The 107,009-nt window shown below is 44.6% G+C and overlaps 3 protein-coding genes and 1 long non-coding RNA gene across 7 annotated transcripts; 2 read left to right on the forward strand and 2 right to left on the reverse strand.

The window, feature by feature from the left end:
* Window positions 1-17,110: 17,110 nt before the first annotated feature.
* TMEM39B (transmembrane protein 39B) lies at window positions 17,111-41,543 on the reverse strand. 2 transcript variants are annotated; one of them, XM_061597429.1, is made up of 9 exons: window positions 41,245-41,543; window positions 34,484-34,672; window positions 32,285-32,504; window positions 31,426-31,509; window positions 30,389-30,543; window positions 27,856-28,192; window positions 26,183-26,370; window positions 19,236-19,356; window positions 17,111-17,628 (listed from the first exon to the last, which is right to left on the reverse strand). In XM_061597429.1, the coding sequence occupies exons 2-9, from the start codon at window positions 34,609-34,611 to the stop codon at window positions 17,392-17,394; spliced, it is 1,470 nt and encodes a 489-aa protein (XP_061453413.1). In that variant the 5' UTR covers window positions 34,612-34,672; window positions 41,245-41,543; the 3' UTR covers window positions 17,111-17,391. The 2 variants fall into 2 exon arrangements, with proteins under 2 accessions (XP_061453413.1, XP_061453412.1); XM_061597428.1 differs by having other exon boundaries at window positions 31,417-31,509; window positions 41,245-41,542.
* Window positions 41,544-43,839: 2,296 nt separating this feature from the next.
* Window positions 43,840-76,455, reverse strand: KHDRBS1 (KH RNA binding domain containing, signal transduction associated 1). 3 transcript variants are annotated; one of them, XR_009759231.1, is made up of 12 exons: window positions 75,717-76,455; window positions 65,188-65,312; window positions 63,178-63,294; window positions 58,373-58,519; window positions 55,995-56,128; window positions 55,830-55,859; window positions 54,601-54,814; window positions 53,558-53,625; window positions 52,091-52,149; window positions 49,216-49,406; window positions 46,294-46,344; window positions 43,840-44,335 (listed from the first exon to the last, which is right to left on the reverse strand). XR_009759231.1 is itself a non-coding variant. In XM_061598050.1 (10 exons), exons 1-10 carry the CDS (start codon window positions 76,438-76,440, stop codon window positions 49,309-49,311), a joined length of 1,716 nt encoding a protein of 571 aa, XP_061454034.1. In that variant the 5' UTR covers window positions 76,441-76,455; the 3' UTR covers window positions 48,076-49,308. The 3 variants fall into 3 exon arrangements, 2 of the variants coding, with proteins under 2 accessions (XP_061454034.1, XP_061454035.1); XM_061598050.1 differs by lacking the exons at window positions 43,840-44,335; window positions 46,294-46,344 and having other exon boundaries at window positions 48,076-49,406; XM_061598051.1 differs by lacking the exons at window positions 43,840-44,335; window positions 46,294-46,344; window positions 55,830-55,859 and having other exon boundaries at window positions 48,076-49,406.
* Window positions 61,063-63,110, forward strand: LOC133370391 (serine/threonine-protein phosphatase 2A 55 kDa regulatory subunit B alpha isoform-like). Its single transcript, XM_061596636.1, has 2 exons — window positions 61,063-62,208; window positions 63,099-63,110. Exons 1-2 carry the CDS (start codon window positions 61,270-61,272, stop codon window positions 63,108-63,110), a joined length of 951 nt encoding a protein of 316 aa, XP_061452620.1. The 5' UTR covers window positions 61,063-61,269.
* A 545-nt stretch (window positions 76,456-77,000) lies between the features above and the next one.
* LOC133371005 (uncharacterized) lies at window positions 77,001-77,942 on the forward strand. Its single transcript, XR_009759232.1, has 3 exons — window positions 77,001-77,073; window positions 77,192-77,258; window positions 77,592-77,942. It is a non-coding gene; the product is annotated as an uncharacterized LOC133371005 (long non-coding RNA).
* The last annotated feature ends 29,067 nt before the right edge of the window (window positions 77,943-107,009 follow it).

The following is a 107,009-nucleotide window of genomic DNA, read 5'->3' on the forward strand; positions in this document are numbered from 1 at the left end:
GACACCCAACGGCTGGAGGGAAGAAAGTGAGTTACAGTATCTGCCTAGAAAATGCCTCCAACCACCCTTCAGCTGGGAATCCCGCCCTAGATAATCTGCAGTGATGGCACGGGATATTCACAAATATTCTAGCCACTTTAATATAGAGTGCAGCTTTTGAGAGCTCAAAGCAGGGGAAGGCGAGGTGGAGGGCTAGGAATAGGGATTGGTGTTGGTAGGAAAGAGTGAACCGGCACGAGAGGCTGAAAGGTCATGGCCCAGGATGAATAGGGAGGAGTAGAGTCCAAGGGGGTGTCATTATCCAACCTGGAACCAGGATCTCCTGGCCATTTGCTGGGGGACTGTTACACTAGGCATGGAGGCTAGCTGGAGAGAAAAGTGGCCTTCACAGCAGCCAGTCCCAGGCCTCTGGGGTTAGCAGGAAGGGCTTTCAGATGAGTGGATATGGATCCTAAATCAAGTCATAAGAACACAAGAAGAGCCTGCTGGATCAGGCCAATGGCCCGCCTCATCCAGCATCCTGTTCTCACAGTGGTCAACCGGATGTCCCTATGGGAAGCCTGCAAGCAGGACCTGAGCGCAAGAGCACTCCCCCCTCCTGTGGCTTCTAGCAACTGTTTTTCAGAAACATACTGCCTCTGACTATGGTGGCAAAGCACATCCTCCATAGCTGGTAGCCAGTGACAGCCTTTTCCTCCATGAATTTGCCTAATCCAAGTTGGTGGCCATCACTGCCTCTTATAGGAATTCACCCCCCCCCATCTCTTGCTGTAAATAAAGCTCTGCCAGGAAAGAGCCAGCCAGGGGCCATCTCAGGTAGAAATGATTTCTGCATCGGAAGGCCACCTTTGGCATAGCCCTGCCGCAGCCCCTTCAGGTAGGGTTTTCAAAACTGAGGCACAGCATCTGCCATGGTAGGCATTTTATGAATGAATGAATGAGTCATAGAATCATAGAATAGTAGAGTTGGAAGGGGCCTATAAGGCCATCAAATCCAACCCCCTGCTCAATGCAGGAATCCAAATCAAAGCATTCCCGACAGATGGGAGTCATTTGGGACAAGTCATGCTGGTTCCAGTGAAGAATTGTTGCAGCCCTGGCATCTGAAATGCACAGAGTGCAACAGGCAGCCCTCCCCAAAAGTGTCTCCTTACCGTAGTACAAGACATCTGGAGGGCACCAGCTTGAAGAAGGTTGCCTTCCCCAGCATCTAATGCAATAAATATATAAAAAGCATTCTTTCATTGCATTGGGAGAGGCAAAGGGATGGCCTCTGGCCTTCCTGTACTTTTTGAGAGTCATGTAGAAGACTGCCCTGATTTCAGCACCTTGGCCTGGTCCGGTCAGAATTATATTGGATCACCCCCTAAACATATAGAACAGGGTAACTGAAAACCATGAGACTGGGGGAGGGGTGTTGCTGAAGGTTCGCAAGTCTTTTCCAGCTCACAGTTCAAGAGAGTTGATATTAAACCTTCTTCCCCCAAGCTGACTATAAAATAATTCTTTCCCCTCTGGGTTTTCCCACAGCCTGGCCCTTTCCTGGAAATCCAAGCCACGTCCAAAAAAAGTTCCAGATGTGGTGATCATGGAGTTGAAGAACGAGTCTGCTCACTCAAGCAGAGAGAAAACAAGGAGCATTCCTCCTGCAAAGCATGGCCCAGCACCAGGAATTCCGATAAAAAGCTTTAATTACGAATTCAGGAGCTGTCTCTCGTCTGGGGAAAGGAGCCCGGAGCAAGAGGGAAAATCCTTGGACAGAAACCATCAGCAGCGCCTCGGAGCGCCTTTTTGCTGCCGTCATGAGCCTGACATGCTGGATCAAGCGCAAGGTGGGCTGACAAGTCCGCCTGGAAACGAGACGCAGCCGTCAGCCACCAGAAAAGGCTGCTTACACCCAACCGAACCCAATTCAAGGTGTTGGTTTTGACCTTTAAAACCCTATACGGTTGTGGCCCAGCCTATCTGAAGGAGCGCCTCCAGCATCGACAGGGATGCCGCTCAACAAGATCGACCTCAGAGGGCCTTCTCTGGATCCCACCAGTCAAAACAGCTAGGCTGGTGAGGACTCGAGAGAGGGCCTTCTCAATAGTGGCCCCCACCCTCTGGAACTCTCTCCCAGGTGATATATGCCATGCCCCGTCTATAATGAGCTTCCGCAGGACCCTGAAGACTTGGCTTTTTAGGAGGGCATTTGAGATGGGCTAGTTCTTTTACTGTTTTTAAATTTTAATTGTTTGATATACTGTTTTATCTTGTACGTCGCCCAGAGCGGCTGGACAACCAGCCAGATGGGCGACTAACAAATTTAATAATAAATAAAATAAATAAAAACCACGGATGGCACTGTGGGGACCTGATGTGCTGAGTCTCGGGGGCAAGCCTTCTGCAGGCTGGGACAGCAGACAAGGCAAGCCCTGGTGGGCAGAGAAGAAAACAAGGGGGGCAGGGACTGAGGGCACATTTGGCGACCTGGAGACCCAGACCCTACATGCTGGCTGGCAGAGGTGGGGAACCGTAGGGCCAGGGGCCAAATGTGGCCCTCTAGGCCTCTCAGTCTGCCTCAAGACCACACCCCACACGAGCCCTGCTTTGCACCCCAAATATTCTTGCCTGGCTAGAAGATGAAGAGGGATGTATCTGTGAGTGCGTGACAAAAGTACATTTCCTGCTCCACCCACCGCTGGGAGATGACCCACAAGGGAATGTGGCCCTTGGGCTGAAAGGGTTCTCTTCCCCTGCTCTGTGCTGAAGACAAGGCATTGTTTTTCACATGTCCATGCACTGAGTCCCAAGTGTCGAAAACAGGACATGAGAGCTCAGTCCTGAGGTGCTTAGCACCAACGGAGGCCCACTTCTTTCCCTTCACTGCTGGATTGCTCGACAATGGGGGAAAGGAAGTCACGGTGCTCAAAGCCTGCCTGCCTGCTCCCTGTGATTTGTCAACCCAGGCCTAGCTCTCAGTGGATCTGAAATGAGGGCATGGAATGTCCATAAATACTGAACTGCTGTGTGGCAAATGGTCAGCAATCGCACGTTGGCAAACAGTGCAGCTTCTGCTGGATCAACAGGGGAGGATGGAGACAATGGGAGAGGGAACTAGTGTCCCAGGAATGTCCTCTGCATTGCCCACACCCTTGTATGCCCTGTGCTCGGTGGGGAGAGAGGGCTCTCCTTCGGGGTTGGCCAAAATAATTTTGCTGCTTCAGGCAGGGTAGCCCTTGGCAGCCCCCACTTGGCAGCCGGGCAAGGCGTTTTGGCCTCTGAGACAGAACAATCTGCAAACACCCCTTCCCCACCCTGGTAGTAAAAATACAGAAATACATGAAATAACAATTTGCTGCCATTGGGTTGCACCCCAAATCAGCTGCCTCACAGCAGGGTCCTCATTTTGGGTAGCATCTCCCATTCCTCCCTCCGCCACCCCAACTCTTCTCACTGCCATTCTCCCTGCAGCCCACCTCCAACTTCTTTAAATATTCCTCTTTGCTCTTCTCCTCAGATGTATGTGCATGTGTGCGTGCCTGCATGTACATTTCCCCCTGTGTTGATGTGGGTTTGACAGGGTGCTGCTGCCTCCGTCCAGAAGCAGAAGTGTTCTGGTGCCCACTAGTGCTTGTCGACAGGAGCAACCGCCGGCAGGCAGGAACAGCTGGACCAGGTTCAGCCCCTCTCTGTCTGCTCTGCCCAGCACTCGTCTCCACCTCCTGCCTGTTGTGGGAGGAGGAGGAGAACTTGCCCAGTGGATCAAGCCCCTGTATTAGACTCTTGGGACAACCCCTGCCCCACCCCACAAGTTGCACGGAGAAAGATCCCTTTTGCAATTTTTTTTTTAATACAGCAAAGATATCTTGAAATTCTCTTATCAGTTTTCACATAGACTAGTCTTCCTCTGGGAGTTGCAGTTTTGGACCTGGCTGGGGCTGATGGGATTTGTTGTCCAAAACATCTGGAGGGTGCCAGCTTGGGGGAGGCTGGTTTAGGCATTGCTGTAGTTCTATGCACAAGTGCGCATACATACATTGTATTTACTTTTGATTGAGGGCGATTGTCTAGCTTTTTACACACACACACACACGTACACACCATCCAACAAAGGAGACAGCTGCTGCCTTCATGCCCTGCCCACCTCAGTGCACAAAGAGAATCTTGATGCAATCAGAGATACAACCACATCAAAGTTGTTTGGGGTTTTTTTGGAAGTGTTTTATCAATGTTCGTAGGACATGCCTATGAAATGAGAGAGGGAATTCCCCATGCTCCAAGTCCAGAATTAATTTTAGAAACTCTTTGAGTTAAATAAGAGAGTGAAATGAAGCTCAGAATAAACTTCTGGAACAACAAAGGAACATAATGGTGTGCGTGTGGATTGGTTTCCCCTTCCCCTTTGAGCCCGCTTGCAGGATTAGGCTTTGTGGAGGGCGGGAGGTGAGCAACTTCCAGGTAGGTTTCAACTCTGGAATGCCTTGATCTAAAGATTAAGGTAATTTCCCCTAATCCACTGCTTAGCATTGATTTTTTTCTTTTCCTGAGAGCAAAAGGGGGGACTGTCCCGGGCTGCCCAACAGAGACGAGAAGCTTTTGGGAAAGTTTACAAGATGCTGAACAAGGAGCCCTCCTCTTGTTCAGCTGTCTCCTTTTATTGGCATTTATAGTCTGTCCTTCCCTATGCAGCCTCGGGGTGGATTACGTTAAGCAGGAATGATGCCCGCCAGATGCCCTTGTTAGTGGTGACGGAGGATAATTGCCATCCGGCAACATCTGGACAGCTTGAAACCAGAATCAGTGGCCCTCCAGAGGTTGCTGGACTTCCCAACTCCCATAAGCCTCAGCAAGTACGATCGATCATCAGGGATGGTGGAGGCTGTAGCCCGGTAACTCAAGAGGGTCTCTAGCTTAAAACAAGCAAGACATGTAATGAATAAGAACTCTAAACTGTATGAAACAGCACTCAAAACCCACCACAACAGCACAGAGGGAGTGTGGTGGCCCTCAGGTTGTGGATATCTTCCCCTCTGAGGTGCATCTGGGCTCCTCATTGTATACATTTTCTCAGCAGGCCAAGAGTCATCGTTTTGCACAGGCCTTTGGGAGCGGAGGAGCCCAAAGGCCTGTGTGAAAAGATGAGTCATAGCCTGCTGACAAAATGTATACAGTGGCAAAGCCTGACACACATCAAAAGGGAGAGGGTTCTACAATCTGGGGGCCACCACCAAAAAGGCCCCTTTAATAGACTGGTGCCCAACAAACTTCACACAGATCTCCCAGGTCTATCTGGGAGGGCGCACTGTTTCAGGCAGAGCTTGGAAGTAACTCGTTATTTTTAACGAGTTACTTGTAATTAGTTACAATTTTAAATAACGAGTGGGTAATTCCATTACATTTGGCAAGTAACGGAACGACTAGTAATTTCCCTACTTTTCAGCTGCAACTTTAACGTTTCCATGTTAGGTTGGACGTTACTTGGGGGTGGGAACAAGGGGAAGTCAGCTCCTGGCTGTGATTGGTTAACACAAGACATGTGTCTCACACTGATTGGACCTCTGCGCAGACTCTCTCTTCCCTCGTGATCTGTGTTAGGAGGCACGAGGGAAGAGGTGAATAGGCAGGGCCTGCTAGCGTCTGAGAGGAAAAAATGGACGCCGGAGGAAAAAGCCAGGGCAAGGACAACGGAGAAGGCAGCAGCAGAATGGCGAAGAGCTGTGGAGGTGAGTGACGATGATTTGTGTGTGTGTGTATGTGTGTGTATGTGTGTGTGTGTGTGTGTGTGCCCCCCCGCAGTCCCTTCTGCCCCCCCGGTGGCATTTTTGCCCACACCCCGTGGCCCCTTCTGCCCCTCCCACTGCCTCTCCTTGCCTTGCTGCCGCCCCCCCCATCAATCACAAGGCACTTCTGAAACTTCGGCCTTCCCCCCCTTTTTGAACTCTCCCCCTTGTTCCTATGCATACCTGTGTGCTGTATTTATCCAGACAGAGCACTCCTGCCTTTTAAAATGCCGGCTAGCTTTTTATTGTATATTTATTTGAACTCCATCTTTCTTTTTATTTGTATTTTTGTCCTGTTTAATCACAAGACTGAATTGTATGTGGGACAAAAACTGTCTCAGTAATAATAATAATAATAATAAAAATAAAAAATCATTAGGCGTATAATAAATGGCTTAAGGCTGATTTTTTTGTTCTTGGCAGAGATGAGGTGAGAAGTAGGGTCCTTGCAGCTCCTCCTCTCAGTCCCCCAGCTCTCAAACTCATGTTCTGTGAGAAAGAGAGAGATTCCCAGTCCCAGAGAGAGATAAAAGATAAACGGCATTTTGTCAAAAGTATTTTTGTCTACATTTTATACCTCATCCTTGGTTTTCCAAGCTTGGCATGGAATGCTTCTCATACAGATTAATTTGAAATGCTGCATATTTATTATCATAATCATCATATTCAAAATAAAAAATATATGTACTGCCTTCAAGTTGATTCCAACTTATGGTGACCCTATGAATAGGGTTTTCATGAGGCTGAGAGGCAGTGACTGGCCCAAGGTCACCCAGTGAGCTTCATGGCTATGTGGGGATTTGAACCCTAGTCTCATTTTGTTCTCACAACAACCCTGTGAGATAGTAGGTTAGACTGGCCCAGGCAGGGTTATTCAGTGAGCAAAAATGATGCAAATAGGATCTCTTTTAATTGTGCTATCGACCTGCTTACTTCCACTCTGACTGGGGGATCTTGCAGCATGGGGAAGAGATGGGGGCACATCACAGCTGAAGTTCACCCATATAGGAGCATTATCTCTTGTTTATTACAGAGACGCCTGTTGCAGGTTTTGCTGCTGAGAGCAGCAGTCAGTTAGTGCGGCCACTTGAGTCACAGCTTGTTGATCCTGAGGAGGCAAAACTAGAAAGTGAGGTTCAGAAAGGAGGCCCTGTGCATGAGGAGGAGGAGTAGGGCATGAAGCAGTGCCAGTTGCCCACAGCCACATCTGCAGAACAGCAAGTACCATGGTTTGGCTTTGAGAAAGCTTGTACATTTGTGAGCCAGAGTGGGGAAAATGTTGTTGTACGATGCAATTACTGCCTTCCAAGGATCAAAAATCTGAGATCAGCTGTTTCCTCCTCATCCAATGTGAAGAAACATTTTGAGGTAAGCCTTTGTCATGCTGGTCCTCAAAGAGTGTCCATTGTCTATTTATGTTTAAATTGTGAAGTTCCTCTTCCATTTTTTCTTGGATTCATGCTTTGTTCTTCTTCCTCAGAGGGCACACCCTGAGAAGCTGAGAGCAATTGAAGAAGCAATAAAGGCAAGGAGACGTGGCCTTCCTGAACCAATGCATGACACCCCTCCTCCCAAAATGCTGAAGCAGCAGCAGACAACCCTTGAGAGGTGGGGATCTGGCAGGGAGCCTGTCACCCAGAGCAATCTCGACAGGAGAATCATTGATTTCATTGTAGAGGAGACATTACCAATTCAGACTGTGGACAAACCATCATTCATTAATCTGGTTCACGTTGGAGTCCCCAAAGATCTCACCATCATATGTGCCAAGACTCTGAGAGACAGAATTGAGAAGAGAGCATGCCACATGAGAGAAACTCTTGCAAACCGAATGGGTGCTGTGGCATATATAGCAACCACTGCAGATTGTCGGACCAATGGCAAGAAGAGTTACTTTGGGGTAACAGCCCACTGGATCAACCCAACTACCCTGAAACGTGAGGTCGGGGCCTTGGCTTGTAAGCGTCTGAAGGGGCGCCATACATACGATGTCCTTTCAAAAGCACTGCATGATGTACATGTGCAGTACAGGATCCACAATAAAGTTATGTGCACTACTACAGACAGTGCCTCCAACTTTGTGAAAGCGTTCAGTGTTTTCATGGCCAAAGAACCAGTGGAAGCTGCAGGCACCAGTGACGATGATGGTGATAACCAGGAGGAGGAGGAGGCTGAGGTGGAGTTTGTGCCTATCTGTGAGATCCTGGACACAGGACCTGATGCAGAGGAAGAAGCTGGAGACTCAGGAGAGGATTTTGTTTTACCACCACACCAGAGATGTGCTAGCCACACCCTCAACCTTGTGGCAACACAAGACATAGAGGCCATGCTTTCTGACTCCTCCAAAAGTAGTCTTCTTGGTCCTTTCAAGAAACAGTTTCGTTCCTTGATGGGAAAGTGCAGCAAGTTGTGGTCCAGTCAGCACAGATTGCTGAGTATATCCGTGCGCAATGTGGTGTGTATCTGAAGGTACCGAATAAGACCAGGTGGAATTCCACCTTTGATGCATTGAAGGAACTACATGAGCTCCTGTCAACTGTGCCACTAAAAATGCATGCCATAATGGACCGCTGCTCCTTGTCCAGGATCACAGCTGCTGAGATTGAAGTGGTACAGGAATACACAGAGATTATGGAGCCACTAGCCCAGTCCCTAGATATCCTGCAACGGGAGAACGGCATGTTCATGGGGTATTTGCTACCAACGCTCTGCAATCTGGACCGCAAGTTAGAAGGACTGGAAAAGAAACCTGAGACGTACACATACTTTCAGCTGCTGAGAGGTGTGCACGAAGCCCTAAGAAAGCAGTTTGCAGCTATCTGGGAGGACAAGAGGCTTCTTCTGGCAGCCTGCGTACACCCTCGCTTCAAACTAGATCGGCTGGAATCGTGTCAGGCCACCATCCATATCAACAAGTAAGAACATTAGGGAAGCCCTTTGGGTGGATTACTCCAAGGGAAATGTTGTCTCAAGGGAGGCATCAGAGGGCTTAAGGTGGTAGGCAGGGGCTGGTCCTTTTCTTCCTGGGGCTCCTCATCACAACCTTGGGTTGCTGCAGGTAATCCTTAAGGGTCTGCTGTGCTGCCCCATGAGTGTGGTGACTTGGTCACCTTCCTACCTTCCATGTCATCATCCACAGGCTCAGGCTGGACCCTGAACCAGGGGACGTGACAAGCATCAGGAAATGAAGAGCAGATGATGGTTTCCTAACATATATGTGTTAACATATCCTCTCTCTTTCTTAGATACACAATGGAAGCCTTGTTGAAAGCTGAAATAAAGATGAGTGTACTTAATGAGGACAGTGATCAGTCTTCAGATAAAGACCAGGAAGGAGATGACTTAGAAGATGACTTCTTTAACTTTCTGCCCCAGGGCAAGAAGTCAGCAGTGGACACTGCTGAGGAGGAACTGGTGAGGTACCTGAGGTCTCCCAGCAGGGAAGTGTCATCACTCCATGGCTTTCCACGTGTGCTGCTGTGTTTTTTGCAGCACAACACAGGCATCCCTTCAAGCGCCGCAGTAGAACGCCTGTTCAGTACTGGTGGCAACGTAATGACTGTAAAAAGACATTCCTTGTCTGACATGCTCTTTGAGCATCTTGTTCTTTTGAGACATAACAGAAACATATTATAAAAGCATTTCAAGGGTAAAATTTGATTTCAAGAGTAGGGGTATCTTCATTGCTTGGGGGGATGTGAGATTCTGTTATGCCATTATGTTAATCTTATGGATAAATTTTTTTATTCTACTACCCCCTGTGTGTGTGTGTTTATTTTTAATATTGTTTTAGGCTTCTTAGATGTGCAGCAGCCAAGGCCAGCACCTTGTAGGAGTTTTTTTAAAAAAGTAACTGAAATGTAATTGCAGTGATTACTTTTGAGAAAAAGTAATGTTACTTTCAGAGCAATTGTAACGGTAATTACTACTTTTTGGGCCAAGTAATTGTAACTGTAATTTATTACCATTTAAAAGTAATCTTCCAAGCTCTGGTTTCAGGTATCTGGGACCTGAGTTTAGAGCTTTGTACGTCAATGCAAGCACTTTGAACTTTGCTTGGAAGCAGTTACTTGTGGTAAGGTGCTCTTGCCTGCAAAACAATTAAGGCAGTTTCAGAGCTGGTGGAAGAGTGACCCCCCCCCAAGCTGAGCATGTTGGGGTCCTTTTAATTACCCTGTAAATAAATTGGTACTCAGCTGTCGCCACAGCAACAACCAACACTCTGTCAAGTCAGTGGTTGGCTGCACCATTCCTTTCATCTTGAAGAACCTGCTGGATGTTCTCACTTAGCACCCACCCCTCCCAATTTTTTTTAAATTGGTTTTTTTTGTGGGGGTTGCCTGTTTTATTTTGTCCGTTATTGTTTTGTGCATGTAGGTTCTCTGCCAGCTTTCTTTTTTTTGGGGGGGGGAGATTTGAGCATTGCCTGTTCTGTGAAATGGGTCTGTTGTGGGAGGCCACAACAGTTCATTATTTCCAGTAGTGCTCCAAGGCCAAAAAAGTCTGAGGATCCATATCCTAAATCTAAATAAATCTCTCACACACAGAGGCCTGATTCACACATGCATGGACACCACTTGATTTCTCAACACTTCTTGGTATGCTGCACTGTTGACAACAGATAGCTGAGTGTGAAACTGCAACGTTTGAAAGAATTCTTTCTGTAGCACTAGACCTGAGACTATCCATATGCGTGAGTCATCGCTTGATGTTGCAGTCATCCAGAGATGGACAATATAGGTGCAAATCAAGCTCACCCATAAGAATCTTCCTCCCAAAATAATGCTTCTCCCCACCCATCTAAAACAAAACAATCCCTGTATGCAGGCATTCAATTTTCTTCTTAATCAAGGCTTGCTACTAGTTCAGGGATTGGCTTTCAGTGTCAGGATCCAGTCTGTGGAGTTACAAAGCATGGAGAATATGGTGTCTCTGGCCACGTGCGTTTCAGTCATCAAGTAACCTGAGCATGGCCCACAATTCAACTGGATTAGGGTGAAGGGATCCGGTGCAGCTTCCAGACAGCAACTTTTTTGGTGTGGGTTCGTGTGTGAAGGACTCCAGTGAAGCGGCCGAAACTGATTCAGGGTCCTGCTGTTGGATCTCAAGTGCATTCAGTGCAGGTCATTTTTTTTAAAAGGCCATTTATGTTAAGAAAACTTTTGGGATGTTTCTGTGTCTCTTACTGCATTTTAAAACTGGCAAGCCTCCAAGGGAAGTTGTGTAGTCTTTTGCCTACAAATTTTGAAAAAATGAGTGACTATGCCAGTGGGGCTACGCTTGCCTCCATGCGTTCATGTTAATTGATGGCGAAGCTCAGCACTGGAACCGTTTCATTGGGAATACAATTGCTTCTGAGCATGCACAGAGCCCAGTTCCCTCACTGAGAAAACTGCCCAGCTGTGCCCACCTGCTCACACAGGACTTCCTGGCCGATGTGAATACCAGCTCCTGCTCATGTTAGAAGTGAACAGCATGGCATGGCAGAACAGAGGAACCGGGCATCCCTACGAAGGAACATTTGACACCATTCCTCTGGCTCCCAGGCAATTCCTTCCTGGCCTCCTCTTGGTAGAGCATCAAAGCTGGAGAGCTGCAATAGCTACAAGCTCTTTATATGGAGTCAGAGGTTTGGTCCATCTGGCTCAATACTGTCTACACCAACTGGCAGCAGCTCTCCACGGTTTCAGATGAGGGTCTTTCTCAGCCCCACCTGGAGACGTCGGGTTGAACCCGGGGCCTCTGGCATGCAAAGCAGATGCTCTACCACTGAGTTACAGCCCTTTCCCCAGCAGCTCTGTATAGACTAGGGTGCTGGCCTCCCGCTGGCCCTGTTGGGGCAACCGTGAAAGGCCAACCAGCCGTCTCCCTTCTTGGGGGGGTCCCTCTTCTCTGCGGAATAAACATGCCTATGAACTATTTTAACCTCTGGGTTAAGGCTTTTCTTATTTCATTTGCAATAATCTTGACAGTGCCCCGGTGGCCTAGATAGCCAGCAAGAGTCCTCTGAGCTGTGGAGAGTGCAAAGCATGCTCAGCCAAAAGGTGGGAAAAGGGGCTTTGCAAATCCGCAGCACCAAGCCTTCCTTCCCCTTCCATCCCTTATGACGAGGTGAAGACTTGCGCAAGCCTGAGGCGGGGCTGGAGAGAGAACCCGTCTTGATGGATTTCCGACAAAGCATGAGACAATGCCTGAGCAGCCAAGTCTGCAGGCAAAACCAGGCTGAAGATGCAGGGGCAGCCAGGAAGGGGCTCCAGGGCTACCTGTGCTGGCTGAAAGCATCGCCAACCAGCTCTTGGTTTGGGGGCTCTGCATACACACAGTGGCCTAAGGCAGCCACAGCATCAGAGGACCCAAAGGTGGCTGACGAGGGAAAAGGAGGCTCTATGCTCTTCACTGCATTGTTCAGTCATCCCCCAAGCCCTTGGTTTATCTCCCACTGAGGTACAGGTGGAAGTAGGCTTAATTCAAGGTAGGGCTCCCTAAAGCTTATCCTCAAAATCCCCAGAATGAGGCTGGGGGTTTGGAGAGAGAAAGAAGGAATTAGTTGCAAAATCTTAAGAGAAATTGTTCCTATGAGCATGCACAGAGAGCCTCCCTGTCCCTGTCCAAGGACTAACCATTCCCTCTACTGCTCCTGAATGCTGCATTTCAGGGATGAAGGGAACTATTTAACAGACAGCCACGCAACCTCACCCACCCCCACCCCTTTTTAGAAAGCAGTCCTGGGAAGCAGAGATGTTACTGCTTGTTCAAAAAGGGCTGCTTGTTGCTTTTGTCGGCAAAACAAGCAGGGAAGAGTCCTTGCTTCTGGACTAAAAAAAGAACAGTGAGGACAAAACAGCCCCCTCAACAAGTCACCAGGGAGATTTGGGATGAGACGTGCGACAGCTGCCACCTGGTGGCCAACTGCTCACACTGTGCTGGCCATGCCTCCGGATGTCTGCCTGCACCTAGTTGGCCTTGGGGGGGAGGGGGGCTTCGCTTGCCCTGCACACCTGCTATTAGCGGATGCAGGTCTCTGTGCACAACCGCCAACTAACAACGGGAGAGAGTGTGGCTTATACTGTGGGTAGCAGAGACAGACAACCATAAGGGGAGGTGAAAAGGTGGCAGGGAGAGGCACTGAACAACCCGCTTGTGCCCAGCAGTTGTGGCTGGGACTGATGTGTACTGCAGTCCAAAACATCTGCGGGACACCAGGCTGGCAAAGGTTGTGTTAGGAGGTATAACGCTCCAAAGGTGGAGGTTTACTTCTCAGCTCACAGACCCATCCACTGGGCGTTTCTATTATCATTATAAAACCTGCTTGTGCCAGTGTCCCTCATGAGGGATGCCACAAGCAACAAAGCAGCTTTCTTAAGATACATCCATAGTAAAAGACAGAGAAAAGAAATGGTGGCACAACTACTCAATGAGGATGGCAAAATGATAACAGACAACAAAGAAAAGGCAGACGTGCTCAATTCCTACTTTGGCTCAGTCTTCTCCCAAAAGAGGGTCTATGACCATCCTGGGAAACGTGAAGTTGAAGGGGCAGGATTGCAGCTTGAGAATGAGACAAATGGTCAGGGAATACCTATTTACTCTGAACGAGTTGAAATCTCCAGGGCCCGATGCACTGCATCCTAGAGTAATGAAGGAACTCGCTGAAGAACTCTCTGAACCACTATCATCTGCAAAATCATAGAGAATGGGAAAGGTGCCAGATGACTGGAAGAGGGCTAATGTTATCCCTGTCTTCAAAAAGGAGAAACCTGGGAACTGCAGACCAGTCAGCCTGACATCGATCCCTGGGAAAATTCTGGGGAGCAGATTATAAAGCAGTCAAGCACCTTGAAAACAATGCAGTGATTACTAGAAGCTAACATGGACCTTATCTCATTTTTTGATTGGGTAACCTCTCTGGTAGACTGTGGGAATGCTGCGGCCATAACATATCTCAAAATCAGCAAAGCTTTGGACAAAGTGTCCCATGATATTCTGATTAGCAAGCTAGCTAAATGTGGGCTGGATGGAACAACTATCAGGTGGATCCACAGTTGGCTAAAGAATCATACTCAAAGAGTGCTCATCAATGGTTCCTTCTCAAACTGGGGGGAGGTAATGAGTGAGTTACCGCAGGGCTGTCCTGGGCCCAGTACTCTTCAAAATTTTTATTTATGACTTGGATGAGTGCAGGGAATGTTTATCAAATCTGTATATGTCACAAAATTAGGAGGCATAGCTAATCCCCTGGAAGACAGAAACAAAATTCAAAGTAATCTTTATAGGTTGGAGCATTGGGCTGAAAACAGAATGAAATTAACAGGGATAAGTGCAAAGTTCTACACATAGAAAAAGAAACCAAATGCAGTTATAAGATGGGGGATACTTGGCTCAGCAATACTACATGCAAGGAGGAGCTTGGAATCATTGTTGATTGCAAGCTGAATATGAGCCAATAGGGTGACATGGCTGCAAAAAAGGCAAATGGTATTTTAGGCTGCATTAACAGTAGTATAGTTTACAAATCACATGAAGTGTTGGTTCCCCTCTATTCAGCACTGATTAGGCCTCATATTGGGCACCGCACTTTAAGAAGAATGCAGACAAACTGGAACAGCTTCAGAGGGCAATGAGGATGATCAGGGGACTGGAAACAAATCCCTATGAGGAGAGACTGGAAGAACTGGGCATGTTTAGCCTGGAGAAGACTGAGGGGAGATATGATAGCACTGCTCAAGCACTTGAAAGGTTGCCACACAGAGGAGGGCCAGGTACAAAGCATGCTTATTAAATTTGCAGATGATACAAAGTTGGGGGGCATAGCTAATAACGTGGAAGACAGAAAGAAAATTCAAAGGGACCTTGAAAGGCTGGAGCATTGGGCTGAAAACAACAGAATGAAATTCAACAGGGATAAATGCAAAGTTCTACTCTTAGGAAAAAGAAACCAAATGCAGAGTTATAAGATGGGGGATACTTGGCTCAGCAATACGACATGCGAGAAGGATCTTGGAATTGTCGTTGATCACAAGCTGAATATGAGCCAACAGTGTGATGTGACTGCAAAAAAGGCAAATGCTGTATTAGGCTGCATTAACAGAAGTAGTTTCCAAATCGCGTGAAGTACTAAATGTAAATGTACTGCCTTCAAGTCGATTCTGACTTATGGCAACCCTATGAATAGGGTTTTCATGAGGCTGAGAGTGAGCTTCATGGCTGTGTGGGGATTTGAACCCTGGTCTTCCGGGTCATAGTCCAACACCTTAACCACTACACCACTGCAAAAAAGGCAAACGCTATATTAGGCTGCATTAACAGAAGTATAGTTTCCAAATCACGTGAAGTATTAGTTCCCCTCTATTGAGCACTGGTTAGGCCTCATCTTGAGTACTGTGCCCAGTTCTGGTCTCCGCACTTCAAGAAGGATGCAGACAAACTGGAACAAGTTCAGAGAAGGGCAAGAAAGTTGATCAGGGGACTGGAAACAAAGCCCTATGAGGAGAGACTGAAAGAACTGGGCATGTTTAGCCTGGAGAAGAGAAGACTGAGGGGAGATATGATAGTACTCTTCAAGTACATGAAAGGTTGTCACACAGAAGAGGGCCGGGATCTCTTCTCGATTGTCCCAGAGTGCAGGACACAGAATAATGGGCTCAAGTTGCAGGAAGCCAGATTTCGACTGGACATCAGGAAAAACTTCCTAACTGTTAGAGCCATACGACAATGGAACCAATTACCTAGAGAGGTAGTGGGCTCTCCGACACTGGAGGCATTCAAGAGGCAGCTGGACAGCCATCTGTCGGGAATGCTTTGATTTGGATTCCTGCATTGAGCAGGGGCTGGACTCGATGGCCTTATAGGCCCCTTCCAACTCTACTGTTCTCTGATTCTATGATCTCTTCTCGCTTGTACCAGACTGCAGGACATGGAATAACAGGCTCAAGTGACAGGAAGCCAGATTTCGGCTGAACATCAGGAAAAACCTCCTGTAAAGAGTGGTATGACAATGGAACCAATGTCCTAGGGAGGCGGTGGGCTCTCCAGCACTGCAGGTATTCAAGAGGCAGCTGGACAGCCACCTGTCAGAATTGCTTTAGGTTAGATTCCTGCATTCAGCAGGGGGTTGGACTTGATGGCCTTATAGGGCCCTTTCAACTCTACTATTCTGGGACAACATCCTGTGGCAGGGCTACAGTGCTTAAGCATCACAGGACAACTCTGGGGCCTGATTCATAGCAGCCTGAAGTGGAAGAACACAGAGGTGATAGCCACCTCTCCTGTGGCTCTCCTTGTTTCAATCACTTCATCCAAGCGTCACCTGCACAGAAGGGCACAGCCAAACACTAAGCACCGAGAATGTGCGCACGTCATTTGTCTCCATTCGCTTTACACTATTTGTAATTCTATAAACTTTACAAACTGATTTTACAACATCAGTTCTCTCCATAGTAATCTTTTCTTGCTAGTCCCCCCCCCCAGCCAATTGCTAGCTTTCTTCATAAGGATTATTTTACTATCTCCACCCCTCAAAATCCTTGATCATTTTAATGGTCCTTTTCTCTAACTCCAGAGCTGGCAAGCTGTGGCCCGCAAGCTTCATTCAAGTGGCCCATGGCATGACTGCATTAAATATTCGTATTAATTTTAAATTGCATTTCTATTGCTTCCTTTATTTTTATATTGTATTTCATTGTTTCACAATTTGAATGGAAGGCCAATTATAAGACACTATGTAATAAGCCAAGCAATAAAAATGCCATTAAAAATCATACAGCTTCTAGCACAGTGCATTACAATTGCTACAACAGGCAGGAAAATCATAAAGTGATCCACCGCTAAGATCATCAGTCGTTTTCAAGTGGTCTGCAGGGAAAAAGCTTTGGGAACCCCTGCTCTAGGTCAAGTTCCCATTAAGGCTTACCAATATTACTCTGCAAAGTGCCACAAATGTTCAAGGTGCTAAATAAAGAGAAGTGCTTCAAGCATTACAAGAGCATATTTCAAGAGTGCAAACTGCTTCCACTTCCACTGATTTAATAATCCTAGCAATAACCTTGTAAGGCAGGCCAGCAGCATGATTAGCTTGGTAGTGCAGACCGGGGGGTGGGGGTGGACTAAGAAGAGTGGCTTAGCTAAGGCCCCCTACTGAGTTTTTAGCAGTGGCGAGACCTGCACCATGGACTTTTGTGTGGGTAACAGGTCACGCTCTTTGCCCCTTCACTGGACCAGCTTGAAGACTGAAAGCAAGGATCCCCTGCCCAGCAACACACCCAACCCTGGAACGCTTGCAAGACACACTGGCAGGGCTGGATGGCAGCCCCAGCGCCTGCTGCTGGAGAAACCAGGCTGACAACAGCTGGGAGTATAAAAATAAGATATTTACCTCATCATATCAGTTATCAAAGAACAAAACAAACCGAAAGCAGTAATTAAAAAAAGAACATACAGAGCTCAGGGCCGGCCTGACTGCCCCTCATCCAAGCATCCTGCCCTCCCGCACCCTCCGTGACCCCATGGGGCCCCTTCTCAGGCAGTGTGGGGCAAGGCGCCTGGAGCGGCAGAAACGTCTCAGGCTGCCCCCAACAAAGCTGTGGGTTGGTTCTCTCTCTTTCCTTCTACGCTTGCAGGTGCGACGCCTTCAGCTGAGCTTCTGATCCGTTTCTCTGGTGGCAGAATACGAGTAAGCTTTCCCCAGCACCAGCCGGTCCCGCAGAAGCTTGAAGAAGGCGTAGTAGTTGCTGAAGAGGATCAGGGCCAGCGAGATGGTCTGGTGCCACTTCTCCGACATGATAAGTGAGTAGAGCTGGTAGAAGATGACAGCCCCTTCGAGGAGAATCAAGATGTTCAAGATCCGCAGGGGCTTGCTGAAAAAGAACTGGAAGACCAAAAGACCCCTACATGTCAGGCATTCGTCATTTCCTGGGAACTGACAAGACCAGCCTTCCGCAAACTAGCGCCCTCTTGGATGTTTTGGACTTCCAGCTCCCATAATCCCCACCATGAGCTGTGCTGGCCAGGGCTGATGGGAACTGTAGTCTGAAATATCTGGACGTCAGCAGCTTGGGGAAGGCTGGCCTGGACTAGAAACTAGACTGGACTAGAAACTTGCTCTTTTATTAAAATAAATGATTATTAAAAATGCATTGTAAGAAACAGGTGTGCACTGTCTGTTTACGTGAGACAAACAGCGCTAGCATTAACTTTTAAAGCCCTACAAAGCCTGAGACCAGGCTACCTTTACTCACAGGAGCTTGCCTGAGCCTTAATATTGCCCTTAGGGACTCTTCTCTGTGGCCTCTCTTCAGTGGATTGCGTAATTGGCAGGTACCAGAGGCCCAGCCTTCCTCGGTGGCAGTTAAGACAAACTCCCTCCCTTTCCATCTTGAGACGGATGCTGAACACTTTTTTTAATCAAGCAGACATTTTGATGTTTGATTTCTGCTGTTGGATAGTTAGATAGATTTGGAATTGGGGTTGAGGATGGTGGTTGGGCTGGGAAGGGATTTAGTTAGATGGTGTAGAGTAGTGACATACTGTGTCAGAATTTATTTGTATGTGTAAGGTTTAAAAATTATCATCTGAAAATAAAGTATCATTTTGTTTTTTTAATTGTTCCGTACTCACACCTATGCTTGGTTAGGGCACACCATGAGTAAATATCAGTCAGGGAGGTGGTGAATAAGCAAATTTTACTGAAACTAAAACTCTTAATTTACAGTGTCTCTTGGCAAATACCGTACAGGCGTTTCATTCTGAAACTGGTGGCAGGATTATACCATAAGAGTTATCCCTTGAAGGAAAGGACTGCTTCACATACAGCCGAGCAACAGCTACACCCACAGTGGGTTTGGGGTATCCAGCATCACCCAGAGATAAGGGTGGGATACTATGCAGTGCCTAGGCTGTGAGTGAAAATACTGCACTCAAAGGTTGGAAAGTGTCGCATAGCCTCTGTACAAATGCAAAGGGTCGATACTTTTTATTATGCGTTGTGCTATTGTATTTGGACTATTTGTGTGAAGCGCTTTGAGCACACGTGTATTTGTGGGAAATGGGGTATATAAAGAAATCTAATAATAAACAAATAATAATCATCATAACAACACATTGTAGGGAGAGGCTGGCATCCCCCTCATCTGCTGCAGGAAGGCAGGCACAGGTGGGTGGGGATGTCACATGACTCCTTTACATAGTGCACTATATAGAACACATCATGCATCAGGAAGCCAATGTGGCATCCTGGTTAGAGGGCTTGAGCAGGACTGGGGACAGCCAGGTCCAAAGACCCACTCAGCCCACCATGTGAGCGTGGCCCAATCGCTCTCTCTTACCTGATAGGCATTGCTGTGAGGCTAAAGTGGAAGAGGGCATCCCTCATACCCCCCCCCCAGGCTCCTTACAAGATGGGTGGGATAAAAACATTCATGTATTCATTCAGGCATGCCTGTATTCATTCACCATCGGAAAACAGCAGCAGCTTACGTGAAAGCGGAAGTGGGAGACGTCCGAAGGCACCGCCACATTGTAGTGGCCCACGGCTTTGTAGACGTTTTTGCTATGTTTCACCAGCACCCCTTGGGGCCACATGCATTCCTCCGTCCACCTGCAAAATGAACCGAAAGGCATCCGAGATGGGAGGGGAGAGGAGGGACTGCCACAACCTCCACTCCCAAACTCATGCTCAGTGGGACTTAGTCCCAAGGAAGCGTCCAGATGACTGCACAGCAATTCACTGAGTTTTTGCACACAGAAGAGTTTAACAAGCTCATGATGAAAAAAGAACGTTTTTCAAAGTTCTGCTGACAAACGCATGGTTGTGTGTATGTGTGGGGAGTGGGGTGATGAGAGCAGCTTCTGTTTAGAAGGTCAAATCCTTAAACCCATTTCAGAGGGTTCTGACTGAGGACAGTTCTCAATACTCTAACCCAGCCTTTCCCAACCAGTGTGCCTCCAGATGTTGTTGGACCACAACTCTCATCAGCCTCAGCCAGCATTGCCAATGGCTGAGGCTGATGGGAGTTGTGGTCCAACAACATCTGGAGGCCCACCGGTTGGGAAAGGCTGCTCTAACCCAACCTGGTGCCCTCCAGATGTTCCGGACTACAATCGTTATCAGCCACAGCCAGCACACTTCAGATCGCTACTTCTTCCTAGTATTTATCCTAGCCCCCACTTCCGAGTGATCTCTAGGAACACATCCCGGTAAAGGGCCCACTCTCCCTGGTGGACTTGTTCCCGGCTCAGCCAGTCGGCTTGTGTGTTCAGGATCACCTGTACATGTATAGCCAAAATGGAAGCCGGGTGCTTTTCTGCCCACTGGAACAGCAGGTCGGTCTCCCTCTGAGGAGGAACTGATTTTGTGCCCCCTTGTTTGCAGACATGCGATTTGGCTGTGGCGTTGTTGGTGTGTACTAGCACACAAGTCTGATAAATACGAGGTAGGAACTCCTGGAGTGCTAGTCGGATTGCTCTGAGCTCCAACCAGTTGATTGACTGGCACTGCTCCTGCACTGACCACTTCCCCTATGCAATGCTGGAGCAACTGGTCACCCCCCAGCAATATAGGCTCGCGTCTGCAGTGACAATATTGAGACTGTTGGAGCTCTGAGGGAAAGGCCTTTCTCCAGATGAGGTAAACGTCCCCACCACTGGAGGAACTCCCGCACATGTCTCAGGAGGAGGATGAGCCAGTTCTGGCGCAAGGTGATCTGGTCCTGATATGGAAGCCGCAGCCACTGCAGGGCTCTTGAGTGGAAGCGCGCCCACGACACTATGGCCGTTGTCATGGAGCCCTGCAGCTGAGCCAGTTTCTTCAGAGGAGCCTGGCTGCCTTGCAGGCACGAGTGCAGCTGGCGCAGGAGCTTGTCCGTGCGATCGGTGGACAGGAAGAGCTTGCTTTGCGGTGTGTCGATGACCACTCCCAGATGTTGAAGGCGCTGGATGGGTATCAGATGGCTCTTGTCCCTGCTGATGATGAAGCCGTGGTTCTCCAGACACTGGATAGTAGTGTGGAGATCCCGTTGTGCCACTGTTGCTGAAGAGGCCCGCACCAGAAGGTCATCCAGGTAAGGGTATACATGGACTCCCTGAGTGTGAAGGTGTGCCACTACTGCTACCATTATTTTGGTAAACACCCGCGGGGCAGAGGCGAGGCCAAAGGGCATGGCCCTGTATTGAAACTGGTGGTGGCCATGCGCAAGGCGGAGGAAGCGTCTGTGCTGCTGGAGAATGGGGACATGCAGGTACGCCTCTGTGAGATCTATAGATCCCAGGAAGTCCCCAGGTTGAATGGCTTCTGCAATAGACCTGAGTGTCTCCATCTTGAACTTCTTTGTCCGCAGGAAGCGGTTCAGGAATTTTAAATCCAAGATGGCGCGGTAATTGCCATTGCGTTTGGGGACTGTAAGAACACAGAGAAGATTCCTGAGGACCGCTGATGCTCTGGCATGGGTTCTATAGCGCCTATCTCGAGGTGAGAAATGGCATCCAGGGTTCTCTGCAGCTTTTCCAGCTGACGAGACGGAGGAGCTGTCCATCTGTCCTGCGGGATGGTGGCAAACTTGAGGGAGTAGCCAGACTGGATGGTGCTCAGTATCCATTTGTCTGAGGTGGAGGTTGCCCAGGCATGTGCAAAAAATTGAAGTCTGCCCCCCACCTGGGCCGTCCTGGTGTCATGCATGGCTTTGCTTGACACTGGACTTGGGGTTTTGACGATGTTTGTTGCCTCCCCCACCACTGGAGAGTGTGGAACGTGTGCACTGGTGAGAGGAATCCCAGGAAGAGTTCCAGGACTCCCGGAACTAACGTGCAGGTAGTTGGATAGCCCTTGGGATGAAAGGAATATGAAGCCTTCTTATGGGATTTGTCATCCTTCCTGGGAGCAGAAGGAAGTGCCTTCTTTTTATCCTTGGTCTCCACCAGGTGGCACTCTAGAGACTTGCCAAAAATCTGCCTACCCCAGTAGGGCACAGCTGCAAGACTGGCTTTGGAATGATGGTCCACTTCCCACTGTTTCAGCTATATATTGCATCTTACTACCACTCCAAATCCAAGAGCTCTTAAGAAAATAAGAAGAGCCTGCTGGATCAAGCCAGTGGCCCATCTAGTCCAGCATCCTGTTCTCACAGTGGCCAACCAGGTGCCTGGGGGAAGCCCGCAAGCAGGACCTGAGTGCAAATACACTCTCCCCTCCTGAGGCTTCTGGCAACTGGTTTTCAGAAACATTCTGCCTTTGACTAGGGTGGCAGGACACAGCCATCATGGCTAGTAGCCATTGATAGCCCTGTCTTCCATGAATTTGTCTAATCTTCTTTTAAAGCCATCCAAGCTGGTGGCCATTACTGCGTCTTGCGGGAGCAAATTCCATAGTTTAACTATGCGCTGAGTAAAGAAGTACTTCCTTTTGTCTGTCCTGAATCTTCCAACATTCAGCTTCTTTGAATGTCCACGAGTTCTAGTATTATGAGAGAGGGAGGAGAACTTTTCTCTATCCACTTTCTCAATGCCATGCATAATGCTATACACTTCTGTCATATCTCCTCTGACCCGCCTTTTCTCTAAACTAAAAAGCCCCAAATGCTGCAACCTTTCCTCGTAAGGGAGTCGCTCCATCCCCTTGATCATTCTGGTTGCCCTCTTCTGAACCTTTTCCAACTCTATAATATCCTTTTTGAGATGAGGCGACCAGAACTGTACACAGTATTCCAAATGTGGCAGCACCATAGATTTATACAACGGCATTATGATATCGGCTGTTTTATTTTCAATACCTTTCCTAATTATCGCTAGCATGGAATTTGCCTTTTTCACAGCTGCCGCACACTGGGTCGACATTTTCATCGTGCTGTCCACTACAACCCCGAGGTCTCTCTCCTGGTCGGTCACTGCCAGTTCAGACCCCATGAGCGTATATGTGAAATTCAGATTTTTTGCTCCAATATGCATAATTGTACACTTGTTTATATTGAATTGCATTTGCCATTTTTCCACCCATTCACTCAGTTTGGAGAGGTCTTCTTTTTTTTTTTTTTTTTTTACAATATTTTTTATTCAAATTTTCATAAAACATACAAAACAAAATCATAAAACATTCAAAGACAAAAAACAAAACAGAACAAAAATGATTAAACAAAAAAATAAAATGTTGACTTCCCATTTGTCACAGATCAAATCAGTTATAGGTCTACAATATATAACAATCCTGTCTCTTAAATTATATTATAAAATCACTTTCCTCCAGTAGTTATCTTAATTAATCATCAAATCTCATAAACATTACTTTATTCTTTCCACAAAAAGTCAAAGAGAGGTTTCAATTCTTTAAGAAATATATCTATCAATTTTTCTCCAAATAAACATGTCGATTAATCCATCTCGTTAATAATAATAGTAATCTTATTGTCATAACCATAGTCCAAATAAACATATCGATTAATCCATCTCATCAAAATCTGTTAGGTCCAATAATTTCAATAGCCATTATTCCATTATCCATATTAATTCCATCTTCCATCTTCAATAGCCCTGTTAAGTCCAGTAATTTCAGTGTCCAATCTTCCATTATCAGTATTCCATAATAATCTTGCTGTCATAGCCATAGTCATATAATAAGAGTCTGATGGGAATCTCCTCTATCCCAAATATTTTCTTGCCATCAATTCTGAATAAGTTGCTGAAATATTGTTGTAAAGTCATATCTGTGTTCTTCTTTTTTACAAAATGCACTGGCTCATCTCTTGAGAGTTTTTCCATTGTCACATGGCTGCAGTTAATTCCATAGATTTTCTCTATATCAAGCTCCATCACGTCATTCCAGTCCAGAAAATTATCCAAGCCATTGATAACTTTATCTCTAATATCTTCATTAATTTCTTCAGAGATAACGTTAAATTCCAAACAGTAGATTTTATTTCTAATATCCATAAACTCCAGATCTTTTTCCAATTCCACATTTGTTCCAATCAGTTTGGAGAGGTCTTTTTGGAGCTCTTCACAATCCCTTTTTGTTTTAACAACCCTGAACAATTTAGTGTCGTCAGCAAACTTGGCCACTTCACTGCTCACTCCTAATTCTAGGTCATTAATGAAGAAGTTGAAAAGTACAGGTCCCAATTCCGATCCTTGAGGGACTCCACTTTCTACAGCCCTCCATTCCTACTCTCTGCTTTCTGCTTCTTAACCAATTCCTTATCCACAAGAGGACCTCTCCTCTTATTCCATGACTGCTAAGCTTCCTCAGAAGTCTTTGGTGAGGTACCTTGTCAAGAGCTTTTTGAAAGTCACTCTTGCTGAGTACTGTAGGCTAAGGAGGAATCTGCTAGGAATTCAGCTGTATCAGCCAATTTGTGCAGCCTCTCCCTGACATGTCTGGCATCAGGAGGCACTTCTGACAGTAGCACTTTAGCCCACTTTACCGCAGCCCATGCCAGGAAGGAGTTGGCTGCAGAAGCTCTCATGGCCAATGCAGATGCTCCGTGTACATGTTTTAAGATAGCCTCACTGTGCCTCTCATTTTGTTCTGAAAAAGTATCCGCTCCTTCTTTGGGAATAGCTGTCTTGACCCCGAGGGCAGACAGGGTTGTCAATGGCCGGGACTTGAAGGGTTGCCATGGTCATGGCAGGAAGAGCATATAGCTTCTTAGACAGAGCATTGTACAGCTTTGGATTTGGCTGGATGATCTCATTCTTCCTTAACAATGTCCTTGAAGAACTTTGGAATGACCACTTTCTGATCCCCTGACCTAGAGAAGACATCTGAAGATCCCTGTTCCCCTTCCCCCTCCTGAGGAGTTTCCTTAGGAGGATCTAACTGAAGGCAGGCCATAGCCTTAGAAATCAAAATAGGATAGAAGTCAGGAAAATACATCCTCCCCTGAGAGTTCTCCTTCTTCCTGTTCTGAATCTGATGCAGCAGATGACGGGGGACCGCCCTCCTCCAGGAGCCTGGGCTGAGGGAAAGGCGGTCAGGTGGGAACCCAGAGCTGAAGCATCTTTTGCGTTTATCTTTGTGTGATTTAGGCTTCTGTAAGGAGCCCCTTCTTTTACTCTTCTCCCTTTCTCTAACTGGGCTGGCCTCACAGGAGGCAGGAGGAAAATGAGAAGAAATCATGGCAGCGTGCCCTGGAGTGCTTGGAGCCTTTTTTCTTATGTGCACGGGCCCAACGCTTGGCTAAGGAAGCCCCTGCCTCCTTCATCATGGCCTTGTTAAGCCAGGCCAGCACGGCCGAAGTGGTAGAGGGCTTATCTAGATGGTGAGATTTTACACGCTTTTTTCCCCTGCCGGAGCCATGTGTGCCTCTTCCCCTCCCACTGGCTGAACAGAAGGGAGCTGAGAAAACAAAACTATTTCAGGAGGGGAGTCAGTCCAGCATGCTTCGACTAATGGATGGCTTAATTGAGATGTAGATTCCCCCCCACTCAGGGACTCATTTTCCTCTGCAGAGGTGTGAGAAGGGTTGTCTCTTCTCCCAGGCATAGTTAAACTCCCAGCTGAAGAGGGAAAAAGGCCGGGGCTGGAGCTGCCCCCTCCCTCATTAGCAAAAGCTTAGCAGCTTTACCTAAGAACAATGCGGCAAGGAGGCCAACCACGCTTAGTGGAGGCCCATTACCCCGTGTGTGTGTGTGTGTGTGTGTGTGAATCAACAAAAAGCCTTGGATAACGAAGGACCAATCTCTGTTCCTCCAAGGTCTTAAAACGCTCCTGAAGGCTTCCCTCTCTTTGGGACCGTGAAAGAGCATTTGATAAGGGACAGCAGGGGGAGGCACGAGACAGATCCCGGCCTCCGCCACTTCCAGGCACCTCTTCAGAAAGCACAATCCCTCTCTTCCTCCCTCAAATCTGGCTATTCAGTGAGGGTGGGAAGTGAAAGAAGAGAGGCAGAAGTCTGTGCGCTTCGACTGCAGTTGATGATGATAAACTCTCTGAGAAGAGCAGAGAAAATAGCTAAACTGTCCTGAATTTCTTATGGGGACCCAGGAGGCATAGTCTGACTCTGCTGCTCGCTGAAGACAGAGTTAAAAACTGGAGAATGGGAGACGGTTCCTCCCCTTCTGGCAGGCCACCAGCTAAACTTTTTGTGTTATAGTGCTGACTCTGCCTCCAGGAGAGTTAACCCATTCCTGTCTGCTCCACTCCTCCGCTGACCGGGAACAGCGTGAACCAATCTCAAGACAGTCTTTGCCAACCTGGCCCCTTCCAGCTGTTTTGGACTACAACTCCCATCAGTCCCAGCACCATATGGCTGCCATGCTAGCTAGGGCTGATGGAAGTTGTAGTCAAAAACATCTGGAGGGCACCAGGATGGCAAAGACTGCCCTAGGAACAGAAATTCCTGTGCTGAGCCCATTTGCTAGCTATTGTATCCCATGTGAATGCATACAAACAATTTTTTTAAAAACAGAACATGGGCCACAAATGGAGGTCTGCTTACTGATGCTGCAGCATGTTAGAGCAAAGTGCTGGGTCAACCTTCTGCCAACGGCCCAGATGTGCCGCAGCCTTGTGAAGGAGGTCACAGTAGCGGGCCGGAAGAAGATGCTGCATGAGGATGACAGAGGTGCTGATGGAGACCAAGAGGAACAGCTCACAAGACCATTGCTTGTCATAATACTGGGTGTTCTGCACAAAGGTGGGGGGGGGAAGAGAGAGAGAGCACACACTCATTAGACGGAGGAGACATCTTTAGAGCAGGACGTTCACCTCCACAATGTAAACTGATCCACAGGGCAGCTGCATCTACTTGGGGCATTGTTTCTGTAGGAGCAAGGCAATTGAGAATGGGCTAGAGCAAGGACAGCCAAAAGCCACTGTTTTTCACTGATGGCGGTACAGGAGGCCAGAATGTACAAAAATGCAACCAAGTTTATTCTAATGCATTAGATGTTTAATACACTTGCAAACAAAATTCCCAAAAGCTGCTAGCCTACAACAGCATCTACTGGCTTGCCTAAACCAGTGTTCTTCTACCTTTGAGTCCCGAGATGTTGTCAGACTACAACTCCCATCAATCCCCACTAGCTTAGCCAATGGGCCAAGCATGGTGGGAGGTGCAGTCCAACAACATCTGGGGACCCAAAAGGAGAAGAACGGTGGCCTAAACAACGTATACCCATGCGAATCATCTGCAGCATAAAAAGAAGGGGGAAAAAAGACCCCACACATACAAAAACAGAAAGCCCAACTTCTGAAATGCATTCCAGCCTGGCCACCAGCTCTCAAGAAGAGCAACTAACTAAGTGGAAATTCAAAGGCAGCAAAGCCTTAACAGAAGAATTCCAACATTTCTACACCCTGTGAAATATCCAAGGTAAGACACCTCCCCTCTCCCACAAACCAAGTGAATTCCTATTGAAGTTTCCCAAGTTCACTTCAGACTCTCTTTCAAACATAGGATAGCCAGGCCACATAAGAATGCAAGAACTTCCTTCCTGGATCACACAAGGAAAAGGTGGGCCGGCATTCTGTTCCCAATGGCAGCCAGCCAGATGCCTCTGGAACTTTGCTAACATGATATGACAGACTTGGCCTTCACATGTTTGTTGCCACCATCTGAGAACCAAAGGTAGACTGCATCTGTACATGGAACTTCTATTGGTTCAACAGAACCATTCTTCATAATTTGCCTGTTCCACATGCTGAAGCTCACTGAAGTCTACACTGCTCAAATACGCTTCATATGCTTGTGACTCTGACAGGCCAAGCAAGGGCACCTCATGACATGGAGAACAGGGATGGGGAACTTCAGGTCCAGAGTCCAAATTTAGCTTCCCCCAGCCTACTTGGCCCTTGGGACCCCTAACCAGCCCTATCTTGCACCCTCCTTGAATGTTGTTGTCTGGCTGGAATCCTTCAACTCTGATCATGCGTCTTGCTGCCTGGATGGAGGATGCAGAGGGGTGTGTGAGTGTGTAGAAAGTAGCCTCCTCTACAAAGGTCACACGTGCCTTTATTGCTTCATCCACTTTTGCCTCTGGCCCCACCCAGCACTGCATGTGACCTCCAGAAGGCTGCCCAGGAAGGAATGTAGCCCTCGGGGTAAAAAAGGTTTCCCATCCCTATATTAGATTCAGCGCTGCAGAGGCAACCCACCCATCGCTCACCTACCTTCAGAAACCAGACTGGCACAAACGCCACATAGTAGGCGCTGAGCATGGAGCTCACCAGCACCTCCTTCATGCGCCAGTTGAAGTTCATCTTCAAGTACTCCACCTCGTTGCGAATCAGATCTGGGGAGAGGCAGCAGGCGTGGGTGGGCATGGCCTCCATGTCATACAGCTGCTGGGTGTGCTGCTTCCAGGTCTCCTTGAGAGCCGACAGGTAGTCCTTGCCCCTCGAGCCGACGTTGCCCGTGTCGCGGGGGCCAATGTTGGCCACTTGGGAGAAAAGGCCAGTCTTGCGAAAGTCACAGTTCAGCTGCAGGAAGGGGATGTACATGCCAAACCTAGGAGGGAGAGGAGAGCGCCTCTGAAATGTCTCTTTACAGTTTAATTCGGTGCCATGTGTGTACCTGGTGCTTGACAGGGAGTGAAATAATAGGGCCCTGCTCCAAGCAGCTTAAAGTCAAAAATTCGCCAAAAGGGAAACAAGAGGAAAGGGAGGTAAGCAGAGCAGGGGAAGAATAAACAATGGTGACAGTTATGCATACGGAAGATTTAGCGGCAGCGGGGAATGGGAGCCGGGTGGCTGTGCCATGGACTTCAAGGAAAAGGTGGGCTTGATTAATCCTTTGCTGTGGGATGCTCAAGGGAGCTCTCCCCAACATGGCACTTTACAGAAGTTGTGGGACACCAACTCCCATCATCCAGCACAGTCAATGGCCAGGGACGGGGTGGTGCAGCCCAACACGCAGCCCAACAACCCTCCTTGCTGGACTTTACCGGCATGACCAAGACTTTCTTGTTCCAGCAGGCATTTTAAGGCGGTGTTTGGTTTTATTGTTTGTTTTATATACGACTTGGGTTTTTTATGTACACCAGTTAGAAATGCAAATGATTAAGCAGTATCTAAGTGTTTTAAATAAACAAATAAGACAAAATCTGGAGGGTCACAGGTTTCCCACTCCAACCTTAAGGAAACGCATACAATCCCTCCGGTTCTAACTAGACCATGCCTCCTGTGTCAGATTGGAGAAGATGGACCAAGGTGATGCACAATGCCCCATCTGATGGCTAGCTACAGCAAGTGTGAGGAAGGCTCCATGGGGCATCAGAGCCTCCTGCTGCCTCTCTCTTTCCAGGAATAAGACAGCCAGTGTGATCAGGGTTCAAATCCTCACTTAGCCATGAAGCTCACTGGGAGACCAACTTCGTAGGATTCTTGTGGGGAAAAAAAACAGGAAGGAGGAGAACCATGGATAGCACCTTGAGCTCCTTGGAGGAAAGGTGGGAGTTAAATGCAACAAAATTAATTAATTAAATAAACAAGCCTCCCTCCTGAAGAGCAATCTGAAGTGACCTGACTGGAGGGTGGGGAGGCGCCCTGGAAGCATCTTTTTGAAGGGGGAGTTTTATGAGAGAGGCTTGTGGAGAGTCGCTGTCTCCCTACGGGAGGAGGTGACAAGGGAACGATTCAAGAGGGTGAGACCAGTTAGTTGGACAACAGTGCCAAGGACTGACAGGCTACACATCAGGCAGGGAGCTTCTGATCACGTGGCTCAAAGAACAAGTGTTGCGGTGAGAGCTAAGGACCTTTCTGTATATAGCACCAATGGAGACGATGCTTTTCAGAAAAACATGAGAGCAAACAGAGAAGCCCCTGCCCTCAAGGAAGGTACACTCTTAAATTTTGACCGGCCAGAGGGGAGGAAAAAGAACCAATGGGAAAGAGGGGAAGGGACAAGCACAGGTGTATTTAAAGCTTCATACCAGCCGGGTTGAAAGCTAAGCCAAAGGCTTACACAGAAGTTGCAAGTTGCAGGCTTGTCCTTTCTGGAGACACAGAATGTTTTTTAAGCTCACAGGGTGGGACAGAAATGTTATAAATAAGTATATCGTCACAGATCTAAGGCCTAGAAGCTTGTTTTTTTATAGAATGAAAGCTGAAATTCTCTGAAGGCAAGTTCTGCATCCATACTTTATTCTGTGCATGGACATACAGGGCGATGCTACTACTGGAACACACCCTTCCCTGCCTTCCTGCAGAGTTCAAATCCAGAGGTCACCACTGGTAGAGACGGGCTGTATGTCAGAGGGAAGAATCAATCAAACCAGAAATCTCAAATGGGACAATCTTCTCCACAGAACCACTGTGGGTGGCAATACGAGGTCCCAAAACTAATATAGCACTGGGGGCCATCTTGAGATAGAGAATGAGCCCAGGGAAGCAACCAGCAGAAGAAAAGCTGTAAGCACCGGGTGACTTCAATTACCCTCACAGAGACGGGGAAAATGCATGCTCCAGCCACAGCAAAAAAGACAACATTTCCAAGGAAGGCACCTGCCTCTAGCAAAGAAAATACTGGGTCTAATGCAGCAGCCTAAAATCAAGGAACAATTGTACGAATTTTAATTTTCGTAGCACAAACTACATACAGCGTCATCTTGGTTATTTCTAAAATCTGCTTTTGCGCTTCAGAGTTTGACTCCCACTGCAGAACCAGCAGGAAGCAGAAATACGAAAAGGGCTTTCTGGTACTTACGGATAGCACAAAAACAAAAGGTTGAGTAGTGAATATGTCCTGAAGAGGTGGATGATGGATCGCCACAGACTCCACCATGTCCCAAGGAGGACAGCATAACGAGCGACCACCAGGAAGATGGAGCGCGGCAAGGAGACTCTGCCAGTGTGAGAAGCCTGCGAAGAGGAAAGTAAGAAAGTGAGGACAGTCCTGCTGGATCAGGCCCATCTAATCCAGCAGCATTCTGCTCTCAGCGGCCAGCCAGATGCCTCTGGGAAGAAACAAGCAGGCCATGAGCAGCGAATCACTCTCATGTTCCCCAGTTGCTGGTGTGCCGAAGCATACCGCCTCCAATGCTGGAAGCAATTAATAAGCCATCCAGACTAAGTCACTGGTAGTCTTATCTTCCATAAATTTGTCTTATCCTCTTTTAAATCTGTCCAGGTTTGCAGTCGTTGCTACATCTTGAGGTTAGCTGCACCCTCTTCCTTTTGGGGGAGGACGACGACCAGAATTTCCTGTAATGATTGGACTTTTTGAATCCTAGGGCAGCAACCTCTAAACATGCTTATTAAGTCCCAGTGAACTCAGAGGGACTTGGTGCTGAATAAACATGCTTAGGATGGCACTCTATGAGGCTTACAGCCTAAGCCAAACATCCCCTAGAGACTGCTTCACTCCGTATTAGGCCTCCCTGTACCCAACTAAGGTCACCAAAGAAAGCCGTGCACCAGGTGCCCACATCCACTGAGAGCACGTTACAGGATGGGGTGATCTGGAGGAGATGAAGTGGGCCTTGTTTTTCGGAACTCCCCCCAACAGAAGCTCACCAGTGCTAATCGCTGCTTGCTCATAGGAAGCAGGGAATGGGCACATTCCACTGGGAAGGTCTCCTGTAAAAGCTCCACTGGAATGAATGGGGGGGGGGCTGCGAAAGACCACTGCTACTCTTTCCGGAATAAAGAAAAGCCCAAACAAGTACAGGCTGAACCACAGGAAATGAGTAACCCCCCCACCCCAGGGTCGGGTGGGGAGCTCTAGGCCTCTACCTCCTTCACCTCCTTCATGATAGCACCAATCAGCCTCCTTGCCAGAACAATGGTTGTCACTGCCAGGACATTGAAGTCGATGAGATGAAAATTCTGCAGGAAGAAACATAAAAGAAGAGAACTTGATTGGTCCATGAGCAGTGATCTTGCAAACTTGGAAAAAACCTTGAAGTCCCAAAAGGGTAGGGCTTCCAGAGGCCTTTAGGAAAGGGGAAAATAAATGGCATAAAAGAGAACTCGCCAGAGGACCAAAGCCCTCTTGAAGGATAAGGGTGAGTTGACTCAGTCCAAAATTTATGTAGGTCTGCTGTGCTTTACCTGGCCTTGGGACTTAATTCAGACTCACATGGGTGAATGGTTCTATAGCGGCAGCTGCAAGTAGCAGTCTGTTCCTGCAGAACTCTATAGGTCTGCCTTACCCTACCCAAAGTGCTGGCATGAGGATGCTGCCCCCTGTCCAGACAAGGGACCTCCGTGGACCTCCTCAATCTGACAGAGACTGGGAGCACAACCCTGGAATTCACAGACCTTTTTTGGATGCTCCACCCACTGTATGCTTCATGGTGTCTTGGGGCCCTTGTCAACATCTGATCTTCCTGCTCTCTTAAGCCAGCGTGATACACGGAGTACCTGTCTTGGACGTCTGTCATGGCAACAGCAGTGTGTACTACAGGGTTCTATCAATTGGTGCCATTATAGATCCCTCATACATAGCTGTTAAAGGTCCGCCTTTTTAAGACAGCATTTAGGGAATTAAAAAAATAGCTTTTTAAATGGTATTTTGTGTATATATGCCAGTGCTTTTCCTGTCTTTATCACTGTAATTCTGTGATCTTGCAAATGGGCAACAAGATATATAGACACCCACCAATGAGGTATGGGAGGGAGGGTGAGACGGCGGGTACCACCACACCGTCTTGTAGATGTTGATGTAGTGGACAAAGAGAGCGATAAGGTGGCAGAAGAGGAGCTGGAGTTCAAACAAGATACTCCTCTCCAAGGGCAGCTCTGGGATCTTGCAGTGCTGGAGAGGAACCACGGTCTGAGTTGCCAGAGGAGGGCTGGAAAGACCTGTCCCTGAACCACTCCTATAGGGGAGAAGGAAAAATCAACTCATAAAAACAGAAAGAATGGCAAACATTCAGATTCATTAGCCCCAATAGTGTCCTTTTCCATGGCAAGAAAGGGTGCTTTGAAGCCATCCCTGCCTGTGTTGCCGGCTCTTGAAACAATAATCTTTTGTACAGCACCTTCAAAATCTCACAGCAACGCACAGAAAACAGTTACAGTAAAATCAAGAAAAACCCACCTACAACTGCAGAAATAGCCAAGGCAGCAGTGCCTCAGGCTAGACTACTGTCATGGGGTAGTATTCCACTAACGAATCCTGTTAGCACAAGGATTTCAGCTTGCCTAATGGGACCTCCACGCACTCCACACACCCTCCAAATCTGCTCCAGAGGGTTGTAGGAACCCCAGAAAAAGTTTTATAAGTGTGTGTGGGGAAGCTCTGTTGCACAAGTGGAAATCCTTGTGCTGATGGGATGTTTACTTACCACTAAGTTGCATACAACCCATGCTTTCTGCATACGGGTGCCTTTAAAGAGTGTCTGAAACCTCCAAACATTCAGCCATCAGATTGCTTGTCAGGACTAGATTTGACCACATTACACATTTTTTGCATAGACTGCAAAGTTTAAAGCACCAGTACTAACCTCTAGATCCCTGAACACTTTAGGACAGGGATGAAGAGCTTGTTACCCTCCGGATGTTACTGGACTATAACTCAGACTGTCCCTGACCACTGGCTATACTGGCTGCGGCTGACGGCAGTTGGAGTCCTGCAACATCTGGAAAGTCAGATTCCTCACCCCTGGTTTAGGACCTGATTATTTCAAGGAAAGCCTACACCCATATGAACCTGATCAGGCCCTAAGACTGGGCTGAGACCCTGCTCTCCAGCCTCCTACTAAGATTGGTCAGGTTGTCAGGTGCCACCTAGACCTAATATTCTCGTTCTGCATAGCAGAGTCATCTGGAGTAAGGTCTGACCTGAAAGGGACACAGTGTAGGGACTCTCATTGGCAGCTGCTATTGCTAGTAACTACAGAGCATTTGCAATGCATTTTCAAAGGTGAAAGCGTTTCACAGATTACGTCAGGAATCCTAACAGTCCCATAGATTAGATCGGTATTGCTATCACCATAGTGCAGATGGGGGCAGGGGTTGAGGGAGACACCTGGTGAGATTGCGGAAGGAGTGAGATCTGAATCAGGATTTCCCTTTTTAAGGGAGGAAGGGCGGGATATAAATCTAATAAATAATAAATAAATAAATAAATAAATAAGGGAAAGGGCCGTAAGCTCAGTGGTAGTGCAACTGCTTGGCATGCAGAAGGGCCCAGGTTCAGCTACCAGTGGCATCTCTAGGGAGGGCTGGGAGAGACCCCTGTCTGAAACCCTAGAGAGCTGCTGCCAGTCAGTGTAGACAGTGCTGAACTAGATGGACCACTGGCCTGACTTTATATAAGGCAGCTTCCTGTGAACATCTCTACGCTCTTCCTGCTCCCAGGTACCATACAACAAAATCTCCTGTTGAACAAAATATAGGCGCTAAACTTAATGTGCTGTACCAGCCGGGCTGTGGAGTCGGAGTCGGAAGCAATTTTGGGTGGAGTCAGAGTCGGTAGAAATGTACTGACTCCGACTTCAAAATAAAAACTTTCACAGGAATTTAGGAAAGTTTTCTTGTTCAGAAATTTTAATCAAATAAATATATTTTATGTTCTATCAATCCAGCCTGATGATTCACGTGGTGGTGATGAAATGCCTTGTGCTACCATTTTACTACAGTAAATTTGTTATTACTAGCTAATATACATTTGCCATTTATGAAGGAGTCGGGCAGTAGAAAAATAGAGGAGTCAGAGTCAAAGGTTTGGTGTACCGACTCCACAGCCCTGTGTACCAGGCCAACTTTGGCTGACGCAGGAGCACAAAGGGTTTCAGATACGTCAGAACTCTGTATCAGAGAGAATGACCCAACAGTCCCTGGGGCTCATGCCCACCTGGTACGGGAGCGCACGTTGGTGACGGAAGAACTCGTGGAATGGCCAGGGCCCCCAGCAGCTCCCGTTTCGCAGAGAGGATTGCGGCAGTAGGACGTCCGATTGGGTCCCCTTCTTCCCCCTGCCATAACCACCGACTGTCAAAGAGGGCTGGGCTTGCTCCTCAACTGATTACTTTGGGTCGAAGCACTGGAAACAAAAACTCTGTTAGGGCTGGGCTGTCACAGCAATTCCTAAGGTTTCTGCAAAACATCACATTTTTCTAAGATTTCCAAAGAAATGTGGTGCATACACTAAGACCAACATTTAGTGAGCTCAAAGGGCTTCATGAAGGTTCTCTTAGTAATTGTTACAATCGCCCTGAAAGGCAGACCAGCAACATTACTGCTATATTGCAGCTGCAGGGCTGAGAGTCAGTGACTCAGAAATGTCATGGCAAGACTGGAACTATCTTTGCCTTTATGTTACGCCAGCACCCTTCACAATAATTTCAATAGCAAGTTCTGGTATAACTAAGTACTTTAGTTAGTACTGTGTGTGTGTGTTTTCTTTTTGTGTGTGTGTGTGTGTGTTTTATTATTTGTGTGAATGTGATTCGGTGTCTGTGTATTGGTGCTTTTATCTGTTTTAATATGTGCCTGGGAGAATGTATTATACACCAACCGGGGAGACCTTCGGGGGCCCCAATTAGCATAGTGACGGGTAATGGGAGGTATGGTGTTGTGAGGAGAACATGCCAGGTAAGGGGAACCCGTCCCAGACAAGTAGTGTCCGTGACCCGTTCCGGTTCTCCTCATATCCCCAGGACTGCTGGTTGTCCTATCAGTCAGCCTTCGGATCTCCATATGCTGCTGTTAAACGCCAGGTCGGTACAGCATAAGATCTCCCTTGTTCATGATTTAATTGTGGACGAGGCGGCTGACCTGGCGTGCATAACCGAGACCTGGGTGGGTGATATGGGAGGAGTTGCTCTTTCCCAGCTTTGCCCACCTGGGTATACGGTTCAGCATCGTGGTAGAGCCGAAGGTCGGGGAGGCGGGGTCGCCGTAGTCTATAGGAGCTCTTTCTCACTCACCGAGCACCCTGTACAGGTGACGACTGAATTGGAGTGTCTCCACCTTGCGCTGGGCCAGAGAGACAGGCTGGGAATTCTGTTGGTGTACCGCCCGCCCTGCTGCCCAACAAATTCCCTAACTGAGCTGACAGAGGTAGTCTGGGAGGTATTGTTGCAGTCCCCTAGACTGCTGGTACTGGGGGACTTCAACGTCCATGCCGAGACTGCTTTATCTGGGGCGGCTCAGGACTTCATGGCCTCCATGACAACCATGGGGCTGTCTCAGGTTGTTACTGGCCCGACGCATGTGTCGGGACATACCCTTGATTTGATCTTCGCCACTGGACAGGGAGATGGTGATCTGGAGGTTGGGGGTTTTTCATCTACCCCATTGTCATGGACAGATCACCGCTTGCTGCGGTTTAGGCTTACGTCGACCCTTTCCCTCTGCAAGGGTGGGGGACCTATTAAACTGGTCCGCCCCCAGAGATTAATGGATCCTGAGGGTTTCCAAAGGGCTCTGGGGGATTTTCCGACTGAGAAGACTGGCGCTCCTGTCGAAGCCCTGGTTGAACTGTGGAATACGGAGATGACCCGGGCGGTTGACACGATCGCTCCCATGCGCCCCCTCCTATGCAGAGCTCATACAGCCCCATGGTATACCCCGGAGCTGAGAGTGATGAAGCAAGAGAGGAGGAGGCTTGAGTGCAGATGGAGGCGCACTCCTGACGAATGCAATTATGCCTTGGTAAGTGCCTGCTCTAAGCGATATACAGCAGCGGTGAGGGCAGCAAAAAAGAGTTATTTTGCTGCCAGTATTAAGGCATCACTTTCCCGCCCAGCGGAGCTTTTTAAAACTGTACGAGGGCTTTTACATCTTGGCCCTCGGGATACTATAGATTCATCTGTAGCCCGCTGTGATGAGTTCGCTGGACACTTCCAAGACAAGATCGCTAGCATTCGTCGGGACTTAGACTCCAATATTATAGCAGTTGGATTCAATGAAGCATCCAGAACACGGTCTTGTCCTTATTTATTGGATGAGTTTCAGTCTGTACAGCTTGAGGATGTTGACAAGATCCTTGGACTGGTGCGGGCGACCACGTCGGTGCTGGATCCTTGCCCCTCTTGGCTGGTGAAAGCTGGTAGGACCGGAACCGCCGACTGGGCCAAGGAGGTAATCAATGCCTCTTTGCGAGAGGGAGTGGTCCCTGACTGCCTAAAAGCGGCAGTAGTGAGACCACTCCTGAAGAAACCCTCCTTGGACCCAGATAACTTGAACAACTATAGACCTGTGGCGAATGTTCCATTCCTGGGCAAGGTTCTGGAGCGGGTGGTGGCCGACCAGCTCCAGGGGCTCTTGGATGACACTGATTATCTTGATCCGTTTCAATCCGGTTTTAGGCCTGGGTTTGGTACTGAAACAGCCTTGGTCGCCCTGTATGATGACCTTTGTCAGGAGAGGGACAGGGGGAGTGTGACCCTGTTGATTCTCCTTGATCTCTCAGCTGCTTTTGATACCATCGACCATGGTATCCTTCTGGGAAGGCTCACGGAGTTGGAAGTTGGGGGTAATGCTTGCCAGTGGCTCCGCTCCTACTTGGTGGGTCGTCAACAGAAGGTGGTGCTTGGGGAACACTGGTCGACACCCTGGACTCTTCATTGTGGAGTCCCACAGGGATCGGTACTGTCCCCCATGCTTTTCAACATCTATATGAAGCCGCTGGGTGCAGTCATCAGGAGTTTTGGAGTGCGTTGTCACCAGTACGCTGATGACACGCAACTCTATTTCTCCTTTTCATCTTCCTCAGGTGAGGCTGTTAACGTACTAAACCGTTGCCTGGCCGCGATAATGGATTGGATGGGAGCTAACAGACTGAAGCTTAATCCAGACAAGACCGAGACGCTGTTAGTGAGTGCCTTCTCTGCCCAGATGGTGGATGTTCACCCTGTTCTGGACGGGGTTACACTCCCCTTGAAAGAACAGGTTCGTAGCTTGGGAGTTCTTATCAACTCTTCCTTGTCTCTTGAGGATCAGGTAGCCTCAGTGGCATGGAATGCTTTCTACCATCTCCGATTGGTAGCCCAGCTACGTCCCTATCTGGACAGTGACGACCTCGCCTCAGTCGTTCATGCTCTGGTAACTTCTAGATTGGACTACTGCAATGCGCTCTACGTTGGGCTGCCCTTGAAGACTGTTCGGAAACTACAGTTAGTCCAGAATGCAGCGGCCAGATTGTTGACGCGGACAAGAAGGTCCGCTCATATTACACCCGTTCTGGCTCGTCTGCACTGGCTTCCTATTTGTTTCCGGGCTAAATTCAAAGTGCTGGTTTTGACCTATAAAGCCTTACATGGCATGGGACCGCAATACCTGGTGGAGCGCCTCTCCTAATATGAAACTACCCGTACACTGCGCTCAACATCTAAGGCCCTCCTCCGAGTACCATCCCATTGAGAAGCTCAGAGGGTGGTGACTAGTAATAGGGCCTTTTCGGTTGTGCCTCCCGAACTATGGAATGGTCTGTTTGATGAGGTGCGCCTGGCGCCGACGCTGCTATCTTTTCGGCGCCAGGTGAAAACCTTTTTATATTCCCAGGCATTCTAATGCGTATTATTATATGTATTGTTGTATTTTGTTACTGTTTGATTATTTTTGTTTACCTTTGTTGGCTTGATTCTATTGTATTATTGTATTTATATATTCCTGATTGCTTTATTTTATGTACACTGCCCAGAGAGCCCTTGGGTTTAGGGCGGTATATAAATTAAATTAATTAATTAAATAAATAAATTTACAATTTTTAGGATCTCTTCACATAGGAGAGCACATGCCACTGGGAACCACCATGGCCAAACAGGTGTTCTGCTGTGGTGTGTTCCTGTCTGTCTTTTGGAACACAAATATTACATTTTTAGCATGGACAATACATTCCTTTGGAATGACAAGCTGGAGTCTAGACATCAGAGCTTTGTCTAAAAATTCAGTGTTGGCTCCCAGAAATATCACTTTCCTTTCATAGTCCTAGTTATTAAGAGGCTTGGTAAGGGAATTTTATGCACGGGGTTGTGCTACAGAGGCAGGGACTGAGTGACAATCTCAGACAGCCTATCTCACAGAATTGTTATAAGAAGATTCAGGACTGAGTGCCCTTGGGCCAGTCACTGCCTCTCAGCCTCATGAAAACCCTATTCATAGGGTCACCATTCCAAAACTTTCTTGTTCTTCAACCATTCTGATGTAAACTTGCTTGTATGTTTTGGATCATTGCCTTGCTGCATGACCCAGCTGTGCTTCAGCTACAGATGGATGGCCTGATATTCTCCTGTAGAATTCTCTGATACAAAGCAGAATTCATGGTTCCTTCAATGATGGCAAGTAATCCAAGCCCTGATGCAGCAAAGCATCCCCAAATCATGGCACTACCACAACCATGCTTGACTGCTGGTATGAGGTTCTTCATGTGCAAGGCAGTGTTTGGTTTTCACCAGCCATAACAGGGCCCACGTTGCCCAAAAAGTTCCATCTTTGACTCAACTGTCCATAGAACATTGTTTGCCAAAAAGCACCTGGATAATTGTCAAGAGTTCTGGAGCAATGGACGGAACTTTCTGGGCAACGTGGGCTCCATTATGGCTGGCGGAAAGACTGCCTTCCACATGAAGAACCTCATACCAACGTTGGTCAAGCATGGTGGTATCAGAGAATTCTACAGGGGAATGTCAGGCCATCCATCTGTCAGCTGAAGCTGAAGGGCGGCTGGGTCATGCAGCAAGACAATGATCTGAAACACACAAGCAAGTCTACATCAGAATGGTTGAGGAACAAGACATTTAAACTTTTGGAATGGCCTAGTCAAAGTCCAGACCTAAGCCCCATTGAGATGTTGTGGCAGGACCTGAAAGGCACAGCTCATGCTTGAAAACCCACAAATGTCACTGAGTTAAAGCAGTTCTACATGGAAGAGTAGGCCGAAATTCTGCCACAGAGTCGTGAGCCATTGCAGTCATCAAGAATTACAGGAAGTGCTTGGTTGCAGTCATTGCTGCTAAAGGTGAAGTAACCAGGTTTTGAGTCTAAGGGGGGAATTACTTTTTCAGATGGGGGCACTGGGTGCTGCTTAACTTTAATAAATAAATGAAATAAGTATCAAAATTTTGTATTATTTGTTCACTCACATCCCCTTTTCCCTAATATTAGGTTTGGTTCAAGATCTGATAACATTCAGTGCCAAAAATATGCAACCATGCAGAAAGTTGGACAAGGAGCAAATACTTTTTCACAACTCTGTACTGTGGCCTGCCAGGAGCTCAGCAGGCCCGTCTCCTCTTGCACCCTGTACAGGCATCAAAACCATCCCTCCATAAGCGGCCACATGTGGCTAATGGGCTTGGCAGGCCACAGATTGAACTCAGGCCTGCCAGGTAGCACCGTAATTGTACAACAAACCTTACGTTAGAGGGTCTGACAACTGACTCCAGGCATCATGTGACAATGATAACAAGAAACAAGATTCCTGGAATAAAGACTTGGGTAGTCTGAAATAAAGTCTCTCAGATAAACAGGACTTGCAAAAGGATAATAACAATCTAAGTTAGCTGGACCAGCTTCTGTATAAAGCTTCTTAAAGCAACAGTAAAAAAAAAAGCCGCCAGCAGGCAGGGAGGAGATCTGACAGTTGCTGTGAACAGGTCCAGGCCCATGCTGGCAGCCCAACACAAAATGGCGAGGAGGAGAGGTCTAAAATGAGAAGGAATCAGAGGAGTGCACAAAAGGAGAGTAGAAGTTTGGAGAGGTACTAACACAGTAGTTCCTAAACTTTGTGCCCCCCATGGACCACTTGAAAACTGCCAAGGGTCTTGGCAGGCCCACTTAATGATTCTTCTACCTGCTGTAGGAATCTTAATTCCACAGAATTCAAGTTGTAACACAATAAAGTACAACATAAGAAATAAAAGATGCAATACAAATGCCAGTTAAAAATCCCTATGAATAGTCAGTGCAGCGGCTGTGCTGCCTCCCATCTTCAAACACAGATCCACCCCCAGCCCCGCCCCCCTGGATGAACTTCATGGTCCAGTTTCGGAAGCCCTGTACTAGAGGAGGGGATCAATGGGGGTGCCTACCCTAACGGGTCAGGCCTCCTGGATCCTGTAAAGGTGCACAACCAAATTATTATTATGAGATGTATGACCTGCCCTCCCCCATAAGGTCCCAGAGCTGGCCACAACAATGTAAAACACAACATCAGAAACAGTTTAAACCCAATCACAATCATACAACATAATATCATATGATGTATATATGACGTTCTGATTATGTTTAATAATAGTGTGAAATTAATAAAGAATTATTTTTTAAAAAACTACAATCACAATTAGATGGGATCCTCTGCGTATATATGTATCTCAGAGAAGGAAGTCCTATCCAAGCAGAAAGAAACCAAAAGTGCCCGAGTGTGTCTTTTTCCTTCTCCCTCCCGCCTCCTTTTTCCTTTTGTGTCGCGTCTTTCAAAGCCTAACTAAGGACAGGGGCTGTCTCATCACTGACATTTATAAGCCCCTCCCCCCTAGAAAAGGTGCGAAAGTGCATAAACTAACAAACAAAAGGTCTTGGGGCGCTGCGGGGGGCGCCAGAGGAGTGATGGGGAGGAAGAGGTGGAGGGCGGGCGAGGGAAGCCCGCGGATACCCTGCCCGCCTTCTTACCCATCTCCGGCAGGCGGAGCTCCGTCGGACCCGGGAGGCAGCGGCAGGTCCAGAAGCCGCGACGACAAAATGGCAGGCGGGGCCTCGCGGTCTCGGCTAGGGAAGGCGACGGTGGCCGGCTGAAGTCAAAAACAAGGAAAACCCGCTTGCAGCGAAGCCAGTCACGTGGTTCGCTGGGCGGGAAGATGACGGGCCGGGCCTTCTTTGGCGGCCCGCTGCGTGCTGAAGGACGAAGCGGTTGTCCCCGCGCCGGAGGGGGCGTTGGGTTCCGGCGAAGGGCAGCTGTGTGAGAGCGGGACAAACGTAAACGCCCATCTCTAACCAGTGGCGTCCTGAACAGTGCCGGACTACAACTCCCATCATTCCTTGGACACACGCTGAGGATGATGGGAGCTGTAGCGCGAAGCATTGAGGGTACCAGGCTAGCCACGCGTGCTCTCGCTCAGCAGCCCGGTTGCCCGCAGGGTTCACAGCAGCCCACGACCCCAGGAGCAGAGCCAGCTACGGGCTTCCCCGGTGCCACGCCCTGTGTAAGGCAAGGATGGGGTCCAGGTGGCCCTCCAGCTGTTATTGGCCTCCCAACAGCTAATATGGCTAATGGTCCCAGCTGATGGGAATTGGGAGTCCCAACATTGAGACAGCTGCAGGCGGGCCACTCTGATATACTGTTGCTGATTGTGGAGGATCCATTTAGCAGGCCTGTATAATAGAGATATCCTACATGAGCCTGTGTTCCTAAGGTAAACACACCCTCCCAAACTAGGGATGGCTCTTTGAGATGATGGTAGGCTGGACTGACTTAAAACACCCCTCTCCTTCAGTACACGCACCTCTCCATCAGACTTTGCACTCTCTGCCACTGCTGATGCATGGCACTTTCATAGAGTGCCCTTTGTTTGCTGATCACCACTGCAGGCACTGGGAAGATAACCAGATACAAGCAAGGGAGAAGGCAGTCATTTGACAAAGTAGCTCCAAGACATTATTCTGGCTGAGGGCCTTTCTAGTGGGGCGTTCATAGGCTGTACCATTCCAGAACATGAGATAACAAGAGGATAACTTTCCAACGTGACCAATTCCTGAAAGGGGAAATAGCCCGCAAGGCATATGCACTCCTAGTTTGCACACAATGCCCGCCACTGAGCTCTTACACCTGCACAGCTGTATTCACCTGAACAGCTCACTGCCAGTGTTGTCGACATTGGTTGGCCCAAGGGCAGTATTTTGTGTTCACCCTAAGTTTTTACCACGTGCATAACTTGTTGCCTTATTTCACACCCACTTTTATGCCCCTTAATACATCTGATGAAGTAGGCTTCTGTTGATAAAAGGGCATACTGCAGTAACAACCACAAAAAGGTACCAAAACCAGTGCTTCAACCCTCACAGACAAATAACTGTGCACAATCTCCATCGAGGGAGCAGGCTCGTGGCTCAATATACAATTTCTAAACTGAGATGTTGAGGTTCCAGGGAGGTTGGGAGCTATCATGCCTTCCATGCCAGAAGCCCTTCTACCCACTTCCATTTGGATTTATGTATCAAGTAATGCATTCTGCACATGGTCAAAAGCACTGTATTGCATGTTCCAGAGCCGAGCAGAGCTACTGAAAAATATCTTTAAGCTGGTGACTGGAACAAAGTAAACCCCACTTTCCCTTCTCTTGTTTAGGACTTTCTGCCTGCTACAGAACAGCCTTTCCCCAAGCTGATACCACCCAGATGTTTTGGACTGCATTCCTATCGCCCATGCTGGCTGGAACTGATGCGAGTTGTAGCAAATAAATAACTCTGGGTGGCATAAGGTTGGTATGCTGTATGTGAACCCTCTCTTTGGAAGCCTGCTCCCTTGCCAATTTTTGGTCAAGAATTTCAAGCTCAGTTTAAATAAATATTGACATTGATGTAGGGTTTTGGTGGTAACTAGTTATGATGTATGACTTTTGTTCTCCCACAAATAAGCTTGTCACCTTTAGTATTTTTAAGGTAACTCATTACTTTTGAAAAAGGATTGAGGGGAGAGTATTTTCAAAGGTATGAACTGCATTTTCAAGGTTAAGGTAGAGATTTTTAATTAACAAATGTAAAAAAAGCACAGAATCAGAAAACACCTGCACTAGAACCAAGAGTTTAGAGTCTAGCTCCTATTCTAACTCACTCTAGTGGTAGTATGGGGTGGGGTGGGTGCAGGAGGAGGGGGGAAAGTAAGATAATTTCTGTGCTTCCCACTGAACCTGTGTTTACATCAGCATCCTTTGTTTAGAGTTGTATTTCTAGTTCTTAAGGTTGTGGAGAAAACTGAGCCTTTAGGCAGAATATTCTCTCTCCAGCTCATCAGTACCAGAATGGCTTGCATGAAAAGAGTTACATTTCGTTACTGTCTTGAAATTAATGTAAGACCTCACATTTCAGTAACACACCGTGCAATTTTTCCAAATCCAGGAGCTTCAGTGGTTGAGCATATTTAAGAACTACAAATGAATTTAATTTTCAAATAATAATGCAGCCTTTGTGTGGATGAAAAGAGGCACGAAACCCAGACTGTAATGTTGGGAGAGCCAAGAAATAATACAAACTTAAAATTATTTAACATGAAATCACTTTAAAAAAAAAAAAAACAGAGTACCTTTATTAAAATGTACTTAGTACCACAGCATACTACAACAATTTATCTGGGGCTCATCCATTTCCATGTCCAGCAATAAACAGGATAAGAACCAGTCATACTACCCAAGGACTTCTAGAAAGCCAGTGTGATCACTTAACAGAAGCACATAGTGGTCAGACACAAAGTTGGTCAGAACGTTTGAACCCCATTTACACTGGCATATTTGCCTGCAATGAATGTTGTAGTGAATTTGTGCCAGCACAAATTGTACCCTGAAAGTTTTAGGATTAGAGCAACAGCTATTTAAGTAAGCTGAACAGAGATGAAAGGACCCTGGATTCAAAACCAAAGCTAGCTAAAACACGTCTTTGAAGCCCCAGAATATAGTTTACACAAATTAGAAATTCTCGAAACAGCACTTCTGGGTGGAATATGCCTCATAACAACATCGGCTCCTCTTCTTCCTGGATTTGAAGATTCCACCTATTGGAGAAAAATAGGAGTTACCAAAACACAGCATGCAGTCATAATTTGTGCTATGAAAGTTATATGCCAGTGGTTTTTCAACTAGCTCATGGACTAGGGTTTCAGGTGGTCCCCAAAATCACAATGAAAAGAGGAGGGCTATGCTAAAGAGCTACAGGTTTCTGTTATTCATGCTATGTGCTTAAATTCTGAAAAGCAGTTTGTCTCTTCAGTTGTGCAAAGAACTGTTCTAACTACAGATTCCTCTCCCATGCATGCACAGAGTTTTGTTGGCTTGAGGCCTCAAAAGAAGAATGGCAACAGGTGAGTTAATTTGGAAGTCTTTCAAGAATCATTCCACATCTCAAAACAAGCAACAAAACTACCCTACCACCACTATGGTGTTAATGGTTAGCATTGCAGACTGGGGAGACCCAGGTTCAAATCCACACTTAGCAATGCAGCCCACCATGGTCGCCTGCACATGTATTTGACTACAACTCCCATCTTCCCCATGTCTATGCTGGCTGGGGATTATGGGAGTTGTGCCCCAAAACATCTGGAATGCACCAGGTTGGGAAGACTGATTAAAGCGGTTTGTTTGCAGTTTATTTGAATGGTAAAATGTTGGTTTTCTCAGAACAAAAATTTGTTTTTCCTTCCCCTGGTATGCCTGGGTCTGATTTGGGGCCAGCATTCTTGTTTCTTATAACTGGGAGTTCACCTCTTGGGCAGTGTCTTGCTTGGATTTAAGGGAAGCTGCAAACTAGTTCCAAGATATTGGATAGTAATTTATCATTCTGAAGCCACTAGAGGGAGCTCTTCCAGTAGTCAATGGTTCATATATTAACATGGGGACCATACATTTACATGTGGCAGCCTGTGCGCCGCTGGGTCGCCATTACAATCATTTATGGGTTTTTTTTAGCATGTAAAAAATGCTTAATCAACTTTAGTTCTCAGCTAGGTTGTCTGGTTCTGTGCCAGTGAGGGCTGCTGTGGCTAAGAGAAGGACTTATTCATAAGATCATTCAGTTTAGTTGATTAGCCTAGGGTCTCTGCCAAGTTCAAGATGTTGCAAATTAATCAGCTGAGATGAGAAGATGTGTTTGGTCATCGATTAACTGGTGACCTCACAACATCATGTCCAGAAGTTGCATATTATGGCAATTTGTCCCAAATTTTCTGTTCTAGCACTTTCCTTCAGCCAGCACAATCCTCACATCCTGACTATCCTCCAAACCCAAGGATGGGGGTGGCTAATTGGTGGCCCTCCAAATGTTGCTCACCTACAACTCTTATCATCATCCTTGACTGCTGGACATGATAGCTGAGGCTGAAGGGAGTAGGAGTCCAGCAACACCTGGAGAATAACAAATTCCCCACCCATATTAGAAGAACCAGCCAATTGGTTTAAACATCTGGAGAGGGAAGGAATGACGTGTCTATTGTTGCTGGGAACATTCCCATTAACAAACAGCTCCAGAGCAGTCCTTGAAGGACAGCCTATATTCAGGTTCTGTTTAGCACGATCTCATCTAATTGCTTATTACTGCAAAGATATGCTTGAAATGCCTGCTAAAGTCTCAGAAGCCAGAGAGATGAAGAAGATCTCCAGGATTTGAGGTTGGGGAATCAGTGACTGGCATAGCTGATTGCATAATTTATTCTAGTCTGGGGAGGGCAAGTCATAGGCATTTCAAATAATTATGCAAAAATATGCAAAGTTTATGCAGGTCACAGAACTCTGCTTTCCCTAATGTCAACACTGAATCTTCCTTTTTCTAAAGCATCGAGTCCACAGCCTTGCCCATCTTTCTGCCTACTTAACTTTTCCATCAGTCAAAACTGGCCAAAAATCAAGTACCAGCAAGACTTACTTAACTGAAGTGACTGGCCATACAAACCTGCCCTGCCCCTAAGTTACAAACGTTTGGTTCCAAAACCAGTCAAGTAGAAACAGCTGAATAGCATACCCAACTTCTCCTCAGCAAACACCATTTTCACCACAAACAGCCGAGCACCTCCTGCAAAACAGAGAAAAAGTCAGCAACTTCAGATCTCTCACAAATTGAAACAAACTTGATAACACTCTTGCATGCAATTTAAACACTCCAGGAAAAGAAAACATGCAACTTAATACCTAGGTACTAGTAGTTTTAATATAGTGAACAGCAAGTATTTGGTCAATAAGGGCCAGAGTTTTACTTGAATAACGGAGCAGATTTTGTTGGTAAACACAGAGGACTAGCTACATCCATTTTTGATATTTAAGGTTCGATTCTTTTTGCTTTTTTTTGCCCAAGGTTACGGTCTATTACAAATGACAAAGGGCACAAATATTAAAACATTATTGCTAATTTATGCAGAAGCAAGTGGATGTATTTTAAGTATCTATTTTTAAACCATTTTACAAGGTTTTACATTTAAAATTAACATTTAAAGAACTTCTTCAGTAATAAAAAAGTTTATGCAAGTTGCCGTCACATTTTATGTAAAAGAAATGTGCCATTAAAATCAGACATTTAGGTTACCTTTTGAGTTTTTCGGTGCATGTTAGCTTTAAGACATCCTGAATTCTCCTGCGATAATTTTCCTTTAAAAGGGGGGTTTTGGGCGTTCTTTTCATCAAGCAAGACATTAAGCCCTGAAAGCTGACTCCAAACCATTGTGGAAAATTCAGTTATTTACATTTTTTTAAAAATAACAATCTACAAATACAACTCTCTTTTTGGTTTTTAAAAGTAGTTACCCTCAATCATGCACTGCTATGAGCAATTTGACAGTAACAGTGGACTTTTTTTTTCACCCCCAAGCAGTTCTTTCCCAGTGAATATTCCATTTTAAATTTTGCCAAGAAGGGAGAATACAAGCCTACAGCTCTTCGTAGCAGTCAGTTCTGCTATCTTGCCAGGCTCGTAAATGGCTACTCAGCTTGGCTGCCTGTGGCAGGTGACACTTTCCTCCAGATGACCAGGCAGGAAAGCTGACTGTCTTTGAAGGCAACAAATCACTAACATGGGGATATGTGGACAGGTGGGCAGTTTGCAAAGCTGTATTATGCACCTTAACCCAGTGGGCTATTGAGAACAATCTGTGTGCTCCCTACATAAGCCACCACTTTGTAATTGCTTTGGAACCCAAGGAATGCCACCCTGAAAAGCAGGCAGTCTGAGGAGAGGGACTCTGTGGCTACATAACAAGGAAGAAGTTTCCTTTTCTATTAGTACAAAAGGACTTTCTAGGCTAATACACTAATTTGTCAGAGTACTAATTTTAGATCAACCATTTCAGCCTCTCTGCACAGAGCACAATCTGCTTGGAACATTCCTTGTGCAAGTCTCATCAAAATGAATGAGGCTTATGCAAGAATGCTGCTCTGCCCTTTTGAAATCAGTAGCAGCTACAAAAGGGCTGGTGCAGAAGCAGCTGCCCTCTGACTAAAGATCAAAAGCCAGCAGATGTCTCAACCCTTCAGTGAAAGAAAACGCGGATGCTGCCACTTGAAGCCCAGTTTCTGGCACAACAGCTCAACTTCCAGGGGGTGAAAAACAATTTTGTTTTAAAATTAAGCTCACTCAGCTTGGTAAAGTTTTTAAAAGTTTCAGAACACACCATTTTAAAAACGTATTTTGATTTTAAGTGACTTTTTTTAAAAAAAACCAGACCAAGTACTTTAGCATTAATTTAAATTTATTGAAAGAGGAAGATCTATTTTACTGCTTGACCAAAATTTAAAAAAATGACAATTCATCACATTTACTTTGATTAAAAAAGGACTAAACTTTATTGACAAACTGCTGCAGACATCTTGACAAATTTTAGCTACCTATTTAGGCAGGCTTACACATGTAGTAGCACTTAATCTTCCAAGAACAAAATGGGAGGACAGCGTACAAATCTATGTACAAAATGAAACTCTCCTTGCTTTTTGTCAGCTGCAATGTCCCTTTTTAACATAATGCTAGTGTTGAGGCACACTTCGACATGTCATTGGAATGGCTAAAAGCTTTACAGTTTTGCCAATTTTAAGCTTGAGCTGTATTATACACTTCAAACACTCAAGTGTTCAGCTCTTCCTTTGAGAAAAAAGAAAAAAGAGACACAAATGCACAGCTATTCATTTAATACTTCCTAATATCAAAACACTGGGCAGTTAGAGCGATATAAAAATTACAGAGCAGCTAGATGTCCACTTCTCTTAAAAATTCTTCATGCAGAATTAAGCCAAGAACAACTTTTTGCTGGATAACGTCCACCGCTAGCATCTCAACACTGGGGCTAGATTTCAAAACCCACGTGGGAAGAAGAGTCATTGTTACAAACCTAATTTTTTAAAAAGTTAAACTGATTGTAGAAAAAAAATATTGTTTAATTTGTTAAGGAGAATACTTTCTATTAACATTTATACTTAAGATTAATCAAGCAATCTGCTTTTAAGGGCAAAGTGTTGACATTTGAGCTTACTTTTTAAACTGCGGCAGTTGCTACCATTACATTATGATTTTATTTCATTAAAAGCCAACCCTGAATTTTGAAATGTAGCCTACTTTGGGATTCTGCAACTACAACTTTTATGGGTTGCCTAAAAACAAAAACAAAAAATACTTAAAGATTAACAAACTTTAATTTCAAAACTGTTAAGCAAGCATGTCACTTTGGAAACTAACATTTTTATCTCAATTTTTTTTCTTTTTAAAGGTACAGTTGTGTTTATATATCTAAACAGAGAAAGAAAAGCCATCTACACACTTAAAAATTGAATTCCATCTTCTAAATCTAACTTATTTTAAAATACTACATACAGAAGCCAGAATGCAGGGTCAGGGGGGGGGGGAGGGGGGGAGGATGGAGGTGGGAGAAAAAGGGAGCCGGAGAAAAATCAGGGAGACAATTACTTGTCTGTTGTGGGTAAAGCAACAGGAATCCTGGGAGATACAAGAATCAGAAACAACTGTTTGCTCAAAAGTGTTATTTCCCTCATGAATGCTTTAATAGCGTCCGTATGGGTGCTCTCTGTATGCTCCCTTCACTGGCCTAGATGGAGGGGCCTTGAGGGAGGGTCTTGTTCCATTCCAATCATCTTGACCTGCAGAAAAGGAAACAGCACATATGCATTCTGAGCTAGGAGAAAAAGGACAGCCGTTCTGGTTTTTATGAATTGTAATGTTAACAAATAACCCCCCAAAAGACACTTGGGCAGGGATTTCAGAATGCTAGCAATGGCGTTTTTTTTTTTGGGGGGGGGGGTAAGAGTGTGCATTAAGTGCTGTTCAGAGCTGGAAAGCCATATACTGATTGTACCCATCGCCAAGACTTCAAAATGGCTCACTGCGGGTAGCACAATTCAAACATATAACTGACCAGTTTGTGTTACACATAACTCCTCTCCCATCTGTTTCTTAATGGAGCACTTCTTTTTCAAGGAAGCATGCTTCCCCACAACGGCTGAGGGGATTAGTCATCCACTTTCATGCTTTATCACAACCTCTGTTGTCCTGATAAACTCCTTTTTAAATTTAGTACTCTGTTTTATCACAGATCTCAGGGTGGCCTTGCGGGATTCCCCAATGCCTTCACATCCAAGCACTGACCAGGCACAGACCTGCTTAGCTTCACCAAGGTTGTATCATGTGCCATCAGACTATACCTAGAGATGTGAAGGCCTGGAAAAATTAAGAAAAAAACACCAAGTAGCAGGAAGACTTTGAAGACAGCCTACGTACAGTATAAAATCATTACAATTCCTGTACATCGAGGACAAGCAAATCCCAAGTTGTACACTGAGAATACAACTCTGAAATGTGACAGCAAGATGCCTTTCCGCCTGTAGGAGGCTCTGCCACTGACACACAGAAAGGAAGGATTCAGTGCCTTCTCTGCCTGTGGGCTTCCTCTTGTTGGCATAGTCAGTGGATCCATTTCTGTCCTCTTGACTAGGCCTCAAAGGACTGGGAGAAAGCACAGAGCTACACAAAGTGATATAGAAAACGAGACTGATTAAATTTCACGTAGCATTCACCGAGTCTTGGCTCCCTTGCCCTCTCTTTTTCTCAGCTCTTTCCGTGGAAATTAGTGCTTTGTGTCTGCTTGACACCGTGGAGGACTGGAGGAGACACCATAATTTTCAGAATATACAGTAATTTTTAAAAGGTGTTTTTAGATGTTTCATTGCTTGTGTGTTTGCCACCTTCAGCTCCTCTGGGAGGAAGGGTGGGATATAACTTAAATAAAGTAAATATGTTGGTGGTTTCTTCTGTTAATTGTTTCTTGCCTGTTCCTCAAACTGGCAAAACCAAAGAGATGCTAGGTTCCTTACAATTCAGCAGCTTGTAGATCTACTCCTAATAATTTTTTTAAAAAGTACATTCAATTTGTAATAATTGCCTTAACAAATATCAAACATGTACTTTTATGGATCAAGTTATACATAATATATTTATGTTCATAAACTAAAGTGATTTTTGATCTATAAAGGTTGCTAAAAAGAATTGCCTATTTTTTTATTTTCCCCAACGCTTGTTTTTTCCATGGCTGCAAAATTTCTGGATATTTTACATCTCTAATCATACCCTTCTTGCACATGCCCAACAGGATACAATGCAGTCCTCAGGAGAAGGAGGCAGCAGTGACTATTATTTTCCCCAAATGTAGTAGACATAATAAGGAGGAGGATTAACAGTTTTGGGGAAAACGAAAGATCAGAAAAACACCAGGCTCCTTTCAAAAACAGGAGGAAAGTGGTTTTGTAGAAATCCATCCCTTTCTGTCTAGCTAAAGCCCCAAAGAAGCACACTTCCAATTCAACATGGCTGGTCCCTTAGGGAAACTAATTTCAGCAAAATGAATATGCAAAGTCCTCACAGCCGAACTACCTGCACTATAACAACCACCATGCTGTTTTCCCTACAGCAGCCCACCTAATTTTTCTCATTTTGTCTGCAGGAAAGCAGGCACGAAAAGAAAATTGCTGTGACTGAACTAATTAACAGAAACATTGTGGACCCCAGTGGCCCAGAGGGAGCTTGGCCAAGCCTTCACTTTGTGCAATGCAGCCGGAAAAACAGGAGGTGTAACAAGAATTCTAAAGAGGCACAGAAGTGGTGCTTGGAACTGACCTAAGGAAAAGGACAAAGGAAAGGAGTCACTGTGACAGTCTTTCACAAAGTTTGGCACGGGCAGCAGTTTGTGTAGCTGCCAATACACCAGTTTGGAGGGGCCCTCAGTTCCACCTTACTCGTACTCATCCAAGAATTCTGAGGGAGCTAAACACATTTCCTGTTTCATATTGGTGATATTTTAAGCTTCCTGGATTCCATGATTGCACTGTGACAATGTGGAATGGAATACCTGGCAAAGAATTCAGCATCCTGAGAAACTCATCCTTTCATTTGCAAATACAGCTTGAAGCTTTTAAGAACGGGCTATAAAGTGTGGCCATAATGCCTGCAGAAATCCTGTAACACAGAGAACTGAGGAAAAAGAGAAGACTGTAGGGTTTTAGAATTCCCTGCCAAGTATCTCACTGGTACTCGGATTTTCTAGTAGAGAACCCTGAACCTCTTTTTCTTCTACTCTTACAGAACCAGCATATTTAAAGGCAAGATTCCACTTAAGCAGATTTGTTCTCACTACCCGGCAGTTTTTCTTAGAAAGCTTAGATCATTACATTTTTTGTCTTTCGCACTTGCATTCAAGACAGAAAAAACCCAACTGTGAATACATTGGAACGGAATCCTGCCCCTGCCATGACAAGAAAGCATGCAGACGTACCATACGCTTCATAAGATTCTTGTGCCTCACCATGTCCATAGTCATAATATTCTGTTTCCCTGCAAGAGGAAGATGGGGCATTATTATTGTCCCTTGAGGCGGTGGATGTTTTCGATCATCATAACGTTATGATTTAGGATGGTCCAACTGGTCTATCTCACAGAGGGGGTCACGCAGACCTGCTTCTTGCAATGGCTAGAGATTCTCTTGTCCAGGCTCTATACTTCCTTGCAATATTATCCATTAGCCAACTTGTAAAGAAAGTGGCAGCCCAGGCCCAGTTGTCATCACAAACAGGGAAGGAAGGGACTGTGCCACTGGCAACAGGAGAAGGCTCAGTCAGTGCGATGGAGCCCCCTGACTGCCTTTTGAAGAACAGAACCTTTTGCCAAGGCTCTGGCCCAAGGAACGCTGGACACGGCCGCTCTTTGTAACACAGATATTCATGGTACAGAGGCAAGCAGTACTCCCAAGCGCAACATTAAGAATTAAGCATGCTAATTAATGGGCTGGATTAGGGCCAATAAACTTGAATCTGAATCCTAGCAAGACGGAAGAGCTATGGGTTTCTGGTTCCCAAGTTCAGATATTTGGTCAGTTACCTGCTTTGGATGGGGTCGTACTCTTTCTGAAAGAGCAGATCCATAGCCTGGGGGTGCTCCTGAATCCATCTTTGTCACTAGAAGCCCAGGTGACCTCAGTGGCTAAGAGTGCCTTTTACCAGCTTTGGCTGGTAAGACAGCTGTGGCCTTTTCTGGACCGGGATAGCCTGTTGTCCATGCACTGGTAACCTCCAGTCTGGATTACTGTAATGTGCTCTATGTGGGGCTGCCCTTGAGGTTGGTCTGGAAGGTGCAGCTGGTGCAAAATGTGGCACGGTGACTGCACACTGGTGAAGGGTATTGCCATCATGTCAGCCTGCTGCTGAAAGAATTGCACTGGCTGCCCATTAGTTATCAGGCTAAGTACAAGGTTCTGGTTTTGGTATACAAAGCCCTACGCAGCTTAGGACCAGGGTATCTGAAAGATAGTCTTATCCCTTATCCCCAGTCAATCACTGCACTCTGCACGTGAGGGCCTCCTGCAGATACCATTTTATCAGGAGGTCCATTCTGCACAACGTAAGTAGCAGACCTTTAGTGTTGTGGCACCGACACTCTAGAATCCCCTCCCCTTAAATACTAAACAGGGACCATCTCGGTTATCTTTCTGGAGCCTACTGAAGACCTTCCTCTTTCAACAAGCCTTTTAAGAAGAGACCTTATCCCAGTCTGCGCCTGTGCTGGAATTGCTTTTTAAGATGTTTTAAAAGTTGTTTTTTAAAGATGTTTTGTTTGAATGTGTTTCAAAATCTTGTTTTTAAGATATTTTATAGTACTTTTAGTGTTTTTGTTTGCCGCCCTGACCTTCTGGGAGGAAGGGCAGAACCACCACCACCACCACCACCTAAATAAAGTGAGCACTTACTGTTGGCCCTGGCTGTAGTAGCCTTCATATCCTTCGTAACTTTGCTCTGCATAAGCATCGTCATAACCCTGGAATGGACAAGTAGGTAAGGAGGGAGTCAGCCATTGTAAAAAATAACAGCAAAGCAAGTTACTATCTGAAAGTGCTGGGAGTATTTTCTATACAAGGGAAGTACAGATCAGGAAGGGGGGAAATATTCCTATGCCCTTAGAAATATTTCACACACTAAAAAACAACACAGTGACTCAGTTCAGTTGTTATAATCTTGGTCTAATGAATGGATTAGACCAGCCATCTCCTAGCTGTTGCCCTCCAGACATTTTAGACTACAACTCCCACCAGCCCCAGCCGGCATGGCAAAATCTGGTTTGCTACTACGCAGTATATGACATGTATTTTAAAACTGCCACAATCAACCCTCCTACATACTTCAAGGAATCCAGTTAACCTAGACAACATAAGAAGACCTTTGCCAAGCAGTCCTGAATTAGGATCCTCAATCCAGTCTCACTGCTGTGCATCAGAACTCACGTTCTAAGCGCATTAAAGATACAGTGACTGATTGAGGGCTGGCAGGGAGGAAAACCTCAAGAATCAACTGCCAGGAAGATGAATTTTCTGCTTGGTGCTATTTTCTCCACTGAAGACAAGCCCAAAGGTTGCCCAATCTGTGACATTATCATAAGTTGCTGTATTGTATCAAGCGAGGTGGCCTTTCCCTGTTATATTCAAATGCCACCTGTTATACTCTTCCAACAGTGTGTGGGTGTGAGTGCACATGTGGGCCCCAACTGGAGCATGTGCCTCACTTACAGAGGATCACATATCCAAGTCCCAGAATTTCCAGGCAGTGCTAGGGTAGACCCTGGTCAGCAATCCTGATGAGAAGAGCCGCCAATCAGTGTTGACTGAGCTAGACAGACCAGTGGTCCAGCTCAGGATAAGGCTGCTCTCTACGTTACTGTGTGTGTACTATCCTAGGCCCTTGTGCATAAACATCTGTCCTCAGATGGTATCTTTCTTTGAAAGGTACAGTTGCTTACATAATCTTCGTAGGTCTCTGGTGCAGGAGGGGGAGGAAGAGGTATTCTTTGAATGCCTGCTGCACGAGCTCTTGGGGTAGGGGCACCTCTCACTGCTGGAAGAGGAGGAACGCCACGGGCCACAGCTGCTCCTCTGGCAATGGCACCTCTCACTGGAGCCCCCCGTACAAGGGCTCCACGTGGAGGTGGTGGCGGAGGTCCCACACCACGTCCCCTATAAAGAAGTGGGAAGAAAAGTGATCACTCATATAGTCTGCACACAACCATGCTCAGACCACCCGATCATCCCTAATCAGAGAGCTGTTGCTTGAACAGAACCTCAGTTTGCAAAGGTCTTCACAGCAGAGATGAATGCCAAAATTACATCTAGTAAAATGTGTTCTATAATATACTGAGGCAGAGCTAGAAATGCCCAACTGGATTGAATAAGCAGCAAATATTTAAGTACCTACCAGAATCATTTCAAAGATAAGCCAAACTGGAGACATCAGCTGTCAATGAAAAATACAGCCCAAGACTTCTCAAAACTGAAATGGGCCTTTTTAGTCTAGTAAAAGTATGGGGGGGAGGAGGGGTGGCAGGAAAGAGGAGAGAAAGCGTTGCTGCTTGGTGGCCAAAACATACAGCCCAGATTCTATAATTCTGTGCATGGACAAACCTATATAACTGAGCCAGCTTATAATATTTGGATTTTTGAATAGTTTGTTTTGAATAATTTGTTTCTGAACAATTTGAATTTTTTTTGAATAATTTGTTGCTAAAGGGGAAACAGAAGAAAGGAAAGGCATGAAGTAAGAGGTAGCTACATCGACATAGGTAAGCAGATTAGCAATTTTATGGAGTAGTCATGGCTATGCCAAGATGGGTCAAGGTAAAGTAGGAGAAGGGTGAGCAAAAGGCAGTTGGGCAGGGCACTTAAAGCTACCCCCACCTGGCTGGAAACCACAAGGGCTAGAAACATTTTCTTAAATAAAAACCAAAGTTCCAAAAGTCAGATTCTGTCCTTGCTTGGTGCAGAATACATTAGTGGGACCATGGGTCAGGCATAATGAAAGATGGCCTGTAATTGATGGGACAACAGTGTGTCCAGCACTTTGCTGGACAATCTATCCCCCCACCCCCACCCAGTCTGGCATTATTAACATGCTGAACAAGAGAAAGCTTGCAATTGAGAGTAAACTAAGATCATATGGAAAATATCACTGAGTGCCTTTTCTATTGCCTCTCACCTGTTCAGCAAGGCTGCCCCACTCCACACACTAAAAGAAAAATTGAAATAGCCATTAAGTCCATATCGCTTCCCTGCCTCCCCAACCATCAGAAGCAATCTTACTTTGTAAAGATGTGACTGCAACCAGCAAGACCTCATCTCTAGCAATAATTCCATTTGTTACCTAGGAACAGGTGGAGGTGGGGGCACAGCTCCCCTTCCCCGCACAGGAATCCCACGACCTCGTGTTGGCTCTGGTACCCCATTGAGATAGGACAGCTCCAAAAACTGCTCCTGGCAAATGTCATCCATCATATCCTAAGTAAGAACAAAAAGGGAATTAACTTCCAGGCCACAGAAAAATCTCCCTGGTGTTTGTGCTGCTAATGCCAGGTGTTGCTTGGGCTCTACTTGGAAAGGCCATGGTGAGTGCCATGTGCAAGAGCTGACACCAAACATTGCTCTGCACCCTGGCAGAGCAAGTGGCTTTCCTCCCTGTCACATGCTCTCAGAAGTTGGCTCCCTTGAGAACATAAACTTGTCACAAGAAGCAGGAAATGGTTTCATCCCAAAGAACAATGCCCACTAGTAAATCTAAACTGCCACTTTCATGTCTGTCCCAGCTCCATGCAGTTTGCTCTCCCCAGGGGGTGCAGCTTCAGGCAATCTCTGGAGGGATTAGCAACAAGGTAAAAGCATTTCACTCCCTGTACTATCCAGTAGGGAATCCAGTTACTGATGCCAGTCTGTTCAAGGGGACTCCTCAGAATTGCAATGGTAACACAATAAAGCAGTAAAAGACAGCAGGTGCTCTTAGCAGACCTAAAGGAACAGACGGCTTCCAAAACTAGAGTGACCACTTTTGTATCTTTTTGGATATATGGAAGGCCATAAACTTTACATAGTCTATGCCGTGCCTTTTAATCCTCTGTACAGCATATGCCAAACTGGAACATAGTCACAGTCACTTTATTTGCACAGCACTCTTCTATGTACACTGCAACAACAACACATCAATAGCACATTATTATCCACAGCAGGGAAGACAACAAACTCTTGCTCTCTTTTAGCTACACAGTGATGCCTGTCTAAGGGGCTTCTGTGATTCCACGCATGGAAGCTCAGCTAAACAGGGATAACCCTTACTGGCCAATTTCTATGTACTCCCCACAACATGTACACATATCATCTCATACTTTTTAGACCAGGGAATCCAACAGATTTACTCTGCTGGAGAATAATGGCAGGTAGCCATTTTGGAACATTTCTAGAAAACTCGTTTTGGTTTCAAAGGCAAGACAATTAAGTCTCAGGTGAAAGTATTAAAATGATGTGTTAGAGCTAAAGTTCCCTTCTCTAGTTGAGCTGCAACTTCAATGGCGGGAGTTTCGGTCTCAGAGAGCAAGAGGGAACCTCAAACTCATGGAATGAGTTTCAGAAGGGACAAAGAAAGCATGAAGTAATATTCTAAAGTCATTTAGGAAACGAAACCACAGTTCCAGAAAATATTAGAACTCTTGGTCCTTTAAATCGAACTAAAAACCTGGTGTTATTTTCACAAAAACATCTGCAGGTTTAAGCAAATTAAACTCAGGTCCTGACTATCGTGGGGCAACCAGTCTTTTGATGGCGTCTACCCCAGAGACTAGTCTTTTGACCCTTTTAGTTCTGAAGTCAACGTTGTAAACTCTCTATCAGACTCATTTTTTATTTCAACCCTACATGTCTTCCAAAACAGCACAAGGCCTTTCATATCCTTGACTGCTTCGAAGTCATTTTATTTAATTTATTTATTTATTAAATTTATATACCGCCCGACTAGCAATAGCTCTCTGGGCGGTGAACATAGAAATACAATTAACATAGGAAATACAATAAATGACACAATATAATACAAAATAATACAGTCTAAAATCAATACAATAACATTTTAAAAATTAAATCAATTTAATACTAGAAATACTACCAGCTGCACAGGTAGGCTGGCCACGATTAAGTTTTGGAGTGAAACACTGATTCAGCACGGCTGACTGACTTGTTAATACTTAGTCCTGCCTTCCCCAAACCGATGCCCTCTAGATGATGATGGACTCCAACTGCTGTCAGACCCAGCCAGCACCGTCAATGGTCAGGGATGATAAGAGTTGAAGTCCAACGACATCTTGAAGGCATCAAGTAGCAGAAACCTGACTTAGTACATGTACTGGTCCATAGTCAAAACAGGTAATCTGAAGTAGTAATCAGAACGCCAGCTACTGAAAGTGGTAACTATGGTCTGAGAACTCCTGACCTAAGGACGGGAACTTGTATATGCCAAGGATAATCCTTTCAAATCCTTCTCAGCAACAGTGGTTTATAACAAAAATGAATATTCCAAACATTATTTATTACATGTATATCCTGTCCTCCTCCTCAAAGAAGCCCAGGGTGGTTATTCTGGCTAAGCTTACTCCATGAAAGATGCTTTGCCACAACCTGTCCTACTTCACAGAACACCCCTTGCCAAGACCAATCATGTCATCATGCTGAACATATGGGGGGGGGGGGAAAGGTGATATGTACCGGAACAAGGAATTTTTTAACTTCTTCCATGGCATGGGCCATTAGAGCATAAGCTTCACAGGGTGGCCCAAAAACTTCAATGAAGACATGCAGGTCCATATTTAAGTGAGCATACTTTGGGTCACCTCCCTTGCGCAGCTCTTCCTCCTGAAAAACATACATTTGTTACAGTAGATGGCCAGAGGTTTTAAAACAGAAGACAAACCACCCTGGAACGATACACACAATGTGTACTTTCTCTTCACACAAGGTAAGAGTTGTGTTCATTTGCCAGGTGTGAAAACAGATACCACCAGCCTTTCAGAATTTGCTACCCATGAAGCAGAGACTGATTCTTTCCTGGTCAAAGGAATTAAGGATTGGGATTATGCTTCACATCTTTCCCTTATGTTCAAGGAAAAAGTTGTTCATCCTTATTTGCTCACTGTGTGATAATTTTACTCTTGCTTCCAATTTGCATGCATGAAACTAAAGTCAACAACTTGTTGAAGGGCCCCCAAGTTCATGGCAGAACCAAGAGCTCAGTTAAATACTTGAGCTAAACCTAGCTCAGTTTGAAGCAGTCTTCTCCAACCTGATGCCCTCAGATGTTTTAGACTACAACTTCCATTGACTGTAGGACTATAGGAATTGCAATTCAAAACATCTGGAAGGGACGAGGTTGGCGAAGGCTGGTTTGAAGATGACAGTGTTTTGATTAACAATGGGATGGCACAATATTGAGCATGCACCAGGACTTTTATCTATGGAGGCAGTCATTTTGATACTGCCTTTTAGACAGGGCTGTGGAGTCGGAGTCGTGAGCAATTTTGGGTGGAGTCGGAAGCAATTTTGGGAGGAGTCGGAGTTGGTAGAAATGTACCGACTCTGACTTCCAAATAAATTTTGATTGACGAAAAGCAATTTTGGGAGGAGTCTGAGTCGGACAGTAGAAAAATAGAGGAGTCGGAGTCACCCAGTAGAAAAATAGAGGAGTTGGAGTCGAAGGTTTGGTGTACCGACTCCACAGCCCTGCTTTTAGAGCATGAGGTACTTCTGTTGAGAGAGAAACTGCTAAGACCATCAGGAAAATACCTGCCAAAGCAGGGTTTTGAACCCTGGCCACCCACATCTAAAGCCAACACAATTCAATATTCAAGTTTATTATTATTACTGCTTGGGGCACAGGCCACTGCACATACAAACGGGGTCAGGTAGAATTAAAACAATTCTATTCACCATGGTGGAATCCAACCATTTAACACCTTTCCAAGGGACCCCACTTGATTAATCCTGGGTAAGCATATTTCTGGAAGCAGCTTACTCCCAGCACGATCCTACACATTTTTATTTGGAATCAAATCCCCTTGTGTTCAACTGGACTTACTAACGGGCAGCTGGAGATGGGGGTGGACAGAGATAAATGGGAGGGGAAGGTTTCTGCAACTGACAGGTTTATTGGGGGGGGAGAGAAGAGCAGAAAATGGGACTTCCAGTGAGCTGCTGGGGAGTGGGGCAGATATAGAGATGGAGGGAGATGAAGAGGGGGAAGCCCTCTGCAAATTTTATGTGAGAGAAGGAGGGGAGCAGAAAAATAGAACTCTTATCATCTTACAGTGATATGGGGTGTGTGTGAATTTGGGGGAAGGAAGAGCCCTCTGCAGGTTCCAGAGGAGAAGGTTTTTTTTTTTTTTTTGCAAATTAGAAGACAATCCGTCCACTCTCATCAGCTCACCAAGACTTTTCCTGGGGTCAATGGCCCTTCAGAGGAAAAACTGGTTCCCCATTCCTGGTTTAAATGGTCTTGAAGCTAACAACTAAGAGGAGCTCAGCAGGCTTAAGAGACAGTTGTTGCAACTCAGCACCTTTCATCCCATGAACATTTTACCCAGCTGTTAATGACTTTCACTATTGTTTGACCCAGGTGACATTTACTGCAGTCTGTAGAGGCCCATGAAATTATGGCAGCACTTGCTGTACAAGCACCCGGTGGTGGTAGTCTTTTGGTGTGCAATTAGCTGCCCACCTGTATTTTTCTTCTAGAAACTTTTTTTTTCCAAGACAAGACTGCTCTATGCTTAGACATACACACACGGATCCCTCATGCCAACACTCATGCCCAATGACTTCAATAGCAGCTGTTTATCAATCTGCAAATAGATGGCAGGATAAAATACAAGTACAGGACTACACACTGACAGAATCTTCTGAACCTGACAACTGTCCTCCATTTACCACTCCCAACACACCACTCTAAAAACAGGAACCTAAACAAAGTAAAGTATTAGCTTTACTTAAAATAGGTTTTTTTTACCTGTGCCAATTTTAAACTAGCTTTCCCCAGAAGATCCTAGCTTGCTTACACTGACTCAAAAGCAATTTGTCAAATTATATGCCAACGAAATCTGAAAAATGGGCTAGCTATAAGCTTCATTTCTTTCTCTTCCTAGACACATGCTTAACAAGGAAAAATCCTGCCCAGGAGAAACTCAAGACTTGCTTGTCTTTAAACAACCTAGAGGCTTAACTGTAGCCCTCACAAATGTGGTAAAAACAAACGTAAGGAAACAAAGATTTCAGTGAAGATGCCTTCTTTAAACTTCCATGGAGGTGCGAGAAGCAAGAACTCAGAAACAGTGCTTTCTGAAGTCTTAGAAACTCACTTTCTTCTTTACACAGCCTAGATACATCAAATACTTAGAACCTGGAACCTTAGAGAGAACGGGGGGGGGGGCTGGGTAAGGAGAGGAAGCCAAGAGCCGGGGAAGCCCTGTAAGGGAAGCCGCCTTACCCTGCCCCCCCCCCGGACGCGATCCGCTGCCAGCTGTCCTCCACGCTCTATTTTAGCTCGGCGCGGGGGTAGTAGCGGGAAGCCGAGAGGCCGCTTCAGCCAACCGGGCCACCATTGGGAGCCCAACATGGCAGGAGCCGGAGGTGGCGGGAATGACATTCAGTGGTGTTTTTCTCAGGTGAAAGGGGCTGTGGATGACGATGTAGCGGAAGCGGACATAATTTCTACAGTAGAGTTTAATCATTCTGGAGAATTGCTTGCAACGGGAGACAAAGGTGGTAGAGTTGTTATCTTTCAACAAGAGCAGGAGAACAAAACACAATCTCACAGCAGAGGAGAATACAATGTTTACAGTACCTTTCAAAGCCATAAACCAGAGTTTGACTACTTGAAAAGTTTAGAAATTGAAGAAAAGATCAACAAAATTAGGTGGTTACCCCAGAAAAATGCTGCTCAGTTTTTATTGTCTACAAATGATAAAACAATAAAACTATGGAAAATCAGTGAACGGGATAAAAGACCAGAGGGCTATAACTTGAAAGAAGAAGATGGGCGGTATAGGGACCCTACTACAGTGACATTACGGGTACCAGTATTCAGGCCCATGGATCTCATGGTGGAAGCCAGTCCGCGAAGGATATTTGCCAATGCTCACACATATCACATCAACTCTATCTCCATCAATAGTGATTATGAAACATACCTGTCTGCAGATGACCTATGGCACCTGGAAATTACGGACAGAAGTTTTAATATTGTAGATATTAAGCCTGCCAACATGGAACTGACAGAGGTAATAACAGCAGCAGAATTCCATCCGAACAGCTGTAACACATTCGTATACAGCAGCAGTAAAGGAACAATCCGTCTCTGTGACATGAGGGCATCAGCACTCTGTGACAGGCATTCAAAATTGTTTGAAGAGCCAGAAGACCCTAGCAACCGATCTTTTTTCTCCGAAATCATCTCTTCCATATCTGATGTCAAATTCAGCCATAGTGGTCGATATATGATGACTAGAGATTATCTGTCCGTGAAAATTTGGGATATGCATGGCATTGAGAAAGTGGATAGAGAAAAGTTCTTCTCCCTCTCATAATACTAGAACTCGTGGACATTCAAAGAAGCTGAATGTTGGAAGATTCAGGACAGACAAAAGGAAGTACTTCTTTACTCAGCACATAGTTAAACTATGGAATTTGCTCCCACAAGATGCAGTAATGGCTACCAGCTTGGATGGCTTTAAAAGAAGATTAGACAAATTCATGGAGGACAGGGCTATCAATGGCTACTAGCCATGATGGCTGTGCTCTGCCCCCCTAGTCAGAGGCAGCTTGCTTCTGAAAACCAGTTGCCGGAAGCCTCAGGAGGGGAGAGTGTTCTTGCACTCTGGTCCTGCTTGCGGGCTTCCCCCAGGCACCTGGTTGGCCACTGTGAGAACAGGATGCTGGACTAGATGGGCCACTGGCCTGATCCAGCAGGCTCTTCTTATGTTCTTATGTTCTTAAATACTTGACACTTGGTTTTGTTATGAAAGAGAACCAATTTCTGTAAATCAACTGCCTGCTCATGCTGTGATTAATGGCAACTAACAAGCGCACACTCCTGGGGATTTTACAATCTGTAGTTATTAAGGCTTTCTTAGCTAATGTGTTTTTAAAAAGTACAATAGTACTAATATAACACATATTTTTACTTAAAGGCAGTGTGCTGTCAACAAAAGGGGAGAGGATACAACAGCCAACCCGATTATCCAGGGCTGTGGAGTCGGTACGCCAAACCTTCAACTCCGACTCCTCTATTTTTCTACTGTCCGACTCCGACTCCAAATTTCTTTGATTAAAATTTCTGAACAAGAAAACTTTCCTAAATTCCTATAAAAGTTTTTATTTTGAAGCCGGAGTCGGTACATTTCTACTGACTCCGACTCCACCTAAAATTGCTCTGACTCCACAGCCCTGCGATTAGCTATGAAAAAATTCCACACAATCCTGAAACATTGAAAGTACCCATAATACAAGCCCAGTGTCCCTACCTTCGCCTTGTCTCTCATTGAGCCCTTCCCCAGAACAGAGATCTTTGCTCCAGTTTCTTCTTGCAGCCGCTTGATGGTGTTGCCTTGGGGTCCCAGTATCTTCCCAACGAAGTTAAACTAAACAGGAAACAGATTTTTTCCTAGTTTCAAAACCTGTGGATTAAGCTACTATAAAATCTATATTGCAATGTCAAGGTTTAGTAATTAGAACCTTACTTAAACATTAAAACTGTGCCCCCTTTAGCCTTCCAGAAAAAACAAGGGGGGGGGGAATGCTCTGATATCAGGTATAATGTTAGTATTCAAGCAAATCTTTTTGAGAACACTATCCCCTCACTTCATTATTATACCGTAGGGCAATTTTGTCTCAAATGGGTACGCTGACCCAAAGACTTCTGATACCCTCTTAGTTTTGCTGCTAACTCCTTCCTCCTATTCCTCTCCAACTTCTCTGCCAACACCTGGGCTAACACCAGAGCTGGTGGGACCAAAGTCAGCCTCGTTTCAATAATCACTGCTCAGTGTAGAAGCTGGCCTGGGCAGTGCCTGTTTGCGACCGACCCAGTTCTGGAAAGGTGCGCCTTTTGTGAGTTGCCTCTCTCCAAAGCATGTGCCCTTGCTACTCCTGCTTCTGCCCTCTGAACTGTCACTCCCTCGGCCAGAGCGCAGGCACCTCCATTATCTTTTCCTCTTCTGCTCCTCTAATATTTCTGTTTGGATACGATCGTCTCAAGGTGAGTATGGTGAAGACTGCGCTTCTCATTCGTCCCAAGCCCTCCTCTCCTTGTACTCTCTCCTTCTGCACTGACAGTGATGTCATTCATCCTGTAGAATAGGCATGAAGCTTGGCTTCATCGTTGGCTTCGCTCTTTCCTTTGTTCTTCTCCAAGCTCAACCTGTCACCAACTTTGTTATTATGCTGCAGAAATACTGCCCTTCCTCCCTGTCCAGTGGGGAAAAAACTGGTCCTTGCCCCAGTCATCTCTGTCCCTAACGAGATGTCTGCTAACTTCTCTTTGCCACTCTTCTGTTCTCTCACCTAACCTCTATCCAGCAATCCGCTATTAAAATCACTCACCCCTCTTGTTGTTCTGGTCGTGTGCCACCTCTACTCAAATCCCAATACTGACTTCCTGTCCTCTCCTGGCCCCAGCAGAAGCTTCTCCTCCTTACCCTCAAATCTCCCATGGCCACACTGAGCCACTTGAAGGCCATCTGCTCCCTCAGGGATTTGACCTCTTCTCCCTTGCAGCCCCGGATGCTTGAAACTGCCTCTCAGATCACCTACACCAGGAGCAGCTAACCCTTTTTTGGGCCAAGGGCCCCATGGATGCAGCATGAGCAAATGGGCATGGCCAAAGCTTAAGTGTTAAAATCATTTTTAAAGGACACATGAGGGGAGGGTCTTGGGAGAGGGTCACAAAAGGTTTTGGATAGTAGGGAACCTGTGGGAGTGCTCAGTAAATGTTTAGTTTTTTGTTTTTTTAAATTGATAAATTACGGGGTACCATAAAAGCTTTTTAAAAAATGCCCCCACCTGCAAAGTTTGGCTTCATAATGGAGGACTCATAGGATCAGTAAAGACAGGTCTGAGGAGTGATTTGAAGGAAGAGAAAGACGTAGTGTGGTATGGGTCAGGTTTCTTTCTCTTCCTTTAAATCCCTCCTCAACTCAACCTTTTTTGTGAAGCCATTGGTACAACCCTCTTGTTTCCATGCATTACTACGTATCTGTAATGTTTATCTCTGTCTCCACATCCTTTTTTTGTCTTTTTCTCTCTATGGAAAATTTATTTTAAGGATTTCAGGGCAGGGCAATAAAAAAAGTTTCAAATACAAAATATGTTTCACAAACACAAAGGAGATACAGCAGAAATGCTTTGGAAATATTCCACAACGGCAATAAATGCATTGGCAGAAGACAAGACAGCACAAAGCAAACAACTGTTGCTAGCAGAACATGACATAAGCATCCATTTACAGACGTTATGAGACATTTATTGGCCTTCACCTTGGGGTACTGCTTGACAGGGATTAGAACTCGTTCCTTCAGCTTCATGTTCTTATGGGAAAACAAGTCCAGATAGGTCTCTTCCTCGTCTTTCTTTGATTCACCTTTCTGAATTTTGTCAATTTCTAAACAAGACAGAACATACTTCAATTGAGATAGCATTTTAAACTTTTTTTTTTTACCACAACAGCATGTACATGGCATGTGTACAAGGGGACAGAATAAATGGTGCCAAGAAGCAGCCTGTCTAGAGTCACACACCCTTTATACTTTGACTAACGTCCTGTGAAAATGAGCACCAAACTTACTTTTTTGCAATCCAGCAAACAGGCTTACCAAATAAATAAACTTCATTTTCCTATGTTAGCCAAGTATTTCTAACTAAATGAAGGGGCAGGAACTGTTGTAAAGTTTTGCTGCTTTGTGGCTTTTCTTATTTGCCTCCAGGAACCTTTTACAAGCCTGCTTTCCAGCATCCTATTATATTTCATCAAGGCAGCAGCCAGTTTAAAAGTATTTAGTTTTACACTTGAGCCATTCCCATTTCTAGGAACTGGTATCTATTCACATTTTGCCATTTGCAGATCAAGGCAGGCGTACTCACACTAGGACCCCCAATTCTGAGCCTATCTTGTCTGCTGCAATGGATACTAGAAAACTTTCTAGTGCAAGATCCTCGAGAAATTCTTGACACTGTTTTTACGAGGTAATTTCTTAATAGGATGATCCCTTCCAGCTCTGCCTGTGACATCAAGTATTTGGGGATGTGTGCACTGGCACTAAAAGTAAACCCAAGAATGTAACTGGCAACCTTGCAATTTGCAAGTGACACAGCTGGGCTGCTTTCCAACTTCCAACGCCTTCCCTCTGCTGGGTTGGATGAAACATAAGAACTGCAAGATGCTAGTACTACTTTCTGGGGCAGGCCTTTTCCAACCACAGTGCGATGTTTTTTTGAGGATGCAAAAAGGAGAGCACACAAGTCACAGAAGCTCTAAGAGTTTACGCAGGTAGGTCCAACAAGGATCAATACAATCCTTTGGATCGGATACAATATGCCCATACCAATTCAAAAGCAACTTTCAAATTAAAAATACAGAAATTAATCAGCAGGTCTTGTTGGAGGTTTTTTTGCCTCTTTTAAATGACCTTGAACAGCCCTTCCACCCGATTTCAGGCTCTTTGAATATTAAATTGATTTTCATAGAACTTGCTGAAGCATGCTCAATTTTTCCTTTTTTTTCTTTTGCACCCAGAACAACCACAAGCTGTTAAACATTGCTAAGAGAATTACTCAAGCACAGAAACCAATTTCTTCTGTTAAGAGCTACATTTTAGAAAAAGATTGCCTTCTCCAGGAGGAGCAGGATTTTATGCATCAGTGTACACAGCAAGAAAAATTCTATTTTAAGTAGTCTTGCTGCAGCATTCTGACCAGAATACACTACGAGTGAGTTAGGCTGTCTACTGAAGGAATGATAGCTGATCTTGTTAACAGCCTCTATACCTGGGTAGGGGGCAACACAAGATTGCAACCAGCATCTTACTTGCTCACATACATGCATAGGCAGGCATGGGCAACCTCCTCACAGACAGAACCAAGTGCCTTTTGTTCCTCACCAAACTTGCTTGCTTCACCCAAGGTGTTAAGATTCCAGAAAGGTGCGGGTGGATATTCTCTGATGCTGCTTTTACTTTTCTAGGCCAAGAGGCTATACATTAAGGCTTGGTGCTGCTGCTGCAGCTAACGAAAACACTGCTGAACCTGCCAGGAAGGCACCAGGAACTTCTCAAGGGCTCAGGACCAATGAAATGAGAGTAACTAGTTCCACATGCTCAAAGGACTATAGTGGCACCTGAAATTGCGGTTTGCAGGCGCGTCACTTTTTTCTATGAAAAGGGCTTTTACGTAGAAAAGAGTTTGCATATTGTTTAGGATCTTCACACACACCTGTTCCTGTGCATATAGCTTTACCAGTGCTGAAAGGATGCACACATCTGAACAGACTTGTGTGATAATCACACATAGAGATGTAAAATTTCTGGAAATTTTGAAGCCATGGAGAAAAAAGTTTTTTTCCATTTTTATTCAGACAAAAAAGGATTTTTTGGGAAAAATTTAAAAAAATGCAATATTGGCACTTTTTACAGACTGAAAGTCACTTTGTTACATCGAATATAATTATATACAAGTTTGTTTGGCATAAAATTATCACATTTAGTATAAAAGTACATTTTATTCAAACAATTATTACAAATTGAATTTACTTCTTAAAATTTTTACTTTTTTTGTAACAAGTGGATCTACAAGATCCTGAACTGTAAGAAACACCTAAACTGTAAGGAACCTCTTTCGTTTTGCCAGTTTATGAGGAGCAGGAAAAAAAGAATTTAACAAAACAGAAGAAACCACCAACATTAATAACAAAGAAAATTATTTATGTCTGCGTTAGTCCTCCAGTGTCAAGCAGACATAAAGCATCCATTCCCATAAAAAGAACTGAGAAAAGGGGGGGCAAGATTAAATGATTATTCATCATGCTAAAATAAAACATTCCATAATCCATTTTTCTTCATGTTTTCAATTTTTCAAAAAAGAAAAAAGAAAAAAAAAGACTACAAAAACAAAAAAGGCTTCAGGGATAAAAAGGTTTTTTCCCGAATTTTCCCAGTTTTTTCCCCGGGCCTTCACATCTCTAATTACACACAAGGGTCTACACAATTTGCAAACCTTTTCCTATAGGAAAATAATTTCTGTGAATAAAGCTTGTCAGGTACGAACTAGAGCTTGGAAGTAATTAGTTACAAGTAACAAATTACTTGTAATTTATTACTTTCTTGAGGAACGAGTAGGTAATTCCTTTACCTTTTAATTGTAATAGAACTAGGAGTAATTTTATTACTTTTGTGGAGTAATTGTAATGTTTCCAGCATTACTTTTGGGCATTACTTGGGGGAAGGGGAGCAAGGGAAGTCTTCTGTTCCTCTGATTTGTGGATGAAAATCAAGTGCCTCAAACTGGGCTTCTGTGCAGCGTCGCTCTTCCCTCGTGCTCTGTGGGTGGGTAGGAGGCGACGAGGGAGGAGGTGGAGAGTGAGATGGGGTGGAGAAAACAATTGTTTAAAAAAATGGGAAAAGGGAGCTGGAGGGCAAGAACATGGATAAAGGAGGAGGCAGCAGAATGGAGATAAAGAACTGTGGAGGTAAAAGACGTATGTGCGTGCGTGCGTGCGTGAATATGAATACTGTGTCTACACTTGGGACACAAAGTGGCCTCTACCACCCTCTGTCTGTGTGTTTATTTTTAATGTTGTTTTAGGCTACTTAGATGTGCAACAGCCAAAGCCAGCACCTTGTAGGCAGTTTTTTTAAAAAAGTAACTGAAATGTAAATATAGTGATTACTTTTGAGAAAAAGCGAAATAATCAGTTACTTTCATAGCAACTGCAATAATTACTACTTTGGGGGCCATGTAATTGTAACTGTAATTTATTACTTTTTAAAAGTAATATTCCAAGCTCTGGTCTGAACCAGAAATCAGTAACAATTAAGAACTATTTGAAGAGTATTTGCCTTTTAAGTGAAGTCAAAATATTAATAAAAATATGGTACCTCCATTAGTTTCCAATTACTAAACACAAATGTTAGCCTAGTATTCAATTTAACGCACAGAACTAAAACATTGGAGATACATTTGCCACCTGGACAAATGGATTTTTACTCTTACCTTTTTTTTTAAAGCCAATATCCTGCCTGTAGCCTGTTTAGCAGAAGTAATACAATATTCAACACAGTAGGGGCCTGCTTTTCAGCGTTCTGCTAATACGGCAGTGCCAGCAGGGAAATCAGCTGTAGCAAGGTGGCTGGAGCTCCCCGTGCTCCAGCTAAACGTGTGCTCCAGCTGATCAGCTGTAACGCGCAATCATCTGTAACCGGGGGAGCTCGCGCGCTACAGCCGATCGCTGTCAGCTAGAGCACGGCGGCTGGAATACCATAGGGCCCCACTTTCCGACAGTTTTCACTTTTCAGCAGGGGGCTGGAATGTAACCTGCCGTATGAGTCGGGCCCTACTGTATTACATTTCAACTCCTACTCACACACCCAGCACTTTGCTAAATGAGGACAGAACACCATTCTCTGTGCATGAATTAACAAGGTTATACTTCACTTACATGGCTCCACCAAGAGAATTCCGAAGATGCACTGGAGAAGGGACAGTGCAAGAAGGTAGTGCTAACGAAAGAATTAAAAGCTATATGCTAGACTGGACAATTCTAAAAGCCAGTCTTGAATAATTTCAAGGAAGTACAATTGGTTTAAGTAAAATATACTGGGAGCAATTCAGGCAGAAATACTGTAGACCTACTGATCTCTAACATTTTGTTTATTGTTTTATAAATATTATTGTGGGCTTGTTGTAACCTTCTTGTGGATGCAATTTAGTATAAAATAAAGTGTCAAATCTTCCTGCTGGAGCTGCGACACAGAGAACTCTGCACTGCACTGATGCCAATTGGCTTCTTTGGTATGACCACTCAGAATGTCCAGTTATGTCTCAACGAACTTAAAAGAACTCAACTGTAACTTTTGTGAGGGAAGGCAAAGTTGTCATCTAGGCTGGGGCCAGGACCTTGGCCAGTGAGGATAAGGACTAAGAAAAGTCCCTGGGATACAAGGAAGACAAGGGACAAGGAACCCAGAGGCAAGGAGGGTGAAGGAAGAGAGCACCGAATTGGGAAAGAGGAATCCAGTATGGAAAAATAGATGAAGAACAAGATTTGAGGAAAAGGGCAGAGGGGACAGAGCTGAAGCACAAGGGGGCTCTGAAGAAACTTCACTCTGTATAGAGAGGGGGTGTATGCTAGGGAGAGGAAGAGCAGAGGAGGCTGGCCAAGAGGCAGGATGGCTAAAAAATACGACAAAGCAGACAGCAGTGATGTGGAGTAGAAAAACACCCAGCGCTTTATTTTTTTGCAGAAAATGTTTTGCAAGTCCATTAGTAACAAGGAATAGAAGCCAACTGCAGATACAGTATTAGGAAAGCTTGGCAGTTTCAGAGTTTTTAGCTTTGTTTACTAAACACAAGTTAAATAAACATGCTAAATTATTCTTTGGACATCAGTATTTTTTCTGATGCAAATTACTCGTACTCACTACATAGAAGTCCCAGAGATAACAGGGGCTGTACATCTTGGGCATGTTGATGAGAGAGAGGCTAGGAGGCATAGGCCTAAAGCAGGGCTCCATAACTTTTCAGGCCTCCGGTCTTTTTAGGACCATGGACAAACCGGGAAATGTTGTGGGGACCACCACAAAATGGCTGCCATAGGGAATTCATCAAGTCACAAAATGGCTGACATGGGGGCATGGCCAGTCACATCTAGTAAATGTATTTTACATCAATCACCCCAACCACTATCAAATTTAAATTGGTATTTATAGACAGCATAGTAAAAACCACATATCTTGTGCTATTCAGCACTACCATGGCACAAGAACACAAGGATCCAAGGCATGGGTTTCCATGAAATTATAATAGACGCTAACAAAACCACCATTTATTTAAGGTGGGGGAAGAACTTGTCTTTTTATTGTGATGTTGGATTATCATTTTAAGAATTTTGTCCTCCACCCCCTAGTCACACTGCTCTCCTCCCCTGCCTGGGGCCCTTGAGACTTACCTGTTGTCTGCAGCATCTCTCATTAAAAGCTGCTTTCTGTGCTTGGGAGCCTGGCTCCAATTTCATCCTTAACAATGACATAGAGCCAATGGGTATAGTGGGCAGAGCCATCACTCCATTCTCACTTTGATGTAAAGACTGAGATTGGTATAAAGGGAAGTGAGGAGTGGAGTGCAGAGGCTTCATGGGTGTTATAGAGGTTTCTTCTTGGGGCTGCCACCTTAGAGACATATGGTCTAAAGCAGGAGTGGGCAACATTTTTCTCTATCAAGAGCTGCATTCCCTCAGGGATAATCTGTTGGGGACCACATGCGGGCAGCCAATCATGGGCAGAACCAGAGATAAAAGCTTTCTGAATTAACTGAATCTGGAATAAAATTCACCTTGTTTCAATTTTCACCTCAGATTAGAATTCATGATCACTCTGCTGGGTGTGATAGAAGTCATCTCAAGTGAGTATACAGATAATTTTTTTTAGTACAATTCCTTTCTGACTTTAGTGTGCCACACACACACACACACACACACACACACACACACACACACACACACACACACACACACACACACACACACACACACACACACACACACACACACACACACACACACACACACACACACACACACACACACACACACACACACACACACACACACACACACACACACACACACACACACACACACACACACACACACACACACACACACACACACACACACACACACACACACACACACACACACACACACACACACACACACACACACACACACACACACACACACACACACACACACACACACACACACACACACGAGTCTACTGACTTGTTCGCAGACAGCCGGTAGGAGACTTTTGCTCCCAAGCCAGACAACCAGAAAAAAATAAAAACAAAAAGCACCCGTCATTTAATTTTATTTAAAATACTGCCCTTTCCAATTCCAAGCCACGAAAAATAAGAAGGAAGCAAACAGGAAGGAATTCTCAAGGGATTGAAGAATGGGGCAGCATGAAATGAAGTAGGGGGGCTCATGCAGCTCCTGGACTGCAGGTTGCCCACCTACGATCGGAAGCCTGCCAGTGGCACCTTCGTCCACCACTGGGCCTTGTGACCAGCTGACCCAATGGGGTACCAAGGGCCAAGAAACAGCTGGTGGCAGGAAGGTGACTTTCATGTATTGATTTGAACTCTCCAGCTAATTATCTGGCTGTAAGTCTCATATATTTGCTCATGTATTATGCAACTAAACTCTCTCAAGAATTTTGGGGCCAGTGATATAGAAAAATATAACAAATCTTGTGATTAATGAATGAGCTACATACCTAGCAGAGTCTAGAAGGCTCTTCTGAAGCTTGTACCTAATATATGAAGGTTTTTACAGACTGAACATTGTCAGAAGAATTTACTGTTTCAAGTGTCTGACTCTACTCTCATATTAAGATTCTTTACTGATAGAATCAATATACTTATAGTGTATATGTTGTGTAACAATACAGCATAAAGCTTCTTGGTTGTAGAAGAATAAAGCAAGGAACAAGCCTGCCATCCTCTAAGTTTAAACAAGACCATCTCTGAACTGTTTAAAAAAAAGTCAATTTTTTTTTTGCCTTAACTACATGATCTCTGCTTTACAAGGTTGATCAAGAACCCTCCCCACTTTAGCCACTAGTCAAAATGTTTGCATTCCCCTTTGTTCTAAATCCTGACTAGTTATTTCCAGGCACTTGGGCTCACTTGATATCAGAAAAGCCTGAAAGCACAGCAGCTGCGCTGTGGTGATAGGGCTATAGCAGGCGATTAGACACTGTCAAGATGGGGAAGGAGGGTGCTAGTGAGACAAAGGCTGCCATTTCCACTCTATTTAGTTTCAGTGGAAGCATGAAACAAGGACTAACACAGAAATGCATAGTAATCAATGAGATGACAAAGCCCTCTGCCTGAGCAAGAGGCGAGATACACAGAAAGCCCTGTTTGAAAACTCCTCCTAGAATAAAACATAAAAGAACAATCACAATACTTTTTTTTGGGGGGGGGGAGATTCTGGGGTCTAATTCTTTAAGTCCACCTCTGATAACTGATTCAGATGGCATTTCTGTACCCACTATCATCCCATAAAAGCTAACGGTGCCAATAATATAATTCATCTGAACTAGAACTATTGCTACTATAGACTTTGCTGGGCAAAAAAATGATAAAAAGCTCCAGCCTGCCCAAAGCAAACACCACCAGACACTTACTCTCAAAGGGAAATAAACTGCCTATGAAAACACAAAAAAATTAAGAAAGGAACCCTCCCTAGCTTCAAGTCATGCATATGAACAATTTCCACCCAAGTAGATACTTGGCCTCTAATTACACAGAGAACAAACACAAAGGGGGAAGTGCAATAGCTCAGTGGTAGATCACACATGCTCAGGTTGAATCCCCACCATCTCCAGGTAGGGTGGGGAAAGTCCCCTCTGAAACTCTGGAAAGCTGCTGCTAGTCAGTGTAGACAATATTGAGCTAATTAGGCCAATGGTCTGGCTCAGTGTAAGGCAACCTCCAAAGTTCCCAAAACAAGAGGATGGCAGAGAATTTACAGCCAGCCAACCACCAACCTGGTACCCTCCAGATGTCTGTGCTGGGGCTGAATGAAGCTATAGTCCAAAACGCCTCATGGACATTAGTTTGGGGGAAGGCTAGCCTAATGTAAGGAACCAACAGTGTTCCTCCTCTACACATCCCTCAATATTTACAGAAACACAGAGGCAGCTTCAGTTCCTAAACTCTTTACTGTAGAAGTGGGAAAATAGGAAGTAAAAAGCATTTTGAAGGAGGCTAAAGTGCACTGTCCATACTAGGGTAATCAGATGTAAAGAGATGTAGGAGACTTTCAGCAGTTATCTCTTCAGCATGTCAAGTCACTAAACTTGAAGGATGAGAAAAGCTACACCTGCCAATATATCTTCTACATTATTTTTAGAAGTACAGGAGCTCTGAACTATATTTCCACCTTAGTGATCGCCCTTAGTAGTTCTCATCCTCAGTTTTGCAAACACTTTCCTTTCCTTTCTTACAGCCATTTATAAGGATAAACAGATTCTGGATTTGGTCCCATGAAAGATCACAAGCCTCAAACTCCATCTTAAGAAACTTTTAACGTTACCCTTCTCCATACCATCAAAGGCTCACAAGTATGTGCTCCAAGGGTGGAAAACTCCACGCTTGTATATGGCCACTTGCCTATGGAAAATAAGAATTGCCACCAGCAACCAAACAAGAAAGATCCTCTGAACTAGAAGAGCTGTATCTGTCTCCCATTCCATTCTTCAAGCCATCAATGTGCCACAATGAGCAGTGCAAACGTATGTAGGCAGATGGGTTACATGTGGCTGGGGCTTTATTTGGAATGCAAAAGGAGCCCTGTTTTCCAACATGACCATTAACACAAGGTTATAAACAGGGGAGAGAGAAGACAATTAATTTGTTCATCCACTTGGTGTATAAATAATTTTGAATTCTCCCATCCCGTTAAGTCTGATTTATAGACTAGATCAGCACCTGATTAGGTTCTAACCCAGAAAAGCTTGTGCTAGAAGAAAAATCTATTAAGTGCACATATGGTTTTTTAACGCATCTGTACCTTTAATTACATTCAAAAGTGTTCGATTAAAAACATGAAGCATTGTTGTTTATTAAATTTATATGCCGCCCTTCCTCCCAAAAGAGCCCAAGGCGGGATGAAACAAGCACATAGATCACACACATCATGGGTCTGCAGCATCCCATAAATTAGCAAGAATCAAGGTGGGCTTTTAATAACAAAAACCACAGGTGCAACTTTCACTTCAAATACAAGAGTTTTTAGCGGAATTAGGCCTCAGCTATCTACAGAAAGGAAACCAAACTGAAGACCCACCTGCACTCACCAGGAAGCCTAGGCTCCTACTGACCTCCTACTGGGAGAACTGCCTACTGTCACCCTGGGCTCCTTCTGGGAGAAAGAGTAGGATATAAATCTAATAAATAGATAGATAGGCTGGGCTGGAGTTCCCTACTGAGTATACCGTTTGTAACAGGCTTGTTTATTTGCCATTGTGTAATGTGTGAAAAAAAATTTCATAGCAACAGATACTGGCTAAATTAGTGGGATGATTTGGAACGTTTCTGTTCCTTGGGGAAGCGAAAGTTGTTAATCTGGCTGGGATTTAGCCTTTACGTTTTCAGACTACCAACTGATCACCCTTGGGGCTCACAGCAGTGTTCGTCTGGATGGGCCCGTTCCCTACCGGTTTGGGGAAAATACAGGCGATGAAGCGCTCCGTGTGTGCGTGCGTTTGGATTTCATTGACGCTCCTCCGTTCTCCCTCCCCCCCGAGCAGTGACTACAGCGCTAGGACGCAACAACACCAGTCCCAGCGCGCCTGAAGGCGGCCCAGCGGCCTCTCCCCTCCCCAACGCACTCTTCCCCGTCTTGGGGAATTTAACTGAAGCCACGTTTTATTTTGTTTTTTGCTAGGGAAGGCAAAATTGTCAATCGGGCTGGGATTTGGCCCTTACAGCGTCAGAGTAAAAGGGCCGGCATGGGATTTGCTGCAGAGCGCAGCGTTCGCCTGCCTGGGCCCTGCCGCTCTCACCTCTTCTAAAGAGCCCGTTCTCTACCGTTTTGGGGAGAAATGCGGGCGACGGGGCGCGTACAGATTTCACCGAGGCCTCTCCGTTCCTCCCCCCTCCCCCCAGCAGCGGCTATAGCGCAAGGCACATCAGCAGTGGCGGGGGGGCGCGCCTGAAGGCGGCCCGGCAGCCCCTTCCCCCATCACCGCTCCCCTCCCCCTCCAGCACGCGGCAGGGAAGTTACCCGCTTGCAGCAGCTGCATGGCGTGGGTGAAAGAAGGGTCCAGGCTGTCCTTCTCGGCCATGAGTTCGGGCAGGTACTTGTTCTCGGGCTCGGCTTTAGCCGCGGACCCAGCGCCGGGCAGCAGAGGAGTAGGGGCGGCGCTGGGGGCCGGCGGGGCCGAGCCGGTGGCCGAGAGCGGCAGGAGGGGCGGCGGCTGAGGCCCGCGCGCCCCTCCGCCGCCCCGTGGCGGCCTCCGCGGGGAGGGCGCGGCCTGAGGCGACTGAAGGCGGCCTGGAGGAGCCGCCGGGCCCGGAGCCCTGCCCAGCCGGGCGGCGGCGAGGTCCTCGCGGCGCTGCATCCGCGGCCGAAGGAGCGGCAAAGGCGCGCGAGGAAACAGGGTTGCCACGCCGACTGGACGCCGGGGCCGCCGAGGCAGGAGATGAAGGGGGCTCGGAGCGGAACGCCTCGTGCTCTTCTTCGCTTTCCGCCTTCGGCCTTCTTTTCTCTTTCTCTCTGCCTCGCGCCCAACCACAGCCACCGCCGCCAACCGTTTCTCGACCCAACGTACCACTGCGCCTGCGCAGGCCTCTCGGGACCACCAACAGCGCACGCGCCAGCCTAATGCCGCTTCGCTGCGAACAAAAAAAAACCGTGGCGCCGGGATGAGCTGCGCAGGCGCAGCATTCCATTGAAGGTAGCGCCCCTTCTTGCTTTTCCGTTCGCCAGGCGCACACGTGCCGCGCATGCGTTTTAGGAAGAAAAAGGGGACGCATACACGTCGCAGTCCATGCACTCTTCTTGGACTGCGCGTAGAGAGAAAACTGGTAGAACACTCTTTCCATTGGGCTGAAAGTGGAGGTTCCTGGTCCCTTTAGAATCGAAAAGTGTTATTCATAGATCCGATATGATTTGAGTCTTTAAAACTTGCCCCAGTTAGTGCCGATATTAACAGTCCGTTATCTCCTTTTGCACGTTGGAGGGGCGATCATGAGTTCCTTATTACAGTCTTGCAGTGTGGTCCCATGTAAAAATGGCCTGTTCAGATGGGGACAGAGGCCGAATTTGCTGCTAAAATCCTGTACAAAACGCACAGCCTGGTTGCAAAAAGACCAGTGTGTTTAATTTGCTCACTCGAATATCCTGCTACCCCAAATTCAGGACTCGAGAGTTGCATGCAGAGTCCTCGCGCGCCCTTGCCTCACGTGCGGGCGCGGTGGGCTTCTAAGAGCGCAGTCCTAAGCTCCAATAAACTTGTTCAGATTCAGAACCAAGAAGACTTTTTGTTTTGTTTTCGCTGCATCAGACCAACACTGGAAAAAGTCCTGTGCATATTTACTTAGGAGCAAGTTCCATTGCGTTTAGCGGGGTTTGCTCCCAAGTAAGCCTCCGTAGCGTTGCAGCCCTAAAAATGTTTAAAAACTCATGGCACAATTCTTGTAGTTTTTCGTCCTGCTGCCTAATCGAAGCTATAAATCGTGTGTTTCTCTGTGTTCTAGGGATGCCTCTTTTCCTCACGTTTCCATCCATGGCTATTAAGATGAGCCCGGAAGCTGTGCTCTATGGGTGAGTCTCTCGTTATGAGTCTAATCACCATGAGAAGCCGCCCCGCCGAGGACGAAGCTAAAGGGACTAGAGCGCGCACGCACGCTCTTATGGCGAAGCATGGACAATGCATAGGCCCCGCGCGCGCGACTCACAGAGGGCGCGGGCACGCGCGGGCAGAATCCTCCACCCACCTCCATAACAATGTTCTTGGAAGTTTACAGAAAGAACATTTAAGTAATAATTTTTGGAGTAGTTGGTATGTCATAATCATATGCCTGTTGATGAATGCAAATATATTTAATACCAATATTTAATCTCTCATGTATTCATTCCTCCCCCCATCTCCTGCAGCACCCCTATGAAGACAACTTTAAAAACAAGCAAAACATCATGGACATTCTAATCTTGCTAAAAAAAGACATGTTATAATTGTCAGTGTGATACATTCTGAATAAGGAAATGAAAACAAGCATACATTAATAATTAAAACAACATACACAATGAATAAAAAACAAAATAAATGAGAGTTTTCATGAGGGAGGAAGAGGCAGCACCTTTGCCCTTGCCAAAATAACCTAGCAATGGATTTGATCCCAGAATACACTTTGGGTTTATTCCTTTTTTCACAAGCCAACTTGGAGGGTATGTGTGGATTAAGAGTTGCCAGGTGCAGGGCCTGAGACTGATCCTGTATCTTTAGGAGAAGAGGATACAGAAGACCTCTTGGAGGCTGGGCCTGGCAACCAAGAGGTCTTCTGCATCTTTAAAAGTTGTGCAGGGGGAAGGGAGAATTCCACCTTGTTGCAAGAACACCTGCACTTGGCTGACTTTCTCTTCTCCTAAAGATACGGGATCAGTCTCAGGCCCTGAGCCTGGCAACCCTAGCTTGGATCTTTGCTGGCAATTAATACTTGTTTTCTTTACGTTTCCTGTATTATTGTGTTGGTTTTATTGTAATTTTGACATTGTGCTGTACACCATTTTGATTTTTGAATGAAAAGCAGTATAAAAGTATTGTTGCACGCCACCCCAATCTCTGAGCGGTGAGATTTCCAGGGGTCCCTGTGCTCGCCCTGCGTTTGGTTTCCCTGGGAAGAAGGTCGGCAGAGACTGTGGTGTCTTTATGAAATATGGTTTATTTATTTACACACATTCCAACCTGAGCTTAGGATGGAGGGATTCAAAGCATCAGCAGTCCAATATCCAGCTTTTCCATCAGGGTTACAGGAGGCATCCTAAAGCCATGGTGCAGAGAGCCAGTCTCTGGGCCTGCCTCCAGTTCCCAGCCTTTCTCCCACACACTGAAAACACAAGCCTCTCCATGGCCCCAGAAAGGGGGGGGGAGGCTCTCCTGAAGAGTTTCAATGACAAAAGGATCTCCCAGACCCATTCACCAATTGATGGGCACCTGATAGACCCATTAACCCACCTGGACACACTATTAGCTTAACAAAGACACTCATCTTACCAGCAAAGTGAGTTTCTCATCCCAGGCGCAGGATTCCAAATCAGAGGCTGGAAGGGGACTCATAGGAATTACCCATCTCAACCCCCCAAACTCACAACACTATATTTAAATAACAAACCCAGGAATTAAATTATTGCAGCAGCCCTGATGATCTAGACACAATAGTCTTTGGAAAAGGATCACACCATATATGGGGAAATAGCCAATAATAAGGTGTTTTACCCTAGATGATCAGATGCATTTTATGTCCTCCTACTTCTTTCTGATCAAAATACTTTTATCACCTCCAGTGCTGCCAAATTTTGTGTTGTAGCGATCAAAATTCGCCACGAACTGACTCTAGCCACCTTGTAATTCCTGGTTTTGTTTTGTTTTTTGGATTTTATAACTATGTCTTTGACAATTCTACTTTATAGTATTGTGTTTTAACAATTTTGTCTGATTACCTCATGTTGGTCGTTGACTGTAACAATAAAGATTATTATTAAACCTGAAGTCTATCATTGTATTCAGAATCACTAATATGCTCAGTGATCCCATTCCAAAAAGAATAAACGCACATGACCATAACATATGCACAAAATGTGCATTAAATATGAAGCATATCTGATTGATGGGCAATTTGGCCTCCAACATGACCGGTGCTAGCCAGGCCTGCAAAAGGTGAGTGAGGTGTTGTTCCCCCCCATTCCCAGTGGTGAAGCTTGATATCTCATCTTATTTCCCAGTCCTGTACTCTGTGCTGTCAGCTAATGGCTAGGTCTCTATGAGCGCAGTTGTGACTTCCTGTCCTGATTTTCCCTGCCCAGCAAATGCCTCCTTCATCGATTGTTGTTGTTATAATTAACTGAATTTATATCCCACCCTTCCTGAAGGAGCCCAGGGCAGCAAATACATTAACAAACCAATTTAACAACTGCAACAAAAAAAATTCTAAAACAGTTAGAAACAGCCAGTGATCTCCAGGTTGCCAGGAACAGTCTCCTTCAGCCATCAAGTGGATGGATAAACTGGAATGTTTTCAAATTCCTCCTAAAGTCAATATTGAGGGACTACACCTCACCAGATATTGGACTACACCTCACCAGAGAGGGCATTCCATAGACAGGGAGCCACCATAGAAAAGGCCCTGTCACAGGTCAACATCAACCAGGCAGTCCCCAGTGGCAGCACCACCAGCAAGCCCTCACCTGACAGTTATAGAGTCCAAGATGGTTGATACTGGGGAAGGCACTCTTTCAGGTACTTGGGTCCCCAACCTTTTGGCAATTTATTTATTTATTAAAATATTTGTATACCGCTATTTCATTAAAAACATCAAAGCAATTTACAACATGTTTAAAACAACTACCACTACCAGAGAATTTTAAAAAACCATTAAAAATACAATAAAAACAAAGGTCAACTGTTGTGAAAAAAACAAGTTCTTAATTGCCTGCATAAGCCTGGTGAAACAAAGGTTTTCAGCAGGAGTTTAAAAGTTAAAACACAAGGTGCCTGCTGAATCTCTCTTGGCAGAACACTCCAGAGAACCGGGCCGATGATACTGAAGGCTTGATTTTGTGTCAATGTTAAAGGAGCCTCACCAACTCAGGGAAAGATCTCAGTGATCGAACTGGGATATAAGGGTTCAGGAGGTCTCTAAGATACCCTGGATCTATGTTGTTAGGGCTTTGTAAATTAATACAAGGACCTTGAACCTCGCTTGGTAGCAGATGGGAAGGCAGTGCAGATGTTTCAAAAGTGGTGTTATGTTGTTGGCCATATGCTCCCAGCAGCAATCTAGCCGCCTTGTTTTGCACCAGCTGGCGCTTCTGAACCAGGGCCAAGGGCAGCCCCACATACAGCACATTGCAGTAATCCAGCCTCGAGGTTACCAATGCTTGGACTACAGAGGTCAGGCTATCCCTGTCCTGGAATGGCCGTAGCTAAAAAACCAGACAAAGCTGGTAAAAGGCACTCCTAGCCACAGATATTGGGCCTCTAGTGACAAAGATAAATCCAGGAATACCCCAAGGCTATGGACCTGGTCCTTCGGTGCCCCATCCAGAACAGGTAACCTGCCTGCTCCCAGACATGGGAACTACCTATTCAAAGAGCCCCTGTCTTCCCAGGATTCAAGCAGTTTATTGGCCCTCATCCAGTCCACTACTGATTAGTATATGATAGTACTAACACCTTGCAGTGGCCCTGGTGACTCACTGACAGCCAGTGCAGCACTTTCAGGACCGGTGACACATTGGCCCATCAGGCTGCCCCACATACCAGCCTAGCAGCTGCATTCTGCACTGGCTGCAACCTCCAGACCATCTTCAAGGGTTATAATACAAACACTAACTTCTGAGGCCAGGTCTTAAGGTGACTACTATAAAATAAAATATTTTCAGCAACAGTCAACCTAGATCGAGCCTTATATAGGAGCAGCGCTCTGTCTCACTTTTAAGCTCTGCTTTTACTGAAAGGCGCCTCTTAAATTAAAGGCAATCCACCCAGGGCATTTTTAAAGGAATTGTTACTGTGTGTCCATTTTTCATTCAAATAACTTGTACACGGAAGCCTCACTGCTGTGGTCAGGCTCTGACATTTGGACTGAGGTGCAAGTGGTTCAAACTTTCCTTTTTGTAAAGGAGTGAATAAAGCCCTGCAAATGCATTTAACCAAGTTACTAGCCTAGCAAAATTCTTACTAGCCTGTCCACTCACCAGTAAATACTGTACATGAATTAAAAAGCAAATTAAAATCAAAAACTGCTGCTTATGATGCACGCTCTGCTGTAGCAAAAATTTTATGGGGAAAAAAAGAACAAAGATACAGTCATCACAGTGTAGGGGAGAGAGATTTTGTTAAGATATTTTTCAGAAAGGCTCGTGGTTTGTAAGAACCCTAAGAATGACTGGGTCATGTGCCCCTATGTTCTACCATTTCAGTTCAATTTAACTAAAATGCCATATCTCCACTCAATGTTTCAGTGGCTTCCAGTTTGAATTTGTACTTTTGGTTCATTGATTAAATTTTATGTGTCCGTATGTGTCCACAAGCTAGGACTGGGTGCCCATTTGGACACACTTTAAAGCCCACTCCAGCAGTCTTTTACTCCAGCTGAGTCGGGGAGACTATTTGTTCTAGGGGCTTCTAGGATGGAATCCTCTGAGTTAGAGAATGATCCTCAGGCCAGAGGTGCACTGGAACCACAGGCTGATCTTGTAGAACTGCTTCCATGCTGGCTCTGGGTGCAATTTCCCCTCAGAGTCCTGGATCTCATCCCCTGAAGAAGGGGAATCTGACCCCAGGGTCATGACAACATCTGAGGTTTGAACCCTTCTCCCAGGTAGGCTTGTGTTCGTCTCATAGGCATCTACCCAAGGGACCCCTTTTTGTGCAGGCAGAAGAGTGCTTATGAGCAATGGAGGGGGGAACAATGGGACTGGAAAGTCCCACTTTTGTTTATTTGGATAATTGTTTTATCTTGCTGTTCAGCAAAAAACTGAGCAGCTTCCAATTCACTAAAAAGAAACAGTCCCTGCCATCAGGTTTACAATCTAAACAGACACGACACAAAAGGAAACTGGATGGAAAAGAGGCGGAAAGAAGCAAACTCAGTTTCATCTTCTTAGACACAAGTTCATCTATTGATCAGCAGGGATGAAAGAGTCCAAGGAGAGGAGGCACCAAAAGTTACTGGTAGTGACTCTGCATCCCTTCTGTTCCCTTCTCTGATACAGTTGCTTGCCCCTCCGTGCCCGTGGCAGATCCTGTGCACTGCACCATGGTTATGCATTGTGCGTGGCAGGGAGATACTGTGGGCACATGTCACCATGTGTGAACTGGCTTCCTCTGTAGCAGTCTCTGGCAGCAGTGTCATTGCAGTGCAGCCTGTGATTGGCGGCACCAGGGCTGTTGCCATGGGTGCTGGTTTACAAGGTGTTGCATCATTCTGTGCTTTTTGGAGTGGCACCCCCCCATTACTTGTACAATTACTACAAATCCCTTTTGCATGTGCTGTAACAGCTGCAACAAGGACTCTTCCCCAGTTGGGTAACTGGCAGGCATTCAACTGGTGCAACTTTCTCAGGCCCAGAGATGCTGAGATGTGAAAAAGCTTTCTCTCAGATTATTTCTGTTTGTTATGCTAAAGGCACAGCAGCCCTGTCAGAATAGTATCTCGTGTGATGGGGATATGATACATTTGGGACAATCAATACGAGGGAAAAGGCAAACAGATTTCACTCCCCATGCCCCTCCACACAAACAGTGACATAACTAGGATCAGGTCATGTGCCTGCAGCCTAACACAGGAGAGCACATCCAGACACTGAATACTTCTGGTGTTGAGAAAAAGAGCATGCCAATTACAGCCCAAAGGTAACCCCTCCATGGGAAGGAGCTTGTCATCAAGGGTGTGCCTTGCTTGTAGAAACGGCTAGTTAGAGCATGTTCTATACAAAATCCAGATGGGGAGCCAGGTTTCTTGCAGCAACAACGACAAAAAGTCTGGTGGTGCTTGAAATACAAGACAATTTATTGTTTCATATACCAGAGCCTACTTTTTCCAAAGCCATTTGTCTGGAGGCCCTGCCCTAGATCATTACACTGTGTGAGATGGAGTGAATCCAGGGTCATTAAGTTCTTTTTCAGAGCCCCTCCTTATAGATGGTGGACTCTCCATTAGGTTAGAACATGACTCCATCACCAGCACATCTCTTGTGTTAATTCAGGAGTGGGGAACCTGTGGCCCTCCAGATGTTGGACTCTGACCATTCCTGGCTATGCTGGCTGGACTGATGGGAGTCTAACAACATCAGAAGCACAGATTCCCTTCCACTGTTCAAATGTCTCCTCCATTAAGAAAGCAAGATGAGGGCCATGGCAGCAGGTGCTTATGAAGAGGGCAACAGGGAAAACAGAGCAAGAAACAACAGCAAAATATGTATCTGTAAACGATGGTGCAATCTATGCATAATTACTCAGAAGAAAGTCCCACTCGGTTCAGTGAGGCTTACTCCAGATAATGGGTGTGCACAGGATTGTGGAGTTTGGTAATCTTCACAAAGTCAAAAGGTGGCAACTGCTTTACCACATTGGTACTTGATTTATATTGGTACTTCCTTTATTTGGAGAGGAAGCTTTTCAGCAAGTGGAAAGCGGTTTTATACTGCTCTCTAGTGGCAAAAACAGTAATAGGGTGTTTTATTCGAGTTTGAAAAACAAAATTAAAGCAGACCTCACAGGATTGCTGTGGGGACAGCTCCATAATAATTATTTCTTGGAGGAAGGGCAGGATGGAAAGTGATAGAATGATAAATATCTCTTCCTCTCCTCCTTCAGCAAAGATTTTTCTTAACTACACTAGCCAGGGCCAGGATCAAAGGGTGGCCAGGTTGTGCCCTGGCCAAGGACCCCTGCAGCCCAGAGGGATCCCTGAAGGGCCCCTCCTTAGTGTGTGGGGGTAGCGCTCCCCTTCTGTGATCCTCGGCAGGGTCGACTCCCAATTTTGCAGCAAAGTGCAGAGATGGAGCTCCCAGCCCCTGCCCCTACAGACCCTGTGGACCTGCGGCGCCTGCCTGCTCCACCTACCTCTCCTCCCTTTTTGTGAATGCCTTGTGTGCTGCGCGCACAGCTGCCATCGACCAAGATGTGCAGCAGAGGCTTCTCTAGGGGGCTAATGCCCCTACGGCCATCTTGATAGATGGCAGGCATGTGCAGCCACGCAGCATAGCATGCATGTGTGCCATCAATGAGGATGGCAGTGGGGGTATCAGCCCCTTAGAGAAGCCTCCGTCGCCATCTTAGTTGATGGCAGCGACCTGCATGCCCAGTGTGCAGGGCATTCACAGAAAGAGAAAAGAGGTAGGTGGAGTAGTCCTGCACGGTCGAGGGTGGGTGGGAGCAGGAGGCCCGGGACAGGCTGGTGCCCAAGAGCCCAGTTATGCCTGGCACTGGTACTCTCTAGCCTCATCTTAGATTCCATTTCCAGCAGCTACTGACCTTGGCTACAGTCCTGTGCACTTTCCTGAGAGGAAGCCGCTGTGAATACGGGGATCAGGGGTGTCCCAAGGGTTTAGGGGGCTCACTCCTATGCCTGTTTGCCCACTCCCACCTCAGGCACGCTTATTAAAAACAACAGTCTCAGATAAATATCAGGTGGCAAGCCACCATTTTCACGGCCCACAATGAGAAATGTAAATGGCTGCCTCCAGTGAGGTCTGACAACTGCCATTTTAATTTCCCACAATGCCATGCAGCAATGCTACACCGAGGGCATTGTAGGAAATTAGAGTGGCAGCACCCCAGACCCAGCTGCTGACTGGAGGGACTAGGGCAGGCATTGGGGTGGGTCCTCCTAGGGCAGCCTTTCCCAACCAGTGTGCCTCCATATGTTGTTGGACCACAATTCCCATCTTTCCTGGCCATTGGCAATGCTGGCTGAGGCTGATGGGAGTTGTGGTCCAACAACATCTGGAGGAATACTGGTTGGGAAAGCTGTCCTAGGGTGTTGGGACCCCAAGAGCTGACCAAGGAAGCCATATGCTGCCGCCAGCCCTGACAGCGGGACTGATGTCTGAGTAACCATGTACAGGATTGTATAATTAGATCAGCCTTCCCCACTCTGGAGCCCTCCAGATGTTTTAGACTGCAACTCTCATCAGCCCCAGCCATTGGAATTGTATTCCAAAACATCTGGACCATACTAGATTGGAGAAGGCTGTTACACGAGTTTAAAATAGGGTTTATTTATTAGATATATATATCCTGCCCTTCCTCCAAGTAGGAGCCCAGGGCAGCAAACAAAAGCACTAAAAACACGTTAAAACATCATAAAAACAGACTTTAAAATATAATAAAACAAAACATCTTTAAAAACGTTTTTTTAAAAAGCTTTAAAAACATCTTTTAAAAAAAATAAAAAAAGCTTTAAAAACATCTTAACAAGCAATTCCAACACAGATGCAGACTGGGATAAGGTCTCTACTTAAAAGGCTTGTTGAAAGAAGAAGGTCTTCAGTAGGCGTTGAAAAGATAACAGAGATGGCACCTGTCTAATATTTAAGGGATGGAGAAGTTGTTACTGCTGACTCTTATGTAGCCAAAATGTACAGCTCTTGTGCAGGAAAGAGGTTATCAGCAAGCCTGGGGGAACAGTATTTATTATGTTATTTATTACATTTATACCCCATTTTTCTTTTCATGAAACCCAAGGCAGCTTACGTATGGTTCCCAGGCAGTCTCCTAGCCAGGCACTGACCAGACCTGACCCTGCTTAGCTTCAGCAGGGAGCTGGCCTTATATGCCTTCAGACTATAGCCTGGGACCATGTATTTATTTATTTAATTTATATACCGCCCTAAGCCAAAAAGGCTCTCTGGGCGGTGTACATAAAAGATAAAACAAGCAAAATATATAAATACAGTAAATATAACAGAATCAAAAATCAAAACAACAAACAACAAAAACCAAGCAACATCAAAATATAACAAAAATAAGATACTGTTTAAAATACATGATAAAAACAATTATTAAGATACATTTTAAAATGTCTGGGAGTATAAAAAGGTTTTCACCTGGCGCCGGAAAGATAGCAGCGTCGGCGCCAGGCGTACCTCATCGGGGAGACTATTCCACAATTCGGGGGCCACCACCGAGAAGGCCCTAGTTCTGGTCACCACCCTCCGAGCTTCTCGATGGGATGGCACTCGGAGGAGGGCCTTAGATGTTGAGTGCAGTGTACGGGTAGGTTCGTATTGGGAGAGGCGTTCCACCAGGTATTGCGGTCCCATGCCGTGTAGGGCTTTATAGGTCAAAACCAGCACTTTGAATTTAGCCCGGAAACAAATAGGAAGCCAGTGCAGACGGGCCAGAACGGGTGTTATATGAGTGGACCTTCTGGTCCGCGTCAGTAGTCTGGCCGCTGCATTCTGGACTAGCTGTAGTTTCCGAACTATTTTAAAGGGCAGCCCGACATAGAGCGCATTGCAGTAGTCCAACCTAGAAGTTACCAGAGCGTGAACAACTGAGGCGAGGTCATCACTGTCCAGATAGGGACGTAGCTGGGCTACAGTACATGCGTTTGCAGAAGAACAAGAAGAATTAGGGTGGATGGGCGAACCTAAACAGCCTAATGAGGACTGAGCCTTAAGTGGCCATGAAATGCTGATTGACTGTTGGGGAATAGGTGGTGATGGGGAATTTGGGGTTCTTGGACTGGGGTTCCTTGAAGAATTTAGAGAACACAGGCTTCAGGCGAAAGTAGGCCTTTATTTTATACAAGCATACACAAGGATAGCATTCCTAGAGGACTTCCCAGGAGGATCCCTCCGCCTGTGCTGCCTCTGAGACGGGCTCCCGTCTTGGATGAAACTTATCCAGTTTTAAATTCAGTCAGAAGGGATTTTTCTGACTGGGGATGATTTCTTCCGGATAAGGAAGAAGCGTGAGATCTGCCACATAGTTTTGTTTTGATTGTTGGAGCCTGGAATTCGTCAGAATTGTCTGTCTTCCAGCAGTTCAGACAGAGCGAGGATTTTATGCTAGCTCAGCTGGATAAGTGACCCGTTTTTTTTTAACGGACTAGCAGGCAAACCTCCTGTCTACATTTATCATTTTCTTATCTATATGGCTAAAGAGATTTGTCAAAGTAACAGCAATTAAGATAACCTAGATGAGGTAAGACTTTCCTTCTTTATTTACGGAACTAAGGGGGAAGAAAATATAAATAGCTTATCTTTTTTTTTTATTGCAAAAAGCTGACATGGAAAATTGTGTTTTAAAGATTACAATGGATGAGAGCTTTCTGATTGGGAGAGATAAGAAATCTTTTTGATTTACAAGACTTTTGTGTAATATATATAAGGGACTATTTTTTCTGATCTACTTTTTGTTGTTGTTGACGAATCTGCTCATTCTCTCTGCTACTAGTTATTTGAATGCTGTGAACTAAAAGCTGTTTTTGCACTTCTGGACATTTAAGAGATAAGGACTGTCTAGCGTGTGACGTTAGTTGGTTGGAAAGATTAACTCCTTTGTAACTGGATAAAGAAATAAACTGCTCTTTGCTTGGGACATTGAAAATTGAAGAAGTTTTGTTCTTTTGGTTTTAAGAATGGCAATTAAGAAGATCATGGATGTACAAGAAGGGACTTTATTTCTAGACATGCTTCAGAAAATAATGGATGGGATTAACTCAATAAAACAAGAACTGAGAAATAATAGACAAGCGTGGAGAACTGAATTTCATGAAATGAGACAGGAGCTGAAAGAAACTCAGGATTCTATGAGAAAGGAGAATAAAGATAGATCTGGAAAACAAAAAAAGGATGAAAGAGAAATTAAAGGCAAGGTTCAATCTATGGAGATTGGCTTAAATATGGACATGAAAAAAGATTTGGATTTCCTGGTTGTGACGGATCCTGGAGATAAATATTACAGTTTGGAATACAGCGCTGTCTCTGAAGGAATTGAAGAGATTGGAGATAAAGATATTATCGGTTCAAAAAAATTCCTGGACTGGAAGGATTTCATGGAACTTGAAATGGAGAAAGTTAATAGAATTAATCCCTGTTTTGTGTCAATGGAAAAACCTTCAAGAAATGTACTAGTGTATCATGTGGAAAAGAGGAGCAGAGATGCGGCTTTGAAACAATACTTCAGTGTTACGTTTGGATTTGATGGTAAGAAAATATCTGTGATGGAGGAAATTCCTATCAGACTTTTATTATATGACTATGACAGCAAGATTTTTGGGTGCGTAAAGATGGAAGATGGACCCAATATGGATAATGACAGAAGAGCGATTTGAAACTACTGGACTCAGTAGATTTGATGAGTTGGATTAATTGACATGTTTATTTAGAAAAAAAAATTGATTGACATATATCTCAAGGATTGGAAACTTCTCTTTGACTTTTTGTGGAAGATTAAAATGATATGATGTTAATGAGATTTGAAACCAACTAAGATAACTGCTGGAGGAAGGTGATTTTATAATCTATTAAGAGATAGGTCTGTTATATATTATAGATTTATAGTTGAATTATAGTGTTTTGAAATTACTGGATTTAGTAGATTTGATGAGCTGGATTAATTGGCATGTTTATTTAGAAAAAAAATGATTGATATATATCTCAAGGATTGGAAACTTCTCTTTGACTTTTTGTGGAAGATTAAAATGATATGATGTTAATGAGATTTGAAACCAACTAAGATAACCGCTGGAGGAAGGTGATTTTATAATCTATTAAGAGATAGGTTTGTTATATATTATAGATTTATACCTGAACTATGACAAATCGGAAGTCAATATTTTTATATATATGTATTTTTTTTGTATTGTATTAGTTATTGATTTGTGTTGTTTTCTTTTTGTATTATTTTGGTTTTGAAAATTAGAATAAAAATTAATTGAAAAAAAAAAAGGATAGCCTCCCTAGAGCATCTAGCGAAGACTGCAACATGGCACTGTCTGCACAGATCTTTTATACATTACTAAGCACAGCATATGACATCATTTCACCAGTCATACAATTTCCTTACAGCGTTACATAAAGGTTACACCCTCCTACAGTATTTCTAAACCAATCAGATAATATTAGGTAACTCTAATATCTAGTTACATGAACTTAATTAATTAATTAATTAATTAATTGGATTTCTTAGTCGCCCATCTGGCTGGCCATCCAGCCACTCTGGGCGACATACAAAATGAACAAAATAACACAAAATGACACACCAATATAATAACATTGTACCACTTCACGGCAAGCAGCTAACAGCATCTTGGTGGAGACGGCAGATAAATGTATGTAGGTAAAATACTCTTTAAAAAACTTCTCCCTTTCAGACTTTTCATATTTTGCCCACTGGAAGAGAGCCGAAAGGGTCTGGTCCTCATATTGCACATGAAGATTATCATCTTTAAGGAGCCTGCTGAAGATGTGATAAGGGCAACGCACAAAGTCTGTTATGCCAGGGCCCACCCAGTAATTGAAGTTGTCTTGTATACCATCATAGGCAGCATTTCCCACGTCTTTCATATCATAACTGGTGGCCAGGAGCATGTAGTAGAGACAGTTGTTCTTCTTAAGGGACCTAAGGAGGAAGTCAGAGCAGTGGCTTTTTAAAGTCTGGGAACTGAAATACTTGGCTCCCTTCAGCAGCTCTTCCACGTTCTTCTCAGAAATCTAGAAAGGAGCTAAGATGGCCACGTGATAGTGAGTACAGAAAAATCGGAGCTCAAAAACTATCGCTCTGTAGCTCTAAAAACCAAAATATCCTACTAATATTCTACTAAAGAAGTGATAATATAACAAGACTCTATCTACTAGCTCCAGACTTTTTGGTTTTGATGACTTTATTTAACTGCTTTGCTCATTATTTTGCAATGTTGATTTATCACCACATGAAAGCTGAATGAGACACAAGATAAAACGTCTCGGCATTTTATTATCGGGAGCTTTTGTCACTATGGATAATAAAACTAATAAAAATAGCACATAAAAGCAATTGAATTAACAATTTTGCATTCTATTAATATTTTAATTTTTAAACTTTTTCTAATGTGCTGACTATATACCCGGCTGAGAAATTATGGTTCTAACTAGACAAAAACGTAAAGAACTAGGCATTGTCCTGAATGAAGAGGATATACATGAAACCTTAAAAGAAAAACAAACCAAAATTACTTTCTATTACCAGCTGAAGGTGAATGTAATACCGACAAATGATAATATAGACTTGAAAGAAAATCTGTCTTTTGAAAATCTACTAACTGAATGGGATATAAATAAAATACCATCATGGCCGCCAAACAATGAAGAAAAGAACAACCTTCTAAGTATAGCCCAAGAATTAGAAGAAGCAGATAACGTCGGAACTGACTATGATTTATTACCATCTATAAATCAATTTAATACTTCATTACCTGATGAAGAAGTCTCAATGCCACCGCTAGAATCCTCATCTTTTTATGAGGACTTTAAAATCAATTCCCAATCCTTTATTTTGCTTGTGGATAAAGATAAAGAACTTGAAAAAAATCAAAGTACAAACAATACCAACAAATGATGATTGGTGTCAAATGGTGTCTCAATCACTTACGCAAATTGCTAAATTTGTGGAAGAAGAAAATTCACTTTTAACAACATTAACAGAACTTATAGTAAAACGTGTAATACAAACTGAATCAGACACCAAAGTTCTAAACGTATAGGGTTGCCATATTGCCAGGATAGCTGGGTTTTACCCGGATTCTATGCATGCCACCCGGCACCCGGCTAGCCCCTTACGTGGCCCGGATTCTCAGCTTTAATTTAAAAAAAAAATTAAGTTTCTAGGTGGTCCCGTTCTCGAGATATACATAAAAACGTTAGCGACCCCCCTCGACTGTTAAATCTTTCTTTAAACAGTACTGTACTATAGCACTTTGTAGCTTTAACCCCACCCGTTCAGCATTGCAGCCAATCAGGGATTGTGTTTCAGTTTCATTGACCTCAGGCAGTATCTAGAAAACAAAATGGTGGTTTCAACCCCCCCCCCCCGTTTATCTGAAAATCTCATAAACTGGGTAAGTATATACATTTCAGTTTTTTTTCCTCTTGTGTGCAGGAGTCAGAGCTTGGGCAGTGTTCTGAAAACCTTCCCAATACTTGCTTTTTGTAAAAGCAATGCTAATCCCATATGCCCAAAGTAAATCCCATTTAATTCAATAGGACTTACTTTGAGTAGACATGTTATGAATGTGCTGAAAATCAATGGGACTTTGGAGTGAATGTAAAAAAGAATTATGTTTGTGTTCTAACTCTTTCTGTCTCCAGTCCAATTTTAAAACAAGTAGGCAGGGCTTACTTAAGTATTACAGTTTTTATTCTGTAGGAAAGTAATACTGATTTTTTAAAAACTAATACTGATTTTTCTGCAATGACCAACTGGTTTGACAATAAACTATTATATGGGCTGTATGTACTTATACATCTGCTGTGTGTGCGTGTGCGTGTATGGAGTCTTTCCAACACCCCTGTGAGGTAGGGTTGGAAACCAATGCAGCTCACAACAAGAAATAAAGCCATTTAAAATCCAATGACCATAAAACAACTATAAACAGTTGCAAAACAGCGTAAAGTGGCATGATTCGGAATTTTGGGTTGTGTGAATGAAGTTGCTTTTCACCTGAGGTTGCAGTTCTGTCCCTGTGAGTAAGCCCCACTGAATACGCTGGGACTTGCTTCTGAATAAATAAACTTAGGAGTGCACTATAAATGTCTTTACAGTTTGTGTAAATAATAAATATATTTGATAGTCATGCTTATATACATATTTCTTCATTTATCATATTTTTGGTTTTTGGTTAGGAATCCTGACTGGTTGTGAGATGCTTAGTTTTTTGCCTTACTCATACGAATCTTGTTGTGGTTGGTATGGTATTACATTTAGGAAAGTGTTACTGCCTTCTGTGTTTTTTTTTCCTATCTGCATTTCACTTATCTTTAACCTCACTCCGTTACAGCCATAGAAGCAACAGCAGCATATGCAAGATAATTAACTTCCATTAGTGATAAGAACAAGAATTTATAATTATTCTTTCAATTAAAACAAGAGGCTTCTCAATACTTTGAAGAGGACCAGATATTTATTTTCTTTCTGAGCCCAGGACTGGGTCTTTCATGATGCCCAGGGAGCAGGAGAGTAGTCGATAAGACAGACATCCTGGCATTGGTAATCTAATTAGCAAGGTATGTGTGGGGTTGTTGCACACTTCCAGGCCCAGTTTCATTTTGAGTATGGAGTTGGAACCTGTGTAGATGTGGTTGAGAATTTTTGAGTTAAGCAAAGCTCTGCTTTTATAAAACCTAAGAAACATACAGATACTTTGAATGTCTGAGTGCCTGCACCAGTGGAATACTGGAGGAACTTGTAAAACTTGCTGCAACAGTATTTAGAACTGAGCATGTGGTGTGAAAGACTCCTTTTCCTAACATTTTGGCTTGTTTTTCTCCACCCACCACATCTCTGAAATATATTTATTGTATATGTTATGGTTAACCGTGCTGCTGCCCTGACTTTCTTTATGTTTGTTGCTATTTTGTGTTTTTATTATGTTTTTATATTGATTGTGTATTTTTATTGTTTTTATTATATTTGTAAGCTGTGCTGAGCTTTGTTTTTAACAGCAAAAGGGCAGGATATAAATTCTCTTAATCAATCAATAAATACTCCATAGTGTTGGAAACTAGAGTCTAGGCATTTAAGGCTGAAAATGTTGCTTAAAAAAAAAGATTTCTCACATCTTTCCCCAGTTTTTGGTGGTAATTCCTAGGCACAAAAACAAAACAACTGGACAATCCAAATACTAATATGCAAATAATATGCAAATAATTTGCATAATATGCAAATTAACCTGCCCGGATTTGTGGAACTGGAATATGGCAACCCTATAAACGTAGCCACGCAGACTCTCCAGTCAGATCAAAGAATAGACCATCATCCTTTTTTAAAAAAAGAAATAAACTCTAAACCTCCAGTGCAACCTGCAAAAAAATCAAAAAATATTAAATCTATCAGGAGACATCGCAAATGTAATATGAAATTTGAAAAACTCTTTAAGTTACTGGATGCAGAAAAAGCTCAGAGAAAAAAAAGAAGAAAAGAAAGCAAAAGAAGGTGAAGAAAAAGAACACTGAATTAAAGACCACAGTGCCATCTAGCGAAGAAAAATTGCAACTAACCTCAGAACAAGACATACAGACATTATCATGCCCAGAAAATAATCAGGTGAATTTCTATTTTAATTTCCATGACCAAGTGTCTAATGAACAATTAACAATGAGTCTAGGTAATGTATTACCTTTCCATTCAAATCAAAATAACAAAGATTGGAATTTAATTTTAAAAGAAAACCAGTTGGCTTTAATAAATTTCCCAAAACCAAAGGGATATTTAACACAAAAAGAAAGAAAGAGGCACTTGATTAATATTGTTAACAAAATATCTCCAGGGCTGGTGCAGATAAAAGACATCATAGTCATTAAATATCTATTCTACAATTATACTAGTGCCAGAGCTATTGTTACATTTATATCGAAAGAAAAAACAACTCTTTTCCACCGTAAAAGAGAACTATTGTTAACCCAAAATATTTATACTGATAGAGTTTTTGACAATCTAGCTCCACCTAAAAGGCTCATAACTCGTCCTTTTAACTTTGATAGTCCTCCAATTCCACATGATCTGGATGCAGGTGAGGTAGATATACTCAATCAACCTGTTGCAGAAATAATAACCAAGGAGACTACTAACTTTCTACCTGAAGAAATATCTTTACTCCAGACTTTTACAACTTTATCTTTTGAAGCAAGGAAAGAAATTAGGTCTAATCTTGAAAATCTGCTAAATACATTAAAAGAAATGGAGGGTGAGCATGAAAAAGTTAACATCAATGTACCTGTAACAACGGAAAAAGTAACCCATGCAGCATCAAAACTATCTAGGACCAACCAAGAAAGTAAAATGGAGATACAATACCAACAAATTCAATTAGTGGTATTGGAAAGAGAGAGACATTTGTCAAATTTAAGTACTAACTGACGTCATAATACTTCAAAATTCCCTACCCTTAAGATAATATCGTGGAACATTGCTGGCTGGACTAACAAAGATAAAGATCCATCATTTATGAATTTTTTGGAGCAATTTGATACTTTGCTATTGCAAGAAACATGGACAACAACAACAATGATGAATTTTGATGGGTATTCGGCCTATCAATTAAAAGCTACATCTAGTTTAAGGGGGGGCCGTCCAAAAGGGGGTTTATGTATATTTGTATCGACGAAAATCAATGCTTCTATTATTAATTGTGAACCCCTGTTGGGTCTAGCTAATGCAGTTCTTATAAAAATATCGCACCAGCTGATACTATTACTTAATGTTTACTTGCCACCAAGTAAAGAGATAAAAGCGAGTGCTACAAAATCTGCTCAACTTGAAAGCTATGTAACAAAATTAACATTACGTTATCCAGCAGCTTTATTAGTAATAGCTGGCGACTTTAATGCTAGATTAGGTCCATCTGACGAAGCTTTATTTAGCAAGTATAAAATGATAGTTCCCCCAATGGATGGCTTGACCTCTATACCTACTAGACATGCAAAAGATACTAGATCTAATCATGCAGGTATTTCTTTAATGAAAATGATTTTTCAATTAAATTTAATTCTTTTAAATGGTCGTATAAGTGGTGACCGGGAAGGTGAATTTACATACTTATCATCTAGAGGTGCATCCACAATAGATCTTTGTATAGTCTCCCAAGAACTTTACCATTCAATAGAGAGTTTTAGAATAATAGATAGACCGGAAAGCGATCATTCACCTGTCAATATAATTCTGAAATGCAAAGAGGCCCAAATATATACTGACTTGCAATCATTTTCGATCATTGATTGTGAAATTCGACCAAGCAGACTTAAGTGGATTCCGAAATTAGAAAAAGAAATTTCAGATAGATTGAATCACGAAGATAATCTGTCCCAAAAAGACCTTATACTTAATAATTGTCAAATTGATCCCTACAATCAAGTCCAACAGATATTAAGGAATTTGCAGCAGATCTTTCAGCCAAATATAAAAGATAACTTAAAGAATTGTAGGTTAAACTCCAAACCATGGTTTGATCATGAATGTGTAGAGAAAAAAAAAATCTAATTGTTACTTTTAAAGCATATAAGGCTACTAGATCACAAGAACTGTTGAATATATACTGTGAAACCAGGAACCAATATAAACAACTTATAAATAAGAAAAAGAAACTAGGGTTAAAAGAAATCTGGCATAATTTAAATAATGCTGCCAATCTAAAAAAATCTTCTTTATTTTGGAAATTAATAACAAATAATCGGCCAAAAACTTTTACAAATCTAGAATGTTATATCCCCTCACATACTTGGGAATCTTATTTTAAGAATTTATATAAGGATGATTTAGATCTTCAAATTTCACAAAAAGTCATTAATAAGAATATACCTGAATGGCAACCCGTTACTGTGAATGAAATCTTAGACCTATTATCTAAATTAAAAGCAAATAAAGCTCCTGGGCCAGATAATATTCCCGCCGAAGTTTTTAAAAATAATGCAAAATGGTGGGCCCCAGTACTGGCAACATTTTTCTCCTATATAGATCATACTATGCATATACCTGAAGACTGGGGTATGGCAATAATTGTCCCAATTTATAAAAAAGGTGACACGTCTGATCCAGCTAACTTCAGACCGATAAGTCTATTAAGTGTAATTAGTAAATTGTATGCTGCACACTTATATAATAAACTAATAAATTGGACTGAAAATGAACATATTTTGGCTCAAGCAGGCTTTAGGGAGTTTCGTTCAACTTTAGATCACGCCCTGGTCTTACAACACCTTGCTGAGAAATACACCAAAAGAACAAAGGGTTCTCTTTATGCTGCTTTTATCGATCTTAAAACAGCTTTTGATTCGATATCAAGAGCCAAACTATGGGAAAAATTAGAAAGCACCAATATTGATTTACGTTTATTATCATTGATAAGAGGCCTTTATGAAAATACCTACCTTCGAGTTAGGTGTAACAATAAAGGCCATTTAACAAATCCTATACGTACTCATAAAGGTGTAAAACAAGGATGCATATTGGCCCCACTTTTAACATTTATATAAATACAATAGTTAATTCTTTAGCAGCAATTTCTTCTCATCCCCCAATATTAGCGGAATCACCTAGATTCATATTATTATATGCAGACGATCTAGTCTTAATATCCCAAACTCCTATAGGTCTAAAACGACTACTATCTACTTTAGCGAATTTTTGTGATAAGGAACATCTTATAATCAACTATGATAAAACAAAAGTCATGACCTTTACGAAAAATAACAGACCGCCGATCCATCTCTGGCGGTTAAATGGTCGACTAATAGAACAAGTATTGGCATTTAAGTATTTAGGTATAACATTACAATCATCCAGATCTTGGAAATTACACACAAAAATGATTATCCTAAATGCGATGAGAACATCGAAAACTTTGCTGTCTTTTTTCTATAACAAAGGGGGTCAAATAATACCTGCTGCTATTAAAGTATTTGTGGCAAAAGTAATTCCACAGTTGACATATGGTATGCAAGCTAATACCTGTCAAAATTTTGCATCACTTGAGGCAGTCCAAAATTCCTTTTTAAGGTCAATTCTGTCAGTTTCCCATTGCATTCCAAATTTCATTATAAGACTGGAATTAGGATTACCTTCAGTAGAATCCCGTATGTGGAGTTATAGAATTATATTTTGGCTGAAACTTTTATTTAATCCGATAGGTCTGGCACCTCACACATTAAGTGATAATTTTCAATCTACTTGGAAGCAAATGATATTAAATAAAATATCGTCATTAGGTTTTTCTATCCAAATAATTTTAAATTGGGGTTATGAGAAGGCCAAAACAATTATTATACAACGGATCAAAGATATTGATTACCAACAGCATTTGATGTTGATAAGGAAACATAGATATAATAAAAAACCTTTGTCTCTGATGCCTTATTTATCAAACCTGTCGTTACCCAAATGGCGTAGAGCCTTCACTCTAGCAAGATTTAATATCTTACCATCTGCATTGCTAGAGGGCAAATATAAAAAAATCCCTTTAATTGATAGGAAATGCCCATGCGGCATTGACAAAATAGAAACAGTTACACATGTTCTGCTACACTGTCCGTTTTATTGTACACTTAGAACTAAATTAATTAATCCTATTTTGGACTTAATACCTGGAAAAAGTGACAGTTACTATGTAGATTTTCTATTATCTGATCGTTCTTTTAAAATTACTGAAAAAATTGCTAAATTTTGTGCCTCAGCTATCCAGTGTAGGAAAAATTTGATACCTTGAATGTGATAATATTTTAACTTGTATTGATCTGTTTTAAAATAGTTGTTTTTAACTATTTTTATGTTGGAATGTTGTAATGTTTGGTCAGTGACCGCAATAAACGTATTGTATTGTAATAACATTAAAATCTAAAAGCGATAATGGTAAAATCTAGCCCACCCCACGTGTATAGGTAATCTTTCATCATATGCAAGCATTTTCCTATTCCAATATTCTGTCTACTGGACTAATGTTACAATTGTTTCTGCTGTCCCCGACTGATGTTCTTTTAGACCAGTTGAAACCAGTTACTACCAAGCACAACACTATAATATTACGATTGGTCTGCCATGCGTACCCAGCACATAGCATATTCCATTGTTTCTGATTGGCCAAGCCCACTGATAACCCTGTAGTTATTGAAACATGCTCTACACATCTATGGCCTTAAGCAACATAACGATTTATCAAATGTTAATCATATACAGGTCTGATTTTGCTCATGTTCGGGTCCCTGAAAGTTCAAGAACACCACAGGCCTGTTGTTTGTTTATAAATTTCCTACTCATTATATTCCTTAAAATATATTTTCCAACTTATATATGTGGCTATATAGAAATCATATATGGATATATGTCGAGCCCCAGGTCTTTCAGGGGAATCAAGGAAGGGGGCTGGAGGAGCTTCAGCTCCCGCAGCTAGAGCAGCAAGGGGCAGAGCCAGAGGAATTTGAGACTTTCGAGGACACTGGGGGAGGGAGTGTGCTTGACACTGTGCCAGTTCCCATGGACAGTCCTCCTGCTGAAGAAGACGCGCCAACAGAACATTTGGGGGAATCTCTGGTGCACATGCCAATTCCAACCCCTCCTGGATCCCCCTCTTGACACTTCAAATGCTTCCCCGCCTCCTGACCTCCAGCCTGCACCTATCCAGTTGGTATTGTCAGATGAGCCATCGGAGGCGTGCCCTCTTTCATCCGGCACCAGACGCCGCGAGAAGCGCGCTGGTCAGAGGGAGGTTCTTTGAAGGAGTGAGAGATTACGGGCAAAGACCTTTCCTATTTAAGGTTGCTCCCCCCTGTCCAGGGTGCTGAGTCAACTTCCTTCATATGCTGCAGAGTATGTGTCCTGTTCAGAGCAGGATTCACGAGGCTGAGACGCAGGTGCAGTTAAATCTTGTTTTATTAAAGTAATGGATACATCAAAGGCAGTGCGCTTCATAGAAACCTCTAAGCTAGCTCACTTGAATTCCCTAACTGCACTCTAGACATGCTCTGCAATGTGTGAAAAAAGTTGACTCAGCAGCTCAAGCCAGAGACCTGCAGTCTTAAGTAGGGAAAGTTTTAGATCGTAATCTCTGACTCCTTCGCAAGTCCTGCCTCTGTCCTGTCCGCTTCTCGCGGCATTGAGAGCAGGGTGATGGGGTGCGCGCTTCCAATGGCTCGTCTGAAAGAACCATCTCCTTAGCAACCGGCTCGAGGTCATGGGGTGGTGATGAGCTTGAAGCATCCTGAGAGCCACTTGGTAAAGGGGGAGTAAACGCGCACTCCGAAACATCTTCCAATGGCTCATCCAAATAGTCTGGGGGAGGCATGCTCTCCTCTTTGGAGACCACGCCATCTGTGGGAACTGGCCCGGACTCAACCTCACTCCCCCTCCCAAGGTCTTGCTGAGACTCAACAACTCCTGGGTCTTCCATGCCTTCTGACAGCTGGGAAACCTGAAACTCATGTCTTCCCCCTCCCTGGCCCTCGTGGGGAAGCGGAGGCTGAACAGTATGCTTAGGAGCTTAGTTAGGGATTGCAGTGAGTTAGTTTAGTTGAGTTAATGAGGCGTGCTGCTTTTGATGTTTCAATTACCCTAATAAAACAAGAATTGCTTTCATCCTCGCCTCCGTCTCGTGCCTCACACTCTGGGCAGGACAATATATGAAAATTCCTCATTAGATCCCCCACTGAAGCTGAGCTATGCTACTTCTATTTTACTTAGCCTCATCTATTCTTTCTGCAAGGCCTTTGCTCTTGCATCTTCCTCAGTTATCCACTTCTCTATATCTTCATCATGGTCCAGTTTCACCGACATCTGATGCATCATTCGGTTTATTCCCCCTTTTCCCAATTTTGTTCCAACACTTTTAACACAGCATACTCCTATTTGGAAGACAATATATATAGCACACAAAACTAGCAAGATATGAAGAAGTGCATGTAGAATGGACCCACCAAGCAACCCAAAAAGGCCATTGAACCATCATTCACAAGACCAAGAATCTTGTTGATGTAGGTTCCTTGTGTTAAATTGCTGATATTTGGGAGTCAATAGTACTAGATGTGTCTGTGATTTTTGTGCAACATTCTTTCCGAACAAGAGCGCACACTCCTCCCTTGCTGGACAGTATGAAGTCTAATGGTAGGCGATTTTGTAACACCATTTGTCTAATTTCCCTCATTTTCCCCTTTATGGCCTTGAATCCCAATGCAGTAGCATTCACAACCTTTTCCAGGGAACATGTCAACTTTTGAACCTCCCGCATAGCTAGAGAAACTCCGTAGCTGGGGATCGCAATGCCAAAAAACTTTTCTGTTTCAGAAAATATCTTGATAATTGCGTATGTGTCCAGCTGGTAGATTACTCAGTACTTGCACAGCTGAAAAAAGGGTGGCAATATAGCAATTTCCTGACCACCTTGCCAGGAGGTACTTGCAGGATCTATCCCCACAACAAAATAGTGAGCTACCAGGGCCATAAAGCCTTTTCACACCTATTAGACATCATCCATTGAAGATAATATCCCTCAAAAGGGAGGCTTGTAAAGGTGGTCTGCCAGATACCATTCATATAGGCCCCATTAGTTCTTTTCATGGGTACAATGGCTATTACCCAGGAAAAAAGAACCATTACATTGCCAACAAAACACACCCTGCCTTTCAAAAGCCAACTGAATGTACTCTCGTCCCTTTATATTCACATCCTTCCAGGTTGTGTCAGCTTTTAAATCCAAACAGTATGGATGCACCATTTCCATTGCATTTAAAGGCACATGTATCATGGGAATGCCTCCTGCTGAGTGTATTGGAATGTGACTACACAACCAGCACTCAGACAGGTTCCAATTCAACCTGATTTGGTTTATGAGGGCCAAATAGGTATTAATATTAGTTTCTCCCTGTGAACATATAAGACTTAATGCAATTGTTATAACCAACCAACTACCCATAGGCTTCATACCATCCATAATAAACACAAGAAGCTATAAGGATTATATGCAAAGTGGTTTGTTAGTTCTGAGTACTATTTGGCTTGCCTCTCCAGGCAACTCTTCAGATTCATTGTCTGTACTTCTCCCACCTTTTCAGCAGCAAATAGGAGTACACAGTTCTGGAGGTTACTGATCAGTCTAACAGATCTCTCCCCCCTTTCCCCACACACCCCTTTATTAGTCTCTTTGCCAAGTTCAGACTTATTGGTCTTTCTTTGGTCTCAGATTGTAAGGGTGAGGAGGTGAATCAGGAAAATCAGGGCTGCAGAGGTTACTGGGATCTGTGCTCTGATACCTGCTTTCATCCAGGTCTTCCAACTGGGTCTCCGCAATCATGCTAGCCAGTCTTGAAGCCAGCTTGTCAGGGCAGGAGTCGTCCTCTATAAAATCTTCCAGGTGATCTCCAAGAAAATCTGGGATCTCTCCTGTAGCCCTTACCTGGGCAATCAAGCCTGGATAAAGGCTTTTGTCTGTGAAGTAGCCTTCCTCTCTCAGTTGCTCTGCGATTTCCTCATCCGTCTCATCTGGACAGAAGTCAATATCCTTGGGTTCCGGGGGTGGTGGGAGAAACTTTCTGCTGCTTGGGTCAAACCATTCTACAGGCATGACTCATGTGTATCCACAAGGCTCTTTCCTGCACTCGGATAACTGTATTAGTGGTCAGCAGGACCTGGAAAGGGCCTTCCCATTGGGGCTGGAGGCAGCTTTTCCTTCTATGGTCCTTCAGGAACACATAGTCCCCTGGAAGAACAGAGTGGCAGGGCACATCCATAGTAACTGAGAGTGCGTCCCACACCTGAGAGGAGAGACTGACAGCAATTTTGGACAAATGTATAACATATTTAGTAAGTTCATCCATTGCCTGCAATACCCCCCAGCCCCCAGCAGGGTACACACTTGCTTCTTAGTAGTTGGCCTCGGGAGAGACAATATTGAATTAATTCTGTCTTTACTAACATCTCTACCCTTGCTGGAAATCTTATGACCTAAATACAACACCTCAGGTTGACAAAATTGCAATTTTTTATTGGAAACCTTATGACCACGCTTCGCAAGCTCACACAAAAGGTGAGCAGTATCCTTTTTACAAGTGGGGAAGTCAGGGGATGCACTTAAAGGTCATCAACATACTGTACCAGTTTTGAGGCCCCCGGGAGGACTATGGAGTCTATGTCTTGCTTCAAATACTGGCTACACAGTGTAGGACTTTCTGTGAATCCCATCGTGAGGCGGGTCCAAGTAAATTGTTGATTTTTGTAGGAAAAAGCGAACAAAAATTGTGAATCAGGATGAATTGGGATAGAAAAGAAAGCAGATTTATAAATCAACCACAGAAAAACAAGTAACATCAGCAGGAACAGAAGAAAGGATGGTAACCCGGTTGGGAGCTGTGATGTCCCTGTATATACAATACTGTAAATATGGTAAGTGCGTGTTTATTAGAGTATATGTGGTAAGTAGACTGAGTGAGAGGGGGGATTACATGGGCTGGAATGTTGATGAGTGTTGTATGATGATTGGCTGAGCATCTGAGTGTCTGAAGGTATAAACGAGAGGATGATAGTTGAGAGGGGGTTCTGTTGGTTCGTTTGGGTGGTTCTCAGGGTTTTGGTTCTGTGGGTTGGTTTTAGTGAGGGTTGTAGGGTGGATTGGATTAGGCTGGTAGTGAGGCAGGTTATTGATGACTAAGAATCATGAAGAGTAACACATCTTATGAAACCACACGTTTGTTGACTATACCTTTAAGTAATCTTGTTATTCCCTGTGTAAATAAATAAATATTTCTTGGTTTACCAAAACGGCTGATCCTTGGCTGGGTTTCACAGATCAGATGGGTGGGCAGGGCATATACCAAGGTTGGGAAACAGTATCAATGGTGGCAGCGGTGAAGAGATAGTGTAACATCATCAGATATCCAGAGCAACCCAGGGCTGTAATCTTTATAGGCACAAATATACAGGGGGGTTGAGGCCTGTAAGTGCACCCAGGCACAAAGTAGCAATAAGCCAGGAGGAGATGAAGGCACAGTCTCAAGGCAATATTGTTTCCAGGGAGTGTCTGGTGGTGCTGCCTAGCAGAGGGATCTTGAGAGTTCTTTGCTAGAGCCGGTGAGAGAACTGTTTTGAGAGCAGGACCCTGAGGTGGGACCGTGACAAGGCGGTGACTACGGGAGGGGCCCTGACAGGAACAACTGGGAATCTCGGAATAACAAAAGAGCTCACGGCTCAGAGGTCTTGAACGATCCTATAGACTTGTTGACCAGTCTCAAATTTTCCTTCCTTCTTGACTGGGAGAATTGCGGTGTTACAAACAGACTGGGTTTTAATGAGTACTCCTTGCCCCAAGAGGGAGGCGATGACAGGGGCAATGCCCTCCTCAGATTCTCGGGCCAAGGAATACTGGGGTACCCTAGGGAAGGGCATGTTGCGTTTCTAGTGTATTCGCAGTGGCTCAGCTGTTAGTAGCGTACCAACCTCATTGGCATGGGAAGCCGCAAAGACTTGGGAACTTCTGAAAGCTCAGAGCAGGAGGGTGCCTCCTCAGAACTCTTGTCTCCTGGTCTGTCACTAGCAACATAAGCAGATTTGGAGCCAAATCCTGGGGAAATTCCACATATACCCCATCCGGTGTCTTATTTTCCTTGCAAGATTTTCCCTGGATGTGTAATTTTATCAGAGACATCAATGTTCCAGATATTCTTCTACCATAAAGCTAGATTCAAGACTTTCAGGGTTTTCCATTTCTGTATAATTGACAGTCGTGTGGCAATGAGGAAAGAAACAGGGCCAGCGCTAAAGAGCAGCCAGGTTGGGCCCTAACCAAGGGCCCCTGGGGGGGCCCTGGAGATGGTGGGGAAGGAATAGCACTCCCCTGCCACAGATCGCAGGGAGAGAGCTTCCCAGCCGCCCACCTGTTCACTGGCTCCACCTACCTGTCTCTCCTGTCTTTTGCAGCTGTGTGGGCTACGCATGCAGGGCTGCCATTAACCAAGATGGCAGCCAATGTTTCCCTAAGGTGCTGATGCCCTTGCCATCATCTTGGTTGATGGCAGGGATGCACGCAAGATGGCGGCAGAGGCTTCAGAGGCAGACCATCAATAAAGATGGTGGCAGAGGCTTCAGCTCTATAGGGAAACCTTGGCCGCCATCTTGGTTAATGGCAGCCCTGCACGCACAGCTGCAAAAGACAGGAGAGACAGGAAGGTGGGGCATGCGTGTGTGTGTACGCACTGGGGCCTGGGGCAAGCTGGGGCCCAAGGGCTTCGGCATGCCTGGCGCCAGCCCTGGAAAGAAATGAAAAGGTGTGTCTGTGTGTGGACTATTTATAGCAGCAGTTGGAACAGTCCTATGTTCCTACCATCTCCCACCTGCAAAATCCACTTGGATTTTCAGTTCTGATGTAACATTTTCTACATGTCATTCTTCATGGAAGGAATTCCCAAAGCAAAAAAGGAAAGAAAGCACTTCATCTGAAGATGTCTGAAACCATATCAACTGGTCCGTGCCCTGAGATCGTCCACAAAAGGCCTTCTCTGTCTCCAAGTGCCCTGGCCATCCAAGGTGAGGCAAGTGGCAACTACAGACAGGGCCTTCTTGCTGGGGGTGCCCCATTTCTAGAACTCTTCCCCCAGGGGAGCTTGCCTAACACACACTGCGTTGTTTTCACAGCTAACCAAAGACTAATTTCAACACTGTTTGGATGCTGCCATTCTACTGGTTTTTGTTTACTGTTATTGTTTTATCATTTTGTTATTATTGCCTTTGTGAACCACCTTGGAAGTATTTAAGCTTGAAGGGTGCTATATAAATGTATTGTTATGGGTTTGGGGTTGAGATGGATGATTTCTATGAGTCCCCTTCCAGCCTCTGATTTGGAACCCTGCACCTGGAGACGAGCTCTGCAGTGGAAAAACCTGCAGTGGAAAAACCTGCTCCTGGTCAGATGAGTCCCTTTTGTTAATCTAACAGAGTGGCCAGGTGGGTTAATGGGTCTATCAAGTGCCCATTAACTGGTGAATGGGCCAGGGAGATCCTATTGTTATTGAAACTCTTCGGGAGAGCCTCCCCACCTCCTGGGGCCTAGGAGAGGCTTTTGTTTTGAGTTGAGTCTGAGGAAAGGCTGGGAACTGGAGGCAAGCAGAGAGGCTGGCTCTCTGCACCATGGCTTTAGGGTGCCTCCTGTAAGCCTGATGGAAAATGCAAGATCTGTTGGATTGCTGATGCTTTGAACCCCTCCATCTTAAGCTCAGGTTGGAATGTGTGTAAATAAATAAGCCATATTTCATGAAGACATCACAGTCTCTACTGGCCGCCTTTCCAAAAAACCAAACCCTGAGTAAGTGCAGGGACCCCTGGAGATCTCTCACCGCTTGGAGATTGGAGTGGCATGCAACAGTATAAAATATGATTCTACAGATGCATTTACAACCATTTTTAGAGGAGATCCTTTTAGAGGGAATCCTTTGCCCCTATGTGTGCCCCTCCCCACAATCAATCATGTGCCAGCCTTGTTTGGGAAAGGCACTTCTTCCTTTTTTAACAAATCTGTTTGCTACTCATTTACAGTGCGAGGCCTCCAGTAATTTTCCACTGATGTCAGCTGGGAAACTACCTGCAACCGGATGATATAAGCAAGATTTGTGGCAGCAGGAAGAGGAGAAAGATAAGAAACCAAGCTGGGTTTCAGTGTCATATGACAATACTAGCGAAATGGAAGTTATTCACTTATCTGAGATAAATGAAAGTGTTTACTCAGTGACAGTTATAGTGGAAGCTTAAATCTGCTCCCTACCTGTAGAGAAATTGCTAACGCACCTGACCCAGTTTTAGATCTGTAGTACTGAAGAACTCGCATTCCCTGCAACTAGTTCGAAAACACAGGTTTGAAAACACAAAAAAAGTTTGAAAACTATGGTAGATCAAAATTCTTAAAAATATTCTGGTTTTCTCCCTTTTGGCAAGCCACTTTTTTTTTTTTACTCTGTAGTGTATTTTCCCCATACTACTTGAAAGACTTTCACATTAAAACTCAGTGATTGAATTTACCCTATGTGGTTGTAATCCATCAAGCTTAACAAGACTATAAGCTTGCAGGAAGGACCATCCATTCATCCGAGTTAGGGAATTCTTCAAACTTTTCATTGCATGCATTTACACTGGCGAAGAAGAGGCAAGCTGGAAAGGACCGTAGCTCAGTGGCAGACTGTCTGCTTTGCATGCAAAAGGTCCCAGGTTCAAACCCCAGCACCTCTAGGTAGGAATGGGAATGTTCCCTGTCTGAAATTCTGGAGAGGTGCTGCTAGTTAGTGTAGCCAAAACTGGTGGCTGGATAAGGTAGCTTCCTATGTTCTAGGTGCCTTTTCAGTTTAAACGTTAAACTGAATAGTGGGGTATTTCTTTCACATATGGCTGGAGCTTCAAATAACTGCATTTCCCTTTCTTAAATTAATGGTGATATCTAAGGAGTCAGCAGCGTGTGCAACAACGATTATTAACTGTACTTAGATCACAGTTTAAGAACCATTGGCCTAAATCTCAAGCAGCTATTTATTTATGGCAAGTGTGAAGAACCTTTGGGTTTGCGGATGTTGCTGAACGACAACGTCCATCATCTCTCATCATTGGCCATGCTTCCTGGGGCTGATGTGAGTTGTAGTTCAGCAACGTCTGGAGTACCAAAGGTTCCCCACACCTGACTTATCAAACTTCCAGTATACCTCTGAATACCAGCTGCTGGGAAAACAGCGGTGCCTTCATGTCCTTCTTGTGGGCGTCTGGGGTGGGGAGACCTGGCTGGCCAGCCGGCCGGACACTGCTGTAAAAAGCAGCAAGGCCAGGCGAACCCTTGTCTTCACCAGCAAGGCCATTTTTATGAATGAAAGCAAGGTATGAATGCAAAGCATTTTGAAGAAGTGCTAAATGATAGGTTACAAATAAAATAAGTGTATTTCATATTGTGTGATTGATGGCATAGTTTATTCTTGTGCATATTTACTCAGAAAAAGGTCCCATTGACTTTACTGGATCTTATTCCCAAATAAGAGCACAAAACTGCAACCATACACTTCATAGCAACCTGCCTTATATTGAGTTAGGACACCATACATTTAAAGCGCTCTTTAACAGTCATGGCTCCCCCTCACCCCAAATCC

This window comes from Rhineura floridana, chromosome 15 (assembly GCF_030035675.1).
Source record: "Rhineura floridana isolate rRhiFlo1 chromosome 15, rRhiFlo1.hap2, whole genome shotgun sequence".
Lineage (NCBI taxonomy): Eukaryota > Metazoa > Chordata > Lepidosauria > Squamata > Rhineuridae > Rhineura > Rhineura floridana.

Coding starts and splice junctions, on each gene's coding strand:
- KHDRBS1 (XM_061598050.1), bottom strand. CDS start 76,440: ATGCGCGGCACGTGTGCGCCTGGCGAACGGAAAAGCAAGAAGGGGCGC. Junction 65,313..75,716: donor CATGCAGCTGCTGCAAGCGG/GTAACTTCCCTG, acceptor TGTCTTGTTTAG/AAATTGACAAAATTCAGAAA. Junction 53,626..54,600: donor CAGAGACCTACGAAGATTAT/GTAAGCAACTGT, acceptor TGTCCATTCCAG/GGTTATGACGATGCTTATGC.
- LOC133370391 (XM_061596636.1), top strand. CDS start 61,270: ATGGCAGGAGCCGGAGGTGGCGGGAATGACATTCAGTGGTGTTTTTCT.
- TMEM39B (XM_061597428.1), bottom strand. CDS start 34,611: ATGGCAGGGGGAAGAAGGGGACCCAATCGGACGTCCTACTGCCGCAAT. Junction 31,510..32,284: donor CTCCCTCCCATACCTCATTG/GTGGGTGTCTAT, acceptor TTCTTCCTGCAG/AATTTTCATCTCATCGACTT. Junction 17,629..19,235: donor TCTCCCACTTCCGCTTTCAC/GTAAGCTGCTGC, acceptor TTGGTCTTCCAG/TTCTTTTTCAGCAAGCCCCT.